The sequence below is a fragment of the Callithrix jacchus genome, chromosome 9, assembly GCF_049354715.1.
Source record: "Callithrix jacchus isolate 240 chromosome 9, calJac240_pri, whole genome shotgun sequence".
Taxonomy (NCBI): Eukaryota; Metazoa; Chordata; class Mammalia; order Primates; family Cebidae; genus Callithrix; species Callithrix jacchus.
Window position 1 is genome coordinate 103177880 of NC_133510.1, and position 113840 is coordinate 103291719.

The 113840-nt window shown below is 38.4% G+C and overlaps 1 protein-coding gene across 5 annotated transcripts; it reads right to left on the bottom strand.

Moving 5' to 3' along the window:
• Nucleotides 1-11400: 11400 nt before the first annotated feature.
• Nucleotides 11401-105943, bottom strand: BLTP3B (bridge-like lipid transfer protein family member 3B). Of its 5 annotated transcripts, XM_035257362.3 has the most exons (23): nt 105670-105943; nt 91528-91673; nt 90254-90279; nt 76092-76254; nt 74369-74407; nt 73209-73300; nt 71829-72018; nt 70839-70979; nt 69150-69320; nt 63401-63581; nt 60141-60224; nt 58347-58529; nt 57211-57329; nt 38716-38857; nt 31558-31751; nt 29750-31236; nt 28959-29134; nt 22910-23052; nt 21983-22133; nt 19823-20076; nt 19414-19522; nt 13796-13980; nt 11401-12240 (listed from the first exon to the last, which is right to left on the bottom strand). In XM_035257362.3, the coding sequence occupies exons 4-23, from the start codon at nt 76152-76154 to the stop codon at nt 12121-12123; spliced, it is 4224 nt and encodes a 1407-aa protein (XP_035113253.2). In that variant the 5' UTR covers nt 76155-76254; nt 90254-90279; nt 91528-91673; nt 105670-105943; the 3' UTR covers nt 11401-12120. The 5 variants fall into 5 exon arrangements, with proteins under 5 accessions (XP_035113253.2, XP_009002690.3, XP_002752944.3 ...); XM_009004442.5 differs by lacking the exon at nt 90254-90279; XM_002752898.7 differs by lacking the exons at nt 90254-90279; nt 91528-91673.
• Nucleotides 105944-113840: the final 7897 nt, after the last annotated feature.

Here is a 113840-nt window from a genome sequence, read left to right on the forward strand (position 1 = left end):
CTAGGACATTACTGCATACCACTGTAGACTTGATAAACATTGTACACTTGGGCTACACTAAATTTATAAAAAATATTTTTCTTTCTTTAATAATAAATTAACCTCAGCTAACTATAACTTCTTTGCTTAGCTTACTGTAACTTTTTTACTTTATAAAGCTAATTATTTATACCTTTTTGACTCTTGTAATAACAGTTTAGAACACAAACATACAACTATGCAAGGATATTTTCTTTCCTTATGTTCCTTCTCTATACTTTTTCTACTTTTTAAATTTCTTAAAACTTTTTTGTTAGAAACAAAGACACAAACACATGTACTAGCCTCGGCATACACAAAATCAGGATTATCAGCATCACTGTCTTCCACCTCTATGTCTAGTCCTACTGAAAGGTCTTTGGGGACAGTATCCTATGACAATAATGCCTTCTTCAGGAATACCTCCTGAAGGACCTGCCTGAGGCTGCTTACAGTTAAATTTTTTGTTTAGGCAGGGCACAGTAGCTCACTTCTGTAATCCCAGCACTTTGGGAGGCTGAGGCAGGTGGATTGCTTGAGCCCAGGAGTTCAAGACCAGCCTGGGCAACATGGTGAAACCCTGTCTCTTAAAAAAAATACAAAAATTAGCTGGGCATGGTGACACATGCCTGTAGTCCCAGCTACTTAGGAGGCGGAGGTGGGAGGATCACTTGAACCCAGGAAGTCAAAGTTACAGTGAGCCATGATCATGGCAACTGCACTCTGGTCTGGGGCAACAGAGTGAGCCTGTCTCAAAAAAGAAAAGTTGTTTAATAAGTACTACACTCTAAAATAACAATAGTATAATAAATACATAAGCCACTAATGTATTTATTTATCAAGTACTATGCACATAATTGTGCTATACTTTTTTCTTCTCCAGAGTAGGAAAGGAAGTTTATTTAAAAAGGCTTTAGAACAGGCAAGAAAGGAAAGTATGCTTGAAAGAAACCCAAGCAGGATGCACTATAGTTTTATACCACTGGCAGCACAGTAGGTTTACACAAGCATCACCATAAACATATGAGTGGTAATGCATTGTGCTATGATGTTAAGATGGCTAGAATGTCACTATGTGTTAGGAATTTTTCAGTTCCATTATAATCTTATGGGACCACCTTTCTATAATGAGACTGTTTTTGACCAAAATGTCATTATGCAGGACCTGTTATTCAGTTTTGGTAACTGGCAGACTTAATTCCCTGCTCAAATCTATCCCCTTCCCTACCCTCTGGTAGGCAGATCCCTAGTTTTAACTGGGTTCTCTCCTCGGTGGCCACGTACTCAGGGAAGAATCAGTACTCTAGCCTTTAGGGTGATTTATCTTAACCAGATGTTTCAGGCAGGAATGCAATGCATTTAAGTACAGTGACACATAAAGCGAAGTCGACTGAGCCATTATGGGGAAGGAGTTTTACTTAAAAGGAAATGTGTGAGGAAAAATAAGTTTTTTCTGCATTTGGATGTGCCTGTGTTTAAAGAGGTTTTGCTAGAAGCTGCTTGCAACCATGAATGTGAGGATAAAAATTTCCTGCATTGAGGATGGCAGAGATGACAGACACAAAGAGCTAGAGACTACTGCCATCAGTAAGCATCTGGAACCACCCCATCGCCAAATGATTTCTTATGTGAATAGGGTAACACTTTTAGTTCTCTTTTCCTTTACTTGTAGACAGAAGCATGCTAACATGTAAGCAACCACATTTTAAGAGGAACTTTAGCAAATTGGAGCACTTCTAAATGACAAATAATGGTGAAGGCTTTGGAAACCATGTCTTTTGAGGAATAAAGGATTATGGATGCAAAGTCTAGAAAAAAAAGAAGACTTGGCATGAGATATAATAGCTTTTTTGTAATGTGAATGAAAAATCTAGGACCAATGTGTGGTAATAGAGAGCTACATTAATTCACTAATTGGAGAAAAAAGGTCAAACTAGAACTGCTTAAAACAGAAAGGTTTATGGGGTAGTCTGTTTTCTTGTTAAGAACTTCAGCTGTAATTTGGTGACTCCCTGTTGTGAGCAATCTGGATTTGCTTTGGTGTGAGACTGAGCTACAAAACTTCTGTTTCCTTCCAACCCTTAAGATGCCATAATTTTATTCAACTTCGTGATATGTACTGCAATAATTGTACAAGCAGGAAGGAAAAGTACAGTTCACCCTTGAACAACATGGGTTTGAACTGCACAAGTCCACTTATACATTTTTTTTTTTCAACTAATACAGTCAGCCCTGCATATCCACGGGTTCCATGTCCACAACCAAATGAGGATATGAAATCTGGTGATTCAAAGGACCAACTCCCTCACTTGAAGATACTTGGATTTTGGTATCCAAAGGGACCCTAGAACAAATCTCCCATGGATATGGAGGGATGATGGTAAGTATAAAATCATCAGTGCTTCAATCTCTAAAACTGGTGGCACTATAATGGCCTCTGGACATATTTATGGAACTACCCCTAAAAATCAAAATTGAAGGATACTCAGTAAAAAGAAGATATACTAACAAGAAACTCAATTGTTCCTGAAGGCAAAAAAATAAATAAATAAAGAGGAGGGTAGAATTATTGTTACACATAAAAATTGCAAAGTATTAACTGGGCCCCCAATAGAATGTACAGAAAAGGATTACATATATGAATATAGTAATTCTCAAATATCTGTGCTAGGAAAAACTTAACATTTAAAACAAAGATATACTTAGCCTTAGCATGTTTTTAGATATTATACTGCAGGAACGTTTTAAATTCTGGAAATTTATAGCGTTAAGATATTAAAACGTTGCTTAATTTGCTCATTCTAGATCTCTCTTCAAAGCTCTTCCGTCTTCATAGTTCCAATGTTTTGATTGAAAAATCTCTTGTTCAACTGCAAGAAATGGAGTAAAAATAAAACTAGTGGGAAAAGCACGAAATATGGCTATCATAGCTATGCCGATTATGCTGATAAATTATAAAGGAACTATACTGAATTCAAATAAACACTAAATTGCCCCAACATTATTGGTATAATGATAAAAGGTCTCCAATAGCAATGGGAGTCAAGACTCACTTTTCATGTTAAATTGGAACAATAAGATTCCAATAGATATACCCTTGTGGGTATATCATTTAATGAAAATTTGAATTGCATGTGCCAGTTTTTTTTTTTTTTACATTAAATTGAAGAATTTCTGTATGTGCCAATTTATCTGCTTTAGGGTTTTGGTGTTTTTTTGTTTTTGTTTTTTCCAGAGACAGAGTCGTACTGTTGCCTAGGCTGGAGCTCAGTAGCACAATCATAGCTCGCTGCAGCCTTGAACTCCTGGGCTCAAGTGATCCTTTGCTTCATCCTCCTGAGTAGCTATGACTGCAGGCCTGTGCCACCATGCCCAGCTAATTTTTTAAAGTTTTAGTAGAGACAAAGTCTCTCTATGCTGCCCAGGCTGAGTGCAAACTCCTGGGCTCAAGCAATCCTTCTGTCTCAAGCAAACCTTCCCAAAGTGCTGGAATTTCCAGTGTGAGGCACAACAACCAACATACTTTAGGTCTTAATTCAAATGATACTTGCCAAGTGAATTCTTTATTATAGATCTTTCATAAGAGCTTAATTATTGGAATTTTGTTAAACATATTTCCTTACACCTGACTTGTTCAGTCTAATTATTTTTAAAATCCCCTGCTTGGATTAACACTGTGTATCTATTTTAGTCGGAGTGGGGTTTTTTGTTTTTCAGACGGAATCCTGCTCTGTCGCCCAAGCTGAAGTGCGGTGATGTGATCTTGGCTCACTGCAACCTCTGCCTCCTGGGTTCAAGTGATTCTTCTGCCTCAGCCTCTCACGTAGCTGGGATTACAGGTGCTAGCCATCACACCCAGCTAATTTTTGTATTTTTAGTAGAGACTAAAAACACCATGTTGGCCAGGCTGGTCTTGAACTCCTGACCTCAAGTGATCCTTCCACCTCCCAGAGTGCTGGAATTATAGGCATGAGACACTGAACCCGGACTTGGAGTGATTTTAAATATTGTGAAGGATGGACTTTCATCATACCCCTAAACACTTATTTTACCCATATCCTTCCGAAAAAAATTTTAAGATGGAGTTTTGCTCTTGTTGCCCAGGCTGGATTGCAATGGCATGTTCACAGCTCACCACAACCTCTGCCTCCCTGGTTCAAGCAATTCTCCTGCCTCAGCCTCCAGGATAGCTGGAATTACAGGCATGTGCCAACACACTTGGCTAATTTTGTATATTTAGTAGAAACAGGGTTTCTCTATGTTGGCCAGGCTGATCTCGAACTCCTGACCTCAGATGATCCGCCTTCCTCGACCTCCCAAACTGCTGGGATTACAGACATGAGCCACCACACCCTGCCAATAATTTTTTTTTTTTTTTTTGAGACAGGGCCTCACTCTGTCACCCAGGCTAGAGTGCAGTGGTGTGATCTCAGCTCACTGCAACCTCTGCCTCCCTGGTTCAAGCTATTCTCATGCTGGGATTACAGGCACGTGTTTTTTTTTTTTTTTTTTTTTTTTTTTTTTTTTAGTAGAGACAGGGTTTCACCACGTTGGCTAGGCTCGTCTCGAACTCCTCACCTCCAATGAGCCACCTGCCTCAACTTCCCAAAGTGCTGGGATTACAGGTGTGGGCCACCATGCCAACGTAGATACTTCTGATCTTTTTTAAGACGGAGTCGCGCTGTTGCCCAGGCTGGACCACAGTGGCAAGACCTCAGCTCACTGCAGCCTCCACCTCCCGGGTTCAAGTGATTCTCCTGCCTCAGCCTCCCGAGTAGCTGAGACTACAGGTGCACACCACCACACATGGCTAATTTTTGTATTTTTAGTAGAGACGAGGTTTTACCTCAAGTGATCCACCCACCTCAGCCTCCCAAAGTGCTGGGATTATAGGCGTGAACAACTGTGCCTGATCATCTTTTTCTTATTTAAACATTTATTCATGTGTCTATTTTTCTTCAAAAAAAAAAAAATTCTCATTCTTGATGACATTTTGAATTAGTATTTGAGTTCATTATACAAATCAAAATGCTTCTGCTGAATGGCTGCAAGAAAGGTTCATCACCTTGCTATACTTTCCTATCCTTCATAATGCTCAAGTATTCCTAAACACAATGAAGAATTAAAAATAGAATGAAGAATTAAGAGAAATTCAGGTCAATGGGGTCAACAAATTAACCAATAAATTTTAAAATAATACAAGAAATTGCACTTACCATTCAAATAGTATAGTTTGTAAATAACGATTTTTTGATTGATAACAGCATGTTGAAAATAAAAACTAACATAAGTTATATAATATTACCTTTCTAAAAGATTTCAGAATTTTAAAAACTCCAGATCACTCTTTTTATTAAGCAATTTTTTTTTCTGGGACCAAAAATTTATTGCACATGATTTATAATACTATATATAAAGCAGGAAAACCACTGAGTTTGTAATTCTTAATATGCTTCTCTAAAAGGTTTCAAATTCTCAAACCTGGTAAGATTATACAATACTGTTGACAACATATATGCTAAATTTCAGTATTTTAACATTCACATGAATTTCTTTAAAATTCACAATTGTCTAATATCTAATGGTTTATAAAAAAATCATCATGCTTTCATTTTTGTTTCATGCTACTTTCATTTTTACACCTCAAAAAAGGCCATCTCAAGAACCCAAAATTAAAAATGTAGCAAGTGGCTGGGAGTGATGGCTCACGCCTATAATCCCAGCACTTTGGGAGACCAAGGCAGGGGGATCACCTGAGATCAGGAGTTCAAAACCAGCCTGACCAAGATGGTGAAACCCCACCTCTACTAAAAATACAAAAATCAGCTGCGCATGGTGGCATGCACCTGTAGTTTCAGCTACTTGGGAGGCTCAGGCAGGAGAACTGCTTGAACCTGGAAGGCAAAGGTTGCAGTGAGCTGAGATCGTGCCATTATACTCCAGCCTAGGTGACAGAGCGAGACTCCGTCTCAAAATAAAAACAAATATTGGGGCCGGGCGCGGTGGCTCACGCCTGTAATCCCAGCACTTTGGGAGGCCGAGGCGGGTGGATCACAAGGTCAAGAGATTGAGACCATCCAGGTCAACATGGTGAAACCCCGTCTCTACTAAAAATACAAAAAATTAGCTGGGCATGGTGGCGCGTGCCTGTAATCCCAGCTACTCAGGAGGCTGAGGCAGGAGAATTGCCTGAGCCCAGGAGGCGGAGGTTGCTGTGAGCCGAGATTGTGCCATTGCACTCCAGCCTGGGTAACAAGAGTGAAACTCTGTCTCAAAAAAAAAAAAAAAAAAAAAAATATTGGCTGGGTGTGGCATTTCATGCCTGAAATCTGATCATTTTGGGAGGCAGAAGTTCAACACTAGCCTGGGCAATAGAGGGAGACCCCATCTCTTAAAAGAAAAAATAGCTGGGTGTGGTGGCACACACCTGTAGTCCCAGTTACACAGGAGGCTAATGGGGAAGGATTGCTTGAGTCGGGAGCTGGAAGCTACAGTGAGTTATGACTGTGCCACTACATTCCAGCCTGGGTGACAGAGCAAGGCCCTGTTTCAAAAACAAAAAAAGGATCAAGTATTAGAATTTAATAAAATTTGCATTTTAAAAACATTACTTCTTTAGTGTTTCTATATACTGTGTATCTCTAACTTGGTATTTTATATATTAAAAAGGAAAACTGAAACATAGCTCAAAATTTACTTTCTATAGCACTTTAAAGTTGAGACTAAAAGGGGACTGTTTGCACCTTAAGGAACTAGGCATAACTGAAATTAATTCTGAGTATTAGTCAACTTCCCAAAGAGAAACTACTTTAGCCCTACTCTTTTGGACTTACTTGCATCTGTTTAGTTGAGAATATTGGCAGATCTCAACAGCCACAACATCATATGTTACAATCAAAGCTAGATGACATTCTGGCATTGTAGTACCATGAAGTGATATGCTAATTTTGTTTTGTGATAAATCAACTACAACTTCACATATTCACTATCGAGAAGCCCATAGTATGGTAAATACTCCCACTTCACCCTCCCATCTTTTTTTCCCCTTTGGATTCAAGAAGTTTGCCCCCTTTTAATAATTACCAGCAACTACTTTTCTGTGTTCCATCTCCCTTCAATCCAACTGAAAGGAAGAATTCAATATCTGAAAAAAATCCTTGATACCTTATCCATTCATTTTATTCTTTCAATAAAGTTACTGAGCACCTACTATGTGCCAGGCACTGTATGAGGCATAAAGAATACAAAGTTGAACAATGACAATGACAGAAACAAAATTCCTGTCCTCATGGAGTTTACAATCTAGTGGTTCTGACATTAATCAAACCAATACATAAAAAATCACACAAGTTAAATGCTAAGTAGAAGTACGTGGTCAGGTGAGACGTATAACAGTGGGTCTTACTCTGTGACAGAAATTAGGGAAGTGATGAACACTGAGGAAGTGATGAACTAGCTAAGATCTGAAAGACAAACAGGAATTAATTAGGCAATGGGAAGAGATAGATATTTCAGGCCAAAGAACCAGCATGACAAAAGTCTTATGCTGAATGAAACACTGTAATTCTTATTCCAAATGCTTAAAGGACAATGAAGGTGTAAGTAAAACCTGGTACATAATGAGGCTAAATGGGAACAAGAATAGGTAACCTCTATTGTTTTTTAGGTGATGTGCCAGCCACTGAGACAGCAATTATGTTAATGCTTGGAAATACACTATAGATAGTTGCCCTAATATATTTGACCTATGAGGTCACATAAAAGATTTCCTTTTCATTGTAAGAACAATAAAAAGCCACTGAAGTCTTTTAAGCTAGAGGTACAAGTGGGGGTAGGTGGGTTGTCCTGATTAAAATTGCACTTTGAACAAAAAGAATTCTGCCTGTAGTAGAGTGAATACAGGAAGGGCCAGAGTCACTGCAGGAAGACCGGTTAGGAGACAACTGCAGTCATACAGACAAAAGGTGCTGATGGTAGCTTAGATTAGGGAGTGGTGAGAAGTGAAGTAGACAAATCTGAGAGATGTTTACAAGGTAAAAATGACAGGACTTGATGATGAAGTGATAAAGAGAGCAAGATGTCTTAAGATGATTTCTATGTTACCAGTTTGGGAACTAGGGTGAATGGTGGTGGCATAAGATGTCTTGATTAGATTGTAGGTTAACACAAACTTGTTAAAGAGAAAGTGTAACTCCTAACTCCCCTACTGGCATGTATTAAATAAAAACCCACGAAAAAATTTAATTTTTTCCACCCATACTTGCCGTTGGTCATACACAGTCACTCTTACATGACTTAACTAGAAATAATGCTTCACCCCCAACTAGTATATATGGGGGAATTTTCAAGTTCTTTTTTTTGAGATGGAGTCTCACTCTGTCACCCAGACTGGAGTGCAGTGGCACAATTTCAGCTCACTGCAACCTCTGCCTCCCAGATTCAAGCGATTCTCCTGCCTCAGCCTCCCGATTGGCTTGGACTACAGGCATGTGCTATCACACTCAGCTAGTTTTTGTATTTTTAGTAGAAATGGGGTTTCACCATGTTGGCCAGGCTGGTCTCGAACTCCTGACCTCAAGTGATCTGCCTATCTTGGCCTTCCAAAGTGCTGAGATTACAGGCATGAGCTACTGTGCCCAGCCTCAAGTTCTAGGATAAGGTGAGAAAAGAAAAAAATTCAAAATACCCAATGTTTTTCACAGACATAAAATTAAAAAGCAAAGCACAGAAAGCCTACTACAAAGCTACTGTAATCAGACCTGTTAGAATGATTATTATCAAAAAGACAAAAGAGGAGTGTTGGAGAGGATGCAGAGAAAATAAAAGCTTTGTACACTATTGGCAATGTAAATTATTATAGCCATTATGGAAAACAGTATGGAGGGTCCTCAAAACATTAAAAAAAATAGAACTACCATATGATCCACCAATCCCACTATTTATGTTCAAAGAAAATGAAATCAGTATGTGGAAGAGACATCTGTAATAATCCCATGTTCACTACAGCATTACTCACAATAGCAAAGATATGGAATCAATTTAACTGTCCATCAATGGATGATGGATAAAGCATATGTAGAAAATATGCACAAGAGAATACTATTCAACATTTTAAAAAATGGAAATTCTGTCATTTCTGACAACATGGACAAATCTGGGTGTGGTGGCACACACCTGTGGTCCCAGCTACATGGGGGACCACTGTGTTAAGTGAAAAAAGCCAGGCACAGAAAGACAAATGCCAAAAGCTACATGATCTCACATAATGGAGTGCAAAAAAAGTTAACTTAATGGGATGGAGAGTAAAATTCTGGTTATCAGAGGCTGGGGGTTAGGGAAACAGGAGATGTCTGTAAAAGGACACAAAACTGCAGTTAGTAAATATAAGTTCAAGAGATCTACTGTACATCAGGTGATTATAGTTAATAACAATATGTTGTATACTTGAAAATTGTTACAAAATTTTAAGTGTTCTTGCCACAAAAAAATGTGAGGTAATACAATAGACAGCTTGATTTAGCCATTCCACAATGTACACATGTATCAAGACATCATGTTGTACACCATAAATATATAATTTTTACTTAAAAACATAGAAAACAATAAAACTCAAAAGTAAACAAAAAATAAAAAGCAAAGCACAATTACCATTTTCATCGCTTAACCATTAACATGTCTCAGCTAGAGATTTCTTTTTTTTAAATTTCAGGACATGACAACTTTATATCTAAATTATGTAATTTAAAAAAAAAATGCTGGTAAGTCAATTAACAGGTTTTTCCTGTATTTCTGACACTGCTAAACAGTTTGGGGTTAACTTAAACAATAACCATCCTGCTGTCTTTTAGCTAGTTTGAATAACACAAACAGGGAAACATATACCTCCTACATAGATGTGCACACACAATTTAAAGTTGTGTGGTCATCTTTAAAAGATAAAAAAGATAAGGGACAATGTGTGAATTAATGACTAAGCTATAATAAAAGCATATAACAAGGCTTTAAGTCCAAAGACCACATTGCGAATTGTGATTTCAGTCAAGTTACTTGTCCTTTCTAAGCCTTAGGGAAACTTAGAACATTTGAATAATACCTCCCTCTCAGAATAGAGTATTTAATGAATTTTAAACATCTATAAAAATAGAATTCCTTATAAATTAAAAAAAATCAAACTAAGCACATACAATGCTCAGTTCATCATAATCTTTACTGTTTGTGTGATTTCCTTGGGAAGACCAAATAAATTTAAAAGTAGTAAGTAAGGCATTCAGCTTCTATAGCAATATACCACAGAAAAATTTAAATTTATACAGAATAGGTCAATCTTGAGAAACAATGTTAACTCTGAAGAAGTTAATGTCCCATCAATCCTTCTTTTCCATAACAAACTGTTTTTGCTGAATGTATATCTAAAAATAAAATGTTCTCTTCTAAGGACATAAGCTATACATTTTAAATCTTTAATTAGATCTTTGCACATTTAATCTAAGGCTATTATATAGTTTTAGAATAACAAGACATTATGATATTTTGAATACCCCGAGGTAAAACATTATCAATTTGTTCTTGGCTATATCCATAGTACCCAAAACAGTGCCTGTATATTTTAAATAATGTCAATGAAAATCCTGAAGGGAAGAAAAAAGGCCAGTTCTGTTTTCAATAAAGCCTAAATCACTCCAAAATTTAATGTAAATGAAATATGTATTTTCCCCCCAAGCACTCAGATATAAGGACTACTATATATGTCATGCCAAACACGCAAAGCACCATAAAGTGTCACAATGTGGTTTAAAATTTTCAAGTATCTTAAAGAAAGAGTAGTCCAGCTATTTCATTTTCTATCTTGGATATATTTAAGAATGTGAATTTTAAAATAGACATCACTTAGTTTAATTCTATCAGAAATATATTTTAAATCTTTAAAAGTCTCTGTTTCTTATCACCTATGTATTTTTATTTTATAATGCATGATTTTCTTTCATGTTGATTTCAACCTTAATTCCTAACAAAATAGAATTCAAAATTCACCAACGACTCTTATTATAGAAGACTGTGTATGTGTATATATCTCTCTCTCACATAGAGCTGTATTCAAAACTAGCTTTATAAATTCAGTATGTGCAAACATCCACCTAATATGATACTATAAGAATGGTATAAAATTGTCTTATGTGCAAGGAAAAATAATTTTCCAAAAACAACTTCTTAAAGAGGAAAAATAAAGATAAAGAAATTAATATAAATAGTATTAATCAAAATTTTTATAGTTAAAATGCTGCCCAAGTTAGCAGGATAAATTACTGTTTTACTTCTAACAAGAAATGTTTAAAGGAATGTACAAGTAATGCTTTTTAAATCACTTGGCCATATACTCTAGTATTTTGCTTTCATAAGGTTTGTGCTTTTTATTTTTACATTTGTACCATCTTTTTGTTGAAAATTATAGTTTCCACTTATACAATGTACCCATTATTTAAAGTGATTTTTTTTCACATTTTCAAGATATTTAAAAGTTCAGTAGGGTGATGATTTTCCAGTTTTCAAATTCAACAATTATATAATTTATTAATCTGATTGGGCTTTTTACAATAATTAATGATAGATTTAAGTACATAATTTTAATAACATTTAAAATGTAAGCCTCTTTTCATTTTACATTAGCCATAAAAGCATTTGAATCTGTGTAAATAATAGTAAATTATTAACAAATATTGAGAAACCAATTCAGCAATCTGTGTGAACACAAGAGGTTTTCCTTTTTCATTTTAAAAAAAATGCCTACAATGAGATATCAAAATTAGGAAATGACAGCTTCTTTTCCTTAGGCATGTAATTATTTTACAGTATGTGTTGACTTCCCTAGATCACACCAGTTTAAAAGAGGGTTAAGCCCCCAAACACAGAACAACAAAAAGATTGTAATGCTCGTACCTAATACCTTTTAAACTGGCTTTGGAACAGTCACCACTTTATCACATTCCATTTTGTTTTATCGTCTTTTCATGAAAATGAAAGTCTTCCCCTAACTGATAACATCCAGATTATAAATATAACCTTCCTACTCCAGAGCTATAATTTGAGTTTTGACTGCCACTTCTGTTATTCAATTGTCGTCTTCTTTATATGATGAAGAAGTGCATCTTTTTCCAAGTGAGCCTCTGCAAGAGCCATTTTAGCTTTAGCCAGTTCCTGTTTAAGAAATTCATTCTCTTCCATGAGCTGAAATGATAAATGGTGGGGGGTGGGGATAAGATAATTTAATCATTTCAGGAAATGTAGACTATTTATACAGTATCCAAAGGCATGACACTTGGGATAGTAAAAATGTACAATGCTGGTGAGGGTGCACTTAAGCTGAAAATTGCTTTGAGACAATATTTGGAAACATACATCAAGACTTAAAAAATATTCCCATGTTTTGACCCAGTAATACAAAACACTAACTTCTAATTTCCAAGTCTAACTAAGTGACTTTGCTTCATATGAATTTTCCTGGACCTCTCTATGGCTTTAGACAATGCTGAACTACCCACTACCCCTACTTTCTCAGCCTCTCTCCTTTTTTGGCTTTTATGACACAGCTGTTTCATATTTATCCCTTTTAATCTATGCATGCCCTTTTCATCTTTTCTTCTACTTTTTAAAAAGTCTTAAAATTTGACATTCTGTTAGTTCCATTGCTGGGTCTTCTCTTGTCATGAGTCACTTTCTTGGATGATCTTATCTACTCCCATGGCTCCAACTATCATAAATAGACTCACCTAGCACAAACCTCTCTCCTGAGCTCCAGACTCAAATTCTGAACATGTCATCAGACATTTTCATCTAGATGGCCAACAGGTCTCCTCTGCCATCCGTTTAAGACTTAGTTCAATTATTTTATCCTTTTAGAGCCATTCCCTCATAACTAGGAATGGCTATATTAGAGCAAATATATTAGAGCAAACATAGACATTCCTAAGTCTGGGGATGTGATAAAATCTGCATTACACAGATATATTAAAATGTATGCAGTTAAGTTCAAATAGTTCTCAAACTTCTTCTAGTTCTAGCTTAACAATTCTTGCCTTATAGACCTGGTGAGGTAGTTTCCTATACTTTCCTTCATCTGTAGTATAGCATCTCACACAGTATGTTGTGACTATCAATTGAACACTCTTGTTCCACTAGACTTTGAGTTCTTCAATAGTTAGGGGTCATACTATTCCATTCTATATACCTGGCTTAGAGTTGGCATTGAATAAATCCTCACTGAACAAATGAATTAATTCATTCTATGGTTTTATCATCCAGATTAAAACTCTGCTGAACATTCTGTTTCTTTAAAATGGAAAAAAAAAAAACTTAGAAGCAACACGAATGTTAATAAATGTTTAGAGAAAGTTTCAGAAATGATAGCGTACCCAAAACCATATTACTCAGCCATTAAAAATAAATATTAAACAAATATAGCAATACGAAAAAATTTTGTTAAACAATTAAGTAAAATTATATAGTATGTACACTTGAATATTAATTGATTTTTTAAATAAAAAAGAATCTACGAGGAAAAATCACAAAAATACTAAGACAGCACTAGAGGAAGGCAGAAGGCACTAAATTTTTCTTTATCTTGCTCAACACTATAACCATAGCACCTAGCACAGCACCTGGACAGAAGAACAAGCACTGGGTACTTTTTATTTAAATAAGCAAACAATACATTTCACTATTAGTATCTTAATACTTAATTATTTAATTGCTGAAACTGAATCTGAATTAGGTTTCCGATTACCTGTTCCTTAGTAAAGTCAGAGGAGCACTCAGGAAAGTTAGCTGACTGAGAAGGCCAAGGACTTGTCTGAGTGGCTTGAGTGACACTGCACTGTTTCTTCAGATCGTACTTTCCACTCGTCAGCAGTACTGAATCGCTTTTGACATTTTCTTTCACATCATTTCCAGTGTTAAGCACGTGAGAATCTGATTAAACAAACAACATGCTCAGAAAACATTTCCAAATACTTGACAAATCTTTAAAAGTTCAATTGTGAGAATCTAATTTAAAAATAAATGTCCATATATATTAGTATGAGGATAGCAGTATGACATAAAAAAACCAATAAAACCAAAAGCTCATTCTCTGAAAAGATCAATAAAATGAAAGGATCTAAATAAACTAAAGGATAAATGAAGCTAAAAGAGCTAAATAAATTATTTAGGTCAACTAAATAAACTTTTCTTTCTAAGAATTCTTCCTAAGAATTTGTCAACTTCATCTGAGTTACATAATTACATAATATCTGTGTAATGCAGATTTTATTACGTTTATACTAAAGGTTTATTAGATATAATAGATTTAAAGGCTTATGATTAAATTAATAAATAAACCTTTAGTTAGACTGACCAAGTAAAAGAAATTACCAGAATCAGAAATGAAAGAGGTGACATTCTACCAACCTTACAGAGATTAAAAAAAAAAAATACTATAAAGGAATACTATAAACAACAGTATGTCAATAATTCGATAACTTAGGACAGACACAGTGGCTCACGCCTGTAATCCCAGAACTTTGGAAGGCCTAATTGGGAGAACTGCTTGAGGCCAGGAGATGGAGACCAGCCTGGACAATACAGCAAGACGTGTCTCTGTAAAAGGTAAAAATTAAAATTAAAAAATAATTATATAACTTAAGGCTGGGCATGGTGGCTCACACCTATAATTCCAGCACTTTGGGAGGCCGAGACGAGAGAGGCAGATCACCTGAGGTCAGGAGTTCGAGACCAGTCTGGCCAACAGTGAAACCCCGTCTCTACTAAAAATACAAAAATTAGCCAGGCATGGTGGTATGCACCTTGGGAGGCTCAGGCAGGAGAATCACTTGAACCTGGAGGCGGAGGTTGTAATGAGCCAAGATCACACCATTGCATTCCAGCCTAGGTGACAAAGCGAGACTGTCTCAAAAACGACAACAACAATTATGTAACTTAGATGAAGTAGACAAATTCTTAGAAAGACATAATCTACCCAAATAGACTCAAGAAGACAATGTCAACAGACTTTTAGCTGGGAGAGACTGAATCAATAATCATAAAATTACCCACAAAGCAAGCCCAGGCCCAGGTAGCTCGACTGGTGAATTCTATCAAACATTTAAAGAATAATATTAAATCTTTAAAAGCTCTTCCAAAAATCTGAACATTCACAAACTTTCTACGAAGGCACTATCACCCTGATATCAAGTCCAGACCAAAAAAAAAAAAAAAAAAAAAAACAAGAAAACTAAGACCAACATGCTGATGAATATGGACATAATTGTCAACAAAATGTTAGCAAACTGAACCCAGCAATACAAACATAACTATAAAGCAGGGTCAACTGGGATTTGTCCCAGGGATGCAAATATATCTATCGTCCAAAAATTAACTAATGTTAATACATCATATCAACAGAATAAAAGGCAAAACCCACATGATCATCTCAATAGATGCAGAAAAAGCGTTTGATAAAATCTAATACCTTTTCAGGGTAAAAATACTCAGGTAAATTAGAAATAGAAGGGAACTTCCTCAATCTAATAAAAGGTCATCATGTATAAACATCCCACATCTAATATCATACTTAATGGGGAAAGACTAGACTCTTTTCCCGTTGGCCAAAATCAGAAATCAGACAAGGCTGTCTATTATTGTCACTTCTATTCAACATTGTCTTAAAGGTTCTAACCAGGGCAACTGGGCAAGAAAAACAATAAAAGACATTCAGATTGGAAAGGAAAAAGTAAAATTGTCTCTATTAGACATAATCTTGCATGTAGAAAAAAAACTAAGGAAACAACTAAAAAACTAGTGGGACTAATCAAGTTCAGTGAAGTTGCAGGATATAAAATCAATATACAAAAATAACTATTTTTATAATGTGTAATGAAGAATCCACAAATGAAAGAAAACAACTGCATTTAAAATACTGTGAAAAAGAGTACGAATAAACTTAACAAAAGCAGCACAAAACTTACTATACTTTGAAAACTATAAAATATTGTTGGAAGAAATAAAAGATGATCTAAATATATGGAAAAAAATCCCACCGTTCATGGATTGGAATACTTAATGTTGTTAAGATGGCAATAATCCTCAAACTTATCTACAGCTTTAACACAATCCCTATCAGAAGTTGAGCTGGCTGCTTTGTAGAAATTATCATGCTGATGTTAAAATTCATATGGAATTGCAAGGGACCCAAAAGAGTAGAAAAAGTCTTGAAAAGGTACAACAAAGTTGGATGACTCATATCTTCCAATTTTAAAACTAACTCCAAAGCAAGCTGGTAATCAAGACAGTGTGGTAGTATTAAAGACAGACAAGTGGAACAGAATTGAGAATCCAGAAATAAATTCATGTGTTTTTAATCCTTACCCACACATCAAAAATAAAAATTGATATATTTGCATTAAAGAGCTATATTGAATTGCTAATTCTACAAAATTCTTCAAATAAAACACGAGAAAATATTATGATCTCAGATTTGGCCATGGATTCCTATATAGGACTGCCAAGGCACAGGCAACAAGAGAAAACAGATAAATTGAACACTGTTGGTTTAAGAAATTGCCACGGCTACCCCAACCTTCAACAACCATGACTGTCATCAGTCAGCAACCATCAAGACCCTCCACAAGCAAAAAGATTATGACTCACTGAAGGTTCGGATGATCATCAGCAGTTTTTAGCAATTAAGGGTTTTTGTTTTTTTTTTTTTTGAGATGCTCTGTTGTCCTGGCTGAAATGCAGTCGTGCAATCTCGGCTCACTCCAACCTCCACCTGCTGGGTTCTAGCAATTCTCCTGCCTCAGCCTTCCAAGTAGCTGAGATTACAGATGTATACCACTACACCCAGCTAATTTTTGTATTTTTTGTAGACAAAGGTTTTGCCATGTTGGCCAGGCTGGTCTTGAACTCCCGACCTTAGGTGATCCACCCACCTCCCAAAGTGCTGGATTACAGGCGTGAGCCACTGTGCCTGACCAGCAATCAAAAATTTTTAAATTAAGCTATGTACATTTTTTAGTCATAATAATAGTGTAAATATGACTTTCATATGCACTGGTAAACTGAAAACTGAAAACTTTGTATGACTTGCTTTATTATGATACTCACTTTATTGTGCCGGTCTGGAACCCGATCTGCAGAATATCTAAAGTATGCCTGTATAAGAAAGAAGTTCAACCTTCTTCATGTGGATAGCTGGTGATTCCATCACCACTTGTGGAAAGGCTATTCTTTTCCCCATTGAATTGTTTTGCCAGCCTTGTCAAAGATCAATTAATGTTAAGAGTTTATCTCTCAACTCTGAATTCAATTCATTCCAATTATTTTTTACCAAGCTCCTTTTCTACTCAATCAGCTAGAGAGTATTTCTAGCTTATAATTATAAAAGTTGATTAGTACTATTATTTTCAAGGTTTGAGAATTACTGCATGTCTTGTATTTTCCTATTTTCTTGTTTATGTTTATCCCATTTTCTTGCCTATAAATACTGTTTCCATTTGCCATAGCCAACCTCTAGTGATGGTGGGAAAGGAAAGGCTGCTCTACTGGGTGAGATATGCCAAGTCTGTTAACTGGATAGGGAATCATTCCCTTCCTGGGGGCTTAGCGGCTGTAGAAACTACCCTCAATATTTTACTTTATATGCAAAATCTACTGAATCTACTACTGGGCAGGGGCACATGAGAGGATCCCAAAAAAGCAATGCCCATATTATTCATGCTATTGCATCAGGGCTCATTCTAACCTCAGTATCTTGTTGGGAGATTCCTCCTATTTTTGAGGAGGAACTTCAATCATGTTTTACTCTTGAATTCTCTTGGTCCTGTTTCTCACTGCTTCCGCGGGAAGAAGGTATGACTTATCTGATTGATTACTTTTTTTTTAAAGAACTATATATATGTGGTTCAGTCTCTTGCTTTGGTATACACTGTATCCCTGCCGAGAGGGTGCATTCTTTTCTTTTTCTTTTTAGAAGACAGACCTGAATTTCTGGGAGCTAACATATTTGGGAAAGAGAGCTATGCAGCCAGCCCGTCTTCTCAGATACCTAAGCTATTCTCTCCACCTGAGCTTTTATCAGTAACGAAGCTACAATTTTGATCTCTGTTGGCCTTTCTCCTATGTCTGTCTCCAGTTATTCCCAAACAACAGAGGAAAAGACTCTTTGAGATAAGAGTCTCCCACAAACTATTCCCACATCTGCAATTGTCCTCTCCTTTCTTTTGTAGCACTGTTAATGACTTTATTCTTCAGTGTATGTTTTCTGTCATTTAATAAGGTTTTTGATAGGAGAAGAAAGAGATGCATTTATCAGTCCTTCAATTAGTTACAATAGTGAAGCCCAAAACATCTATGTCTACTGACTCACACTCTTTCCACTACCCCATACCACCTTGTAAGACACAGACGTTACTAGCTAGAGTGGAGATACAAACACTGAATGTAAACTAAGTATATAGACAATACACTATAAGTAACTAATGCACAGAAAAGTCCAAAAGAAGTGGAAGAACTCACGTCAGAGTATAAAGAAAGTATCGCTATACATCAGAGTATAAAGAAGAAACTTGAGACAACACTGAGAGGATGAATGAAATCCACATGGCGATGAGCAATTCCAAAGAGAAATAACAAGGCAAGTAAGAACACAGAGATGGAGAAGTGCAAGGTAAGTTCCATTATAAGGAGTATAAGTAGGAAATAAAGCTAAGAAAGACATCAACTGAGAGACATGAGTAAGATCAAGAGACGTGTAAGACCTTGAAGGCCTCTCTCACTTTCTACAACATTCAAAACATGTGTGTACAACAGGTACTAAGCCAACCATATATGAGGTTTTTTCCCAGGGTAGAGGCCCGTACATATATAGATAATATTTTATTACAATGTACTGATGTACTGAAGGTGTCCCTCAATCTTCCACTACTGCATATGTACATACATATAAAATAAATGAGTGAAAACAAACAATCAGTATGTAAATAATTTAACTTCAAAATATGAGATGTTCATTTAAATGATTTTTCATTGGCTGGGTATGATGGCTCACCCCTGTAATCCCAGCACTTTGGGAGGCCAAGGCAGGTGGATCAGCTGATCTCAGGAGTTTGAGACCAGCCTGGCCAACATGGTGAAACCCTGTCTCTACTAAAAACAAAAATTAGCCGGGTGTGGTGATGGGCACCTGAATCCCAGCTACTCGGGAGGCTGAGGCAAGAGAATCTCTTGAACCAGGGATACAGAGGTTGCAGTGAGCCGAGATTGCACCCCATTGCACTCCAGCCTGGGTGACAAGAGCCAAAACTCTGTCAAACAAACAAGCAAACAAACAAAAAAACAAATAAATAAACAGTTTCTCATATATACCTCTAATATGAAAAGAGCCATCATCATTTCTCTCTACCACAAGATGATCAATATGCACAGTTACAGGAGTTGGTTCAAGGGATACTGTACTACTCCGGGGACTGTCATCCTACAGGAAAGAAAAAGAACATTGCCATGTTACTCTAGCCAGTCATATTTTTAATGAGTTAAAGATAAAACATGTATCTTTATATGTTTCAGCTGATACAGTGAGAAAACTGCCTGTTATATTTTGACATTTCCTAATTTCTAAAGAAGATCTCTATGTCATTTACCAAAAAAGACAAGGAAAATCGTTTTAATAAATGCTGATAGAACATAAATTATAGAGAAGGTACATTCTTAAACATGAGTGAAAGTCCAGGTAGGCAAAAGGAACATGACAATATAAAATTATTTATTAACATACTTTTAAATTTATTTTTGTGTTAGAAACTTGTATCTTCATTGGCATTACTGTTGCAACAGTTTCATCTTCCAAAAAATGTTGAATATTCAAAAGGGAAGATGTAAGAAACTCAGTGCTGAAGTTTTCTATGTGGCACTGCAGAAATCCATTTTTTTCTGCAAGTAAAGAGTGTATTACAGCACCAGGCCCACTTTCAAACCTCAGAGAAATCTCAGGAGAGGATTTGGAATGAATTACAGCTTTCTGATCAGAACCTAAGGAAGATGAACATATAAAAATATTTGTAGCACTGTTCAATAATATTACTATTATGTGTCGTAGTACATTAAAAAAATACTAGTTTTACTATTTACCCCTAGTTTAAATGATATTCTATAGTACATATACAATATATATACACCCACTAATTCCAATACTTTAAGGCAACTTTCTCCTACAGTAATGTTGATTTTTCTGTATTTTCTGGTTTTTTTTGATAACAAGAAAAACATGTCATGATACATAACTCTGGTGTGATACATACCTCAGATACTTAGTGTGTGTTTGATTGTATACCTAACTATACATTCAAATGGTGGCTGTGATGCAGAAATAAGTTAGATATTTAAAGTGACTCTTACACCATTTCTCAAGAAGCAACAAAAGTCTGAGGTTTTGCAGTTTCCTCATAAAATGGGGCCTTAAATAACAGAAAAATAAACAGAGAAGACCTCATTAAATTGTTTCTATTAGAAGGCAAACCAAAAATGGAAATTATAATATGGGAAGAGTGTGTGTATATGTGTGGGTATGTAAAACTACATTTACTTATGCCTGGACCCTGTCCCCCCAAAAAATTTATAGATAGCGTAGACAGGTATAAACACACAGTTTAAAAACAAATTTTAAAATACCAATGAAGCTCCAGTAGGATATCTAACTTAAAAAAATACAAGTTCCTAGTGAAATCACTGAAGTAAATTACTTCTGAACTCATGGTAACTATTTGCTTATTTATTTTATGTTACTTGGTTCCAAAATGTGTAAGAGGTAATATGCACATGGTATAATCTGATAAAAAATGAGGAGACAAGGAAAAAAGGATGGAAGGGAAAAGGGAATGGTAGCTGGTAAGGTTAATAACCCAAAATGCATTATTTAAATTCCTATACCAAAAGGTGAACCAAAAATGAGCTCCCTAGCAAAAAGACAAACATATGATCAGCTTCACAACTCATATAATGCATAAGATAAAAACAAACTCATTCTGGAAAGGCAAAGCTGTTTCAGTTCCTGAGGTATGAAAGTTATTTAACCCATGGGTCCCCATAATAAGACTGCTGTATCAATTCATGACAGATTTTTAAAAATTCATAATGAAAAGATATTTTATTTTTCTTCAGCATGGGTGTGACTAGTCTTAAACAGGTCAAATATATGCATATTTGTGAAAGGGGGAGAGTTGCAAGAAATTAAAGATGTGTGTATTTATTTATACCAAGGACAGGTCTCCATTCACAATTCCAGGTGGAGAGCTGCTCTTAAAACTTCCATTCCAGGTACAGAATTATACGTACTGTTATTACTACTTATTAACATTCCAGAAAATAATACAGAGTTCAAATGTAACTCCAAATAATTATTTAAGTATTTCAAACTTCACATTTTATTTTTTTAAATAGAAAGTAAAAGAAACAGTCACAAATTGGTGATGGTTAGTGTTCTTTCCCATGTCAAGAACAACAAGAGTGAACTTGCTGAACAAGAGAGCTTGCCTACAAATAAACTAGATGTGATTTTATTTTGCCTTTTTATCTATCTAGATCTACAAACACACACATTCTCATTCCACGGAGTAAAGCCAGAAATAATTTCAAACAAAACGAGTTTTTTTGGAGACAAAATAAAACAAAACAAAAACTTTCTTAGTCAAAATCACAAATTCCTCCCTACTACCGCTTATTCCATGGAACTATGATGCCATGTCTTCCTATTGAAGCTCATACTACAGAAAAAACAACCACAAACTACAAATAGTAATTATTATTATTATAAATAAATGTAATTTTCTTGAATTCAATTATAGTCAAGATAGGACTCCTGATGAGACATATGTAAAAGATACAAGTTAAAACATATTAAACCACTGTATATGAAAAGTAATTTAAAAAAAAATCTTACCAACTGGACGATTACAAAGGTAATGCCGCAGACTGATATTGCCTAACTGGTCTGGTGTCACCTGGTTCACTTGAAGACAAATTTCTGTATCTTCCCCTCGGATGTCAATTTCCCCATTAACACCAGTAATTTTAAACACCACAACGGACATCTATTAATGATTGCATAAATGATATTAGTATGCCAAGCAGTTCAAAACAAAATTTAAGAAATAATATAGGAAAACTACCATTACCCTCTAAAAATATAATTGTGACCTTCCAGACCAAAAATATACTTTGACTTACAGAACATGGTTGTTACATTATAATGAAAACCTTTTCTTTCATTTTATTTAAAAAAAAAATTAGGTCACAAAGATTGCAAAATGATTTTCATTAAAAGTTAGACATAATATCTTTTTGAAGTCTTCCATAAGAATATTTCACTGCATCAGGAGGGCTTAAGAGAAACCACTAGCTTGGGCAACACAGTGAGATCCCCTCATATCTGCAAAAAAATTTAAAACAGCCAGGTGTGGTGGTATGTACCTATAGTCCCAGCTACTTGGGAGGCTGAGGCAGGAAGGTCACTTAAGCCCAGGAGTTCAGGATTGCAGTGAGCTATGGACACAGCTCTGCACTCCAGCCTGGGCAACACAGTGAGATCCTGTCTCTAAAAAAAATAAAAATAAAAAACATAAAATGCAAGACAGAAAAAAGAAAGAGCCTCCACTCCTCAAAATGAATAAAATAAATTTAGAAAAGTAAAATCAAAGGAAAAACTATTGATTAGGAGGGAAGCGTTTTCAAGAATAAAAGGAGCAAAATGAATTGCCCACCATCTAGGAATTCATTTTATATGAGTGTCTCAAAATATGTACATATAAAATATGAAATAAAGTTTGTGGCATTTTTCTTCATAGAATCTCTCTCAAATGATTACTACCAGGTCATCATGATTTTCTTGAGCACCCTCTGAATTTGTACTGATGGCATCTGGAGAAGTTTCACCATAATTCTGTAAGTTTGCACTGGCATTCACACTTTCTGCTGTGCTCTGGTAATTTGTAGTTGAGTTCTTTTTATTTCCTAAAATAATACAAAAGTAAATTAATAAATTAAAGTCAGTTTTGCACATGATCTAACATTGCATGCTTATTTAACAAAAATGGACTATCCTTTCAACTCTTAAGCACTGCACTGCCTCCTTTAAAAAAAATGGACCAATAAAAATTAGATTTTGATTAGTTAGCAAACAACGAATGTGCTATAATTTAATATTTCTCAAACTATCTGTGGTAAAAAAACAATTTTTAAAACATTTTGTAGCCATCACAGATCAATACTTTTTAAAAATGCCATGAAAATGAATTAATAGAAAAATCAGGTAAGGAAACCTAAAGACCTATAAAACATAGATCTTAATTTATTATTATATTTACTACTTCATAATCATCTTCTAAACTAGTGCTTGGCAATGTGTTAGGTGCTCAATAAATTATTAAATAAATGGCCCAGAAAAGATACCTGTAAATACAGTTGTAGTATGAGGAGCTAATAAAAGCATTTCATAGGGGATTCCTAACACTGTTGGGGTTAAGAAGACATCTCTGATAAAATAATATTTCCACTAACATGTGAACAAAGGCTGGGTGTGGTGGCTCATGCCTGTAATCCCAGCACTTTGACGAGAGGATCACTTGAGCCCAGGAGTTCAAGACCAGCCAGGGCAACAAAGCAAAGCCCCATCTCTACCAAAAAATACAAAAATTAGCCAGACATAGTGGCACTCCCCTGTTCCTCGGGAGGCCAAGGCAGAGGGATCACTTGAGCCTGGGAGGTAGAGACTGCAGTCTAGCTTGCGTGACAATGTGAGACCCCATCTAAGAAAAAAAAAAAAAATTTGCCTTAAAAAAAAAAAATTTTTTTTTGAGACGGAGTCTCGCACTCCGTCGCCCAGACTAGAGTACAATGACATGATCCCAGCTCACTGCAACCTCCACCTGCCTCAGCCTCCCAAGTATCTGGTATTACAGGCATGCACCACCATGCTTGGCTAATTTTTCTATTTTTAGTAGAAATGGGGTTTCACCAAGTTGGCAGGCTGGTCTCAAACTCCTGACCTCAAGTGATCTGCCTGTCTTGGCCTGCCAAGGTGCTGGGTTACAGGCGTGAGCCATTGCACCTGGCCCCTTTTAAAAATTTTAAAACAAATTTTTTTTTTTAAATTTATGTGGAAAAGAACAATTGTAAGGAGAGCAAAAAGACACTGAAAAACACTGACTGGATAAAATAATGGGTGGGGAAAAAAAGCCAAAAGAGTTGTCCTTAACTACTCTAATTAAAATCAAAAATAATAAAATAAACAGAAAGAAAAGGAGCATTCCAGGAACAGGTACAACAAACTAAAATGGAAAAGCTTATATCACAGTAAAGAAAGTGACAGAAAGACTGAAGTAAACTATGATCCATCTGAAGTATAATGAGCACATGGGAAAACATCAGAAGAAGTAAGCTGGAGCCACATCACACAGAGCATTGTCAGTAATGTTAAGAATTTTTAACTTAATAGCCTTATAGCAATTATAAGTTATCAGCAATACAGTGGTAAATGTTATGATGAAACGTGTGTTTTTTAAAAGACTATTTTGCCTGGCAGAGCATGGTGGTGCATAGCTGTAATCCCAACACTTTGGGAGGCCAAGGTGGGTGGATCACCTGAGGTCAGAAGTTTGAGACCAGCCTGGTCAATATGGTGAAACCCCATCTCTACTAAAAATACAAAAATTAGCCAGATGTGGTGGCATACACCTGTAATCCCAGCTATTTGGGGAGCTGAGGAGGCAGGAGAATTGCTTGAATCCAGCAGGCGGAGGTTGTAGTGAGCTGAGATCGCATTACTGCAGTCCAACTTGAGTGACAGAGTGAGACTCAGTCTCAAAAAAAAAAAAAAGAGTATTTTGGCTATAGAATAAAAAATGAACCGCAAATGGACACGAAGAGATGTGGAAAGACTACTTAAGGACCAGAGGTAGGCTGATGGTCCAGCATATGTCTATGTGTGTTCATAAATATGTACATATATTCACAAATATGTATACATGCACATATACACATACATATCCTTTTGTATACATATACCCGTGTATATATCTGACACACCCACACACATATATACAAATATGTAGATAAAGGCCGGGAAGTATATATACCGAAAGTGGATGGTAAAAGCAGATAAACCAGATAATATGGAAATGCCTAGAGTAAAAATTGAAGGTGTCACCTTAATATCACCCTATTCTCCTTTTAAAATGAGAGAATATTCATATATTTCTTATAAAATAACAAAATGCCAGAGTCTCCTTCCTACAAAAATTAATGACTGTGACATAAAAAGAGTAAGTAACTGTTCAAAAGAACAAGGAATGTATGTCATTAAAATGTTACAAAGTCCACACTTTTTAAGATCCTAAAAACAGTCTATTGCTGGAATCTATTCAAAGATAGTCATCAAAAATTCAGACAAAAATTTGTGAACAATAATATAATTATAGCACTTTTATAACTGATAAATTATAAACAATCTAAACATCCAGTATCAGGGAAATGTTTAAAAGGCCATGGTACATTCTTAAAACAGTTTTATATAAGCTTAAAAATATTTTAAAAGGAGTTTAAATAATATTAGAGAATACTTACAGAAGATAAAAAGCAGGCTACAAACCAAACATGTAATATAACAGCAAATATATGGGTAAATATATAAATGTGTAAATTAACAGTTGACATCATGTGAATGTGAGACTTTTCGGTGATTTTACTTTCTAAATTGTAGTTGTATTTTCCACATTGACTGGTAGTCACTTTTACTTATTATTTAATTATTAGAAATAATAAAATCACTGATGATTTGAGATTAGGTAGGGTTATCTGCCACAAGAACATCGTTTTTGAAGTATATTTTGATCATAGGACAAAAATCCTCTGTTAAGGTAGGATTTTAAGCCAGAAAGGAGGCCCAGGGGAACTAGAGCTATCTGCAAATCTAGAATAGATTTTCATGACTCATATCAGTACCTCGTCTACATTCACGTGATATGCTAGAAAGAATATTGCTATGAATTGTAACAGAGTTAGATTGAGAATTTTTGTTTATGTACAATACACATTCCCCAAGTCTGGGGAGCTAGAATAGCTCACTGGTTAGAAACTTGGGCTCTTCAGTCAGGTTAGCTGACAAATGTGCCTCTTACTGCTTCCTGGCTACAACTATTGGACAAAATACCTTATTTCTCTAAGCTTTAGCTTCTGAATCTATAGAAAAGTGATCAATAATAACTACCTCATATAATGGTCTTAATGATTAAATTAATATATTTTATAGCACTTGGCAGCATGACTGGGGTGGTTCAACAAATGTTTGCTATTGTTGCTATTAAATATCATCTATCATATAAGGTAAACTGACTAATGTCTCCCACCAAGATAAAGTAAACTGAGATCTAGTAGAGAGATTTTTCTCTGACTTGTATAAAGGGTGTACTTTGTTTTAAGAAGACGTGTTTGTGTCAAATAGAAGAGCTCAGACTTTGAAGTCTGACTAACTGGGTTCAAATGCTAAACTCTACCACTCACTAGCTGTGTAACCTTGGGCAAGCTGCTCACCTACCTAGGCTTTGTTTGTCTCACCTTTAAAATGAAGGTAACAGTTCCTATCTCAATTTATTTGAAGATGAAATACATGTAAGATAGTTAAAATAATAATTGTTAGAGTAAGTCTCTAGTAAATATTAGCTTAGAATAACAAACGAGAGGCCAGGCATGGTGGCTCACACCTGTAATCCCAGGAATTTGGGAGGCCAAGATGGGAGGATCACCTGAGACCAGGAATTTGAGACCAGCCTAGCCAATATGGTGAAACTTCGTCTCTACTAAAAATATAAAAATTAGCTGCGCGTGGTGCCAGTGCCTGTAATCCCAGTTACTTGGGAGGCTGAGGCAGAACTACTTGAATCCAGCAGGTAGAGGTTGCAAGTGAGCCAATATCCTGCCATTGCACTCTAGCCTAAGCAACAAGAACGAAACTACATCTCAAAAAAAAAAAAAAAAGAAGAAGAACAAACGAGAAAGACAATCCCAGCTCTGTGTACAATAATATGACTCTAGGAAAACTACTCAAACTTCAAGAGCCTCAGTTTCCTTATCTATAAAAGATGGATAAGAATAAGCACTTATACCTCATAGGGTTGAAGCAATTTGGTACATAGTAAACAGTAGGCTCTGGAGCCAGAACACCTGAATTTAAACCACTAACTAGTTGTGTTACTTTGAGTTAGTTATTTAACCTCTCTCTGAAGATAACAGTATACTACTAATAGAATTGCTGTGAGAATTAAATGCATTAATATATATACAAAGCATACAGAATGGTATCAACACAAAGTAAATGCTCAATAAATGTTAGCTTCTATTACTATAGGGTTGTAATTCAAATTAACAGAAGTGAATTATTTAAGCACCTGCAATGGTTTGAATGTGTCCCTTCAAAATTCATGTGTTGCCATAGTGATAGTCCTAAGAGGTGGGGCATTTAACAGGTGATCAGCCAATGAGAGCAGGCCCCTACATGAAGGGATTAAGACCCTTACAAAAGAGGCTTAAGTCAGCTTCTCTTGCCCTCCAGAGGATGCAACCTTTACAATTTGATGAGGTTTGATCTTGGACTTCCTCCAGAACTGTAAGAAATAAACTTCTGTTCTTTATAAATTACCCTGTCTGTGGTATTCTGTGATAGCAGAACAAAACAGACAGTGCCTGGCAATAAATGGTAGCTACTATTATGGTACTTATGTTAATAATACCTGTTATGTTATATTATTACTTATTCCATACTTGCTATATTAATTATATTACTAATGATTTAAACTTTTCAACTAAATCAATAGGCTTATTTCCTTTCAAATAGAAAGTAATTGAGGCCAGGTGTGGTGGCTCATGCCTGTACTCCCAGCATTTTAGGACACCAAGGCACACGGATCATTTGAGGTCAGGAGTTCAAGACCAGCCTGGCCAACATGGCAAAACCCCATCTCTAATAAAAATACAAAATTAGCTGGGCATGGTGGTATACACCTGCAATCCCAACTACTCAGGAGGCTGAGGCAGGAGAATTGCTTGAATCCAGGAGGCGGAAGTTGCAGTGAGCTGAGATCACAACACTGCACCCCAGCCTGGGTGACAGAGTGAGGCTCCCTCTCCAAAAAAAGAAAAAATGAAAAAAGAAGGTAATTCACATTTGCCACTGGTCTTCTGTGTTTTTGCATCTGTAGCAACTACTTTCTGACTATTTCCCATACTTCTAATTCCTGTTCACAAACTCCCTAATGCTTTAGTGATGACGATGCAACTAACACCTTCTAAGTCATTCCTAGCAGTCTTTACTGGAGCACTGGTTGTCTCTCAATAAAATGGGGAAATCATGTAGTTCCACCATACACTATCACGTATGTGAAAGAATCCTGATTTTGTAAATCAGCAGAATTCACCATGCAAATTAAGCCCACCTAATCAAATTTCCAAATATAGGAGTCTCTGTAATAGAGGCTGGTAGCCTTAATGTTGGCTGCCTTATGGTTTAAATGACTGGATACAAATAATTGCTGGATGTCAGTCATAGAGAGGCAGGAGTATCTGGTTAAAAGAAACAGTGGAACAACCATTAGAAGAAAGTTAGGTACTCTTATTTAGTCCAGGTATATATAAATAAGTCTTTTGGGGGCTATAATGAATAATTACTGAATTTAACTAAAAATAACTAAATATTAACAATTCAATAACAATTATTGAATATAAGTAAAAATATTCAGTTATTTTGTTATGTTCAATAACTTTAAAAAGCATGGAAATTGTTAACAATTACTGAATATAACCAAAAGCATCCCTTTTCTCCTAAGGTGTATGTACGTAATATAAATTATTAAACCATATCACTTTACCTTTTTCCAAAAACATATGGCTATCACTTCCATCACTTTCTAACAACTGTTCTTCCAATATCATGCTGTCTAATGAAATGGTATCCAATGACATTTGTGAAGAGCTTCTTTTCATATTCTTATAAGAAACACAGAGAGGAGCCACGTTGGGTGGGTAACGTTCCCTAGGCTTTCCACTGTTAACAAAATTATTAGAAAGTTATTACATATAAAGAAAAAAATTCTATCTTAAAAGATGCTTCTAACAAAATTAAAACTATGTATATGGCATCCATAGCCTAAATTATATTTAAACATATAACCACAAAGTGTTTTCATATTTTGAAACATCTACTCTTCCACATGTTAACAATGTCATATTTTGTCATGAGGTTGTCTGCCTCAAAACAAAACACACATGCAACAATCCTGCATGATCTGTACATGTATCCCAGAAACTAAAGTACAATTAAAAAAAAAGAAAAAAGAAAGCAGGTGCTAAACAGTATAATCTTGTTTTGGTCAAAAATATATCAAACCACATATTATGTATAATACATGCCTAACAAAGTTAAGAAATATATTTACTATATAGTTAACTTAGGGGATCTCTGATGGTGACAATGTGAAGGCTTAATTTTTAAGTTTTTCCTTACTTGTATTTTCTAATTTTCTATGATGCACATATACCATTTTACTGTAATAAATGGTATTTTAATTGATAAAACAAAAACAAAACCAAAATACACTCACAGGTACACACACTCGGCAACATAAAATAATTTTTTATAAGGCCAATAAAATGTTGTTACCTTAAAGATAACTGTGATTTAAGTGTTCTAACTGCAGGGGTCTCTTCTTTACTGATTTCTACGTTTTCAGAGAGCGAAGCTGTTTCTGGAAGCAAATCTTCAGCTTTAAAGATCGACTCTATGGTTTCATTTCCTTTACTAGTTAAACTATTTGAAAGTATGTTTTGATTACCATCATTATCAAATGACAGCATATTAGAATCATCTCTGTAGTTTAAAATACTACTTGAATCTGTATAAAATGAATCCTTTTTGTCACTTATTTCTGATCCCATTTCTCCTGAGCTACTTTTGTAAACAAGTCCACTACTTTCATCTTCACTTATTTTCCCTAAATGTTTATCTGATAAATAGTCCATAAAAGAAATGCCTTTTTGCAGATTTGTATCACTAGCTGATTTAAAAAGCAAAGGATCCTTTAAAGAGACATGGCTAAGGTCAACACTCATAGATCTGTTGTCCGACATATAATTAACAGTAATACTTCTATTTACATCCCTACTTGTTTTTGAAGACAAAAAATCCCCATTTTCTGTAGGCAAATAATCAGGAACCACTGGGCTCACACTTTCAGAAACAGGAGACTTAAGAGTATTTGCTTGATCCACTGGATGGAGCAAAAGAGCCAGTTCTGCACTTCTAAGTAAAATTCCAATACAAATGGATGTCTGACTAGCAGGACTGCCAGTCACAGCTTCTACATCTTTCCTTAAGTTCTCTGAAAGCAGGATAAGTGACTCATGCAGGAAAAGCAGGAGCAGATACTGGTAGTGATTAATCTGTATACTGACATGTTTATGAACATGAACTAGGACATGAATATCTGCCTCTGATGAGGAAGAGGAAAATCTGAAAAATGTATCTGATAAAGGTTTCTGACCACCATTTGTCAAGGGCTCAGACTCTGTACTATAATACTCCTTTAAGAGCTTCTTCCGCTTCAATCGGCCAGCCAGATCACTAGATTCACTTTGTGATGTATTTAGAGATACTTGATTACAACTCTGTGGCTCTTTTTGTGACTCTGCATATCTTGTTGGTTGACAAATCCAAATGGAAAGAGGGAATGAGTCTATAAAACTTATTGGCCGTCCTTTTCCACTTTTCATCCCTTCATAATCTATCCAAAATTGAGAAAAGTACACAGCCCAAACATCCATGGCAGCAGAAGTTTTAAGAGTGTTTTTATTCAATTGGGGAGTAATATTTCCTTTATAAACTTCATGCATTTTCGTATCTTGCTCATGAGCATGTCTCTGAAAAATTGGATGTAAAAGATTAAAACTGTCACAAGATTTGGGGAAGCTGGTATATGTTTTACTAAAAAAATCACAATCTTTAAAGTCTTGAAACAAAGCTTCTAGGTCAGAATGTCGACAGTGTGGACAGTGCCTTGTATTTGTGGCAATCATTTCAGAACTCTGAATAGAAATTGCACGTGGCTGATCTTGATGACATTCAGATTTCATTTCAGAAGGAATGACAAACTAGAAGAGAAGAAAAATTAATGTCATCCAACTGGCAAATCCATACATCTTGAAGATAAGAGAACATGACTTAGCTAAGAAATTCTTCTTCTTGACCTTTCCCCCAAAATACTACTTTCTTATTAAGACATAAAACACTAACTCTTCCCATCAAGTCTTTTTATTAAACTGCGTAAAAAGAACTTAAATGACCACCAGAAGACAATTATCTTTTCAAAAACATAACATGAAAAATGAATGTGACATACATATATGTACACAATAAATCATAAAATAAAAAGACAAAATTGAATTAAATCATTGCTACTGCTTGTATGATACCTTTAGCATTAAGCCATCAACTCGAACATCAACGTGCTCATCAGATTTTGAATTGTCATTCAACTTGTACACAGCCATGAACTGATTAAGACTCTGTTTTAAATCCAACAGAAATTGATTCAACCATAGAATGCTTCTTTCATCCACAGTAAACTGTAGTGCATTCAGCTGGCTATACAGGTTGGGAGATGGAACTGTGGAGAAAAGATTTTTGTTTTTTAAATTTTTAATTGGATGGTTCTAAATCTTCCCTGAAAACAAAAAATTCATGTTTAGTCAGATTTATTCTCTCATAATATAAATTTGAGGTGTTACTTATAAAATCAAAGTGATATATGTGAATGACAGCAAACACATTTAGACAAAAAAAGTTTTCCATGCCTCACTGAAAAAATTTTTTAATATTTTAAAATATAATTCTATAAAACACAAAATTTGAATATATAAATTAATCTAAAACTAACTGCATAAAACAAGAAGCATTATTTCAATTTCTTTCCTAAGGTTGTATTCACCAAGAAGCAAACTTCTAAAAATACTATCTTCTTGATGAAGTAACACATCATAGTGGTCCTCGATCACCTATTTCTGTAAAGACTTTACAAGCTGAATCTTAATCTAAATCCTATAAAATGACAGAACTAAGTCTAATGACCAATTTCTTATGAAAGTGTTATGCTAGCAGAAACTCCTTGAAAGAAGGGACCACGCACAAATTTATTCCCCACTTTAATCAAGGCCTAGAATATCTAGAATATCAAGTATCTCCTGAATAATAAAGGGAATGCACTCTTTTTCACAGCTCTCCCAAAACAAACTAATATTTACAATTAGAGGGTACATCACTTCCTGAAATATACATATTTTTCTACCATAAAAGCCATTTTGTTTTCAGAGCACCTTGATGAAGATCCTTTATTCTAAAAATTCAGACATATTTATTTCTACCAAAGCTAAAATTATGCATATCTAGAACACTTAGACTAAATTTAAGAAAAATAAATCTAAGGTGTAAGATATCAGTAGAGAGAGAACACGTAACAATGTCGTGAATAGGGTTTATTTGCTTATATAATTCATTTATTCATTCACTTTCCTTTAAGAGTCACTGAATGTCAACTACATTGTCTGTCTTACCCTAAGCACAAAGAACACAAAAACAAATAGGGCATGGTCCCTTTCCCTTGAAAGTTCATAGTTTATTACATGAGACAGATACAAACAAAGAAAAATTATAATTCAAGTCTATCAGAGACATGCAATTGTGCGGTAGAGATGCTTGCCTCTGGGAATAGAAATAAAGTGGGTGCTGCAGAGACCGCATCACACTCTGGAAGGAAAGAAGAGGAAATATCTCAACACACAGATTGAGTGATGATGGTAGCCACAGAGCAGAATAGGGAGCAAAAATGCTGCCCAAGAGCTAGAGCACAGAAAGAACCCTGAGAGCAGATCTGGGACTGAGAAAGGAACCCAGGAAACTAAGCAGTAGAAAGATCTATATGCAGTTTCCATCAGAGGTCTACTTATAAAATAGATTAGTATGTAGTCAATAATAGTTAAAATCAGCTTGTAGAAACCTTCAGTATTCTGACATCACTAAGGGAAAGGAGAAGGGTGCAAATTAAGTATGTAAAAGAAACGCATTAAAAACAAGACTAACAACGCTATACTTATTGCTATGGATTGAATTAAACCCTCTAAAATTCATTTACTGAAGTCCTATCCCCCAGTAGCTCACAATGTATTTGGAGCTAAAGCCTTTAAAGAGACAATTATGATAAAATGGGTGGCCCTAGTTCAATATGACTCATATCCCTATAAGAGCAGAACAGGATAGACACACACACACAGACACACACACACACTGAAGACCATGTGAAACCAAAGGGGGAAGATAGCGATCTACAAGGAGAGCAGTCTCAGAAGAAACAATCCTGCTGAAGACCATCTTGGACCTCTAGTCTCGGAACTGTGAGACAATAAATTTCTGTTGTTTAACCCACCCAGTCTGTGGTATGTGTTACAGCAAGTCAACATAATACTCAATGGGGAAAAGTTGAAAGCTTTCCCTCTGAGAACTGGAACAAGACAAGGATGCCAACTCTTCACCACTCCTCTTCAACAAAGTACTAGAAGTCCTAGGCAGAATAATCAGACAAGAGAGAAATAATAAAGGGCATCCAAAAAGATAAAGAGGAAGTCAAACCGTCACCGTTTACTGATGATATGATCATCGTTTACCTAGAAAATCCTAAAGACTCCTCCAGAAAGCTCCTAGAACTGATAAAAGAATTCAGCAGTTTCCAGATACAAAATTAATATACACAAATCAGTAGCTCTTCTATATACAGTGACCAAGCTGAGAATCAAAGAACTTAACCCCTTTTACAATAGCTATAAAACAATAAAATGAAATACTTATTTATTTATAAAACAATAAAATGAAATACTTAGGAATATACCTAACCAAGGAGGTGAAAGACCTCTACAAGTAAAACTACAAAACACTGCTGAAAGAAATCACAGACGACACAAACAAATGGAAATACATCCCATGCTCATTGATGGGTAGAATCAATACTGAGAAAATGACCATATTGCCAAAAGCAATCTACAAATTCAATGCAATTCCCATCAAAATACCACAATTCTTCACAGGACTAGAAAAAACAATTCTAAAATTCATATAGAACCAAAAAAGAGCCCGCATAGCCAAAGCAAGACTAAGCAAAAAGAACAAAACTGAAGGCATCGTATTACCTGATTTTAAATTATACTATAAGGCCACAATCACCAGAACAGCATGGTATCAGTATAAAAATAGGCACACAGATCAATGGAACAGAATAGAGAATCCAGAAATGAACCCAAATACTTACAACCAACTGATCTTCAACAAAGCAAACAAAAACATAAAGTGGGGAAAGGACACCCTTTTCAACAAATGATGATGGGATAATTGGCTTGCCATATGTAGAAGAATGAAACTGGATCCTCAACTCTCACCTTATATAAAAATCAATTCAAGATGGATTAAGGACTTGAATCTAAGCCCTGAAACTCTAAAAATCTAGAAGATAACATTGGAAACACCCTTCTATACACTGGCTTATGCAAGGATTTTATGACCAAGAATCTAAAAGGAAATGTAATAAAAACAAAGATAAATTGCTGGGACTTAATTAAACTAAAGAAGCTTTTGCATAGCAAAAGGAACAGTCAGCAGAGTAAACAGACAACCCACAGAGTGGAAAAAACTCTTCACAATCTATATATATCTGACAAAGGACTAATATCCAGAAGTTACAATGAACTCAAATCAACAAGAAAAAAAAAAAATCCCACCAAAAAGGGATTGATGGCTAAGGACATAAACAGACAATTCTCAAAAGAACATATATAAATGGCCAACAAACATATGAAAAAATGCACATCACTAATGATCAAAGAAATGCAAATCAAAACCACAATGTCATATCACTTTACTACTACAAGAATGGCCATAATCAAAACATAGATGTTGGCATAAATGAGGTGACAGAGAACACTTCTACACTGCTGGTGGGAATATAAACTAGTACAACCACTATGGAAAACAGTGTGGAGATTCCTTAAAGCACTAAAAGTAGGCTGGATACAGTGGCTCATGCCTGTAATGCCAGCACTTTGGGAAGACAAGGCGGGTAGATCACAAGGTCATGAGTTTGAGACCAGCCTGGCCAACATGGTGAAACCCCATCTCTAAAAATACAAAAATTAGCTGGGTGCAGTGGTGCACACCTGTAGTCCCAGCTACTCAGGAGGCTGAGGCAGGAGTATCACTTGAACCCAGGAAACGGAGGTTGCAGTGAGCCAAGATCATACCACTGCAAGCCAGCCTGGGCGACAGAGTGAGACTTTGTCACAAAAAATGGAACTACCATTTGATCCAGCAATCCCACTAGTGGGTATCTACCTAGAGAAAAAGAAGTCATTCAAGATACTCGCATACACGTTTATAGCAGTACAATTTGCAATGGCAAAATGTGGAAGCAACACAAATGCCCATCAATCAATGAGTGGATAAACTATGGGGTGTGTGTGTGACAGAATACTACTCAGCCATAAAAAGGAATGAATTAATGGCATTTGCAGCTACCTGGATGAGACTGGAGACTAATATTCTAAGTGAAGTAGCTCAGGAATGAAAAACCAAACATCGTATGTTCTCCCTTGTAAATGGGAGCTAAGCTATGAGGATGTAAAGGCATAAGCATGATACAATGGACTTTGAGGAGTCAGGGGAAACGGTGGAAAAGGGGTGAAGGATAAAAGACTACAAATAAGGTACAGTGTATACTGCTCAGGTGATGGGTGTATTAGAATCTGACAAATCACCACGAAAGAACTTACTCATGCAACAAAACACTATCTGTTCCTGAATAACCTAAGGAAAGTTAAAAAAAATTAACATAAAAATTAAAGATAAAATTTTTAAATATTACTTGTCCAATTATATATCTCATTTAAAAAACATTTATGGGGGCATGGCTGGAATACTATGATTATGCAATAACAGACAATGGTTATGGTGAACATAGGGGCAAAGAGGAGTAGTGTAATACAATGAGGAAAAAAACAATGAATTAAGATTTACAAGACAATGCTTGAGTTTCAACTGTGCCTTTTTACTCCCTATAAGATGCTGAGCAAATGTCTTCATCTATCTGAGTTTTCTCATCTGCTTAGAAAGGCAGCTGAAAGAAACAAATGAGAAATACACACAGATAAACAAAACAAAACAAAAAACACAAAAGACTGTTGAAAACATGAAGATAGGATGAGATGCCAGAAGTTTTGTTTTGTTTTCTGTTTTGAGATGACGTTTTGCTCTTGTTGCCCAGGCTGATGTGCAATGGCATGATTTCGGCTCACAGCAACCTCTGCTTCCCAGGTTCAAGCAATTCTTCTGCCTCAGTCTCCTGAGTAGTTGGGACTACAGGCATGTGCCACCACGCCTGGCTAACTTTGTATTTTTCATAGAGATGAGGTTTCATTGCTGGTCTCGAACTCCCGACCTTGGACAATCCGCCAGCCTCAACCTCCCAAAGTGCTGGGATTACAGGCATGAGCCATAGCACCCAGCTGATGCCAGAAGTTTAACACAAATTAGAAATAAAGCAATAAAATAGATGGACAACTTTGTAATCCCCAGGATGCCATCTTTTAATCTAGCAACAAAGGCAAAACTATGGTATGAGCATCAGAAGTTCCTTGCGAAACTAAAAACATGTATTAATAGGGTGGGCACAGTGGCTTATGCCTATAATTCCAGCACTTTGGGAGGCCAAGTAGGGCAGATCACTTGAGTCCTGGAGCTCAAGATCACCTTGGCCACCATGTAGAAACCCCACCTCTACTAAAAAAAAAAAAAATCCAAAAATCAGCTGGTGTGGTAGTGCACACCTGTAGTCCTAGCTACTCAGGAGGCTGAGGCAGGAGAATCGCTTGAACCTGGGAGATGGAGGTTGCAGTGAACTGAGATCGCGCCACTGCATTCCAGCATGGGCAACAGAGCAAAACTCTGTATCAGAAAAAAAACAATATATATAAATAAATCAGTGTTAAACAAATGGGCAAAGTAGGTCTAAGTATTTTGGAGTTCTACTTTTAAAGAAAGGGCATACAACTTGTTACCTCTGATAACATAACCTATTTTATCTAAATACTTTCAACTGTGATTTTTCACCCAATGAAAAAAGTATCACATAAAAGAGGGCAACATTTAATTTAAGAATTCTGAGATGGGCAGATCACTTGAGGCCAGGAGTTGGATACCAGCCTGGCCAGATGGCGAAACCCCATCTCTACCAAAAATACAAAAATTAGCTGGGAGTGTTGGCATGCACCTGTAGCCCCAGCTACTTGGAAGTCTGAGGCACAAGAATCACTTGGGCCCAGGTGGCAGAGGTTCCAGTGAGCCAAGATCATGCCACTGCACTCCAGCCTGGGTGACAGAGCAAGACTCTGTCACCGAGAAAAAAAAAAAGAATTCCTAGAGGAACTGAGACAATAGCACAGAGTTTCAATATTCAAAGTATACAATGTACAATCATTTTAATGTTAGGAAACCCAAGAGTTTTAATATTCAAAGAATACAAATGTATAATCATTTTAGTATTAGAAAGCCAAATAATCTTCTATAAATAAAAATTCATGTAATTCAATGTTTCTGAAAATAGCAAATGCCAAAAGATGCCCAAAGTATATGTTTGGGCATTTTAAACAGTCAAAAAACATTCTCTACAGCTAAAAGGACAACTTCAACTATTACTTCTTCAATAATATATAAATGGAGTTATATAGCTGAAATATAAATGGAATTTTACTATGGAGAAACAAATAACTTCATTCTACAAATAACCTAACTTTCACTGATTCTTTAACAAACAGCTATTAAGCACAAAGTTAACTGAATATCTGGGATAAAATGAATCACAAATACCAGATGGGCTGGATGGGGTGGCTCATGCCTATAATGCCAGCACTTTGGGAGTCCAAGGTGGGCAGATCACTTGAGGTCAGGAGTTCAAAACTAGCCTGGCCAACATGGTGAAACCCTGTCTCTCCTAAAAATACAGAAAAATTAGCTGGGTGTGGTGGTGCATGCCTGTAATCCCAACTACTCAGAAGGCTGAGGCACGAGAATCTCTTCAACCCGGGAGGCTGAGACTACAGTGAGTCGAGATCACACCACTGAACTGGGTAGAGTAAGGCTCTATCTAAAAAAAAACAAAAACAAAAACAAAAACCCTCATGATTCCTGCCATCAAGGATTCTACAAGCTAGGGAGGGAAAAGGATACATGAACAAATAATAACAACATGTAAAACTGTTAGACTAGAGTTATGTACTATACACAATAAGAATGAAGAACAATAGGGGCCAGGCACAGTGGCACTTTGGGAGGCCAAGCAGGAGTATTGCTTGAGCCCAGGAGTTTGAGACAAGCCTGGGCAACATAGTGAGATGCTTTTTCTTAAAAAAGTAATAATATAATAAAATAAGGAACAATATAGTTTTATTTCTTTTTTCATATCTATAAAACTCAAAAATATTAACAAGACAAAACACCTTCCCAAATAATGGACAAATAATAATAGAAAACGCTCTTACTTGGAAAATCCTTTCCATCTGGATAGTAATATTCTGTGAATTCTATATAGACAGCTGACATTTCTTGTGGAAGATACAGGGATTTTTTATTGCAGCAAATCATACTTTTGGGGGAAGAACGACATTGTTCTGCTGTAGAGACCTGAAAAGATAAACAAGTTTACTGAAATCACACTGAATAAAAACATTTCAAAATAATTTATGCAATCCAGACAGTACCTTTAAAACTACTTCCAAAAATTTGCTAATGGTTAATTTCCAGTGTAAACTTTATTATATATTTAACTTCACATGGAATTATTTTTAAACACCCATCAACTATTCAGAAAACTCTATAACCTTTTTGGATCCTTATCAATCACAAAATCAATATTGTACATTATTTAGTGCAAACTTATTGTGAGCCTTTAAACAACAGATAGAAAAATAATGATAATGATATTCTATCAGATAATACAGATAAGTAAATGGCAGTCAGGACATAGATCCAAGTCCTCAGATCCAGAATGCTTCCCTGTATGCTATTTAAAATAATTCTTTATCAAAATTTCTCCATTATCATGAAAAATAATAGAGCTATACACAGTTTCAGCTTGAGATAATAAAAATTCTGGAGATGAATAATGGTACTGGTAACAATAATATGAAGGTACTTAATGTCAATTATTACATTATATACAGATTAGTAATGTTAACATAGATTTTGTTTTTTTGGTAGAGATGGGGTTTTGCTATGTCAGTCAGGCTGGTCTCAAACTCCTGATCTCAAGCGATCCACCCATCTCAGCCTCCCAAAGTGCTGGGATTACTGGAGTGAGCCACTGCATTCAGCTGACATTATTAGGTTGGTCCAAAAGTAATTTCGGTTTTGCCATTACTTTCAACAGCAGAAACCTAAATATATATATATAATTATAGTAAATTCAGTCATATCTTACAATAAAAAATAATTTAAAAATAACTATAAACACTTCTGTCAAACAGTTTGATTGCTCAAATTATTTTTCCAAAGACATTTATACAGAAACCAATAAATGTGATTTACCACATAAACAGAACTAAAAACAAAAAACATATGGTTATCTCAATAGGCAAAGAAAATGCTTTTGATAAAATCCAATGTCCCTTCATGATAAAAACCCTCAACAAACTATGAATCGAAGAAACATACCTCAAAACAATAAGAGTAATCTATGACAAACTCACAGCCAACATCATTCTGAAGGGACAAAAACTGGAAGCATTTCCCTTAAGGAATGGAACAAGACAAGGATGCCCCTCTCACCACTCCTATTCAACACAGTACTGGAAGTTCTAGCCAGAGCAATCAGGCAAGAGAAAGAAAGAAAAGGCATTCAAATAGGAAAATAAATCAAATTATCTCTCTTTGCTGACAATGATTCTATACCTAGAAAACATTAAAGACTCCACAAAAAGGCTCCCAGGACAGATAAGCAACCTCAATAAAGTTTCAGGACTCAAAATCGATGTAAACAATCAGTAGTATTTACCTACATCAATAATATTCAAACTGAAAGCCAAATCAAACAACAACAACAAAAAACCACCTAGGAATACATCTAACCAAAAAGGTGAACGATCTCTACAAAAACTGGAGCAGTCATGATGGCTTATACCCAGCACTTTGAGCGACTGAGGTGGACAGATCACTTGAGGCCAGGAGTTAGACCAGCCTGGCCAACATGGTGAAACCTCATCTCTACCACAAATACAAAAATCAGCTGGGCATGGTGGCAAACACCTGTAATCCTAGCTACTCGGGAGGCTGAGCATGAGAATCCCTTGAACTTGGAGGCAGAGGTTGCAGTGAGCTGAGATTGCGTACGCCTGTAATCCTAGCTACTCGGGAGGCTGAGCATGAGAATCCCTTGAACTCGGAGGCAGAGGTTGCAGTGAGCTGAGATTGTGCCACTGTATTCCAGTCTGGGCAACAGAATGAGACTGTCTCAAAAAAGAGGGCAACAGAATGAGGCTGTCTCAAAAAAAAAAAAAAAAGAAACAAAGAAGTCCATACTGCTCAAAACAATCTACAGTCAATGGTCATTCCTATCAAACTACAAATATCACTCTTCACAGAATTAGAAATAAATATTTAAAAATTCATATGGGATCCGAAGAAGAACCTGAACAGTTGAAACAACCCTAAGAAAAAAGAACAAAGCTGGAGGCATTACATTACCTGACTTTAGACTATAAGGAAACAAACCAGCATGGTACTGGTACAAAAACAGAGACTGTTATAGCTGTATACCTATAACTATTTGATTTTGACAAATTCGACAAGAACAAGCAGTGGGGAAAGGACCCCCCCCATTCAATGAATGGAGCTGGGATGACTGGCTAGTCATAGAAGAATGAAACTGGACCCCTACCTTCTGCTATATACAAAAATTAACTCAAGATGGATCAGAGATTTAAATATAAGAGGTCAAACTATAAAAGTCCTAGAAGAAAAGCTAGGAAATACCATTCTGGACATAGGCTTTAGCAAAGAATTTATGGCTAAGAACTCAATGGCAATCACAATGAAAACAAAACTAGAGAGAGATCCAAGATGGCTGATCGCTAACAGCTTGGGATTGTAGCTCCCAGTGAAAGCGCAGAGAACAAGAGGATGCCACACTTTCAGACGAATTTTCGTCACTCACGGATCAGAAGATTTTCAGTGGAGGAGCCCCACGGGTCGCCAGCGCAACTCTTGTGGCCAGCGCAGCGGTTTTGCCGGTGCCTCAGCACGGCAGCTTTTCATGCAGAGTAAACAGGACTGGTTCCCCTACTGACCGGTGTTTGGAGCTCTGGGAGGGCAGAGCCACTTGTTAGGGACTCAAGAAGGAAGCCAGACCAGAGACTCCCGGGCAGAAGAGCACCATCAGTCTTATCGCTGCTATTTTGGCCAGCGCAGTGGGTTGCTCGGATCCCAGCACTGGGAATCAATAAATTGGACGTCCACTCAGAAACCTAACTAGAAAGGCGGTAATTGTAAAGACGACAGATGGATAAATTCATAATAAAGGGAAGAAACCATCCTAAAAAGGCCGAGAATACCCAAAATCAGAATCCCTCTCCCTCTACAGGGGATTGTAGTTCCTCCTCAGCAACGGAACAAGCCCTGATGGAAAAGGACTGTGTTCCATTATCTGAAGTAGGCTTCAGAAGGTGGATGATAAGAAAATTCTGGGAGTTAAAATAACTTGTTCTAACCCAACATAAAGAAACTAAGAACTTTGAAAAAAGGTTTGATGAAATGCTAAAAAGAATAGACAATATAGAGAGGAATATAAATGAACTAACGGAGTTGAAAAATACAACACGAGAACTTAGTGAAATATGCACAAGTTTGAATAGCCGAATTGATCAAGCAGAATAAAGGATATCAGAGGTTGAAGACCAACTTAATGAAATAAAACGAGAAGACAAGAATAGAGAAAAAAGGATAAAAAGGAATGAGCAAAGTCTCCAAGAAATATGGGACTATGTGAAAAGACCTAATCTACGATTGATAGGTGTACCTGAATGTGATGGAGAGAATAAATCCAACCTAAAAACTACTCTTCAGGATATTATCCAGGAAACTTTTCCCAATCTAGCAAGGCAAGACACTATTCAACCCCAGGTAATACAGAGAACACCACAAAGATATTCCTCAAGAAGAGCAACCCCAAGGCACATAATCGTTAGATTCACCAGGGTTGAAATGAAGGAGAATATACTAAGGGCAGCTAGAAAGAAAGGTCAGGTTACCCACAAAGGGAAGCCTATTAGACTTACAGCAGATCTTTCAGTAGAAACCCTACAAGCCAGAAGAGAGTGGGGGCCAATATTCAACATCCTTAAAGAACAGAACTTTCAGACCAGAATTTCATATCCTGCCAAACTAAGCTTCACAACTGAAGGAAAAATAAAATCTTTTATGAACAAGCAAGTACTCAGAGATTTTATTACCACCAGGCCTGCTTTACAAGAACTTCTGAAAGAAGCATTACACATAGAAAGGAAAAACCAGTATTAGCCTTTCTAAAAATATACCAAAAAGTAAAGAGCATCAACATAAAGAATTTACATCAACGAATAGATAAAATAGCCAGTTAACATCAAATGGCAGTAACCCTAAATTTAAATCGACTAAATCCCCCAATCAAAAGATACAGCAAAAACCTAAAGGTATGCTACATCCAGACCCATTTTATATCCAAAGATACACAAAGACTCAAAACAAAGGGTTGGAGAAAAATTTACCAACCAAATGTAGAGCAAAAATAAATAAATAAACAAAAAGCAGGAGTTGCAATTCTCACATTTGATAAATAGATTTCAAAGCAACAAAGATACAGTGGTAAAAGGATCAATGCAACAATAAGAGCTAACGATCCTAACACCCAGATACATAAGACCCATGAAGAGATTTAGATTCAACGAGACAGAAAATCAGTAAGGATATACAGGACTTGAACACAGATCCAGAACAAGTAAACTTAATAAATATTTATAGAGCTCTCCACTTTAAATACACAAAATATACATTCTCCACTTTAAATACACAAAATATTGATCGGCCATTATTAATACCCATTTTTAGAATAAAGCAATATTTCTGTTCTCTCTCCCTCTTTTTCTTCCTCTTTCTTCCTCTCCTTCTCTCCTTTTTTTCTTTAAAAAAAAAAACAGTGATAAATCTTAAATTCTCTTTGAATTGGCCACATTCAGTTTGTCTTCAATGGCTTATCTCAATGGCATATAATGAGTTTATTTAAAAAAAAAAAAAAAAGAAAGAAAACAAAACTAGACAAGTGAGACCTCATTGAAGAGCTTCTATACAGCAAAATAAACTATCAACAGACATCTTACAGAATGGGAGAAAATATTCACAATTATTTAAGAATTGTGAGTATTTTTTTCTAACAAAAATCCAATATCCAGAATCTATAAGGAACTTGAACAAAAGTCAACAAGCAAAAACCAAACACCATTAAAAAGTGGACAAAGGACGTGAACACACACTTCTCAAAAGAAGACATGTGCAGCCAACAAGCATATGAAACAATGCTCAACACATCACTCATCATCAGTGAAATGTAAATCAAAACCACTGTGAGATACCATGTCACATCAGTTAGAATGACTACTACTAAAAAGTCAAAATACAGATGCTGGTGAGGCTGCAGTACTGCATGTTCCGACTTATAAGCAGGAGCTAAATGTTGGGTACACGTGGAGACAAAAAGGAAACAACAGACATTGGAGACCCCAAAAGGAGGAAGGGAAGAAGGAGAACAAGGGTTGAAAACCTAACCGCTGGGTACTATGCTCACCACCTGGATGATGGGATCAATCACATTCCGAACCTCAGCATGACACACAGTAACAAACCTGCACAGTACCCCTGAGTTTAAAATAACTGTTGTATTTTTTTTGAAAAAACTATTAGTTTTAAGGTTCTGGTTACGTTTTTTTCATCCACTCCCCCTAGTTAATTACATCAAAAATGTATATATTAATATTCACAAAGTTCAACCAATAAAGTTTTATCAGTTTCATTTATATGTATTAGTTTAGTAGACCCAGGGATACAGCTTAAGTTTTTTTTTTTTCCATTCATCATTCAATAGACATGTATATGTCTCATATGAAGTGGAATAATTTTTCAATGATTTATTTATGGTTCCTCTTATATAAACCACCTAATCAATCTTTCTCTTTTTTTTCTGAGATGGAGTCTCACTCTGTCATCCAGGCTGGAGTGCAGTGGCGCAATCTTGGCTCACTGCAACCTCTGCCTTCTGGGTTGAAGTGATTCTCATGCCTCAGCCTCCTGAGTAGCTAAGATTATAGGCACACACCATCACTCCCAGCTAATTTTTGTGTTTTTACTAGAGAGGGGATTTTGCCATGTTGGCCAGGCTGCTCTCCAACTCCTGACCTCAAGTGATCCGCTTGCCTCAGCCTCCCAAAAGGCTGCGATTACAGGCATGAGCCACCGTGCCCAGCCAAACTGCTTAATTCATCATTTTAATTTATACATCTTTACAAATTCAAGTCAGTTCCTTATAGTATCTAATTAAAAAGCTTTTCTCTGAATATATGGAAAAAATTCTTTTCAATTCAAAGTGTCAACTTACCTTAACAAATAACAGCTTATTTCTTTTTTCCTTTAATAATTGAAAACCTATTCAAGGGGGACTCAAGATGGCGCTGTGAGAACAACCCAGGATTGAAGCTCTCGGTTAATCCACAGAGAGGTGAGTCAGAGCTGCATTTTCAGACTGATCTTTGTTGCCCACAGAACGGGGATATTCCCAAGTATAAAGGAGACGTGGGACACCACGCAGAGGATCTACTTGGAGAAGCCGGCAGCTGGGGTGGTGGCAGCCGGCCCTACCCAGCACTCCCCACAGGGCGCGCTTGTCCGGGTGCCCTGTTGAACTGGCAACCTGAGACTTGAGACGGCTGAACTTGAGACTAAAGGGGACTTGGACAGTGGGCCAGCCCAGGGGATTGCAGGGACACAGCGTTAGGGGTAGCACAGCGGGACAGACAAAATGGCGATTCCAAACGCTCGCCGTGGATACGGTCCCTGAGACGCTCCGTGGGGGAGGGGCATCCAACACTACCGAGGCAACCCGCCCCAACTGAGATACACGCCCACTGCTGACTCAGCCTGCAGTTGCCGAGGCAACCCGCCCCTACTGAGATACACGCCCACTGCTGACGCAACCGCCGTTGCCGAGGCAACCCGCTACAACAGAGAGATTCTGCCGCAGGGCGCAGCCCATGGCGGAGACCGCAGCAGAAGAGCAAGAGCCTGCAGCAACAGGGCGAACCTCACAACAACAGGGCGGAGCCTTGGCAGTCAAAAAGTGACTAGACTGCCTCCTAGCTGGGCAGGACACCTCAACCGACATCCAAAAACAAAGCCCCAACCCCCCGAGACAGAGCATTTGAGAAAAAAAGGGTTTTTTAATGACCTCTGTTGCAGCAGAATCAAACATAGCAGCCTAACAGCCCTGAATGAACAACAGAGCTCACAGCTGAACAATTGAGCTCATATAGAGTACAGACTGTCTCCTCAAGCAGCTCCCTGACCCCTCTATATCCAAAAGACTGACAGTTGGCAGGCATCATCCTGGGACAAAGATAGTAGAAAAAGAAACTGGTAGCATCCCTCACTGTTCCGCAGCTGCTATAGGTGCACCCCAGACAAGCAGGGCCTGGAGTGGACCTCAGCAGTCATACAGTGAAGGGGCTAGACTGGTAGAAGGAAAACCAAGTAACAGAAATACTTCATTATCAACAATCCGGGTGTCCACTAAGAGACCCAATCAAAAAGTCAGCAACTACGCAGACGACAAGTGGATAAATCCACAAAGATGGGAAGAAACCAGCGCAAAAAGGAGGAAAACACCCGAAACCAGAACACCTCGCCTCCTAGAAAGGACCAAAACTCCTCACCAGCAAGGGAACAAAGCTGGACGGAGAATGACTGTGATGAAATGACGGAATTAGACTTCAGAAGGTGGATAATGAAAAACTTCTGTGAGCTAAAAGAACATGTATTAAATCAATGCAAAGAAACTAAGAACCTTGAAAAAAGATATGAAAAAAGATTTGAGGAAATGATAACAAGAATGGATAACCTAGAGAGGAATATGAATGAATTAAAGGAGCTAAAAAACACAATACGAGAACTTCGCGAAGCATGCACAAGTTTCAATAGCCGAATTGACCAAGCAGAAGAAAGAATATCTGAAGTCGAAGACCAACTCAATGAAATAAAACGAGAAACCAAGATTAGAGAAAAAAGCGCAAAAAGGAATGAACAAAGTCTCCAAGAAATGTGGGACTATGTGAAAAGACCTAACCTACGTTTGATAGGTGTACCAGAAGGGGACGAAGAGAATGAAGCCAAGCTGGAAAATACTCTTCAGGACATCATCCAGGAAAATTTCCCCCACCTAGCAAGACAGGCCAACACTCAAATGCAGGAAATACAGAGAACACCACAAAGATATTCCGCAAGAAGAGCAACCCCAAGGCACATAATCGTCAGATTCAACAAGGTGGAAATGAAGGAGAAGATACTAAGGGCAGCCAGAGAGAAAGGTCGGGTCACCCACAAAGGGAAGCCCATCAGACTCACAGCAGATCTCTCGGCAGAAACACTACAAGCCAGAAGAGAGTGGGGGCCAATATTCAACATCCTTAAAGAAAAGAACTTTCAACCCAGAATTTCATATCCAGCCAAACTGAGCTTCAGAAGTGAAGGAAAAATAAAATCCTTTGCGAACAAGCAAGTACTCAGAGATTTTGTCACCACCAGGCCTGCTTTACAAGAGCTCCTAAAAGAGGCACTACACATAGAAAGGAACAACCAGTACCAGCCATTCCAAAATCACACTGAATGCTAAAGAGCATCAACATAATGAAGAATCTACAACAACTAACAGGCAAAACAGCCAGCTAGCATCAAAATGGCAGTATCAAATTCACACATAACAATATTAACCCTAAATGTAAATGGACTAAATGCACCAATCAAAAGACACAGACTGGCAAATTGGATAAAAATCCAAAACCCATCAGTGTGCTGTATCCAGGAAACTCATCTCACATGCAAGGATACACAAATGCTCAAAATAAAGGGATGGAGGAAGATTTACCAAGCAAATGGAGAGCAAAAAAAAGCAGGAGTTGCAATTCTCATCTCTGGTAAAATAGACTTTAAAGCAACAAAGATCAAAAGAGACAAAGAAGGCCATTACATAATGGTAAAAGGATCGATACAACAAGAAGAGCTAACGATCCTAAACATATATGGACTCAATATGGGAGCACCCAGATACATAAGGCAAGTTCTTAATGACTTACAAAGAGACTTAGACTCCCACACAATAATAGTGGGAGACTTTAACACTCCACTGTCAATATTAGACAGATCAACCAGACAGAAAATCAACAAGGATATCCAGGGCTTGAACTCAGACCTGGAGCAAGCAAACCTGATAGACATTTACAGAACTCTCCACCCCAAATCCACAGAATATACATTCTTCTCAGCACCACATCACACCTACTCTAAAATTGACCACATAATTGGAAGTAAAGCACTGCTCAGCAAATGTAAAACAACTGAAATCATAACAAACAGCCTCTCAGATCATAGTGCAATCAAGTTAGAACTCAGAATTCAGAAACCGACCCAGAACCGCACAGCTTCATGGAAACTGAACAACTGGCTCTTGAATGTTGACTGGGTAAACAATGAAATGAAGGCAGAAATAAAGAAGTTCTTCGAAACCAATGAAAACGAAGACACAACATGCCAGAATCTCTGGGACACATTTAAAGCAGTCTCTAGAGGAAAGTATATAGCAATAAGTGCCCATATGAGGAGAATGGAGAGATCCAAAATTGACACCCTATCGTCAAAATTGAAAGAGCTAGAGGAGCAAGATAAAAAAAACTCAAAACCCAGCAGAAGACAAGAAATAACTAAGATCAGAGCTGAACTGAAGGAGATTGAGACACGAAAAACCCTTCAAATAATCAATAAATCCAAGAGCTGGTTTTTTGAAAAGATCAACAAAATAGACAGACCACTAGCCAGATTGATTAAAAATAAAAGAGAGAACAACCAAATAGATGCAATAAAAAATGATAAAGGGGAAATCACCACAGACTCCACAGAAATTCAAACCATCATCAGAGAATATTACAAACAACTCTATGCACATAAACTAGTAAACCTGGAAGAAATGGATAAATTCCTGGACTCCTGTGTCCTCCCAAGCATAAACCAGGAGGAAGCTGAAACTATGAATAGACCAATAACAAGGTCAGAAGTCGAGGCAGCAATTAAGAGCCTACCACACAAAAAAAGCCCAGGTCCAGATGGGTTCACAGCCGAATTCTACCAGATACACAAAGAGGAGCTGGTACCATTCCTTCTAAAACTATTCCAAATAATCCAAAAAGAGGGAACCCTTCCCAAATCATTTTATGAGACCAACATCATCCTGATACCAAAACCCGACAGAGACCCAACAAGAAAAGAAAACTTCTGGCCAATATCCATGATGAACATAGATGCAAAAATCTTCAATAAAATATTGGCAAGCCGACTGCAACAGCAAATCAAAAAACTTATTCATCATGATCAAGTAGGATTCATCCCGGGGATGCAAGGCTGATTCAACATACGCAAGTCTATAAACGTAATTCACCACATAAACAGAACCAAAAACAAAAACCACATGATTATCTCAATTGATGCAGAGAAGGCATTTGACAAAATTCAACAGCCCTTTATGCTAAAAACCCTCAATAAACTCGGGATCGATGGAACGTATCTCAAAGTAATAAAAGCTATTTATGACAAACCAACAGCCAATATCATACTGAATGGGCAAAAACTGGAAGCATTCCCTTTGAAATCCGGCACTAGACAAGGATGCCCTCTCTCACCACTCCTATTCAATATAGTACTGGAAGTTCTAGCCAGAGCAATCAGGCAAGAAATAGAAATAAAGGGTATTCAAATAGGAAAGGTGGAAGCCAAATTGTCTTATTTGCAGATGACATGATAGTATACCTAGAAGACCCCATCACCTCAGCCCAAAAACTCCTGAAACTGATAAGCAACTTTAGCAAAGTCTCAGGATATAAAATCAATGTGCAAAAATCACAGGCATTCGTCTACACCAATCAATAACAGACTTAAAGAAAGCCAAATCAAGAACGAACTCCCATTCACAATTGCTACAAAAAGAATAAAATACCTTGGAATACAACTCACAAGGAACCTAACGGACCTCTTCAAGGAGAACTACAAACCACTGCTCAACGAAATCAGAGAGGACACAAACAGATGGAGAAACATTCCATGTTCATGGTTAGGAAGAATTAATATCGTGAAAATGGCTATACTGCCCAAAGTAATTTACAGAATCAACGCTATCCCCATCAAGCTACCATTGACTTTCTTCACAGAACTGGAAAAAAACACCATGAACTTCATATGGAACCAAAAGAGAGCCCGCATAGCCAAATCAATTCTAAGCAAAAAGAACACAGCAGGGGGCATCACACTACCGGATTTCAAACTATACTACAAGGCTACAGTAATCAAAACAGCATGGTACTGGTACCAAAACAGAGATATAGACCAATGGAACAAAACAGAGGCACCGGAGGCAACACAACATATCTACAACTATACAATCTTTGATAAACCTGACAAAAACAAGCAATGGGGAAAGGATTCCCTGTTTAACAAATGGTGTTGGGAAAACTGGCTAGCCATGTGCAGAAAGCAGAAACTGGACCCCTTCCTGACACCTTACACTAAAATTAACTCCAGATGGATTAAAGACTTAAACATAAGACCTGGCACCATAAAAACCCTAGAAGGAAATCTAGGCAAAACTATCCAGGACATAGGAGTAGGCAAGGACTTCATGAACAAAACACCAAAAGCATTGGCAACAAAAGCCAATAGACAAATGGGACTAATGAAACTCCACAGCTTCTGCACGGCAAAAGAAACTGTCACTAGAGTGAATTGGCAACCAACAGAATGGGAAAAACTTTTTGCAGTTTACCCATCTGACAAAGGGCTGATATCCAGAATTTACAAAGAACTCAAACAGATTTACAGGAAAAAAACAAACAAGCCCATTCAAAAGTGGGCAAAGGATATGAACAGACACTTTACGAAAGAAGACATATATGAGGCCAACAATCATATGAAAAAATGCTCATCGTCACTGGTCATCAGAGAGATGCAAATCAAAACCACATTGAGATACCATCTCACGCCAGTTAGAATGGCGATCATTAAAAAATCTGGAGACAACAGATGCTGGAGAGGATGTGGAGAAAAAGGAACACTTTTACACTGTTGGTGGGAGTGTAAATTAGTCCAACCATTGTGGAAGACAGTGTGGTGATTCCTCAAGGCCTTAGAAATAGAAATTCCATATGACCCAGCAATCCCATTACTGGGTATATATCCAAAGGACTATAAATCATTCTACTATAAGGACACATGCACACGAATGTTTATTGCAGCACTGTTTACAATAGCAAAGACCTGGAATCAACCCAAATGCCCACTGATGATAGACTGGATTGGGAAAATGTGGCACATATACACCATGGAATATTATGCAGCAATCAGAAATGATGAGTTCGTGTCGTTTGTAGGGACATGGATGAATCTGGAGAACATCATTCTCAGCAAACTGACACAAGAACAGAAAATGAAACACTGCATATTCTCACTCACAGGCGGGTGATGAAAAATGAGAACACATGGACACAGAGAGGGAGTACTAAACACTGGGGTCTATTGGGGGGAAAAGGGGAGGGCCAGTGGGAGGGGGAGGTGGGGAGGGATAGCCTGGGGAGAAATGCCAAATGTGGGTGAAGGGGAGAAAGCAAACAAAACACACTGCCATGTGTGTACCTATGCAACTGTATTGCATGCTCTGCACATGTACCCCAAAACCTAAAATGCAATAAAAAAAAAAAACAACCTATTCAAATTGGGACAAACATACTATCTATCCTACGTTCTTCTACTTACTTTTGTTTATTTTGTTTTGTGTTTGGTGTGGTTGTGTATATATGTGCGGGGTTTCTTACTGTATTTCAAGTGCAACCATGTAGGAGTATACGTGATTCTTCCTTCTCATTTTCACGTAAGTTTATTTAAATCTTAAAATTTAAAGTCTTTTAAAAAGCTGCAGTATTATAGTCATGCACCATATAACAACATTTCTGCCAATTACAGGCCACTTACAAGATGCTGATCCCATAAGATTATAACAGAGCTTTTATGCTGTATTTTTACGGTATATTTTCTACGTTTTATAATGTTTAAATACACAAATGCCATTGTGTTATAACTGTTACAGTATTCAGTACAGTAACATGATATACAGCATCACAGCCTAAGAGGAATAGGATATATCATATAGCCTAGGAGTGTAAGTATGCTACATACCATCTAAGTACAGTTTATGACATTCACACAATGATGAAATAATATTCCCATCATCAAGCAACATGTGAGTGTATATCGAATGTAAAAAAAAGTAGTAACTGCACAATGAGAACAACTGTTAAATTCGAGTTTCTCAAAATTGGCACTTTTGACATTTTAGGCCAGCTAATTCTTCACTGTGGAGAACTGACCATTACATTGTAGGATGTTTAGCAGCATCACTGGTCTTTACTCACTAGAGTTCAGCAGCATCCCTGTACAGTTGTGACAACCAAAATTATCTTCAGATATTGCCAAATGTCCCCTCAGGGGCAAAATTGGTCCCAGAGGGGAATCATTGTGTTAAATAAAAACTTTTCAAATAAAACTAAGTCTCACAGCCATAGACTTATGAAAATAAACCAGAACAATTTATAAATGATAATACAAATCAAGAAGTCTTTTATTTTTTAAGATTGGTCACATATTCCTATTGTGTTGGTCTCAAACATTGCAATTAGACCATGTTAGGTGATTATAAGCTGAGTAAGACTGTTAGTATAAATAGGACATGAGTTCTTAGCTATAGAATTGTATTCACAGTGTAGCCAATACAGTATATACAGCATACTGTAGTTCCGTAAAGCCAAAAGGAAATCGGTCTCCCTTTGACCCTGCTCCTGGGAAGCAACCAGGAATTGGAATTTCCTATTCACAATGGGACCCTGATAGAGTTTGGATATTGTGCCCTCTAAATCTCATGTTCAATTGTAATCCTCCATGTTGGAGGTAGAGCCTGGTGGGAGGTGTTTGAGTCATGGAGGGGAAAACCTCATAGCTTGGCGATGTGCACACAATAGTGAGCTCTCACAAAGTCTAGTTGATTAAAAGTATGTGGCACCTCCCTGCCCCACTCTCTCTCTGTCTTGCTCCTGCTCTTGCCATGTCACATGCCTCCTCTTGCTTTACCTTCCACCATGTGTAAAATTCCCTGAAGCCTCCTCTCCACAAGTTGAGCAGATGCCTGCACCATGCTTCCAATACAGTCTGCAGAACCATAAGCCAATTAAACTTCTTTTTTAAAATAAATTATCCAGTCTCAGGTATTTCTTTATAACAATACAATAACACCGTAACACAGCCTCTGACACCAAAACTGATAGTTTATGATAACAAGACAATGCAGGGTGGAGCTGGCCACACTTGATAGCCGAGGTGTGTTTAGAGGGTGGGGGCTTTGGATAATCTGAATACCAATTCACCTAGAGACTGAGTAAAAACCTCATAGGCAATACTCCATGCACATTGTTAAACATCCACCCATCCATATTGTTACACATATATGCATAGGGTTGCACATCCTTAGAAAGCTAACAAGTCATGAGGAAAAGTTTCACATTTTAAGTGCTCCAAGACTTGGCCTTATTACATAAGTATAGTGTGGGGGTGATATGGTTTGGCCGTGTCCCCACCCAAATCCCACCTTGCATTGTAACTCCTACAACTCCCACATGTTGTGTGAGGAACCTGGTGGGAGGTGACTGAATTACAGGGGCGAATCTTTCCTGCACTGTTCTTGTGGTAGTGAATGAGTCTCACAAGACCCAATGGTTTTAAAACTGGGAGTTTCCCTGCGCAAGTTCTCTTTGCACGCTGCTATCCGTGTAAGACATGACTTACTCCTCCTGACCTTCCGCTGCCATGATTGTGAGGCTTCCCCAGCAATGTGGAACTATATATCTATTAAACTTTTTTTCTGTATAAATTGCCCAGTCTCAGGTACGTCTTTATCAGCAGCATGAAAACAAACTAATACATTAAACTGGTACTCACAGAGTGGGGTGCTGCTGAAAAGACACCTGAAAATGTGAAAGCCACTTTGAAACTGGGTAACAGGCAGAGGTTGGAACAGTTTGGAGGGCTCAGAAGTCGAAAGGAAAATGTGGGAAAGTTTGTTATTTCCTAGAGACTTGTTGAATGGCTTTGATGAAAATGCTGACAGTGATATGAACAATAAGATCCAGGCTGAGGTGGTCTCAGATGAAGATGAGTAACTTGTTAGGAACTGGTGACTCTTGTTATGTTTTAGCAAAGAGACTACAGCATTTTGTCCCTGCCCTAAAGATTAGTGAAACTTTGAACTTGAGAGAGATGATTTAGGATATCTGGTGGAAGTAACGCATCTAACAGGTGACTTGTGTGCTAATAAAGACATTCAGTTTTATAAGGGACAGAGATCACAGAAGTTCAAAAAATTTGCAGCCTGATAATGCGATAGAAAAGAAAATCCCATTTTCTGAGGAGGAATTCAAGCCGGCTGCAAAAATTTGCGTAAGAGGAGCCTAATGTCAATCCCCAACACATTGGGGAAAATGTCTCCAGGGCATGTTAGGGGCCTTCATGGCAGCTCCTCCCATTACAGGCCCAGAGGCCTAGACGGAAAAAGTGGTTTTGTGGATTAGGCCCACAATCCCTGTGCTGTGTACAGCCTAGGGACTTGGTGCCCTGCATCCCAGCCACTCCAGCCATGGCTGAAAGTGACCCATAGAGAGCTTGGCCCGTGGCTTCAAAGGGTGTAAGCTTCAAGCCTTGCCAGCTTCCACATGGTGCTAAGCCTGCTAGTGCACAAAAGTCAAGAATTGGGGTTTGGGAGCCTCCACCTAGATTTCAGTCGATGTATGGAAATGCCTGGATGCCCAGTAAGAAGCTTGCGGCTCATGAAGAACCTTTGCTAGGGCAGTGCAGAAGGATAATATGAGGTCAAAGCCCCACACAAAGTCCCTACTGGGGTACCACCTAGCGGAGTTGTGAGAAGAGGACCACCATCTTCCTGATCCCAGAATGGTAGATCCACCAAAAGCTTGTACCACACGCCTAGAAAAGGCACCAGCAGACACTAAATGTCAACCTGTGGAAACAGCTGAGAGGAGGGCTGTACCCTGCAAAGACACAGCGGCGGAGCTGCCCTAACACCATGGAACCCACCTCTTACATCAGTGTGACATGTATGTGAGACATGGAGTCAAAGGAGATCGTTTTTGGAGTTTTAAGATTTGACTGCCCTGCTGGATTTTGGACTTGCATGAGGCCTGTGGCCCCTTTTGTTTTGTCCAACTTCTCCCATATGGAATGGCTGTATTTACCCAATGCCTTGTACTCCCATTGTATCTAGGAAGTAACTAAACTCATAAGCAGAAGAGACTTGTCTCAGATGGGATTTTGGACTGTAGACTTAAGAGTTAATGTTGAAATGAGTTAAAACTCTGGGGACAATTAGGAAGGCATGATTGGTTTAGAAATATGAAGGCATAAGATTTGAGGGGCCAGGGCAGAATGATATGATTTGGCTGTGTCCCCACCCAAATTTCATCTTGAATTGTAACTCCCACAATTCCCACATGCTGTGGGAGGCAGATGGTGGAGGTGACTGAATTATAGGGCTGGATCTTTCCTATGCTGTTTTTGTGGTACTGAATGAGTCTCACAAGATCTGCTGGTTTTAAAAACGCAAGTTTCCCTGCACAAGCTCTCTCTTTGCCTGCTGCCATCCACATAAGATGTGACTTGTTCCTCCTTGCCTTCTGCCATGCCATGATTGTGTCTTTATCAGCAGCATGAAAACAGATTCATACAGGGAGGAATAAAAAGACTCTGCCTTAGGCATCTGTTCCTATGGCTGGTTCTAATTTGTATAATGTGACTATAATAGATGTATAATGTGACTATAATAGATTTCATATAAATATGAAATATTTATATATAATTTAGATATATTTCTATAATAGACTTTAATATGTTTCAATGGGTTCTGTGAGTCTTTCTAGTGAATTATTGAACCTGAGAATAGTTTTCAGAAACTTCCAAAGTTGTAGTTGGTGTACAAAGTATTTTATTCTTCCAACTTTTGCTTTAGATTCAGGGGATACATGTGCAGGTTTGTTATACGGGTAAACTGCACTGGGATTTGGTGTACAAATAATTTCACAACCCAAGTAGTGAGCATAGTATCTGTTAAATAGTTTTTCAATCCTCACCCCCCTTCGACCCTCCACCCTCAAGTAAGACCCCATGTCTACTGTTTCCCTCTTTGTGTCCATGTGCATTCAATGTGTAGCTCCCACTTATAAGTAAGAATATGCAGTACTTGGTTTTCTTTTCCTGCATTAATTCACTTGGGATAATGGCCTCCAGCTGTATCCATGCTGCAGGACAAAACATGATTGCATTCTTTTTATGGCTGCATAGTATCCTGTGGTGTATATGTACCAATTTCTTTATTCATTGCACCATGGATGGGCATCTAGGTTGATTCCATGTCTTTGCTATTATGAATGTGCTACCATGAACACACAAGTGCACGTGTCTTTGATAGAAAGATTTATATTCCTCTGGGTAGATATATCCAGTAATGGGATTGCTGGGTCAACTGGTATTTCTTTTTTAAATTCTTTGAGAAAACTCCAAACTGCTTTTTATAGTGGCTGAACAAATTTACATTCCCACCAAAAGTGTATAAGCATTCCCTTTTCTCTACAACCTCAACAACTGTTATTTTTTAACTTTTTAATAATAGCCATTCTGACTGGTGTGAGATGGTATCTCACTGTGGTTTTGATTTGCATTTCTCTGTTGATTAATGATGTGGAACACTGTTTCATATGCTTGTTTGCTGCACATATATCTTCTTTTGAGAAGTGTGTGTTCATGTCCTTTGTCCACTTTTTAATGGTGTTTGGTTTTTGTTTGTTGATTTAAGTTCCTTATAGGTTCTGGATATTAGACTTTTGTCAGATGAATAATTTGTAAATATTTTCTCCCATTTGGTAGGATATCTGTTGACTCTGTTGATAGTTTATTTTGCCATACAGAAGCCCTTTAATGAAGTCTCACTTGCCAATTTTTGTTTTTGTTTCAATTACTTTTGGAGTCTTCCTCATGAGATCTGTGGAGGCCAATGTCTAGAATTCTATTTCCTTAGTTGTCTTCTAGAGTTTCTACAGTTTTGGACTTTACATTTAAGTATTTCATTTCATCTTGAGTTAATTTTTTGTGTGTGGTGAAAGGATAGGGTCTAATTTCAATCTTCTGCATATGGCCAGCCAGTTATCCCAGCAACATTATTAAACAGGGAACCATTTCCCCACTGTTTATTTTTGTTGACTTTGTCGAAGATCAGATGGTTGTAGGTGTGCAGCTTTATTTCTAGGTTTTCTAATCTGTTCCATTGGTCTATGCATCTGTTTTTGTACCATTACCATTCTGTTTTGTGTCAGAAGCATTTAGGCAAACTTAAGGACTGTGGCTATAATGTTAGTTTGGCTAACTCTGAGTAACCATATTATCAAAAATTAATAAACTGATATTTTCTATGCCATCTAATATGGCCATTTCATAAAACTTGTAAAGACTTTATAAATAAAATGTTAGCATTTTTTATTTGAGTTGCTTAAATGAGATACTGTGTTTATAAGATTTAATTGGAATAAAAAACATACCTGGTAGATATTGAAATCTGCAAGTCTAACCACAACAGAACTAGACATTAGCTTGGCTTTTGATTGTTGAGATAATACTGAAGGTGTTCTGCATGTCCCTTTCAGAGTGTAGTCCTTCTCTGTTGGAAACAAAAACACCTTTCAATTTGTTGCAAAATTATTTTTAACAGTCACCCTTCCATTATTAAGGCAGGTACTAGAAATATATGTGAATAATAACTTCTCAAACAAGATAATATTTGTGAACATACTTTATAAATTATAAAGTGATACAGGATGTAAGTTATTGTGGTGATTATTCTTTTAAGAAGAATCAAATATATCACATTTAAGTTACTCTTCTATAAAACTTGGAATGGCATTCTTGTTAAAAATGAGATATTTACATAGAATTAGAAAAGGATGAATATGGGGGAGGATGGGGAGGGGCAGACAAAGGGTAATTAGTGAATACAAAGGTATAGCTAGATAGGATAATGAATTTCTAGCTTTTATAGGGTGACTTAATTAATAATAATTTATTTTTTCAAATAGCTAATAAGAGCAGATTTTTAATGTTCCCAACATAAATGATAAATGTCTGAGGTGATGAATATGCTAATTATTCTGCTTTTATCATTCTACATTTGTATACATGTATCAAAATATCATACTTCAATCCTTACGAGGCCAGCAAAAAAAAAAAAAAGTATCATACTATACCTCATAAATATGTACAATTATTATGTGTTGACTAAAAAGAAAAACTAAGAGATTTCTAGCTACTTAAGAGTTTGAAAAATTCTACCTGGGTGTGACTATTATTGGCTTTTAAGTTTAAAAGTACTTTGGTCCACAAGTCTATGTTGGTCTGAATGAAGAATGCAGGGGTTGTAGCCATTAATTAAAAATACCTGGCTAGGCGTGGCTGATACCTGTAATCCCAGCACTCTGGGGACGGCTAAGGTGGGAAAATTGCTTGAAGCCAGGTGTTTGAGACTACCCTACGCAACATAGTGATACCCCCATCTCCACATTAAAAACAAACCAAAAATACTAATTCACAGGAAATATGATCACACACACAGACACACACATACAAGCAGAAATACCCTTAAGATTAGGGGAATGCCATAATGTTATTGTAGATAAAATACCTGTTTGTGTGTGCTGGGGAGAGGCATGAGTTGGGGATTTAGGAGGTGAACCTACATTATGATCCTTCACAGCCTGTTTAAGCATTTCAACGTTGCACTCAAATTCATGCAATAACTCGTTGGCCCATCCATTTTTGGTTTTGGTTGCATCACTAAAATACATCCAATGATTACAACTATCTCCTGTAAAATGAATAACAGGTACTTCATTGAAAAATGTACAACTTTCAATTATTATAGTAATGCTTCCAATGAGATTTAGTCATTTATTTAAGAAAGGCATTTATATCCGAAAATTTACAGGCTTTACCTACTACATGTTATTCTGAAACATGAGTAAAACATTTGAAATAGAGAGAAAGAATGTCAAAAGCAAATCATCTGGAGGAGTTTCTATCTAGTTCACATTCTTAGCAGAAAATCACTCAGGTTCAATTTAAAGCCATTTGACTGGTCACCCTTCATTGGATGCTCAATTACTGGTGAACAAGACAAACAGATTCTGCCTTCACAGTGCTTCCATTAAACTTAATCCCAGAAAATGTTAGGAAAGAAATAAAATCCTTTCATCAAAGATTTGGTATAAAGTAACTAACAAAAACCTAAATCACAAAAATGATAAGATGATGATGATTATTAAAACATTTAAGAAACCAATAAAACTTCTCAAGATGTACCCAGCCAAAGTTTCTGAAAGAAAAATATAAAATCAGGATTATTAGTTTTCTCTGTAGCAACTAAGAAAAGTAATACGCACATAAAAGGGTTAAAACAATAAAATCAGGCTGGGCACAGTGGCTCACACCTATAATCCCAGCACTATGGGAGGCTGAGGCAAGGTCAAGGCTGTAGTGAGCAGTGATCACGCCACTGTACTGATGAGGCCTTATTTCAAAAAAAAAGAAAAACTACTCTATGAAAGTTTTACCTCCCAAAAAAATAAATAATTTTTATTTTAAAATTTTATGCATTTGTAAGTTAATTTATGAGTCAGGAGGATAATACATAAGACAAAATGCTTTAAAAGAAAATCATTATATTGAATATCGGCAATAAAAATTTAAAATGAAAAAGAAAAAAACAAAGCAAATCGTACAACCTTTAAATTTAATCAGGTACCAACGCAGAAATGACAAACATTGGTAGAAAATGTTAAACAGAAATGTATGAACAGAAAAACTTTACCGTTTTTTAAATGTCCTGAAAACTCTATGATCTCTAGTTTGGTTTTTCTCACTTGTGTTAATGCCAAATACCACCAAAAAGCAAAAATGGGCATAAGGTCAAATTACTTAATTTGGCCACAATAATCATACTTTTTTCTTTTCATTATTTGGGAGAAACAATCTACCAATACTAGATTATTAAAAGTCTATGAAATCTGGAATCCTATAATTTAGCTAAACCTACTCTTATTCTTAGCTTCATATACTTTTCTATTTTTTAAATATGTAAATCATTTAAAAATTTAAAACATTTATTAATAACCTGTTTTTGTCACAACTAATAATACAAACACATCTCCTCTGTACACTGATTTTTTCTTTAAGTTTTAAATTGGTTATTTGGAAAACTGTCAATTTCCAAAAATTATGGTTTCTAATAATTTACATAAATCTCAATATAAACTGTATGACTAAATTCCATGGCAATTCCACTTTCTTAGTAAAATACTGCCAGGAGAAAAATACTGATCTCTTCATCTCATTTCATGTTAACAAAATAAAACTAAACAAATTAGCTATATAATTTTAAAACAACATTTATATCTTTTAAAGAAGCTGTTATACACACCTGCTTTATGATAAGGATAATAATCTATAGTTAGCTGCGTAAAAGAAAGTTGCATTGCCCCCCCAGTAATACGTCTGTTTGACTCTGGGAAAAGAAAGAGAAAAAAATATTAAGGGAATTATCAGAAACATTTAATTTACCACAAAAGATTTTTACCATACTTGGAATCCAAGTGGTAATAACTATCTCTCTTTTATAAAGCACATTAAGGATTTTAGGAAATATAATACAATCCATTAAGTATTTACTGAGCCCTCCTCATTTGCAAGGCATTAGGATAAAAGGTAAGAATACAATAATAGGCCGGGTACGGTGGCTCAAGACTATAATCCCAGCACTTTGGGAGGCCAAGGCGGGTGGATCATGAGGTCAAGAGATCGAGACCATCCTGGTCAACATGGTGAAACCCCATCTCTACTAAAAATACAAAAAATTAGCTGGGCATGGTGGCGCTTGCCTGTAATCCCAGCTACTCAGGAGGCTGAGGTGGGAGAATTGCTTGAACCCAGGAGGCGGAGGTTGCAGTGAGCCGAGATCACGCCATTGCACTCCAACCTGGGTAACAAGAGCGAAACTCCGTCTCAAAAAAAAAAAATACAAGAATAGCCAGGCACGGTGGCTCAAGCCTGTAATCCCAGCACTTTGGGAGGCCGAGGCGGGTGGATCACGAGGTCAAGAGATCGAGACCATCCTGGTAAACATGGTGAAACCCCGTCTCTACTAAAAATACAAAAAATTAGCTGGGCATGGTGGCGCGTGCCTGTAGTCCCAGCTACTCAGGAGGCTGAGGCAGGAGAATTGCCTGAACCCAGGAGGCGGAGGTTGCGGTGAGCCAAGATCGCGCCACTGCACTCCAGCCTGGGTAACAAGAGCGAAACTCTGTCTCAAAAAAAAAAAAAAAAAAAAAAAAGAATACAAGAATAGTAGAATCCCTGCCCTGGTAGAGTTTACAGATGATAATAGCAGAACTTTTATATTTACAAGGCCTCTCCATATGTCAGGCATTATTTTAAATACTTTAGGTATACTTATTCATTTGATTTTCATAACAACCCCATTTGATAGGTACAATCATTATTATCCTCATCTTCAAGATAGGAAACTGAGGCCCAAAGAGGCCAAGGACACACAGCTAGTTAAGTGAAAAGTTTGGATTTGAACCCAGAAAATCTTAACCACCACATCATATCATCCTACCTCTTACTGAAAGGAAATTAAAAGTCTGTTAGGTTAGGCAAGTTGTTGGAAGTCACACAGCTATAGTAAGATCAAAAGTAGATTGCAAATTGGTGTAACATGAGCATAAAAATCAAATTTTAAAACAAAATGGGCAAATCAATCAGAAGTAAGAAAAATACAAACTGAGACATAGCTATGTACACACTCTCTATATTAATTTGTAAAATCTAATTTATCTCAACTAGAATTTCCAGTACAGGTCTACAATCCCTTACGTAAAACCTTTGAAAAGCCAAATGTTTCAGAATTCAGAAATGTTTAGATTTTGTGACAGTAATATGGTACATACAAGATATACCATGCAATGGTCCCGGCAGGTTCTGAGGCAGCAATAATAAAAATAGCAATTCTGCAGCAAAACATAAACAATGTGTTGGTTTAAGTTAGGTTTTGCCACCAAATGCTTTTTTCACAAACTTATAAAATAACATTTCAGAGCCTTTTGGATTTCAGAAAAGTAGTGATTACAGACTGCACTATTAAGGAGATACTTTGGTGGAAAGGTTTACCTCCTAAATATTCAACTTATTCTGAGGGAATAGTAAGGAATGTAAGGCCTTAGAAAATACTTTCTCCATTCTTGTTACTTAATCTTGACCACCTCATTTTCTTAGTTTGGTTTGTTCTAACTCTTTTGGATTTCCCTTTCTTTTTTTTTTTTAATTTTGAGACAGAGTTTCGCTGTTGCTACCCAGGCTGGAGTGCAATGGCGTGATCCTGGCTCACCGCAACCTCTGCCTCCTGGGTTCAAGCAATTCTCCCACCTCAGCCTCCCGAGTAGCTGCGACTACAGGCACGTACCACCATGCCCAGCTAATTTTTGTATTTTTAGTAGAGACGGGGTTTCACCATGTTGACCAGGATGGTCTCGATCTCTTGACCTCATGATCCACCCGCCTTGGACTCCCAAAGTGCTGGGATTATAGGCGTGAGCCACCGCACCCAGCGGATTTCCCTTTCAAATCTCAAAAGTAAAAGATATCACTGTAGGTCAAATGACACAATGGTATAATGTGAACATAAAAATCACATTTTAAAGATAACAAATCCCTCCCCAAACCCCAAATGTTCCTCATATTTACCCCTCCAACTTTTTAGGTAGCTGCCTTGTCTAATGCAGGCAGGGTAACTTTTACTGCTAAGTATCCACAGTCTCAATATTCACTTTCCCAGCTTAAAAACACAGGGCAAAAATTTTCATAGATATAGATCCTGTTTCAGATCTGAGGCACAGACATCAGATAACTCTATTGTTTAAAGGTTGTCAGCTTGATTCTAATGCTCACTAAAGTTGGAGAATTATAGTCCTTAAGGCAGGCCTACCTGCTGAACTCACCCCCAATATTTCTGGGCCAGGGATATTCTCCAGCAAAGAAACAAAAAAAATGCCCAGCACCTAGATTACAGAACTACATATTTACAGAATGGCCAAGGGCAGCTTCCTGGTTACCCTGTCATGTTTACTAAACAAGGAAAAATAAGATGGACAAAAACTAAAAGAAAACAAACTGGAATTTTGCTTCCTAATCAAATTTTGGAAGGATGGGAGGAGAGGTAGTCATAAAATATGTTAAAGAGTTACACAGTTGTATTTCTACTCAAAATAGGCAGATAAACTACAATGCTGAAAACACAACTACAAATAATTATGAATTAAGTATGGATTAAAATGTAATTTGCAGACAACTTCAAAATTATGAAAAAGTTAATTCAAAGGCAAGTCTAATATTTCATCATCCTCCAAGAGTGTCATCTATTCAGTGTTTGATTTTTTAAAGCTAACTTTATTGTTAATATTGATAGTTAACAACTAATTAACCCTAAGTACTAACTGCCAAAGCAAAATAAAATTTCATACCAATGTATGCTTCCAATTGTGCCTTTCATCTATACATTCATATGAACACAATTATGACAAATGAGCTTACAGGACATCCTACACAAGACATTTAATAAACAACCTACTTTTGTAGTCAATTCTAGAAAAACCAAAATAGTTCAAAATGAGCAAATTATTTTACCTTTTTCTTTAGCATGAATGTCATCACATATATGCAGATCTAGATGAGAAATCACTAAATGATGGGAGGTTTCCTTAACATCAAAGTCATTGAATAGTTTCACAATTGCATCATTTACATCAGGAGCATTTGAAGTTTGTGTTGTCTTCACTTGCTGGGCAGATGCAACTACTGTAGAGCTCTAAAAAGATTCAAAACTCCCTTATCACTGCCAATTTAAATACTGGACATTTCACACACAAAAAAAATCTAAATATTTTCAATTAAAAAGTCATGAAAAATAACCATCATACATTTTATTTTTCATCAATAACTCAGCTTCCCTAAAATATTTTCTGAATTACCTAAGAATAAAACTAAAGCTTAAAAACTGTAAAACTATACACAAATCAAATATGAACCCCAATATGTCTCAGTAAATATCTGAAGTTATATTTAACGTATTTGTAGCATAACATATTATATTTAACTTGTTTTAGAAAATGTAGTTAACTCTTAAAGGCAGTTTATTTGAATACTATTAGTTCTATATATTAAAAAGAAAACAAATGTGAGCCCTGTATACACTGTTATGTATCTTATATGGTTTGGCTCTGTGTCCCCATCTAAATCTCACCTTGAATGTATTCTCATAATTTCCATTTGTTGTGGGAGGGAGCCAGTGGGAGATAATTGATTCATAGGGGCGGTTTCTCCCCTACTGTTCTCATGGTAGTGAATAAGCGTCACGAGATCTGATGGTTTTATCAGGGGTTTCTGGTTTTCCATATTCCTCATTCTCTCTTTGCCTGCTGCCATCCATGTAAGAAGGGACTTGCTCCTCCTCAGTTTCCGCCATAATTACGAGGCTTCCCCAGCCACATGGAACTGTAAGTCCAATTAAAACTCTTCCTTTTGTAAACTGCCCAGTCTCAGGTATGTCTTTAACAGCAGCATTAAAAAGGACTAACACAATATCCTACAGAAATAAACCATATCTTTGTAAATGCCCCTGTGATATTATTTCATACTCTAAGTGTGCTGGTGCCTCTCCTAAAAGATATGGTGTGTCCTTTGAACTTGAATAACTAAACAACCCAGAAAGGAGACTGGATTTATAAAGTGGTTGTGAGTTCAAATATTTTTCTGAAGCCCCCTGTGATATTATTTAGCATTCTAAGTGCTCTGGTGCCTCTCCTAAAAGATGTGATGTGTCCTTTGAACTTGAATAACTAAAGAAGCCAGAAAGAAAACAGGATTTATAAATAGGTTGTGAGTTCAAATATTTTTTTCCCTAAAGACAAATAGTATAGAACACTTTTGACATATAAAAATATATATGAACCTCTAACAGCCTAAAATGATTCTGTATACACAACTATAATGTAAGATTTTCTGACATATCAGCCACAAAACTGTAGATGAATTTTTATAATAATTATGATAAACACCAAATTTCCACTTTAAAAATTAACAATGCTCAAATTCATGTTATAATAAAAGATGGTTAATTAAAGAAAATCAAAGTATATATATATTGTATGTATATATATTTACATACATCTATGAAGAACTATGATCATACTGTAAAAGAATTGCAAAGTATAATTAGTAAATGAAAATTTCTTCATGAAAATGATTGCAGACCACAGTAAGTTAAAAAACACAAAGATGAAATATAGCTATAGAATGTTAAATACTAGATACTCTAGAAAACTTTTTTTTCATTGTTAAACTGATGTCAAACAATTTTTCTCCTATTTTTCCCATCTATTTTCAAAGCTATAACAAGGTATTTATGCCTATGATGGTGCTATTTAAAAATATTCTCCAGTACTTCTTTTTTGTTTTCTCTCTTCTTTATTAAGATAAATACTGATAAAAATATAAACATTAATCTCCCTACAAACCTTTTTCTTAATACTATGGTAAAGTCAGGTTTTTGGATGCTATTTCTGGAAGAAAAAAAATGGGCCATTGTATGCCTCATTAATAATCTTTTTTTTTTTTGAGATGGAGTCTTGCTCTGTCACCCAGGATGGAGTGCCTCAGCTCACTGCAACCTACATTTACCAGGTTTAAGCGATTATCCTGCCTCAGCTTCCCAGGTAGTTGGGATTACAGGCTCCCACCACCATGCCTGGCTATTTTTTGTATTTGTAGTAGAGACAAGGTTTCACCATGCTGGCCAGGCTGGTCCTGAACTTCTGACCTCAAGAGATCCACCCACCTCGGCCTCCTAAAGTGCTGGGATTACACTGCACCTGGCCCCTCTGAATAATGTTAACACCTCTTAATTTTCAAGATAGTCTTCTTTCTCTTTTAGAGAAGAGTAAGATGAAGCTAAGCAAATACTTGTAATAGAAAACAATGGCCTAGTTGTAAAGTTGAGTAAAGAAACACTGTTAACTAATTCACTTTCTGACATGCTCTCTCAGGACCTGAAATAATCAGATTAAGACATTCTGTGTGATTATCTAAAGTAGTGACATGATAACTACTATCCAAGAAAGCAATTCTATCCTAATGGTTAAATAAATCTGCTGTGACATATTATGGAGCAACAAAACGTAATAGTTACAAAGACTAGAGACATGGAAGAAACTTGCATATGCCCACTAACTACAACTAGGAAAACGTGCATATGCTGGGGCAAAAACCACCCTCAAAATGGTAGCACAGGTTTTATTAGCATGGTGAGATTACAGAATTTTGTCCTTGTTTCTAGTTTCCTAATAGATACGTATCTAATTTTCTAATCCATAGTCCATTTTTATATAAATATATCCACATTATAAGAGCTATACAGTAATATCAACCTTCAATCTATTAGTCTTTAACTATGACCACCGTCTCTGTTAATCACAACCTAAACTACCAAAAATCTTTGTTGCAAGCCTTAACAAAATAATATTCATGTCTATGATGGTAGTATTGTAAACTACTCTCCTCTACTTTTTTCCTTATACTTTTTCAGCTCCAAAATGGGTTTTCTTACCTTTATCTCCCTTAGTTAAATCTACTTCCTTCTTCTGCCTTCCCTTATTGGCTAATGACACTACCAACTGTCATTTTAAAGTCCTCAACTTTTCTCTCTTCCTTATCCTCAACTTACTTAAAAAATTCCACTGGCTCCCAGATGCCCACAGGAAAATGTCCAGATTCTTCCATGTATTATACAACACATTTCACATACAGTCACTGCAAACTATTGTTTCAACTCAGGCTACCAGTCGAGGAAAACTATTCTATGCTAGAGCCCAGTGGTCTGTTTGCCAAATGGTTAAAATCAGAATCCCCCAGAGAATTCTGCAGATGCTCCATTGGATAAATAATTTATTGGTAGAATAATACAAAATTCACTTTCAATTCTGTATGTTTGTTTTTATGGCTATAAGCTCTAGAAAACCTTGTTCACATAAATAGGTAGACTGAAAAGAAAGCAGTTTTGTTTTAGCCATATAACTTGATCCTTTCAATGCCTTCAGGTTACCTTCACTAAGTGATCTACTATAAAAAATTATTTAAATAATTTCTAATAGCTGACAATTATTTGATCATCCTTCGCACGCATTAAAAACAAAGAACTAATAATCACCTGACTTGTTCTTTTGTCATTAGAGCCATTAACTTGCAACATGAATAGCAATATTTCAAAATGCCACTCTATCTTGTTCCCAGAGGGGTTTTCACCCTCTCCCTGTTCAAATCCATCCTAGTAAGATTGAGGATGAGTAATAATGCCTTTCATTTATAAAGTAGGATTAGAGTCATTATGGAAAGGGAAAGCCAGTCTGACTTAATGCAAGCATATTCTCTGGTAGATCAAGTTTAAGAAAGAATACACATCAAAGTGGAATATGTGGAACTCAATTTCTTTAAAATAAAACTTGGAAAATGTTATATCCTGAGGCATTTGAACCTCACTCCTGAAAACATTAGTAACACGAAATTTCTTATCTTTATCAGAAAATAACATGTTCTTTAAAAAATACTATACTTGTGCAGATTCTATTATCTCTTCTGAAATGCCTTTCCCCCATGTCTGCCTGTGAATTGTTACTAATTTCTAAGACTTAATTTCATTATCCTCTTTGTGAAACCTTTCTAAACCCTGCAAGCAATTAATTGAAATCTCTGTTTCTGTAGTCCCTAAATGTAATTCTTTCCCTTACTTCTTCATGCTAACATTTACATTAAACTACAATGATTTGGGGATTTTTCTTTTTCTTTTCTTTCTTTTTTTTTTTTGAGACAGGATCTCACTGTTACACAGGCTGAAGTGCAGTGGTACAATGGCTTGACTTCCTGGGCTCAAACAATCCTCCTGCCTCGGTCTCCCAAGTAGCTAGGATGACAGGTATATACCACCACACTCAGGTGATTTTTAAATTTTTTGTAGAGATGGGTCTCAGTACATTGTTCAGGCTGGTCTTAAACTACTGGCCTCAACCAATCCTCCTGCCTAAGCTGCCCAAGGTGCTGGGATTACAGACATGAGCCCCTGTCCCCCACCTGCAAAGATTTGTTTCAGATTTGACTCACCATTACACTCTGAGGTCCTTGAGGCCAAGGTCAGATGGTATTAATTTTCACATCACAGTGTCTACTCCTGCACCTTAGGACATAGTAGGCAAGCAATAAAAAATGCCAATGTGATATTCACTGAAAGCCTAGGCTGGGCATGGTGGCTCACACCTGTAATCCCAGCATTTTGGGAGGCCGAGGAGGGCAGTCGCTTGAGGCCAGGAGTTTGGGACCAGCCTGGCTAACACAGTGAAATCCTGTCTCTACTAAAATTACAAAAAAAATTACGGGGGCAAGGTGATGCTTGCCTATAGTCCCAGCTGCGTGAGAGGCTGAGGTATGAAAATCACTTGAACCTGGAAGGCGGAAGTTGCAGTGAGCCGAGATTGCACCACTGCACTCCAGCCTGGGTGACAGAGACTCTGTCTCAAAAAATAAAGCAACCCTAATTGTATGCCATTCCCATGTACAAAGCCAGATCACCAACAAGCTATATATCTGAGATGCATAACACTGTTTCCAAGGAAATAGCTTCACAGGTGCATAATTTTACACTATCCAGTTTTTATTAGGGGTAGATACAAAAATTCATTTATACTTTGCATAAAATTATTAACAATATTATCCATTATAATTATCATTGTCTCTTCTATAAAGACCTTTATGTATTGGTACTCAGAACTTACTATGGGAAAGACTAGAAAAACTTTTCTTCTCCATACCAACTAATAATGCTCCATACAAACTAATAATAACTTTCAAGAAAGTGATAAATAGCTCATTATGCTTGTCCCTGTTCTAGCACCAGCCATCAGACAACTTCAGCAGTTTTGTGTCTAATTTCAGCAATTCCTTATGACTTTGGTTCTCTGCACAATTAAGTCTCCCATGTCCTCTCTTGCCTATGATTATCCAGGTTTTTCCTCATTTACTTTTACTTTAGTAGTTTTAAAACTATACTCATTTAACTTCCCAAACAGAGGTATTAAAACATCAAATACTTTTATGTCATCATTACCCTTAGTGCCCAATACAGAGCTCTAAACAAAATAAACACTAATAGATACAAATACATTTTCATATAGATACCACTTATATAAAATTACCCAGAAGACATCTAGATAAAGAAGATTCTTGTATTCAAAGCCTCACAATCTGTTTCTTAAAGAAAATACCAACAAATCCTTCTGATTTTTAACCTATTTTCATGTAAATTATTTTTCCTGTTAATTTTATAGCATACCTGTGTAGGTTCAGGAGCCATACTCTTCCTTTGTTCTGTTGATTTTTCTATTGCTTCACTAAGAGATTTTGCATATTGTACCATAGCTTTCAACTGGGAATCAGTTAAAACCCATAATAAGTCATCCAATATTAGAACTAACTTTGTTGCTATGACATTGCAGTCCTTTAACTGTGGGGGGAAAAAAAGTTTTATAAAATTACGCCAAGATATAAACCTTATAACACACTTGTATTCAAAAACTGTTTTCAAAACCTTTTTGAATAAAACTAAATATGGATTCTTCCTTCATTCAAAAAGTATTTGCTAGCCGAGCACAGTGGCTCACGCCCGTAATCTCAGAACTTTTTGGAGGCTGAGGCAGGTGGATCACCTGACATCAAGAGGTTGAGACCAGCCTGGCCAACACAGTGGAAACCCCGTCTCTATTAAAAATACAAAAGTTAGCCAGGCGTGGTGGTGGACACCTGTGTAATCCCAACTACTTGGGAAGAGGAGGCAGGAAAACTGCTTGAACCCAGGAAGCAGAGGTTGCAGCAAGTGGAGATAGCACCATTGCACTCCAGCCTAGACGAGAAAGTGTCTTTTAAAAAAAAAAAAAAAGTATTTATTGAGTTCCTGTAATATGAATGGAGTCCCTCCTAGTACTTGAGATGCAGTGGTAATGAGAGACAGACAAATCCTTGTACCTTACAAGTTATATAGTACTTATATAATTTAATTTGGCATTTACAGCTGATAAATCATATAATTACTTATATTAATTCAAAGATTCAAAGATTCAATAGAAGAAATGAAATTATAAGACAGTAAATGTTCAACAAATATTGGCAACTGAGAAATATATTCAATTTACCAAAAACAAAAATGTTTAGGCCAGGCATCAAGGCTCACACCTGTAATCCCAGCACTTTGGAAGGTTAAGACAGAAGGACTGCTTGAAGCCAGGAGTTCATGGTCTGCCTACACCACATAGCGAGACTCTGCCTCTACAAAAAATTAAAAACTAGCTAGGCATTGTGGTACATTCCTGTAGTCTCAGTTACTTGGGAGGCTAAGGCAAGAGGATCCCTTGAGCCCAGGAGTTCGAGGCTGCAGTGAGCTAGGATGGTGTCACTGCACTCTAGCCTGGGCAACAGAGCAAGACCATCTTCAAAAATAAAAATAAGGCAGAGGCAGGAGGATCACATGAGTTCAGGAGCTCAAGACCAGTGTGGGTAATATAATGAGACCGCATCTCTACAAATAACTTAAAAAATTATTTAGGCATGGTGGTGCATGCTTGTAGTCCCAGTTACTTGGGAAGCTGAAGTGGGAGAACCACTTGAGTCTGAGAGGTCAAGGCTTCAGTGAGCCTTGGTCATGCCACTGAAATCAATCCTGGTCAATATAGTGAGATCTCATTTCAAAAAAAATAAAATAAGATAAAAATAAAAACAACAAAAAATCCTTTGAAAATCTATTAAACCTAAGACTGAAGAATATTATAATAGTTTTCTACAAATATTATCTAAGTAACTATACCTCCCTTTATTTTACATTATTTTAATATGCCACTGGTAGTATGCCAATATTTCACCTAAGAAATTATTTAAAATTTCCTATAGTTAACTAATAGTTAACATAGGAATCAAAAAATCAAATCCAAAAGTTAATACATGAATCAATAATGTAATCCTGTTGACTCACCCTTCTTTTAAGTGTGACTCTGATTTTTGATTGGTTGGTTATTAATCGAACAGGAGCACACATAATTTCAAGATGTGAACTTTGGGTAGCATCTGCCTCTATTCTTATCATTTGCCAATTTATTTCTTTAAAAGTCAAAACCTAAGGAGAACACAGAGATTAACTTCACCTACTCATGCAAACAGAATGAGAAAAACGTAGATTTTAAAAAACAAAGCGAATGTATCTTCTCAACTAATTTTCACATGACATTCTAGATATATTCACGTTTTTATTTTTGTAAATTGTATGATTCCATCAAATTCAGTTACACATCTTCATATTCATATGTGTAAAGCTGTTAATACTTTTATTCTAAATAATTCAGTTAATGTAAAGCTCAAATGCATTTAAATCATGTGACCAAGAAACAACTAAATAACGATTTTAGTTTGAGGGATTTAAACATGCAATTCTGAGTAGCTGAGAAGTTAAAATAGGGCTTTAAATTGAAATATTTATTACAGTAAAAGCATTAAAATGTGCATATTTTGTAACTGAAAGATTAAGAGTAATATGTAGAGCTAGGTGCAGTGGTTCAGGCCTGTAATCCTAGCACTATGGGAGGCCAAGGTAAGTGGATAGCTTGAGCCCAGGAGTTTGAGACGAGCCTGGGCAACATGGCAAAACCCTGTCTCTACCAAAAATATGAAAATTAGGCAGGCACAGTGGTGCATGACTTTAGTCCCAGCTACTCAAGAAGCTAAGGTGGGAGTATCACCTGAACCCAGGGAGGTCAAGGCTGCAGTGAGCCATGATTGTGCCACTGCACTCCAGCATGGGCAACAGAGTGAAACCCTATCTCCCCTGTACCCCCACAAAAAAAGTAATATAGAGAAAAGCAAAGTTAAAAGGCAAGATTCTGACAACCATGAGATGTGATTATTTTAATTATTCTCCTTTACCTGTCACTAAATAAAGCCTTTGAAAAGGAAAGAAAAAAATTTTTACCTCTCCTCTCTGTGGATCCTGAATGCGAGTAAACCTTAAATCTCCATGTTCCCAGTGTGCATTTACACTATAGATTCGAAGCTGAGAAAGTTCAAATGATGCATTGAAGGCTTTGGCTCCAATTCTGATGACTATAGAATTTACAGAAACAGTAATTCCCTCAACTACTTTTTCAGCAAAGCCGTATTCACTGGAAAAACAAAGCAAAATAAAATACACTAAAGACAAAACTAATTTTTATAAGTTCTACTAATATTTGCACATTGCTGGCTGGGCATGGTGGCTCATGCCTGTAATCCCAGCACTGTGGGAGGCTGAGGCAGGCAGATCACTTGAGGCCAGGAGTAATTTTTTGTAGAGATCGGTCTCAGTACATTGCCCAGGCTGGTCTTGAACTACTGACCTCAGTAATCCTCCTGCCTAAGTCTCTCAAAAGAGCTGGGATTACAAACATGAGCCCCTGTCCCCCACCTGCAAAGATTTGTTTCAGATTTGACTCACCATTACACTCTGAGGTCCTTGAGGCCAAGGTCAAATGGTATTAATTTTTACAACACAGTGTCTACTCCTGCACCTTAGGACATAGTAGGCAAGCAATAAAAAAATGCCAATGTGACATTCATTGAAAGCCTAGGCTGGGCATGGTGGCTCACACCTGTAATCTCAGCACTTTGGGCGGCCGAGGAGGGCAGATAGCTTGAGGCCAGGAGTTCGAGATCAGCCTGGCCAAAACAGCGAAACCCTGTCTCTACCAAAATTATCCAGGTTGGAGTGCAGTGGCATGAGCTCAGCTTACTACAGCCTTGACCTCCCAGGTTCAAGCATTCTCCTGCCTCAGCCTCCCAAATAGTCAAGACTAAAGATGTGCACCGCCCCCAGCTAATTTTTGTATTTTTAGTAAAGATGCAGTTTCACTATGTTGACCAGGCTGATCTTGAACTCCTGACCTCAGGTGATCCGCCCACCTCGGCCTCCCAATGTGCTGGGATTACAGGTGTGGGCCACTGCACCCAGCCTAACTTAACTCTTAAGAGTCATAAAAGTTCCACTGATACACAGAAAATAATATGCATAGAAACAGAGGCTATTTAATTTACAGGATGCCTAAATTCTTTTGTTTCCATTTTCTGCGGCTGCTCTGCCATTAATCATTATTATTTAATAATATCGAGGAATGCAAGATAAATAAAAGAAGTTAAAAGTAAAACCTGCAACTTTGCAATGTATATGATTAAACTGTAAAATAATGGGAGAGCTGACTGAAATAGAGGCCAGTTGAGGTTAACACATTTTTTAAATGTCCTGTTACTATTAATAACAGAGTTGACTATAGGAAAGAACTCCCTTTAGCAGTCATGCTGATTTAGGGAAGTAACTTACCTTTGTCCTGAAGCAGTTGCAATTGGTGATGGACCATTAGGGATTCTTGGTTCTTCACAGGTACTCATTTCCATTATTACTTTATCCAGGGACTAATAACAATGTTAAAATGTAAACAATTAGGTATTTTATTTTATGCATATTATTAAAGTATTATTTAAGATTATTTCCTCTCTTTCATTTTTCTTTAGGAGGAAAGAAAACAGTAAGTGAGCAGAGTCACTTTAAGTGTCTCTCTCTACAGGTCTACAAAGACAAATGCCAAAAAATAACACAAAGCACTCAATCAGTTCTCAAGGCATTCATTTCTGGTGGAAAAGCTGTGTATTATAGGTGTATGGGCAGGTGAAATTAAGATAGAGCCATTAACTACTGAAATCATCAGATTTCATGAAAATGGAATCTCTAATCCCAGATGTATTATCCATTGATAAGATTATACATTAATAAATAGGACTGAACTTCCTCAAAAAGCTTATCCCAATCTAAGATCTGAGATATGAGACACAAAACTATGGGAAATACGAAATAAGCAGGAAATGTAAAAAAAAAAAAAAAAAAAGAAACATTCGAATCATGGAAAAGGTTCTTTCTCAGGGTAATGCTTTTTCCCTTGAAGAAAGATCTAATGTTCTTAATAGTCAACACTTACACAACTCCACTCATTCTTCATTCACTATTTCATATATAGCATTTACTATTATCTGAAACTGTCTTGTTTTATTCATATTCTTGGTAATTATATGTTTGAAATGAATGAAGGACCAAATGTCAGTTTTGTTCAACTTTCCTTGAAAAGCAAAGTATGTTAAAGAACGTATTTCATAATTTACTAGATCAGTAAAAGGATAAACAAAGACAATCTGGATCAAATGTTATTGAAAGAATAATCCCATAGTACATCATCAAAGAGTTAAATGGTGCAATAAAATACTATACCAATTTAGAAGACAGTATTCTGGGCCTGAAAAACTTTAAAGATGCTCCTATTTTAAGGTTAAAACTTCTCATTTAAAGGATAAGAAACCTGAGTCCTATCAAAATAAAATGAAAGCTTTTAATGAAATGGGGAAAAATCCAGACTATATTTCCATGAAACAGAAGATTCTATTATATATATATATATACATGTTTATTTCTGATGTGGTTTCAGAACTCACCAAACAGATGGGATGTGTTTTCAATTTTGTCCATGGGATCTACAAATGAAAATATTTTAATTTAAGACGAATCATTAAGAAGAAAGTAATGTAAACAGTAATCAACACAGGTGTTATCTTAATATAGTGACAAACCAAATTATATAAAATCACTTTTATTAAATTACAAAATAAACTGAGCAACTCACTCGCACTTTTGAAATCAGATGTACCCATTTTATATAAGAAATTATTACTGGTTGTATCTTTTCAGTCATCTTTTGAATAGAAATTTTAAGTTCTTTTTTCTTTTTTTTGAGACAGTCTCCTTCTGTTGTTTCATCACTATACAATTCATTCACGTAAACAAAAACCACTTGTACCTCTAAAGCCATTGAAATAAAAAATTTCTAATAAAAGTGTCAACTCTTTGTAGATATTTAGGTTTACCAAGGATAGAACAAAAATTAAAAGTGACTATCAAAGAATATAGGAACTTTTTCTATAATCGTTTCTTAGGAACCCAAATTTCAGTTCTATGAAGCAAATCAGCATGCAATATTTCAATTAAGCAGACGACTTGGAGAAAACCTCATCTTTAAGACCAAGAGGTGACACAAATTGACATATGATTAAAGATAAGCAGAGGTCGTCCGGGCATGGTGGCTCATGCCTATAATCCCAGCACTTTGGAAGGTGGAGGCGGGTAGATCACCTGGGGTCAGGAGTTTGAGATCAGGCTGACCAACAGGGTGAAACCCCATCTCTACTAAAAATATGAAAATGAGCCAGTTGTGGTGGCATGTGCCTGTAATCCCAGCTACTTGGGAGGCTGGGGCAGGAGAACGGCATGGATCTGGGAGGTAGAGTTTGCAACGAACTAAGATGGCACTACTGTACTCCAGCCTGGGTGACAAAGCAAGACTCCATCTCAAAATAAAAAAAAAGATTAAGTAGAATAACAAGTTATAATAATAGGAATGATACTAATAGTAAACAGAACCCCTTAAAAATCTCAAAATGTAAAAGAAACTAATGAATAAAAGGGATAAAATTCCAAATTTATAATTCTCATGTGGTCATTTGAAAGAGTGTTTTACTCACTTTTTAAAAATTTTTTTGAGACAGGGTCTCACTCTGTCACCCAGGCTGGAGTGCAGTGGCACAATCATGACTCACTCACCCTCACCCTTCCAGACTTAATTGATCATCCTGATTCAGTTTCCCAAGTAGCTGGGACTACAGGAGCATGTGTTACCATGTTGGGCTATTTTTTTTTTTTTTTTTAAGTAGAGATGCAGTCTCACTATGTTACCCAGGCTAGTCTCAAACTCCTGGCCTCAAACAATCTGCCCACGCTGGCCTTCCAAAGTGCTGGCATTACAAGTGTGAGCTACCATGCCCAGCGACTCACTACAAGTTTACATAGTCCCAACTGAAAATAAAACTTATGAAAAAACTATCTTTGAACATGTACCAAATGGATGCAATTAACGACAAATTAATAATTTTAAAATTATGAAATCACATTAAAACAAAAATTAAGATCTATAAAGTAGTTAATATATGCCTTTAAATAAAAGGCACACACATTTATGCAAAAGGTATCTTTCTAAATTATATTAATAAAAACATTTTTACAGAATTATCTAAAACTAAGTACTTTAAAAGATAGAGTTGAAATACAGAAAGAAAACATAGAAGGCCTTCCACAAATATCAAGCCACAGATATCAAAGTCTCACCCTAATGGATGCTTTATTACAAAAAACTTTGTTGATAGCAAGCCATGTTGGCAAATCCAACATATTCTGGAGCACTTCTTCATCCAACTCCAAATTCTTCAGTTCACCTTCTCCTTTAAGGGTACTTAGATTTATCTTGTCAGGAGATAAATTTTTGGTAAATCTGAAAGAGAATATACATTGACATTTATATGTGTCAGTTACTGTACTCCAGAGTCATTTTTGCAAATATACAGAGCACTAAAAATGTAATAGCTATGGATGCAACCTAATGTCTATCAACAGACAAATGGATAAAGAAAATGCAGTACATATACACAATGGAGTATTATTCAGCCATAAAAAAAGAATGAGATCCTCTCATTTGCAACAACATGGATGGAACTGGAGGACATTACAGTTAAGTGAAACAAACCAGTCAGAGAAAGACAAACTTTACACGCTCTCGGTCATTTGTGGGAGTTAAAAATTAGAACAACTGAACTCATGGAGATTAAAAGCAGAAAAGTTAGTCACTAGAGTCTGGGAAGGGTAGCGGCGGGGAGCAGGGGTGGGAATGGGTAGTGGGTACAAAAATACAATTAAGTAGAATAAATAAGATATTAATATGGTTTGGTCCTGTGTCCCCAATCAAATCTCATCTCCAACTGTAATCCCTACATGTCAGGGGAAGAATCTGGTGGGAGGTGACTGGATCATGGGGGCAGTTTTTCCCATGCTGTTTTCATGATAGTTAGGGAGTGGGTTCTCAAGAGATCTGATGATTTAAAAGCGTTGGGCAGTTTCTCTCTTTCTCTCTCTCTCCTCTCTCTCTCTCTCTTTCTCTCTCTCTGTCCCTCCCTCCCTCTCAATTAAACCTTTCTTCATAAATTACTCAGTCTTACTCTGTCTCGGATAGGTCTTCATAGCAGTATGAAACCAAAGTAATACAGATATAGTATTCGACAGCACAAGGTGACTACAGTCAACAGTAATTGATCGTACATTTTAAAGTAATTAAGTGTATAACTGGAAAGTTTGTAACACAAAGAAATGATAAAGCCAGCCAGGCATGGTGGCTCAGGTCTATAATCCCAGAACTTTGGGAGGCCAAGGAGGGCGGATCACTTGAGGCCAGGAGTTTAACACCAACATGGCGAAACTCCATCTCTACTAAAAATACAAAAAATTAGCTTGGTGTGTTGCACATGCCTGTAGTCCCAGTTACTCGGGAGGCTAAGGTTGGAGGACTGCTTCAGTCCAGGAGGTGGAGGTTGCAGTGAGCTGAGATTGTGCCACTGCACTCCAGCCTAGGTGACATAGCAAGACCCTGTCTCAGAAAAAAAGAAAAAAAAAAAGATTGGAAGTAACTAACATAACAGTGAGCATTTTCCAGGGGTTTAGTGTGTTCCAAGCTCTTGGCATACATGCATGACTACTTCATTTAGTTCCCATGATAACCTATTAGGGTCAGTAATAATTTTACCTCGATTTGTGAATGAGTAAATGTAAGGAGAAACTTGAACTTACTTGCCTAATATCACAACAATGATAATAATAAATTACCCATCTACTTTAAAATATGTTCATATACCTTTATTTATTTATTTATTTTGATACAGAGTCTTGCTCTGTCGCCAGGCACCAGACTGGAGTGCAGTGGCACAAGCTTGGCTCACTGCAACCTCCACCTCCCAGGTTTAAGCAATGCTCCTGCCTCAACCTCCCAAGTAGCTGGGACTACAGGCAAGCGCCACCATACCCAACTAATTTTTTTATTTTTAGTAGAGATGAAGTTTCACCATGTTGGACAGGATGGTCTCGATCTCTTGCCCTTGTGATCCACCCACCTTGGCCTCCCAGAGAGCTGGGATTACAGGAACGAGCCACCAAAGTTTGGCCCAAACCAGAATTTCTTGAGACAGATTCTATTTGGATTCATATCTTCTTACAGGATGTCAACTGAGAAATACAACATTCATTTAACACATGTATTTGACCAATGATGCTGGGCTGTATTATACTTGCTTCTGATCATGCTTGATTCAATACCATGAAGCTTTCTCATAGGCTGCCATTCCTAACCATAGAAAATAAATAAACAAACAAAAACCCTGCCACTTTTCTGAGGCAGAATATCAGAGCCAGAAGGAACATTAAGTAAGTATGTATTGAGAATTCATTATGCAGACACATACACTGGCAAGCAGCACACCCAAGGTCCCTGCCCTTGTGGAGTTTTCAGTTTAGTTGGTGAGACAGATCAAATGGCACAACTAAGAGAGAATACAGTAGGAGTTCTAATCCAGAGCTTCTCTGAAACAGGGACTTTTGAGCTGGTATCTGAAGGATGAGAAAAAGTTAACTAGGCAAGGAAAAAAAGGAGGGTAGAAAGAGAAAGTATTCCAAGCAGAGGAATAAAATGTATAAAGGTTCTAAGACCGAAGGGAAAATGATATAAAATGGAACTGAAAAAATATTAGAAACACTGTAACCTCACTGCCATGTGTGTACCTATGCAACAATCTTGCATGTTCTTCACATGTACACCAAAACCTAAAATGCAATAAAAAAATAAAATAAAGAAATACTGTAACCTATAATATTTATAGGGAAGGAAGGATCGACAACAGACTAATCTGAGTAACTCAAATGGAACATTTGACTATATATCCTTAGTCTTGGGCATGGAGGAATATGGGGATGGAGGTGGTTAGTGGAGAAATCAGGCAACATCTTGATTGGGTATGTACAGGAATGGTCATTTCAAGGATACTTACAAGGAAGAAAAAGTAAAAACAATCTAAATGTCCCAAGAGGAATAACCCGTCTAATTACAATACCCTATTCTATTAATACATACATATCAAGTAATATATGTTGTCAATCATATAAAGAAATGCTTATAATGTCTGATAAAAATTCAAGACACAAAATTATGTGCTACAATTTCAAGTATGTAAAAAATGCATTACAAAATCCTGTGACTACTTATGGCTGGTGGAATTTTAGATTTTTTCACTTTTGTTTTTGAGATAGTCTCACTCTGTTGTCCAGGGTGGAGTGCAGTGGTCCCACTGCACTAGTTAAAAAAAAGTCAAAGCCTTCTTAGTTTGGAAGAGTAGGACAGCTTTTACACAGAAACGGTGCCCCAAATGAGTAACCGAATCTCTGCAGTGATCATAGCTCACTGAAGCCTCGACCTCCCAGACTCAGGTAATACTCCTGCCTCAGCTTTTCAAGTAACTGGGACCATGGGTGTATACTATCACAACCAGCTAATTTGTTTATTTAATTAAATTATTTTAGACAGGGTCTTACCCTATTGCCCAGGCTAGAGGGCAGTGGTTTGATCTTGGTTCACTGCAACCTCCATTTTCCAAAAGGTTGGGACCACAGGTACATGCCACCATGCCCAGCTAGTTATTTTTTAAAGACAGGGACTCACTATGTTGCCCAGGCTGATATCGAACCCCTGGGCTCAAGCGATCCTCCTGCCTTGCCTCCCAAAGTTCTGGGATTACAGGTGTGAACCACCACAGCCAGCCTAGATTTACTTCTTATTTACACTTTTCTGTATAAGTATTCTATAAGGAGCATGTAGCACTTTTATAAAGACAAAAGTTCAAGAGAAACACAAAAAGACTGGCCTGGCAAGAGCAAAAGTGAAAAATGAGGAGGATTAAAACACATGTAATTTAGCCAGGAGCAGTAGCTCATGCCCATAATCTCAGCAGTTTGAGAGGCCAAGGCGGGAGGATCACTTGAGCCCAAGAGTTTGAGACCAGCCTGGGCTGGTCTATATATTCGTGAATTACCATATTAGTGAGACCCTGTGCCTACAAAAAGTTTAAAAAAGAATTAGCCAAGCATGGTGGAACACTACTGCAGTCCCAGTTACTCAGGGGAGTGAGCTGGGAGGATCCTTGAGCCAGGGAGGTAAGGCTGCAATGACCCATAGTTGTTCTACTGCACCCCAGCCTGGGCAACAGAGCCTTTGTCTCAAAGGCTAAACAAAAAACAAAAATAATAGCTAACAACAGCAATACAACTTCCAAGCAAATGAAAAGAATGGACTTGAGTTAGACTGTACATTTTACAATCAATACACCATTCTCATTCTTGGAGTCTTAGTACACTGTACTAAGCAAACATTAAAGGGCAAAACAAAAAAAGGTCCACATAATCAAAGATTTATAATTTGGTTAAGGAAACAGAGCATAAATGCACAGACAATCAAGACCCTCAGCTTGCTAGGCACCGGAGCTCATTCCTGTAATCCCAGCACTTTGGGAGGTTGAGGTAAGTGAATTGCTTGAGCCCAAGAATTCAAGACCAGCCTGCCTAACATGACAAAACCCCATCTGTATGAAAAATACAAAAATTAGCCAGGCATGGTGGCATGCACCTGTAGTCCTAGCTATCTAGGAGGCTGAGGTGGGAGGATCACCTGAGCCCAGGAGGTCAAGGCTGCAGTGAACCGTGATACTGCCACTACACTCCAGCCTGGATGACAGAGTAAGACCCTGTCACACACAAAGAATCTCATCTCAACAAGGGGTAAAATACGACCTACTGCTTACTATTTAACCCATATCTCAGATTCCTCATCTGTAACATGAAGATAATAATAGTATCTGCCTCACAGAGTTGTTTTAAGGATTAACTGAGTTAGAACATGTAAAATGCTAGTTATGATCCCCAATATGAGAAATAACTCAGCAAGTGCTAGCTATTATTAAGACTAAGATACAGGCCAGGCAGGTTGGCTCAGGCCTCTAATCCCAGCACTCTAGGAGGCCAAGGTGGGAAGATAACTTGAGGCCAAGAGTTTGACACTACTCTGGGCAACATAGTGACACCCTGTCTCAGGGAAAAAAAAAGAAGAAAATAATTCCCATTATACAGTATTTCATGGTATAACATGAAAAACTAGATTTACAGGGAATTTAACAATGCATATTAAATTGTTTAATTAATAAACTTTAAAAGTAGGCACTCTTAAACTACAGGTAACAGATGGACTTCAAGGAGTCCACAATATTTTATCAGACTTTCAAAGGGGGTTTTTGGACACAGAATAGGCTAAGAACCACTGCCTTAGGAAAAATGATTCATTTTAGCCACCCAGAAAATAGTATTTTCAACTGTAATTCTCAAACTGTAATTCAATATTTAATATTGTTATAATTCAATTATTTATAATACCTCTTGGAGCGGCTACCCAGTTAACAGTGATTCATTCTTCTCTGGGAAAAGATGTATACACAGGGGAAAGATGCACATTTAAGATATTTTTTAACATAATTCCTTGGTTATAGTGATTGATCTAGAGGTTGACATGGCACCTAGGCTAGTCAATCATATTTTTGCCTCCAGAAATTTGAAACAAATACTCTACTTTAGGATCAAACTTATAATAATGGAGAGTGACTGAGAAACACATAGCCACAACATTTTAGAACAGAAAGGTACTGAAAAGATTCTTCTCCATCATTTTCCATTCTCCTCAACTAGGCCCAACTCAAATCCTTAACATGAACCAGTAATTCAAATCACTAGCTAGTATCTCAAGACTGTGTGTTTCCTACAAGGATAAATTTCTCATTATCATATGAAGAGTTTTTGTAAGAACCAGTATCTTTATGCAAGCAAATTAATTTAACAGCTTCTGTTTGATTTTATTTAAAACAATACTTTCAGATGAGAAAATACCTTAAAACCACATTTTCAAGTCATACAAGAGAAGATGTTTTCAGAAAGACTTTCCGAAATCTGACAGACTGCCAAGTAATTTGGCTAGGATCACTAAGTTATTATCTGTAACTAATTAAATCCTTTCACATCCCACAGACCTCATCATGCAACCATAAAGATCCTTTCAATCAAAACTAAGAAACAGATCAAAGCTTTTCTACACAAATTCCCTATTTCCTCATTTGCTTCTTTAATCAGCTACACTCCTGTCACTCCAGGTGTACCTCTTTTAATACAACAATTCATTCATTACCTGAGGTACTCCATTATCTGCAGGCTCACAAATGTTAATTAGTTTAGGAATTTTCAAATTTTTTTACATAACCTAAGACAAGAAATATGCTTTACATAACAATTTAGTAAGTACACAAACAAAAAAAAACCAAAATTTCATGAAGCAATATTTTAATAGTCTGATATGTTCTATTTTATTCTTTTAAAATAGTGATCAGCCCAGTGTGGTGGCTCACACCTGTAATCCCAGCACTTTGGGAGGCTGAAGTGGGTGGATCACCTGAGGTCAAGAGTCCAAGACCAGCCTGTCCAACACGGTGAAACTGTCTCTACTAAAAATAGCAAATATTAGCCAGGTGTGGCCAGCACTGTGGCTCACGCCTGTAATCTCAGCACTTTGGGAGGCTGAGGCGGGCGGATCACAAGGTCAGAAGATTGAGACCATCCTGGCCAACATGGTGAAACACTGCCTCAACTAAAATACAAAAAATTAGCTGGGCATGGCGGCACACGACTGTAGTCACAGCTACTTGGAAGGCTGAGACACAGGAATCGCTTGAATCCAGGAGGTGGAGGTTGCAGTGAGCGGAGATCGGGCCATTGCACTTCAGCCTGGTGACAGAGCAAAACTCTGTCTCAGGAGAAAAAAAAAAATTAGCCAGGTACAGTGGTGGGTGCCTGTAATCCCAGCTACTCAGGAGGCTGAGGCAGGACAATCACTTGAGCCCGGAAAATTCTCTTCTGTTCCTATTTTGCACTCCAGCCTGGGCGACTGAGTAAGGTAATGTTTCAAAAAAAAAAAAAAAAGAAATTTTTAGGGACAAATTTGTCAAAAGGTGTGCAAGACCTAGAAATTGAAAACCACAAAATGCTGTTGCAAGAAATTGAAGATCTAAATAAATCAAGAAATAAAACATATTCGTGGATTAAACTCAATATTGTTAAGATGTCATCAATTCTCTCAAAAAGACATGGATTCAAGGCAACCCTAAGCAAAACCCAAGCAGGTTTTTTTGAGAGAAATGACATACATACCGATTCTAAAATTTTTACGAAAATGCGGAAGACCTAGAATATCCAAAATAACTCTGAAAAAGACGAACAAAGTTGGAAACATTACACTGCCAATTTCAAGACTTATCTAGAAGTTACAGTAATTAAGACAGTCTGATAATGGTGGGTGTAAATAAATAATAAGACAAAATACAGAGTTCAGAAATAGAGCCAAATTTATGGTTAGCTAATTTCTAACAAAGGTGCAAAAACAAGTCAATGAAAATATTATTATTTTTTTTTTGAAACGGAGTCTCGCTCTGTCACCCATGCTGGAGTGCAGTGGCAGAATCTCGGCTCATTGCAACCTCTGCCTCCCAGGTTAAAGTGATTCTCCTGTCTCAGGCTCCTGAGTATCTGGGACTACAGGCACATGCCACCATGCCCGGCCAATTTTTTGTTTTTTGGTATTTTTAATAGAGAAGGGGTTTCACTGTGTTAGCCAGGATGGTCTTGATCTCCTGACCTCATGATCTACCTGTCTCAGCCTCCAAAAGTGCTGGGATTACAGGTGTGAGCCACCTTGCCTGGCTGAAAATAGTATTTTTAACAAATGGTACCAGAACAATGTCATAGCCACATGTGGGGGGCGGGGCGGAGGGTGTGTGACAAAAAAAACCTTGACCATTACACCTCACCCCATAAACAAAAATTAACTCTAAATGATCACAGACCTAAATCTAAGAACTAAGAGACGATAAAACTTATTAAGAAAATATAGAAGAAAATCTTGGTGTCCTTGAGTTTGGTAGCTTTATTTAATGCAATAAAAAAATGCACAAATCATAAGAGAAAAAATAAATAAATTAGTCCATCATAATTAAAACCTCTGCCTTTCAAAAGATACTGTAACTACAGGGCAAACCATAGACTGAAAGAAAACACTTCCAAAGCATATATTTGAAAAAAAGACTTGTAATTACAGTATTTTTTTTTTAATTCTTACAATTTGAAAATAAAACAATTCACTAGTAATAAGCAAAAGATTTAAAGGGATTCTGGAACCAAAGAAGACACAGATGGCAGACAGGCACTTGAAAAGACGCCCAACATTAGTTATTAGAAAACTGCAAATTAAAAACCACAGTAAGGTATCACTACTTATCCACTAAAATAGCTAAATTAAAAAGGCTAACTATACTGAGTATTGGCGAAGATATGAAGCAACTGGAACTCTACTATACTTATTTGTGAGAATGTAAAATGAACAAGTTGAAACCACTTTGGAAAGCTGTTTGGAATTTTTTTTAAAGTGATATATGTACCTCGCATATACCCAACCACTCTACTACTAGGAATTTACCTCAAGGAATTAAAAGCTTATCTCCTTCATATGAAAGTATAGCACATATAATTATGTAAGAGAGAGAGAGAAAAGCCTATGTCCTTGTGAAGATTTATATACGAATGTTTATAATAGCTTTATTTCTAATAGTTGAAAAATGGACATAACCCAGATATCTATCAATAGGTAAATGAATAAATTGTGGCATATCCCAATAGAATGTGGCATATCAGCAATAAGAAGGTATGCATACAAAATAAATTAACTGCAAAACAATGCTGAGTGAAAGAAGCCAGAAAAAAATTGCATACCACATTATCTCATTTATATAATATTCTAGATAATGCAAACTAATCTAACGTGATATAAAGTAAATCAGCAGTTGCCCAGGAATGAGGCAGTAGAGAGAGGATTACAAAGAAGCCTGAGGAAACTTTTGAGTGATGAATATTCATTTTCTTAATTATGGTAATGGTATTATGAGTACATACATATGAATATTGCATCAGGCCAGGCTCCGTGGTTCATGCCTGTAATCCCAGGACTTTGAAAGGCCAAGGTGGGCAGATCATCTGAGGTCAGGAGTTTGAGACCAGCCTGACCAACATGGCGAAACCCCGTCTCTACTAAAAATACAAAAATTAGCTGGGCATGGTGGCAGTCATCTATAATCTCAGCTGCTCAGGAGGCTGAGGCAGGCGCTGGAACGTGAGACGCTGAGGTTGCAATAAGCCAAGATTGCGTCATTGCACTCCAGCCTGGGCAACAAGAGCAAAACTCCATCTCAAAAAAGTTTTTTTCATCAAATTATACACCATAAATATGTGTAGTTCACTACATATAAATCAGCTGTATTTTAATAAAGCTGTTCAAATGGGATACATACATACAATATATATACATGCATGTATGTGCAGATGTACATAACTTAAAAAATAATGAAGTTAGCCAGGCATGATGCTGCCTACTTGTAATCCTAGATACTTAGGAGGCTAAGGTGGGATCACTTAAGTCCAGGAGTTCCAGACCAGCCTGAGCAACATTGTGAGACTTCATGTCAAATAATAAATGAAAAAAAATGAACTTGTTAACTATTAATAAAATACAAGGGAATACAAATATAAAAGGTATTAGAACTATGGCCTTTTGAAAATCATCCCATTGCATCTGCCATCTAATGAAGATATGAGAAGCAATTTTAAGCTTCAAAAAAAAAGTAGAGCCATAGGCTGTCCTCATACTACAAAGAATTTCAAATAATTTTCAACTTGCTCATTTTACAGCAGAGAATGTGAAGCCTAGAGAGGTTAAGTTAAATGCTGAAGGTCACTAAAGTAGAACCCAGACTATAATCAAACTTGTACAATTGTAATTTAAGAGGTATTTTAGGATCAGTTACCATTCTATTATCATGCTGATAAATTTTCAATTCAACCGTATTTACTGAGCATTGTAGCAATATATGGCAACTCTTACCCTTAAGGAGCTTTCAATGTAAAATTTTAAGACTTAGCATATATTCCAGGCATAGACATTTATTTTTATTTGTTTTTCATAAACTCTGCCTTTGTAACTCCTAAGAAAACTAATGGTGTGCCTGTGATCCAAATAAAACTTTGTTTCCAGAAACAGGCAGTGAGCCAAAGTAGACCTCTGGAGCTGTAGTTTGCTCCCTGTTTTATACATATCCCACATGCCCCACCCCTGCTGAAAACTCCTCAAGTGCTCTCTTTTCTGCTACATTTTGAATAAACCCCAAACAAACTCCCCCAAGGGCCATAAGCCCTTGCACCATCTCCCTTAGGATCCCCTGCCTTCTTTCTGTCTGTTCCAAGAGAAAGCCAAGTTCTTTCTCACCTGAGAACAGTTGGACACGCAGTTCCCTGTGCCTGGCATGCTTTTCACTCTCCCATCTCTCTCATCTCCTAGGTTCACCCTAACTCATCATCCCTTCAGAGCAGATTCTCTCCTCTTCTTCTGTCCCATGCTCTGTTCACTTCATCCACTTTGATCTTTGTGGTCTACCAGAATTTGCAATTACTTGCCTTCTCTCATGTTTGCCAATCCCCAACTATAAGATCAGCTCCGGAAGAGCAGGAACCTTGTCCTCAGTCCCTAGCAGAGTGTCTGACAGATTGAAGGTGTTGTATATTCAACAAATATTTACTAGACCTACTATGTGGCAGGTACCATTCTGGGTGCTTGGGATGTATCAGAGAACAAACAAAGATCTTTGCCTTGTAGGGCTTACTATAGTCAAGGCAGAGAGAGCCAAAAACAATAAATAATAAATTTTTAAAAATGGTATTTTAGAAGGAACTGAGTGCTGTGGTATATAGGGAAACTCTCTAACCATGTTGTTCCTCTACTCACACAACAATAATCATCAACACAGAAAAAGTCTGTGACCATGTGTGTGGAGTTTTCTCCCTAACACACCAAGCAGTGGACACCAATGCCCTTCAAATCAGTTCAGACACTGTCTACCTGGAGATGGTATCAGATCCCATATACCACAGGGTGAAGGCTCAGTCTCAAGACTGCCCCCCATAGCCCTGGTCCTCCCCAACCAAAACTGTTACAAGTCTGGGTCTCCAGATCTTCTGACTGACAGGCTCTTTGGGTTCGATTAATGTCAAGGCATAAATTTTTTTTTAATAAATCCTACAATGTTAATGGAACAAGAATCAAAGTGTGCTCCCAATGGTTTAAACTGCCTTTCTTTTAAAATGCATTCTCAATTTACAAAGAGTTTGTTTGGCTTGGTTATTTTTGTAGTTATGCGTGTAATTAAAAAAATCAATCTCATATAACCGGTTTTTCGAAATAACCATTTAAAGAATGAAAGACTCCAAACTGGCAGTCTGTGAGCTATGTTCTGCCCACAGATACTATTTGTCTGGCCCACACAGTGTTTTTAAAAATAGAAAAGTTTGGCATTGTGGCTTATGCCTGTACCCTCAGCACTCCGGAAGGCCAAGGCAGAAAGACTGCTGGAAGCCAGGAGTTTAAGATCAGCCTGGGAAACATAGCAAGACCCCATCCCTGTAAGATTTTTTTTTTTAATTAGCCAGACATGATGGTACATGCCTGTACACCTAGCTACTTTGGAGGCTGATGCAGGAGGATCACTTGAGTCAAGAAGTTTGAGGCTGCATCACCTGTAATCCTAGCACTGAGGGAAGCTGAGGCAGGAGGACTGCTTGACATCAGGAGTTTGAAATCAGCCTGGACAACACAGAGATCCTTTCTCTACAAAATATTTAAAAAAATAAAAATCAGCTGGGCATGGTGGCACACATGTAGTCCTAGCCACTTGGAAAGCAGACGCAGGAGGACTGTTTGATCCCAGGAGTTCAAAGCTGCACTGATTTATGATCACACCACTACACTCCCACCTGGGTGACAGAGAGAGACTCTGCAAAAAAAAAAAAAAAAAAGAGTGAGTAGACCTTACATTAAAATCAGGGCATTGAGTTACTCACACTTGTAATCCCAACACTTTGGGAGGCAAGATGGGTGGATCACCTGAGGTCAGGAGTTCCAGATCATCCTGGCCAATATGATGAAACACCGTCTCTAGTAAAAACACAAAAATAAGCCAGGCATGGTGGCACACGCCTATAATTCCAGCTACCTGGGGAGACTGAGGCAGGAAAATCACTGGAACCCGGAAGCAGAGGCTGCAGTGGATATTGATCATGCCACTGCACTATAGCCTGAGCAACAGAGTGAGACTCCATCTAAAAAAAAAAATCTGGACATCAGGCGGGGTATGGTGGCTAATGCCTAGAATCCCCACACTTTGGGAGGCCCAAGGCAGGAGGATTACTTGAGGTCAAGAGTTCAAGACCAGTCTGGGAAACATAGAAAGATCCCATCTCTAGGAAGAATAAAACACTAGCCAAGCATGGTGGTGCACCTGTGGTCTCAACTACTTGGAAGGGTAAGGCAGGAAAATCACTTGCGCCTAGAAGGTCAAGGCTGCAGTGAGCTGTGATCATGCTATAGCACTCCAGCATGGGTAACAGAATGAGACCAGGGAGGAGGGGAGGGGAAGAAGAAGTAGAGGGGAAGGAGAAGTGGAGGGGAAGGGGAGGGGAAGGAGAAGTGGAGGGGAAGGGGAGGGGAAGGAGAAGTGGAGGGGAAGGGGAGGGGAAGGAGAAGTGGAGGGGAAGGGGAGGGGAAGGGAGAGGGGAATGGGAGGGAAAGGGGAGGGGAAGGGGAGGGAATGGAATAGAATTTAGGCATCTAGATCTTATTGAAATACTCAAAGATCTGACACAACTAGACATATACCCTACATAGAAAAAAACTGAGTGCCTACTGTTTGCCAGTCACTCATTAGCCTCTTACGAAACTAAATAAGAAATTGTTACTATTTTCAAGAACTTCACATTTTAATATTAGAAGCAAGCATATAAATAAATCACTGCAATTTGTTATGATTTTACTATGTGCTGAGTACTATGTGATAGATAATAAAAATGATAGCAGGATAAAATGGAGGTACAAGGAAAGGGCAAAGATCAATTCTATTAATAGTAAAGAAGACGTCTGAAAGCAGTGGCTCACATCTGTAATCCCAACACTTCGGGAAGATGAGGTGTGAGGATTGCTTGAGCCCAGGAGTTCAAAAACAGCCTGGGCAAAAGAGTGAGACTCTATATCTATTAAAATAAAGAAAATAGTAAAGAAGACTTTGGGAAGGCTTCATAAAAGTAGGCAGCACTGAAGCTATGTTTTTAAGAATACGTTTCTGCCAAGTGAATAGGGCAGAAAGAAGGACATTTCAGGCAGAGGCAGCAGCATGGTCAAGATTATAGGGTCACATACAGTAGGCACAGATGTGAGATAAGGCATCTGGTAGTTTGGAAAGAAACAATATGCCTTGAGAAGCCAACTAAACCCAGATCATGAACTGCCTTTGTTTTCCATGTCAAGGAATATGGGTTTTTTATCCTATACATCAGTGTTGCTCCCATAGTGCCCCTAAGAAGACTGCTCATGGTTCAGCCAAGCCAAGTAAGAGGAGGAAAAAAAAAGAAAGAATATGCCAGAGGAACCACCCTCCACCCCAACAATAACTGATTAAACCAGAGAGGCTCTACTTTTGTCTATTTTACGTAGTAAAGTTCTATTTTAAAATCTCTTTGGGTACAAAAATTCCAATGTTATAAACAAAATTTATTAAAAAAAAGAAAGCTTGAACAGGAGCCATTAAAAGACTTTTAGCAAAAAATTAAATGTTAAGATTAGCATTTTGGAAACATCTTTCTCTTAACAGTGCCAAGGATGGAATACAGAATATAAGACCCAAAGGACATGAAAACACTTAGCATTTAGTTGCAACAACTAATGCAATTAATTAATGAAATCTGATGAGGAGAGATATTTAAATCTTACTGATAACTATTTTGTTCCAAGTAGCCTACTATATCCTAGGTTCAGGATAAAGAACCTAGTTATTTCAATAAATCATTTCAATAGTTATTTCAATAAAAAGTAATCATGACTGATTAAAACAGGAAGGTAAAGAACAAAAAGTAATTAATCTTGGTAGATGACTTGAATAAACACATGGATAGGTATGGTTAAAACTTGGAATATAGTCATAACACTTCACCTTCAATAAGCTAAGCATAAACCAGGCCAGAAAAAATATATGTTTTAAGGAGGTATAATCTAGAAAGAACAAAGGGCTACAGTTGTGACTACATTTCACCAGCATGTGTCTCAGAGGATTTGTGAGAGGTATATACAAAATCAGAACCATCCTTGAACGCCATTATAAACAACAAAAGAACTTAAATATTAATATACTAAAACTAAAGTGAATCTCAAAGGTTGCTACCTGAGGTTAAAGCTTGATACCTTTCCCTTGGAATTGTGAGATCCAGGTTTCCAAATGAAAGCATGGAATCAACACAGACAAGAACAGAAAACAATATTTAGGTCACTAGACCTATACAATTGCTAGTTAGCATACAGCCAACAAGTTTATCAATTCTCCATTACTCTTAAGGTAAGTATGTAATAAGTTGCACAATTCTACTTGTGGTATTTAATTAATAATTTACGACAAGACTTTTGGAAGTTCAAAGTATTTATGTAGATAAATTTTCCAAAAATTAGAAGTATTCAGTGATATGAATTTCTAGGTTTTTCACTGGTTTTATAACATAATTGCTTTCCCTGATAATGAAATTTTTAAAAGAGCAGGAGAAGGTAGAAGAGAATAGGGTAAAACTCTTATACTCTTCAAAGATGAATCCTGGCAGAGCATGCTGGTGCATACCTGTAATCCCAGCACTTTGGGAGGCCTAGGTAGGAGGACTGCTTGAGCCCAGGCGTTTTGAGACCAGCCTGGCCAACACAGTGAGACTTCATTTCTATAAAAATTTTAAAACTCAGCCAGACATAAGGTGCGTGCCTGTAATCCCAGCTACTCTGGAAGCTGAGGCAGGAGGATCACTTGGGCCCAGGAGTTTGAGGTTACAGTGAGTTGTGACTGCACTACTGCACTCTAGCCTGGGCAACAGAGCAACACCTTATCCCCCTACCATCCCCCTGCCTCAAAAGAAATAATAATAATAATCCATTTGCACTGCTATTTGTGAGACTTATTTCAATCTCTTTGATAAAGATTATAACAAACACTAAATACACAAAATAAATTCTTAAATCCCTCAATGATGAATGAAAGAATTATTCAAAACATTCTCATCAAAGCAGCCTACATAACTCACTAATTATATTAAACTAAGAAGGCTTACCTATTCATTTAAAAGTAGATCAAATGCTAACTACTATTTACAAATAGCTTGCAGGAAGTTAAAAAACTCTCTTGCAACATCAGGAAGAGCTGTTTATAACTTTAAATATGTTGCCAAATCTTAGCTATTAGGAAAGACACTGATGACAGGGGAGACTCCATCTCAAAAAAAAAAAAGAGAGAAAACACTCTGAGAGAGGAATTTTATGAGCTTCTAGCTACATAGTAAAGAAAATGAAATAAGTATCTGACTAAAACAGTAAGAAAATATTCTCAAAGTATCTTTATGTGGGGCATATTAAGAACTTGGATTTATAGAATGAAAAAAAAAGGATGGGGAATAGAAGTATTACCTGAGGGCAGGAAATTCAGAAAAAGGTCCCTATTCCTGGTGAAAGCAAGCAGTCAGTTGCCAGGGTTTCTTAGATTCCTCTGGTACTCATTTGGGTGATTATGCAATTCACAGCACACCAATCTCCACCACAGCCAGCAGGGAACGCTGCAGGGAATGGGTACACAGGGGACACAGAAGGGAGCAAGTTTAAGGGAAGGAAGAGGAAAGGAATGATGATAACAAAATTTAGCTGTGGTGCACTTTGGAAAAAAAATACAGTTGCATTTCACACTGGATTAACTAAAGGCAAACTGCCTAAATTCTAAGATGAATTAACCATCTAGGATTTTCTTCATTCTATCACTGTTACTACTACTCCCCAATTACATTCACATTATCTTTTTAATTTTATATTAAAATGTTAATTAACAAAAATGAGATACTATGTTGTAGAAGTTATACAAAGGCTGAACTGTATAATTTACATTAAATGAAATCAATTAAGACAAGCAATCTATAAAGCAAGCAATCTACACATACAGATTATCAAATTGGTTTAAGTGCCCAAAGCCCCATTTTTAACTGTAATCCTCATTTCACTGAGAATACCGAGGCATAAAGCTATCCATAAAAAAAAAAAAATCCAAAAACCAAAGAGATATCCAGCAATAGGCCATATTTATATACTCAAAAATAAATGGAAAAACTATAGTATTCGTTGGGGGGAAAAAAGCTTTTAATCTAAATTTTCTGGATATGAGTCAACTAGTTAAACCTGCCAAAATGTATTCAGGGCAACCAGTTTATGTTCTATGTATTCTATGGGGACAAAGTAGCACAAATTTATTTTTCCGATCAGTTAAAATTGTTTTTGAACAACTACTATGTACTGCAGTCCTGTGGCAGATGCTAAAGAAACAATGGTGAACAAGAGAAGCACAGACCCTGGCTTCTAAAACATATCAGGGCGATTCTGCCCTTAAAGTGATGACTATTTGCACAACAAAAAACGAAGCATTTGTTTTAATAAAATAAACAGGATATGCTTTAAGACCTAAAGGACTTTTAAAATGGAGGAGACCAGTGATTAGCCTCGTTAAAGCTACCCACAGAAAAATGTACTACTAAAATAAAGCTGAGAGAAGATGGCCTATTATGAAGAGATACAGAAAATTTGGCTGCAGGAATAAGACAACAAAAGATGGGTGAGAAACAAAGGAGAAAACTGTAATATTGGAAAGTTAAATTGCAATCAAATTTGGAGAACCTAAAAAATTACCCCTAACTTCTCTGGATATTTGCCTTAAATATTTCCTTTGTATACACGCCCTAGTCCAGGAAAACAGATTTAATAACTACTTTATTACTCTCAAGCTGTCATTTATGTCCTTTATTTTTTTCTTGAGATGGACTCTCGCTCTGTTGCCCAGGCTGGAGTACAGTGTGGCACGATCTTGGTTCATTGAAGCCTCCGCATCCTGAGTTCAAGTGATTCTCCTGCTTCAGCCTCCCGAGTAGCTGGGAATTACAGTTGTGCACCACCACCCCCAGATACTTTTTTTGTATTTTTAGTAGAGACAGGGTTTTACCACGTTTGCCAGTCTGGTCTTGAACTCCTGACCGCAGGTGTTCCAACCGCCTCAGCCTCCTAAAGCGCTGGAATTACATGTGTGAGCCACTGCACCTGGCCTTTTTCATTATTTCTTCACAAGCTTCTTAGACATTCAGACCACCTCTGTCTCACTGTCTCTCTTTCTGTTACGGTTGCATAGCGTTTTGCTTGTGACTCTCTCATAAGACTCACATTCTATCCTGAATTCTATTTATTCACTCATCTACCAGACTGTTTCCAGAAGACATTCCTATATCTTAATTTTATTTGTATATTTTACAGAACCTTAAGTACTGGTAGGAATGAACAATCTACTAATGCGGATAATCAAAATCATACTCAATACCTATATTCTTTAAAAATAAATCTTACATTTTATGAATGCCCCTCTTTATAGTGCATTTCAGTTATATATAAAATTGCAGCAGGCTAGTCTAAATGCAGTGGTGTTTATAACTAATTGATCACAACCAGTTACAGATTTCTTTGTTCTTTGTCCACTCCCACTGCTTCACTTAACTAGCCTTAAAAAAATTTTTTAATTTAATTAAAAAAAATAAAAATAAAATTGCAGCACAGCAAAAGTAACAAGTTGGGGCCAGGCACAGTGGCTCACACCTGTAATCCCAGAACTTTGGGAGGTCAAGGCAAGAGGATCACCTGAGGTCAGGAGTTCGAGACCAGTCTGGCCACCATGGTGGAACCCCATCTCTACTAAAAACAAAATTAGTCAGGTGTGGTGGTGCATGCCTGTAATCCCAGCTACTGAGGCAGGAGATCGCTTGAACCCAGGAGGTGGAGGTTGCAGTGAGCTGAGATCGTACCATTGCACCCCAGCCTGGGCAGCAAAAGCAAAACTCTATCTCAAAAAAAAAGTAGTAAGTTAGAACAAAAACACAGTCTAATATATAAAAATCTTGGCCAGGTGTGGTGGCTCACCCCTGTAATCCCAGCACTTTGGGAGGCCAAGGCGGGAGGATCACCTGAGGTCAGGAGTTCGAGACCAGTCTGGCCAAAATGGTGAAACCCCATCTCTACTAAAAACAAAAAAATTAGCTGGGCATGGTAGCACACACCTGTAATCCCAGTTACTTGGAAGGCTGAGGTAGGAGAATCGCTTGAACCCAGGAGTTCGGGGTTGCAGTGAGCAGAGGTCACACCATTGCACTTCAGCCTGGGTGACAAGAATGAAACTCTATCTCAAAAAAATACAGACATATATATACACACACACATATATAGTTTTTTGCAAAATCCTAAAATCACTGAATTTTCTGGTGTCACAAAGTTTATTCCTAAATATTCATCCCTACCAACAAAAGTACACAGATTTACAAATAGTTGCTCACACCCATAATCCCAGCACTTTGGGAGGCCAAAGAGGATGGATTGCTTGAGTTCAAGAGTTTGAGAAAAGTCTGGGCAACATGGCAAAAACCCACCTCTATCAAAAACACAATAACTTGCCAGGCATGGTGGTGCACACCTGTGGTCCCCACTACTTAGCAGGCTGAAGTGGGAGGATTGCCAGAGCCTGGGAAGTGGAGGCTGCAGTGAAGAGTGATCATGCCACTGCACTCCACCTGCGGTAACAGAGCAAGACCTTGTCTCAAAAATAAATTAATTAAACTTTTAAAAAATAATTTTTTAAAAATTTATTTTTAAAAATTTTTGGCTGGGCGCAGTGGCTCATGCCTGTAATCCCAGCACCTGGGGAGGCTGAGGCGGGTGGATCACAAGGTGAGTCATTCAAGACCAGCCTGGCCAATATAGTGAAACCCCGTCTCTACTAAAAAAAAAAAAAAAAAAAATACAAAAATTAGCTGGGTGTGGTGGCATGTGCCTGTAGTCCCAGCTACTTGGGAGGCTGAGGCAGAAGAATCGCTTGAACCCAGGAGTCGGAGGTTGAAGTGAGCTGAGATTGTGCCACTGCACTCCAGCCTGGGCAACAGAGTGAGACGTACAGACTACAGTAGAGGAAAACCTTTGATGCTCTACTAGCAGTGGTAAAAAGAAGCCAGATATTCTTTCGTAGTACTATTTTTGGGTAGAAAAGGAATATATACACATAAAGTTCAAAGTCAGCCTAGTTGATGACTAATATGGAAAATCAAAATTTATACGTAACATTCATCATGGCTGGGAATAATCTCAAAATAAATCAATAAATTGTCAAACAAACTATCAGTAAATCTAATGTCTGAAAAATCAAACAATAAATTATATCCTGAATCATACTGGCTTCAATTTTATTTGAATAATTTGATTTTAATATGCTAACTACTTAATTTTCACTTATGGAAATAGCCAAAAGACTTTTACTTGTAACTTACATTCAAACTGAACTCCAGCCACTAATACCCACTGTTAAATACCAATATTTAATAAAAATATTATTCATCCTAAGCATATAATATGCAGAATTTAAAACACATGTATTCAGTAAGAGATCAACTTATTTGAAAAGCGTTTAAACTGCAGTACCAAGGCAAAGTGTAATCCTGCAAAAAAGGAGAATTATTCAACAAAAAGAAAAAAATGGAGAAACTATGTTGCCCTGCTAGTGTCTGAATATGGTTTATTTGCTCCCACGATAATTCATATTGAAATCTGATCCCCAATGTGACAGTGTTGGGATCACGTGGGGTCTAGTGGGAAGAGTTTGGGTCATGGGGGCAGATTTCTTATAAATGGCTTGGTATTGTTCTTGCAGTAGTAAGTTCTCACAGAAAATATATTAGTTCCCATGAGTAGGTTGTTATAAAACCAGGACACCCCTCAGATTCTCCCCTCTTCAAATGTCTGCTTCCCCTTTACCTTCTTCACTATGTTCTTATGCAGCATAAAGCCCTATCTGGAAGCCAGCACCATGCCCTTGAACTTCTCAGCCAGAACCATAAGCTAAATAAACCTCTTTTCTTTATAAATAAATCTCTTTTCTTGGCCAGGTGTGGTGTAATCCCAGAACTTCAGGAAGCTGAGGCAGGTGGATCACTTGAGGCCAGGAGTTTGAGACCAGCCTGGCCAACAAGGCGAAACCCCATCTCTACTAAAAATATAAAAATTATCCAGGTGTGATGACACATGCCTGTAATCCCGGCTACTAGGGAGGCTGAAGCAGAAGAAATGCTTAAGCCTGAGAGGTGGAGGTTACAGTGGGCCAAGATTGCGCCACTGCTCTCCAGCCTGAGTAACAGAGTAAGACTCTGTCTCAAAAGTAAGTAAATAAAACCTCTTTTTTTTTTTAAACAAATTACCCAGCCTCAGGTAATCTTTTATAGCAACACAAAATGGCCTGGGACATCCCCCAACTTTGAAGAAGTGCTGAGTCAAAATGTTATGTTCCTCCAACTTCAAAGGACTTCAAAGTCAAATAATTCTCAAGTCATAAAAGAATAAAATCTCTTAAAGGATACTGCAGCAGGATGGTAAAACACCTTAGTAACAGCAGTGTTGAAAACTGGGTAAAAAGAAAAGCCAACTGTTGAGGTGGGGTGGGGGCAGGTAGGAAACACCCTAACAGGCAGCATAGAAAAATCAAATGAAAAGGGTACTAGATCAGTGACTCTGCCACTCAGCACTATCTGTGAGATCTTGGACAAGTCACAAATGTCAACGTTTTAATAATTTCCTTCTCTGACATAGGAACAAATCCCTTCTGATTCCAGGATTCTAGGATGCTAATAATGCAAATTTCCTAAACCAAGCATCCAACAAGAATCAGTATCTGGTTTCAGCTGGAAATCAATCTGAAAGAAAAAGACACCAACTATATACAGTAGTCCTCCCTTACCCAAGATTTCCCTTTCCATGGTTTTAGTTACCTGTGGTACAGTATGATAGTTTGAAAAAGAGAGAGATCACATTCACATAACTTTTATTACAATATACAGATACTGTTAATTGTTCTATTTCATTATTAGTTTTTGTTAATCTCTTATCAGGACTAATTTATAAATTAAATTCCAGAGGGATGTACATAAAGAAAAAAATGCAATATACATATAGTTAGTTCAGTAGTATCTGCAGTTTCAGGTATCCACTGGGGGTCTTGAAATGTGCTGCCCATGGAGGAGGACTATTGTAGTGCATGCACTTAAAAGGAAAACAACAACAATGCCAAAAAACCCACCCCTGAAAATTCAAGTCATAATTCACTTTGCAGTAATTATTTATTGCATAAGCCAAAGGATAACCACAATATATTTTCATTGTTGTCAGACTAAAACATGTTAGTCTAAATTAGATGACAAATAAAAGGGAGGACATCTCCAATTAAATATCTAACATTCAGGCCACGGGCGGTAGCTCAGGCCTATAATCTCAGCTCTTTGGGAGGCTGAGGCAGGTGGATCACTTGATGTCAGGAGCTCGAGACCAGCCTGGCCAACATGGTAAAACCCCATCTCTACTAAAAATACCAAAAAAAAAAGTTAATCAGATATGTGGTGGGCATCTGTAATCCCAGCCACTCGGGAGGCTGAGGCAGGAGAATCGCTTGAACCCAGGAGGCGGAGGCTGCAGTGAGCCGAGATTGGGTCACTGCGCCTGGGCAACAGAGCAAGACTCTGTCTCAAAAAAAAAAAAAAAAAAATCTAACTTTCATCCAAATTAACATATCCAAAACAAACTCCTGATCTTCTCGAAAGTTAGCTTTTTTTTTTTGAGACAGAGTCTTGCTCTATTGCCCAGACTGGAGTGCAGTGGCCCGATCTCGGCTCACTGCAACCTCCACCTCCCGGGTTCAAGCGATTCTCCTGCCTCAGCCTCCCAAGTGGCTGGGATTACAGGTGCCCGCCACACATCTAGCTCAAGGCCTCTCAGTGGCTTCCAATCTCAGAGTAAAAGCCAAAGTCACTACAAGGTCCCAAATGATCTGGGCCTTTTCTCTTTGATCTCATTTTCCTCTTCTCCCTTTACTCTCTCCACCTCTATCGGTGGCCTTCATATGTTTTAAAAATATCAAACAAGTTCCCAACTCTGGAGCCTCTGCATTTGTTCCCACCATCCCTTTCAGGTCTCTTCTCAAATACTACTTTCTTTTTTTTGAGACAGGGTCTTACTCGGCAGGCTGGAGTGTAGTGGTGCAATCCCAGTTCACCTGCCACCTCTGCCTCCTGGGCTCAAGCAATCCTCCTATCTCAGCCGCTCAAGTGGCTAGAATTACAGGCACACGCCACCACGTCCAGCTAATTTTTGTATTTTTAGTAGAGACGGGGCTTCACCAAGTTGGCCAGGCTGGTCTCAAATGCCTGACCTTGTGATCCACGCACCTTAGCCTCCCAAAGTGCTGGGATTACAGGTGTGAGCCACCACACCCAGCCTTGAATATTACTTTCTCAATTAAGCCTTCCCAATCACCAGATTTAAAATAGCAAACTCCATCTCCAATTTCTTATACTTCCCATACCCTTTCCCTGTGTTACTTTTTCAGTAGCATTTAACACACTGATACACTATTCTATGTATTTTATCTATTTATGTACTTACTATCTGCTTGTGATTAAAAGGTAAACTCCATGAGGGCAGGGATCTTTGCCCAGTGTGTTAACTGCTACAACCCCAGCAGGAAGGTGCAATTCCTGGTACAAGGCAGACACTCAGTAAATTATTTTAAATAAACAACTAGTATATACAGTGTCAAAATCCACATTAATGAGGATTATTTAAAAGTGAGTACTGTTGGCTGGTCATGGTGGCTCACACCTAGCACTTTGGGAGGCGGAGGTGGGTGGATCACAAGGTCAGGCGTTTGAGACCAGCCTGGCCAACATGGTGAAATCCCATCTCTATTAAAAATACAAAAATTAGCTGGACATGGTGGTGTGTGCCTGTAATTCCAGCTATTCAGGAAGCGGAGGCAGGACAATGCTTGAACCCAGGAGGCAGAGGTTGCAGTGAGCTGAGGTTGCTCCACTGCACTCCAGCCTGGGCGACATAGTGATACTCTGTACCAAAAAAACAAACAAAAAAAAGGTAAATGCTATCAATTTACCTTTAAAACCCTCAAGCCTACACAAGTAAATTTATAATCCAAAAAACAATTATGATTTTTAAAAATTTTTTCTTCCTTTTTCACATCACTCACAATGCCAGACAAGTAGTCCAATTTAGAAACAGGTTACAGTTAGTAATCATACTTATGCTTCTTATGTTAGAATAGGGATCACTGAAGCTTCCCACAAACTGAAACGTCTTACTCATGTTTGTATCTCTAATGCCCATTAGAGATGTGTGGCATATATATGTGTTCAAAAACTTGGAATACATAAATTCTCAAAAATTATTTACTGAGCTTTACCATAAAAGTGAAGGCAAATAATTAGCCTATCAATAATGATGTGAAGTTAGCATTTGCCAAAAAAACAAAATGGCTGGCAGACTAAATAAGCTACACTGCATTTCCTTTTAGAAATGGTCAGTACTGGAAAGATTTTAGAACAAGCCATATCGATCTCCAGTTATATGCACATTAACTTCTCTTCAGCAACTCACTTCTATGGCCACATCAAGTAGCTTTATCCTAAACCAGCTCCACTTTACCTCTAAAATCTTAAACTTCAAAGTGACAGTTTCAGACAACATCTCCAATCCTTCCAATTATCTCATTCTTTTACTCCATTACTCTTCCACCTAGATAGCATTCCCAATTCTTTGATGGTTCTTTCCTTTCTCTCCAGGCTATTAGCTGCTGCCCTCTCCTCCCCTTCCTATATATCCTCAATCTAGTGGCCTATCCCATCAACACAAAGTGAGGCACTCTAATCCCTCTCATCCACTTTGCCATTCAGGCACAAAAATCTTGCACGTTTAACCCTTCTGAATGTCCATAATGAATATTCTTTTTTTTTTTTTTTTTTTTTTGAGACCGGGTTATGAGACTTGCTAATTTTTGTGTTTTTTGTAGACAGAGTTTCATCATGTTTCCCAGGCTGGCCTCAAACTGCTGGGCTCAAGTAATCCACCTGACTCGGCCTCCCAAAGTGTTTGGATTACAGGCATTAGCCACCACACCTGACCCCATTTTCTACTTAAGTTACTCAGAGTCCATTTGTAGACTCCGTATTTCCACCCTAGATATTTCTCCTAAATGCTAGACTCCAAAAATTAGACTGCCTTAATTCGTATATCCCTCTTACCTTTATTAGTAGTCACTCTTCATCCCCAGGATAAAGTTCAATTTCCTTAAGATAGCAAATGAGGCCCTTGGAAATCTAATTTAGTTCAGTGCTTATGACAGATGACAAATAGTGCAACAAGCCTAACTCAAAACAGCCATTCCCATTACCATATTTTTGTTGTACAACCCTTTACTATTGCTAATTGAACCATGGATAGACAAAATTGGGTCACAAAAGCTCTCTCTCTGAGGATTCTGAAACCTGACAGGTGAAATCAGAGACTGGGAATTATAGAAGATAGGTCAGCACTCTAAAGCTGTAGCTCCCAGTCAGGAGTAATTTTGTCTCCCATGGGACATTTGGCAATGTCTGGAGACATTAAACTTCCTACAATGCACATAACAGCCTTCATAACAAAGAACTATCTAGTTCAAAATGTCAATGGTGCTAAGGTAAAAAACCCTAATGCTACTTTAAGATGAAGGTCCAGGGGCCGGGTGCGGTGGCTGACGCCTGTATTCCCAGCACTTTGGGAGGCCAAGGCGGGTGGATCACGAGGTCAAGAGATCGAGACCATCCCGGTCAACATGGTGAAACCCTGTCTCTACTAAAAATGCAAAAATTTAGCTGGGCATGGCGTATGCCTGTAATCCCAGCTACTCAGGAGGCTGAGGCAGGAGAATTGCCTGAATCCAGGAGGCGGAGGTTGCAGTGAGCCCAGATCGCGCCATTGCACTACAGCCTGGGTAACAAGAGCGAAACTCCATCTCAAAAAAAAAAAAGAAAAAAGAAAAAAAAAAAAAGATGAAGGTCCAAGAACTCTTCCAATGAGATTCTAGGAGCTGGTTGGTTTCTGTTCTTTCCTTGGTTTGGCTGTTCAGAGATTCTTCTGCTTTCCTTTACATTTCCCTTTGTACTTAAATAGATCGGGTTTCTGATGTTTGCAGGCAAAACAACTTCTAGCACAGAACCCTAGCTCAATCATATGACACACACCTGTACACTTTAAACTGGTTTCTCAACCTCAGAACTACTGACATTTCTCGGCAAGTAATTCTTTGTTGTGGGGGAATATGCTGTGCATTATAGAATGTCTAGCAGCATCCCTGGCCTCTATTCACTAGATGGCAGTAGTACTACCTTCCCCTCCAGGTCTCGACACTTAAGAACTCAAGACACTGCCAAATGTCCCCTAAGGGGCAAACTGATCCTGGTTGACAACTGCTGCTTTAAACTATATAATGACTCCACCCAGGTGAGCTGTACGCCTGCCGAGTCAACTATCACTCCCAGGAAACCTTGTGCAGAGCACAGTATGCCCTTAGCCTAAGGGAGGGAGGGAGGGAGAGGAGAGTGTATCAGAAACTTCCCTGCCCCTTTTCAGGTCCTGGCTTAATTGAATATACATCCACTTTGCTGATTTGCAGGTGCCTGTTCACACATGTACACACACACATGTACACACACACACACACGCACACACAGGTCTTGAGCTGAAAGGTAGCTTCTGCTCTTATTTCCTTTCTCACTTTTGTTATGACTTTCCTTTAGAACTTTCTATTCCTGTGTGAAAAACTAGTCTAGAAAATCCTCCCAAAATACATTCGGTCCTATTACAGTTTGAAAGATCTGGGCAGTTTCTCCTTCAAAAGCTTTCTCTGTTTCACTTCGGAAAAATGTCACTACTCTAACCTCCCTCCAGTCCCACCAAGACGCTCCTTGTCCTCATTCCAGATTCTTCAAGTAGATAAACCTTTTATTAACTCAAGAGATGCCTGGAATACAAACTAACAATTAAGCAAGAAACAAGTACCTAGATTTACACTTCTCAAATAGTTTAGCATTGACTTAAGTATTTCTTAATCTCTTAAGAACAATTCCTCTTTCATACTTTTCCAATATACTAGCTTCTCCAGTCCCTTCAACCAGGCAAAGATGGTTTTAATCTTGCAACTACACTATATTTCAACCTCAAGGCTAAGAGCGAGAGCTTTTTCTCATGTTGGTTCATAGTCTTCCTCCTTATTGACTCCTCATACAAACCTCTCTAAGAACTAGGTCATTTTCCTTCTTATTTTCCAGGACTCCAAAGGCACCACATTTATTTAATGATTCAATTACTCACTGCCTCCTAAAGCCACAGGAAACCGGTCATGCTCAAATCTATAAGAATATTGGCAGTAAGCCAGGCACAGTGGCTCATGCCTATAATCCCAACACTCTGAAAGGCTGAGGTAGGTGGATCACGATGTCAGGAGTTCAAGCCCAGCCTGGCCAAAATGGTGAAACTCATCTCTACTAAAGATAGAAAAATTAGCCAGGTGTGGTGGCACATGCCTATAATCCCAGCTACTCGGGAGGCTGAGGCAGGAGAATCACTTGAATCCGGGAGGCAGAGGTTGCAGTGAGCTGAGAGATCATGCCACTGCACTCCAGCCTGGGTGAGTGAGATACTTGTCTCAAAAAAAAGAATATTGGCAGTAGTCTTGCCTCAGTTAAAAAAAAAAAAAAAAAGAGCAACATTAAGGGAGAGTAAGCTCATTCGTGTTACATATCCATTCATGCAACAAATAGTTTGTTGAGTACATACTTTATGCCAGTCTCAAGACAAAAATCCCTGCTCTCATAGAGTTTACATTCAAGTGGAGAAAGACCCCGTCTCTACTAAAAATACAAAAATTAGCTGGGCATGGTGGCGCATGCCTGTAGTCCCAGCTACTCGGGAGGCTAAGGCAGAAGAATTGCTTGAACCCAGGAGGTGGAGGTTGCGGTGAGCCGAGATCACGCCATTGCACTCCAGCCTGGGTAACAAGAGTGAAACTCTGCCTCAAAAAAAGAAAAAAAAAAAATTAAACTTGAACCAGGTAATTTCAAAAGTTCATTCCTACCTGAGTAACTATACTTTATCACAACACCTGCCTTGTTTTGTCAATTATGAGCTGCCTTTAGATTTATGAATAACTATTTTTTTGTGGATGACAACAATTAGCAGTAAGATTAACAAAACGAAGAATTTTAAACTCTTTAGTCACCTGAGGTAAGGATGTTTCGAAATATGAAATAAATGAAAACTCAAGGGTCCCAAAACTCATCTCTGAAAAAAAAAAAAAAACCCTCATACTATTTACCACACAGCTATTAGAAATCATGCAGATTTTAAAACTAACCCTAAGAACTGGGTGCCGGCCTGTAATCCCAGCACTTTGGAAGGCCAACACGGGTGGATCACCTGAGGTTGGGAGTTCAAGACCTGCCTGACCAACATGGAGGAACCCCACCTCTACTAAAAATACAAAATTAGCCAGGCGTGGTGGTGCATGCTTGTAATTCCAGCTACTCAGGAGGCTGAGGCAGGAGAATCGCTTGAACCCAGGAGGCAGACGTTGCAGTGAGCCAAGATCGGGCCATTGCACTCCAGCCTGGGCAATGAGCGAAACTCCATCTCAAAAAATAAAATAATAAAATAAAAGCTAACCCTAAGGACTCAATTTTCAATATATGGGTGTTGTCCATCTCATGCAGTAAGCCATGACATCTTTGTTCTTAAGTTTTAAATTATACTTTGGTATGCATGCTGGTAATTTTTTAAAGCCCCTCTCAAATGGAGTTCTATAAAAGAATTAAACTCACTTTGGGAGGCCGAGGCGGGTGGATCACGAGGTCAAGAGATCGAGACCATCCTGGTCAACATGGTGAAACCCCGTTTCTACTAAAGATACAAAAAATTAGCTGGGCATGGTGGCGCGTGCCTGTAATCCCAGCTACTCAGGAGGCTGAGGCAGGAGAATTGCCTGAACCCAGGAGGCGGAGGTTGCGGTGAGCCGAGATCTCGCCATTGCACTCCAGCCTGGGTAACAAAAGCGAAACTCCATCTCAAAAAAAAAAAAAAAAAAAAAATTAAACTCTAATGCACTATTTGTTGATTGAATTAACTTTTCTCCTTCGCATCTAGAATGGTACTAGCTATGCAGCATCATCCCCGGACGAGTGAGAAAATAGGCATTCAAATCATTTTCTGCAGATCTGAATTTTCTTACGGAGCTGGGTATGAGAAAGGCTGGAGGACATAAATTAAAAATAGATAAAACCTTCCAAAATAAGACAGTTAAGGATTGGACCATATATACATACTTTTAAAAGAAACTTTCCAATGAGTGATAACTTTAAGAAATACATATTCATGGAGGGGGTGGTGGCTCAAAACCTGTAATCCCAGCACTTTGGGAGGCCCAGGAGAGCAGATCACCTATGGTCAGGAGTTCAAATAACACTACACACACACACACACACACACACACACTCACTGCTATACTTTGCTACTTTCAAAAAAATGCTATATCTTATTCAATATTATAAATGAGGAAAATATTTGCTGAATCACAGAAGTAGGAATTCTGTTCCCAATACATAACCTGTGGTATAAGACAATTTGGGGAATCAGAATTATGTTTACTATATAAATCTATCATCATACCCGAGTGTCTCCCCAAAATTAGTTAAAAGTAACTTACAAATAGAACAGAAAGGGATCCTAACCAAGATATTTGAGTTTGCTGGTAACAACTTGGAACAAGATCCTACATTTAGCCTGTATCTTGAGACAAACATGGAGAAGCCAAGAGCAGTAACAAACTGCCAGTTTACTGAGTCATGTTTCTGACTAAAACCACGTTGTGAAATGGAGAGAATGACGTCTTGGGTTTAATTACCACAGATGGATTAATTCCCTGAATTTTAGAGTTTCAGAGGAAAAAGAGCAAAAACCAAAAAAAAAAAAAAATGTTCAGTAAGAATGCTGTGGGTCTCATATGACTCCAGAAAGAACTTGCCAAAGCTGCGAACTCAGCTTATTTACATAAAACAAATCCTAACAGTGCAAACGGACACACCCTCTGATGCCTCAGAGCAGGAACGCCAAGGTGGGGGAAATTCAGAACAATCACAAGGTTAACGTTTCACTGAGTACACAGCCTCCTCTGAGAGTCCACTCTGCGCCAGACGCCCTCGGTTAACGGAACCGCTCTGCTTCAAGGGGAACGAGCACCGAGCACGAGTTGGAGCCCAACACGTCAACCAGGCACCTGGGTGACGCCAGGCCACCTCCAACCTCCGCGCAGTACCGCTCTGAGAGGACCCGGGACGCCCCCAGACGCCGCGCCGGGAGCAATCCCAGCCCGCCGTGCTCCGCGCTCCTCCGCGCGCCAGCCGGGGGAGAGGACGCGTCAGGGGCCCGACTCGTGAGGCCAGCCCCGGGAGCCGCCAGCGACGAGAAATCGGGGCCGCGACCTCTGCCCCGGCCGGAGCGTGGAAGTCCAAAGGTCGCCTCCAGTACAGCCACCAGTCGCCGCCGCCCCCGAAGCCGCAGGCTGACTCCAGTTACGGCTGGGGCGGAGGCGGACTGGCCCCAACGCCCAAGGCGCTCACTGACCTGGAAAGGTGCTTCAGGATTTGTTTCTTGATGATCCCTGCCATAGTGCCGAGGCGAGAGGCGCCGCGCTCTCGTCCTGTTGCTCACTGCCTCCTCTCTTCGTGGCCGTCTTCCCTCTGTCCCGGCTATCCCGGCCGGAAGAGAGGCGCCGATCGCTCACGACCGGGAGAGACTCGAGGCCCGGGCTAAGGCCACAGCCGCCGCCAAGAACCCAGAGCATCGCCCTCAGACCGCCACAGCTGCCGTCGGCGCCATCTTGGCTGCAGCATCACCTAAGAAACCCGGGGGAGGGCGGAGGCGGGGCGGGGCCGGCACGAGGCGGGGCGGGGCCAACGCCGGCTGTAGGCGGGCTCTGGGCGGGGGCGGGAGGTCTGCGACCCTGACGCCAGGGTCCTGAGCAGCTCTCTTGTCCCTGGGCCCTTGACTCCCAATCCGCTAACCTTCTTGGCCTTAATCCTCCCTCCTTCCTTCCGCTGGTCTTGTTCCTACCTCCATCGCTGACCGGTCGCTGACTTATCTTTCCACATCCTACTTCTCTTTTTCATTTCCTCAGAATGGTTTTTTTTGGTTTTGTTTTTCTTTGAGACGAGTCTTGCTCTGTCATTCAGGCTGGAGTGCAGTGGCGCGATCTTGGCTCACTGCAACTTCCGCCGCCCGGGTTCAATTGATTTCCCTGCTTCAGCCTCCCGAGTAGCTCCAGAGATTACAGGCGTGTGCCACCACACCGGCTAATTTTTGTATTTTTAGTAGAGATGGGGTTTCATCATGTTGTCCAGGATGAGCTCAATCACTATTCGCCCGCCTCGGCCTCCCAAAGTGCTGGGATTACAGGCCTTAGCACCCGGCCAAACCAACGTATTTCTTTTGTTTGTTTATTTATTTTTTCTTTTACAGATGGGGTTTCACCATGTTGGTCAGTTCAAGGTTCACCATCTTGAACTCTTGACCTTGTGATCCACCCACTTCAGCCTCCCAAAACGCTGACATTAAGGCGTGAGCCACCATGACGGGCCCAGTGTATTTCTTAAATGTATTTGATTGATGACTCATGCCTCCCTAAAATGTATAAAACAAGTTGCATGCCTACCACCTTGGGCACATGTTCTCAGAACCTTCTGAGCACTGTGTCATGGGCCATGGTCACTCATATTTGGCTTAGAATAAATCTATTCAAATATTTTATAGACTTTGACTCTTTTTGTACACAAGGGTAGTTTGAAATCAGCCATGATAACAGTATTTACAACAAAGCAAGGCTTTTTCTCCTAGAAATATAGTTGTTAAACATTCACCAGCACAAGACTATAAAATGAGTTTAGGCCTAGCCTGGTGGCTCACACCTGTAATCCTAGCACTTTGGGAGGTCAAGGCAGATGGATTACTTCAGGTCAGGAGTTTGACACCAGCCTGGCCAACATGGTGAAACCCCACCTCTAGTAAAAATACAAAAAATTAATTGGGCATGGTGGCAGGCGACTATAATCCCAGCTACTGGGGAGGCTGAGGCAGGAGAATCGCTTGAATCCAGGAGGCAGAGGTTGCAGTGAGCCAAGATCGCGCCATTGCACTCCAGCCTGGGCAACAAGAGTAAAATTCGGCCCCCCCCCAATAAAAAGAGTTGGAGGGAGATGAGATTGTAAATGTAAATATGTGGACATTATTTTATAGGAAATAGTGAGTCCTGAAGACCTCTATGATGGGTGAAATGCGGAAGATGTTCATATTTCTGAATTAGAAAAATGTTTACATTTATGCTGTCAGTTCAAAGGATGGAGAACAGAATGGATGCAGAAAGGGCATTGAGGTGGTGGTGGCATTATTTCAGGTAAGAGGTAAGACAGTATCAGTAGAGGTGGAAGAAGGTGAAGGACACATTCCAGAGATTAAATTAAGAATAAACATTGGAGGTAATTGAGTTATTTGCTTGGGACACACCATTAGTTAAGTAATATAGTTGGACAGGCAGTTTTGGAAATAAGATCCTGTTGAATTTCTTGCCTTTAAGGCTTTCTGAGGATTTCTCAGTGGAAATTTTGTGAGGTTATGGTTTTGGGTGGAAATTCTGGTTTACGATTTGTGGTAGCTGAAGCCAAGAACAAGAATGATCTTGATCAAAGAGTATGTAAGTGATGAGAAAAGGAAAAAGAAGAGAAAGGGCTGAAAAACAGGAGAGACAGGATGGAAAGAGCTTTTTTTTTTTTTTTTTGAGATGCAGTCTTGCTCTGTCGCCCAGGCTGGAGTACAGTGGTGCGATCTTGGCTCACTGCAACCTCTGCCTCTTGGGCTCAAGCGATTCTCCTGCCTCAGCCTCCTGAGTATTGAGGACTACACGAGCGCATCACCATGCCCAGCTAATTTTTTGTATTTTTACTAGAGATGGGGTTTCACCATGTTGGCCAGGCTGGTCTCAAACTCAGGTGATCTGCCTGCCTTGGCCTCCCAAAGTGCTAGAATTACAGGCATGAGCCACCATGCCTGGCCTGGAAATGGCATACTTTAAAGGATGAGAGATAAACAGAAAAATGTTGGCTGCACTGTAAGATTTACAAAATATTCTTTACTTGATTAAGTAAGAAATCTTATAACTTTAGTTTTTGAGATTTTTTTTTGAGATCTTACAACTTTAAGTTGGAGAAAATAGAATGACTATGAGAAAGAAAAGTAGCTCAGAGCAGTCTGGAAAATGTGAGGTATGTAAAATTTATTAGACCCAGAGTGACAGGAGAATAAGATATAACTCTCATTCTCCCACCCATGTCTAGGGTTAATTGTTTAAAGGCATTTTCGTTTTTTATTTCTTTCCCTGTAGTTTCCAGACTAGCTGACAAATTACCTAAAATGTTTGAGTTTTGTTTTTTTCTTTTCCTTTTTTTTTTTTTTTTTTGAGACAGAGTCTCACACTGTTGCCTAGGCTGGAGTGCAGTGGCACAATCTCAACTAGCTGCAACCTCTGCCTTCCAGGTTCAAGCAATTCTCTGCCTCAGCCTCCTGAGTAGCTGGGATTATAGGCACAGGCCACCACGCCCAGCTAATTTTTATATTTTTAGCAGAGACAATGTTTCACTATCTTGGCCAGGCTAGTCTTGAACTCCTGACCTTATGATCCACCCCCATTGGCCTCCCAAAGTACTAGGATTACAGGTGTGAGCTACTGCTTCCGGCCTTGTTTGTTTGTTTGTTTGACAAAGTCTAGCTGCAATGCCCAGGCTGGAGTATAATGCTGCAATCTCAACTCACTGCAACCTCTCCTTCCCAGGTTCAAGTAATTCACCTGCCTTAGTTTCCTGAATAGATGGGACTACATGTGCACACCACCACGCCTGGCTAATTTTTGTATTTTTAGTAGAGATGGGGTTTCACCATATTGGCCAGGCTGGTCTTGAACTCCTGACCTCAAGTGATCCTGCCGCCTCAGCCTCCCAAAATGCTAGGATTACAGGTGTTAGCCACAGTGCCTGGCCCAAATTACCTAAAATGTTACCACAAGTTGCACAATGTACCCTCATTCACTATCTCCAGGTTCCTGGAATTTCTGATACAAAGAGCAACATATAGCCAATAAATAGCTTATGTTATTTTAATAAACCAATGTAAATTCTTGATAAACAATTTAAGAACTGCTCCTTCTCTTCTCTTTTAAAAACCCACTTAAGGCCAGGTTTGGTGGCTCTTCCCTGTAATCCCAGCACTTTTAGAGGCTGAGGTGGGTAGACTGCTTGAGCCCATGGATTCAAGACCAGCCTGGGCAATATGGTGAAACCCTAACTCTACAAAAAATACAAAAATTAGCCAGGAGTAGCGGTGTGAGCCTGTAGTCCCAGCTACTTAGGAGGCTGAGGAGGGAGGATTGCTTGAGCCCGGCTGGTCAAGCTGCAGTGAGTCATGATCATGCCACTGCACTCCAGCTTGGACAACAGCAAAACACTGTCTCAATAAAAACCCAAAAAACAAAACAAAACCAATTGTAACTGCTTCTAGTTGGAGCATATATTCAAGGAAACTTAAATCTATGTCTTCAGGGTTGCACTTCTCAAACTTGGCTCAAAGAAACTTTCCACTGGTAAAATAAGTAACTCTGGCTGTACACGATGGCTCATGCCTGTAATCCCAGCACTTTGAGAGGCTGAATTGGGAGGACTGCTTGAGCTCAGGAGTTCAAGACTAGCCTGGGCAACAGGGTGAAAACCAGTTTCTACAAATAATTTTAAAAATTAGGTGGGTATGGTGGCTCACATCTGAGGTCCCAGCTACTGGGGAGGTTGAAGCAGGAGGATCACTTTATCTCACAGAGGCTGCAGTGAGCTGAGATCATGCCACTGCAATTCAGCCTGGGCAATGGAGAAAGACCTTGTCTCAATTTTTTAAAAAAGAAAAAGAAAATAACTCCAAATATGAATTGTTGGAACTTTAAAATAGTCTCAACCAAGGAATGTGATTATAACACTTGAGTCATAAAAACAGGCAGCTATAACCTAGGCAGCTGTAAACTTTGTTTCTCTGATTATAGATTGGCCTTATTCTTTACCTACATTGTTTTGTAAAATGTTGTAAATAACTAAAGAGCTCTAGGGAAGACTCTTTATTTATTTATTTAATTCTATTTTTGAGACAGGGTCTTGCTTTGTCACCCAGGCTGGAGTGCAGTGGTACAATCTCAGCTCATTGCAACCTCTGCCTGTCAGAGGGAGTCTATCCCAACCCTTCTTCATGGAGCTCACCTGGGCCTCACCCCTTCTCAGCTCCACATTTCTACTGAGTATAAAGAGATACCCCCCTTATTTGTCTGACTTTGGAATCTTCACTTTTGGCCTACAGCCATCCTGGATTCTGCCCCCTTTTGTACAAGCCTTTTTCTTCTTAGGAAAATGATCAGGTTCTGCCCATAAAAGTATCCAACCTGAAAGGGAGGTGAAGAGAGAGTGCCTCATGGAAAATTGTAAAAACACATTTCTTTGTATTTGAATACTTCCAGGACCTCACTTTGGCAGCAAACCTACTCTGGGTTAGACCCCAGCATCCTTAGCCTTTTTGTGCCATGGACGTCTTTGATATCTGAGGAAGCCTACGGACTTCTCAGAATAGATTTTTTAAGTGCACAAAATAAAATACAGAGATCAATGGAAATAAATATCAAAAGTTTATGGAAATATTTGTGATATTACATGATATGCTTTATTGGCACATTAAATAACAAGATCCAAAGTTGGGTCTAATTACTATAATTTTGAGGCAGTGATGAGCAAAAATGATATCTCAAGATGCCTGCAACAGCTGCAGTGTAATATGAAAATATCTGTGATTTCTGGTGGTAACAAAGTAACAGGTGCTGCTAACGCTAATGAGGTTTGTTCCTAGCAACATTCATCATGGAAGGAAAAGCTAAATTTCAATTAAAGTTTAGAGAAAATCAAGATGTGATCGCCCTCCTTCCCATCTTCCCCAATTTTTTCTTTTTTTAAGACATGGTCTTGCTCTGTTGCCAAGGCTGGAGTGCAGTGGCACAGTCATGGCTCACTGCAGCCTCAAGCTCCTGGGCTCAAGCGATCCTCCTGCCTCACACACCTGGCTAATTTGTTTCTGTTTTTTTGTTTTTGTTTTAAGTAGAGATGAGGTCTTGCCTCCCTCCCAGGTACTGTCGTACCTGCTGGCATGTGACTGAAGGCAGTGTCTCTGGCCCCAGCTGAAGGACCATAGCCAGCAAGTGGGCTCACGCACCTTGGCCTATTGCTCCTAGGGGTCGCCTATGCTATTCGGCCAAGGGGACGACAGTGCCTGCTCTCTTCTGCCTTTCCAAGCAGGAAGGGCCCAGCCTCACCTATGCGACCTGCACCTCCCCCACCCCCACCAGCTGATGCTCCACTCTTAGACTTGTAAATCTATGGCCACTGATATCCGGCTGCCTGCCCTCCCTGCTTCCCCCAGGTCCCTTCAGAGGGTCCTGGGCTTTCTCACTGCCCAGAGGGGACTCTGGCACTCCCTCCAGCCATTTATCCCTTTTAGCTTCACCCTCCTGGTTCAAGCAGTGTTTGTTGACTATCGGGCCTGGTGGCTGTTGCATAGGGCTCTCCAAGACAAGGGGTGGCCCTGCAGAGCAGGTTGGAAGACAGTGTGACCAGAGAAGAGGGACGCCCAAGGGGGCTGAGCATCAGTCTGAACTGTGGGTGTACTGCCTTGGTGCCATGTGAGAGGCTAGCATGTGTAGGGTGGGGAGGGCTGCCACAGCCCCCAGGCAGTACCTGTGAAGCTCCAGCTCCTTCCTCTATCTTCTGCCCCTTTCCCTTCCAGCCCCTTTTCCAGGAACCTTGCCACATATGCACCTGCATCCTCCACTCCCTGGCCCTCCCACCACTGCTGTGGCATGGCCGTATGCTTGACTTGCCTTACCAGCTCTCTCCTTGCTTTTCCCTCTCCCATTTTTTCTCTGCTTTCTCTCCAACTGCTAGCCAATTGGGTCAAGCAAGTTGATCCCATCCTGAGAGACCCAGGCCCCTCTTCCACTTCTAAACAGATCCCTCCTCAGAGACTTCCCTTTCCAAGCCTGCAAGTCCCCAGCCCCCTTCATCTGTGATGGTCTGTGGTAGTGGTGAGCTGACACATCCAAGCATGACCGTTGGTGAAAACTTCTGTCCACTCTGTGATACACCCCTGCCCTGTTCTATAAATACTTATACACACACACACACACACACACACACCCCTATGCATGGCTAACCAGCTGGCCTCTAGCACTAGAAATCAGTCACCGTGCTGTCCTTGTGGCCCAATTACAAGCGAACACTGTCCCCCAACAATCCCCATCCAAAGTGTGCCACCTCCAGTGAGCCTCCCTGTCATGCCCAGTCTGTGAACAGCCAGCCCCCTGCCATCCCTCCCACCCCCCCCAACCCCAACAAGCATGGGGATGCTGTGGAAACAGCCACATGGCCTGACAGTCTCCATCCGTCCTGCTGTCCCTTGGCTGAGAATAAAACCCATTTCTGTATGACAGGGAATGTGTCCTCTGCTGGAGCTCAGGGGAGTGGAAGGGCCAAGCCATTACTAGGGTGCAGTTGGAAGCAGTGAAAAGGCCCTATCTTTTCCAAGGGACATTTTTCCTGGAAAGCCCATGGAGCTTAACCCACTCTCATCCTGTGAAGCCGGCTCTGACCAGTAGGGGGCAGAGCCGTGAACTTAGCCAGGAGGGAGCCTGCAGGGCAGCTGGCACTCTGGAGGGACAGACAGAACAGGCCACCAGGTACAGACAGGCGGGGGAGGCAGGGAGATAAAATAGAAGACACCTGGGCTGGATGGAAGTCAGTGCCTTTGGATGCTGACACCTGCCTTCCCTGCCACAGCTAGATTAGGCTTCTGAGCCTATTGACCGTCAGGGCCCCACTGTTCCCCCATAGGCTCCATGGCAGTCCCTGTGGAATCCCCCAGGTGACATCAGGCAGCATACAGGTAACACACCTGGAAGGTCCCCAACAACACAGCTGGACATGCTCAGACACTCTGGGACTGGCGGTTCAGTTGCACAAACTAGCCAAGACTCAATGAGGGAAACAGGAACACACCAGGCCAAGCAGTGTAGGGCTAATCATATCTGTTCCAAAATAAAAAGCCAAATAAGCAGGAGTTGCATCACCATGGAGCCATGACCCCATCTCTGCCTCCTTCCTCTGTCCTATGCTATCAATAAGTAAGTTTCAATATCAATACGTAATACAAAATTAGCCAGGTGTGGTGGTGCATGCCTGTAATCCCAGCTGCTCAGGAGGCTGAGGCAGAAGAATCGATTGAACCTGGGAGGCAGAGGTTGCAGTGAGCCAAGATCGTGCTATTGCACTCCAGCCTGGGCAACAAGAGCAAAACTGTCTCTAAAATAATATAAAATAAAATAAAATTTTAAAAAATGTTTCACAGCCCCAAATAATTAGAACCTCCTTCCCATGTGCCAGCTCCAACCTCTGCTATGATACAGGAGGCCCAACCCCAGAATATACAAAATGTTACACAGATACAGCATGTACACTGGGGAACGGGGGCCACCCCAGCAGCCCATGCCCTCATCTGGTCTACATGAGCCCCATTGTCCTGCCTCAGCTGCCTCTCTGTGTAAGAAGATGGGAGCAACCACTGAGGGAAAAATTGCTTTGGTGAGAGTTAAGGAGTCCATTAGGCCTCCTCCAAAC

Excerpts from the sequence above, each read along its gene's own strand:
- BLTP3B (XM_002752898.7), bottom strand. The coding sequence starts at position 105,713 with ATGGCAGGGATCATCAAGAAACAAATCCTGAAGCACCTTTCCAG. Across the intron at positions 69,321-70,838 it reads GAGTCACACTTAAAAGAAGG|TTAAAGGACTGCAATGTCAT; the intron begins GTGAGTCAACAG and ends TTCCCCCCACAG. Across the intron at positions 13,981-19,413 it reads TGGCTCTTTTCATATTAGAG|ATTCTCACGTGCTTAACACT; the intron begins GTATATATGAGA and ends TTGTTTAATCAG.